Source organism: Triticum urartu, chromosome 3 (assembly GCF_003073215.2).
Source record: "Triticum urartu cultivar G1812 chromosome 3, Tu2.1, whole genome shotgun sequence".
In the NCBI taxonomy this organism is placed as follows: domain Eukaryota; kingdom Viridiplantae; phylum Streptophyta; class Magnoliopsida; order Poales; family Poaceae; genus Triticum; species Triticum urartu.
The window spans coordinates 342061672-342205850 of NC_053024.1; the positions used below are offsets into that span (position 1 = coordinate 342061672).

Consider the following 144179-nt stretch of genomic DNA (forward strand, 5'->3'; position numbering starts at 1 on the left):
TAGCATTGATCACCATGTTTAAGTAGAGATTACAGCGGGTAAGAGAGAGGTTACACCGCTGCATAGAGGGGGGAAGAGTTGGTGGTGAAGGCGGTGAAGTTGTTGGTGAAGATGACGGTGATGATGATGGCCCCCGGTGGCACTCCGGCGCCACCGGAAGCAAGGGGGAGAGGGCCCCCTTCTTCTTATTCTTCCTTGACCTCCTCCCTAGGTGGGAGAAGGGTTTCCCCTCTGGTCCTTGGCCTCCATGGCGTGGGAGGGGCGAGAGCCCCTCCGAGATTGGATCTGTCTCTCCGTCTCTCTCTGTTTCTGCGTTTTTTTTCTGCTGCCCTTTCACCGTTTCTTTTATATCTGGAGATCCGTAACTCCGATTGGAACGAAACCTTCGCCGTGGATTTTTTCCAAAAATTAGCTTTCTTGCGGCCTAAGAAGGGCGTCAACTGCCTTACATGTGGGTCACGAGGGTCAGGGGCGCGCCCCCCTACCTCGTGCCCACCTCGGACACTGGTTCGCGTTGATTTTTCTTCCAGATTTTCCAAATATTCCAAAAAGTATCTTCGTCCGTTTTTATCCCGTTTGGCTCCATTTGATATGGATATTCTGCGAAACCAAAAACATGCAACAGACAGGAACTGGCACTGGGCACTGGATCAATATGTTAGTCCCAAAAATAGTATAAAAAGTTGCCAAAAGTATATGAAAGTTGAATAATATTGGCATGGAACAATCAGAAATTATAGATACGATGGAGACGTATCAACGTGCACATGAGTTTCCCTCCGAGCCTCGTGGATATTGCAGACTCGAGAATCATTGTAGTTATAGCATGGAAGCTAAACATTCATTACAAACTTTGGAGATACAAAATAACTGTTATTACTGCCTCTAGGGCATATCTCCTACAAAAGGAGATGTTGGAGTTATTAGTAGTGTCATCTCAGAAGTCATTAGAATTCATAAAGATGCACATTGTCATGGTCATAAATCTAATGAATCACTCTCTCTAGGTGATGATCAATCACATGATGATGTCAAACATGGATACTATGATGAGGATGATGACAGTGACTTTGATCTTGATGAGTCAATGAGACACTTTGGTCTTATGGCAAACCTTCGTGGTTACATGGCCGGAGGAAAGGAATGGGTTATTGATAGTGGATGTACTGATCACATGACCAGAGACAAGGACATGTTGTGTGAGCTTGCTAAAAATGACAGGCCCCGAAAGTATGTCACTTTTGGTTATAACTCAAAGGGTAAGGTGGTTGGCCTTGGTAAGGTGGCCATCTCACATGATAGCTCTATTCAAAATGTTATGCTCGTTGAATCTCTTGGCTACAATCTACTTTCCGTATCTAGACTAGCTGATTTCGGTTGCAATGTTCTATTCACTAAAGTAGATTGCCAAGTGTTTCAAAGAGAAAATCATGATACGGTCTTTACCGGTATATGTAGAGGTGATCTATACATTGTTGATTTCACTAAGAGAGCTCAACCTCGAACTTGCTTAATTGCTGAATCTTCTAAAGTTTGGTTGTGGCATAGAATGTTAGGTCACGTGGGCATGCGAAATATTGATAAGCTTATTAAAGGTGATCATATCCTTGGTGTTAAAGATGTCATATTTGACAAGGATAGACTTTGTAGTGCTTGTCAAGCAGGAAAACAAGTTGGAGAGAGTCATCCTGTGAAGAACATCATGACCATGAGAAGACCACTTGAGCTACTTCATATGGATCTTTTTGGTCCCAATGCCTACAAGAGTCTCGATGGTAACTCATTCGGATTGGTCATTGTTGATGATTTTTCAAGATTTACGTGGGTGTTCTTTCTTGATGATAAATCGTAGGTCCAAAAGATCTTAAAGAACTTCGCTAGGAATGCCCAAAATCAATTTGAAGTGGAGATCAAGAAAGTTCAGAGAGACAACGGAATGGAGTTCAAGAACACCAATGTGGATACTTTTCTTGACGAAGAAGGGATTTTACATGTTTTCTTGGCTACGTACACACCTCAACAAAATGGAGTTATTGAGAGAAAGAACCGGATACTTATTGAGATGGCGAGAACGATGCTTAATGAATACAAGACGCCAAGACACTTTTGGGCGGAAGCGGTTGAGACAGCTTGTCATGCAACAAATCGACTATATCTTCACAAGCTTCTCGGCAAGACGGCATACGAGCTTCTCACCGGTAACAAACCCCAAGTTGGATACTTTCGAGCATTTGGCTCAAAGTGTTACATTCTTGATAAGCATTGTCTATCAAAATTTGCCCTTAAATCTCATGAAGGTCTCCTACTCGGTTATGGCTCAAACTCTCACACTTACCGTGTCTACAACAATTTCACCTGAAAGGTTGAAGAGACGGTAGATGTGAAGTTTGATGAATCTAACGGCTCGCAAGTAGAGCAATTGCCAATTGATGTAGGAGACAAAGATCCTTCGGAAGCAATTCTAGACTTGTCTATTGGCAAGATTCGCCCAACGGAGGTGAAGGAGAGTACCTCATCTGTTGAAGTGGAAGTCTCAACTTCACGACAAGGTGAACCACAAGTTGACTTGGAGGCATCCACAAGTGGAACACATCAAGACAAAGGAAATGGGGAAGTACAACAAGATGAACCTCATCGACCTCCTTCTCCACCTCCACAAGAGAACAACAACGCCAACAATAATGAAGAAGGACAAGACGAAGAAGAAGACAATGAAGAGGAATTTCCACCCTGACCCAAACAAAAACTCTCACAAGTTAGAGCAAGAGTCTCAAGACATCATCCCGTCGAACAAATCTTCGATGATATTCAAACCGGGAGAATTACTCGCTCTAAAACTCGTTTGGATAACTTTTGTGAACATTACTCATTCATTTCTAGTATTGAACCTATGAAGGTTGAAGAAGCTCTTGATGATCCGGATTGGGTGAATGTTATGCATGAAGAGCTACACAATTTCGAGAGAAATCAAGTGTGGACATTGGTAGAAAAGTCGTACGATAACCACAATGTCACTAGAACCAAGTGGGTGTTTTGGAATAAGCAAGATGAGGATGGACAAGTTGTACGCAACAAGGCCCGTCTCGTCGCCCAAGGTGTGACACCCACAATGCGGCTATATCTCCCACATGTCGAGGCACGACTTAGAGGCATAGCCGCATGGTAGGCTTGTCGCAAGAGGGGTTATCTTTACACATACCATGTACTGAATAAGAAAGGGATAAAGAATCGGCTTACAATTGCCACTTCACACAATACATAAATATATCATACATCATCTAGAATACAATCAAGGTCCGATTACGGAACCAAAATAAAGAAATACAACCCCAAATGCTAGATCCCCGATCGTCCCAACTGGGCTCCACTACTGATCATACGGAAAAGAAACATAGTAACGGCCCGAATCCTCGTCGAACTCCCACTTGAGTTCGGTAGCGTCCCCTGCACTGGCATCATCGGCACCTGCATCTGTTTGGAAGTATCTGTGAGTCATGGGGACTCAGCAATCTCACACCCTCGCGATCAAGACTATTTAAGCTTAAAGTTAGGAAAGGGGGTAGTGAGGTGGAGCTGTGGCAAGCACTAGCATATATGGTGGCTAACTTACGCAAAAGAGAGCGAGAAGAGAAGCAAAGCACGGTCGAGAAGCTAATACTGATCAAGAAGTGATCCTAAAGCTACTTACGTCCAAGCATAACACGAGACCGTGTTCTCTTCCCGGACTCCGCCGAAAAGAGACCATTGCGGCTACGCACGCGGTTGATTCATTTTAATTAAGTTAAGTTTCAAGTTCTCTACAACCGGACATTAACAAATTCCCATCTGCCCATAACCGCGGGCACGGATTTTGAAAGTTCAAAACCCTGCACGGGTGTCCCAACTTAGCCCATCACAAGCTCTCATGGTCAACGAAGGATATTCCTTCTCCCAGGAAGACCCGGTCAGTCTCGAAATCCCGGTTACAAGACATTTCGACAATGGTAAAACAAGACTAGCAAAGCCACCCGAATGTGCTGACAAATCCCGATAGGATCTGCACATATCTCGTTCTCAGGGCACACCGGATTGTCCAAGATTCTGGTAGGCCAGCCCAAAGTTGCCCCTGGTGACCACCGGCGGCTGACAGGTTGGACCAACACTCAGAGGAGCACTGGCCCAGGGGTTTAAAATAAAGATGACCCTTGAGTCTGCAGAACCCAAGGGAAAAAGTCTTAGGTGACAAATGTTAAAACCAAGGTTGGGCCTTGCTGGAGGAGTTTTATTCAAAGCGAACTGTCAAGGGGTTCCCATAACACCCAACCGCGTAAGGAACGCAAAATCAAGGAACATAACACCGGTATGACGGAAACTAGGGCGGCAAGAGTGGAACAAAACACCAGGCATAAGGCCGAGCCTTCCACCCTTTACCAAGTATATAGATGCCTTAATTAAAATAAGAGATATGGTGATATCCCAACATATCCATGTTCCAACATGGAGCAAACTTCATCTTCACCTGCAACTAGTAACGCTATAAGAGGGGCTGAGCAAAGCGGTAACATAGCCAATCAATGGTTTGCTAGGAAAGGTGGGTTAGAGGCTTGACATGGCAATATGGGAGGCATGATAAAGCAAGTGGTAGGTATCGCGGCATAGCAAAAGAGCAAACAACTAAGCAAGCAAAGATAGAAGTGATTTCGAGGGTATGGTCATCTTTCTTGAGATCCCGCAAGGAAGAAGAACGAGTCCATGAAGAAGACAAACGGACGTAGTCGAATGGATCCTTACAAACGTGATGTTATTGGAACTAACCCGAAGAAGCAACACCAGAAAGAAGCAAACAACATGGTAAACAACCATCACATAATCATGGCATGATGCACAACCAAGTATGATGCATGTCCGGTTTAATGAGGCATGGCATGGCAAAGTGCACAAACAATACTACAAATTAAGTGGAGCTCAATATGCAACGAGTTGCATATTGACGAAACACCACATCAAATATTTAGTTCTCTCTTGTTTATGTACCCAGCAATATTAAATGTTGTTAAACATGGCAAAAGGTGAAGCATATGAAAACTACCTATCTACGCAAGTTTAAATGAGGCCGGAACCACAAGAAACAAGTCCGGAGAAATCCTCATGAGCATATTATGGATTTGGTACTGTTCTGCCCTATACACAATTTTAGAGTTGTTAAACATGCAAAGTAATGCCACCATGTTAAACTAGGCATTTTTCTACCCCATTTACATATATAATTTATTGAGTTTGGAGCTACGGTTATTAAGTTATGAAATAAAGCATTTTAGCATGGCAAGAGGCAAAATATAAGCAAACATCATTTTAACATTGTTAACATGGATGAAAGTTGCAAATTATTGATCTACACAAAATTCTAATCATTTTACATATAAATTTTATTGGGTTCCGATGCATGGGTGAAAATTATTATATGCATGATGTTGGAGGGCTTTTCTGTAAAACCGCAGTCTCTGGAAAATAGGAAAAACATTATAAGGAAAAAACACGAAACGGGCCGAAACAGAGGCCGGCCCAACATTGCACAAGGGCGGGGGCTGCTCACCAGGCCTCATGGGCCGGACGGTGGAGGAAGAAGTTGGGCCGTGGATCTGGGCAGGCTGCGGGGCCCATCTAGGGAGGTGGCGGCGCTCGTCGTCTCCCACGCACAGGAGGTCTATCGAGGCCATGGCGAGGCCAGCAACTACTCCGGCGACGGGGAGGCCGGGACTAGCTCCGGGGATGGACGTAGGGAACGGATCTGGGCGTGGGCGGCTCGATCCGGTGGAGGGTAGCGCCGGAGGAGGTCGGTGGAGGCGGATCTGGCCGATGCTTTGCCGGATCCGGACAACGGTGATGGTTGGCGGGACTCGAAGTGCAGCGGCGGAGCTTCCATGGCAGAGAGAGGGAGAAAGGTTAGAGAGAAAAACGAAGGAGGCAGGAAAAGGAAAGAGCATGGGGGCGGCGACCTGTGGGGTGCCGGCGACAAGGCGGAGCACGACGGCGGCGAGGATCCGGCGAAGACAACAATCGGTGACGAGGTTGGGGCAGCGCTGGAGTAGGTAGCGTGGTTCGGGAGCTCGGAGAGGAGCCAGGGGAGCGGCGGTGGAGCACTCGGGCCCCGATGGGCTTCGCGGCGGCGCGGGGAGACCAGGGGCGACGTGAAGGCGTGGGAGTGGCCCTGGGCGGCGGCGCAGGTGGCGGCCGGCCCTGTGGGACGGCGCCAAGTGGCGAAGAAGGGCTGGAGCGGCGCGGAAATTGAGGGGGAGGGAGCTAGAGGTAGGTGGAGGGCTAGGGATGCCCAAAAATGGCAAGGGGACTGTTTTAATAGGGTAGGGGTTAGGGTTTGGTGGGTTTGAGGCCGTTTCTGGACCCTCCGATTGCAATCGAATGGTTCCGGTCAGAGGGGGGTTAGGTGGGTTGCAGGCGGGCTGTGCAGAGTGCGATGGCTGAGAGGAGAGAAGAGAAAGCAGCCCATCAACGGTTTCCGGAGACCGAAAACGTCCGACGATAGACCGGCTACTATTGCCGCTATAGTTATCCGTTGGGGCGTCAAACAGACTCCGAATGCGATGAAACTTGGCAGGCGACCTACTACCAACAAAACAACACCGCACGCCAACTCTCATCCCATTCTGAGAACATTTCCCGACCACTTATAAAATAATATTTCGGACGTGCCGCGGGCGCGTGCAAGTGTGTCTAGGCTTAGAACGGACAACGGACGGAACTGGGGGAACCCGGACGGATGCAAGTTTCGAAAACATGCGGATGCAATGCGGATGATGACATGGTAGGATGCAACACGCAATCGAATGACATGGCAACGACAGTGAATAACTGGAAGACACATGGCGCATCGGTCTCGGGGCGTTACAACACTCCACCACTACAAGAGGATCTCGACCCGAGATCCTAGGGATGGCACCGGAGGGAAACAGAAGAGGAAGAGAAGAGATAAAACTAAGTTGCTTCTTTGACAAACGAGTGAAACCAAAGAACCTTGATAGGTTAACCAATTTCGAGAAATGAATACAACGGAGATGCACAAAGTTGAAAACACTCCGTTATAAAAAAGGAACAAGGAAGAACAAATTCGGACAGCACTCCGGTTGAAAAGAGATGCAAGACTTGATAAGATGAAAAACTTGAGCAGAGGACACAACACTCCGGTTAAATGGATAAGCACGAAAATAACACAATCCTCACAACTCGAGATGATGAGAGGAGATAGCAACAACACAATGCCTCCGGAAGAAGAAAGAATGGAATGAAATGAGCGGGGGGAAACAAGATCTTGAGAGAGCATGCTTACAACATATTCTCGAATGGAGCTGTTGGATTATCAACAAGGAAAGGATAAGCTTGATGTGGGCTTATGGAAGACAACTCAAAATTATGAGATGAAATTCTGCCATTAACGTAAACAACAGCTTGGATTGAGAGCTAGAAAAGATAGAATGCGTCTTCCATCGAGGTGATAAGAAAACTTGGATCATAGGTAATCACCACAAGGAGCAACATTCCCAAAGGAAGGCTTTAGGTGAAATATATACCAAGAGAACTCCAAGGAAGAAAGTGATGGGTTTAAATATCTCCTTCCAGACAATTTGTGAATCATGAAGCATGAAGGGAAATTGTCAAGAATGACATAACACCACCTGAAAAGATAAGATAGAAAGAATTGCACTTCGGAATGCAAGATGAAGAATACTTGAACTCCTCAAAACTAGACATGTGTTGAACAACATGTTTATCTCAGAGTATAGCTTGGCGGATCTTAACTTCGAGAGAAATCTTGAGGACAATTGAAGAATGAAAGAAATCCTTGACGAACCACCATGTAGAGCCTCCATGAATAACTCCGGCAATAAAAAACGCCCATATAAGTAGACCCGCTTGAAGACTAACTCAAATTCCCCCCCCCCCTGTATGGAAATGAAGCACTGGAACCCCGCCGCCCCCTTAACCCTAGCCACCCACCACCTCCGGCGATCTCCACATCCCACCGTGGGAATTGCCATCTGATCGGCTCATCTTCTCCGATGTCTCTCACCGTGCCCCCTGGTTATTTTCTTCCTCATGGCGGTCCATGCTGCGCTCTGTCTGGGGTTGGACTTTTCCCCGGGGATGAAGTTGTCTCAAGAGATGCATCGCACCTTCCATAGATCAGTGCACCCCACGAAAGATACGGGCCACTTCACCATGGTGGACTCGTTTGCAAGGCATTCATTCCGTTTGGACGTGGACAATGTTGGTCTTGCACTTGAATCTACTATTGGCGGCTATTGTTCTCAGCTTAAGGTATCTTATCTTAATATTGGAGTTTTTTTGTTCAATGTGTCATGCAAAGATGTAGGGTTCTTCATCTTGCATCAGAGAAGTTTTCTTTGTCCCCAATTCAAATGTGTCTTTCATCTTTGGGGCCATGTTGGTCCTGACTGGGAAAAGGAGTTTAGGCTTTGGCAATCAGAATGCAACCAAGAGTGGACGTTAGTTAGTCCTTCCAAGAGGGGAGCATGCCTTGGTCTGGAGGCAATGCAAAATGCTCCGACTAAGTCTTCTCTACGTTCTCGTTCCTCTGGTTCAATCTCTCATAATCATGTCAAGTTTGCTATGCTCATGAAATACCCCGTCCGGAAGGGTTATAATTATGGGCCAATGGCTACGGAGGTGGCCACCGTCCAGGAGGCAGGGTATGAAGTCTCTGAACGGGAGGTTTCTCCATCTCAGGTGCCAACATCTTCGTCGGCGGCGACCCCCTTGATTCAATTTGGTTCGTTACCGCCTTCTCCGCAGGGTGTATCTCATGCATGCAATGCCTCCGGATTTTCTGGAAGATTGTTGTTCCCTGCAATGGAAATTTTAGATTCATCTCCATCAGCTGCAGATGTGGCCTTGAGCACTGGTGCATGCTCCGGCCAACCTCTGGTTTTGGGCCCTGACACAGCCTTGGGCACTTACGCTCAGCCCATATGTCTCTCTAATGATGAGGGAGGCAGCCCACATTCGCCGGCGATTCGGTTTCGCTCTCCAAAAGAAATAGTCAATGATTTACAAAGTTTTGACGAGATGATTGAGAATATTGTTGCTAGCTACTAGGACTGTCAGAATTGTTTGGGTATGCGCCACCTGTCAGAGACCTGCATTAATCCGGTGCGTTGTAGAAATTGTTTTCGGTCCGGTCACATTAAAAAAGATTGCACCGGCCAACCTCCTAACACATCCCTCTGGGTGCCTAAAGTCCCATCGCCCGGTTTTGGAAGTCGAGCAAACAAGGAAAACTCTGCTTCTTTTGCCTCTTCGGTTTCCCAAGACCAAACAACTCCCGAGCAGAAAACCCCAAACCATGCATCCCCATTGCCGCCGTCCTCCCCTTTGCCGCGGCCATTGCCAAACCCCCAAGCTTCTTCACGCTCGGATCTCCACCCGCCGCCCCCAATGGCGGTCTATGAGATTGATCCGTTTCGGTTCATCCCCGCCGGCTTCGACATTGTGGATGGTGGCGCTGATCGCCTGCCGCGCACCTTCTACACTCCAGCGACCCCTCCGCCCCGAGCGCACGAGCAGTTTATGGTGGCCATCGTCGAGCCCGTTCCACCTCCTAAGCTCGTCGGTGTCCGTCGACAGCAAGTGCTCAACTTCCTGCTACATACTATGCACATCCCCATTCTATCTGCTCAAACATGGTTTCAAGGTGTTGGATTATTTGAGATGTCAGACCCTATAGTCCGTGCTTCTTTTACGATGCATCCACCGTTTCCTCTGGGTCTAGATGTGGAGGGCAATGAGTTCTTTGTTAGATTCATACCGCATAATCAAGGGGAGGGATTCAGAGCTCTGCATGGTCATTGACAAGGGTGGTTAATGTTTATTGGAATCCCCCTGGACTATCGCAACACACAGTGCATTGCAGATATGGTTAGTTCTTTTGGTCAATTCCATTATTGGAACAGTACGGACAGGCGCAAGGTCAGGTCTCTAGTTCGAGCCTCTTTTCCTGATAACGCTCTGGTTCCGTGTTCAGTTGTGTTTTGTGAGTTTGCTAATTGGGGAGGGACAGTCGTTTCTTGGACAGCGGGCTATTATATTCTCGATGGAGACTTTGCAGAAGCTATGATACCTGCAGATGAGGATCCCATGCCCTTGGATGGCAATCCACATCCTATGCCAGGGGCAAATCCTCGACCACAGCCTTTCTGGGCAATGCCTCCTTACCCTGCCCTGGGATGGAATGTTGTGCCCCCTGGACACGATCAAGGGCACCATGAGGCTGCTAATGCTTGGGCGCAGAACATGAACAATGATGTTGGTTGGGGGCCTTGGGAAGAACCGGCTCAGCAGGCAGAACCTGCTCCTGTGCAAGACCCAATCGCACAGGATCAGAACTCCATGATTCTGAACCCCTCTTTGGACTCGGATGGTGACGATGACATGGCAGAGGTGCAGCAGCCTATGTTAAATATTCACCTAGTTGGTCCCTTGGACCCGATTAACTTGGGGATTGTCCGTGTCTTCTATGGACCCGTCCTCCCACCGGCTATGATATGGGAACACTCCTTCAAGTCTCTGCTACCTGAGTTTGCAATCTGGAATGTTCCATGTTCACTGCCCCGAATCTGTTTGCCGCCGATGCCTATCAAGTTTGACTTTGACTTGGAGCAGCGATGGTTGTCTGCGGTTAACAAACGCTCTTCTGTGGTAATCCAAGAGCTCAATGATGATATGCGCTGCCTGGACTCACGGCTTACAGGACATACGCAAGATATGCCAGAGCAGAGTTCTGAACCGCAAATACAGAATGAGTTTCAGTTTACCTCTGTCATAGCATCACCTTTGGGGAAGAGACCGCGACAACCTCATTTGAAGCATACAGTCACAATGGTTGAGGAGAGCCCAGACTTTTCAGTCAGACGGATGACTCATAGCTGCGCTAAGAGAACTGACATGAAGCCAACATCTGCAATCTCCATCAAACCAGCGCCTCTACGACGCCCCAAGGCCAAGAAGCTGAAGTTTGACTCTACCCCGTGTCAGGACAGCACTTTGCCGCCACCAACACCTATCTCTACCTTGCAGGCGGTCGGCAAGGCCCTTGGCATCGCTCCGGAAGACTTGACGGTGGAAAAGCTTACGGCTTCTCCTAAACCTAATCCACAACCAGATAGTTCCAATGATGAGTGAACTTTCCTATGCAGCTTTGGGGCGTCTGATCTGTTGGGTCTTTTGTTGCTTTACTTTATTTCCGCTCTGTATGCCTGAACCTCTGAACTTTTGTGATCCTGTTGTCAGTAGCTTTGCTGAAACTTGTACTGTGCTGTTAAGCGGCACAGTTGGTTACTTTCAGTTTATTTTGGTTGTCTATGGGGACTACAACGTTTCGTAATTGGTCGGTTCTGTGCTGGAATGTGCGCTGTTTGAATTCACCGGCTAGGCAACGTGATGTGCGAGCCAAAATTGAAGAGAGTCGCCGCTCCATTATTTGTTTGCAGGAGACTAAATGTGATACCTTCAATATCCGCATGATTAGGTCTTTCTGCCCTCGACACTTTGATCAGTTTGCTTTTTCTCCCTCGGTGGGTGCTTCAGGTGGTATCCTGATCATTTGGAACTCCTCAGTTTTTGAAGGCCAGCTGCTTGAAATACAATGGTACAGTGTGGTTGTTTCATTTAAGTCTGTTCATAGCTCTGAAAAATGGACAATGGTTTCAGTATATGGGCCTTGCGAGGGCCAACCTCGAGATGATTTTGTCAGCTGGCTATATCACCTCTCTATCCCTTCTGATGAACACTGGTTGCTACTCGGTGATTTTAACTTCATTCGCTCTTTGGACAACAGAAACCAACCTGGAGGTGATATAAATGATATTTTTCTCTTTAATGAGGTAATAGGACATCTTGGTCTTTTGGAATTGCCAATTAAGGGGAGGAGTTTCACCTGGTCCAACATGCAGCAAACACCCCTTCTTGAGCAGCTTGACTAGTTCTTTACCACCTCGGACTGGATTTCCCATTATCCTAACACGGTGGTCTTTCCGTTAGCCAAAACTGTGTCGGATCATGTGCCTTGTGTCGTGTCCATTGACACAAATATTCCTAAGTCCAAGGTTTTTAGATTTGAAAACTTTTGGTTGGACATGCCAGGCTTCATGGACTGCGTTCGTAATTCTTGGGAGGCTCCGGTTTTTGCTGATCTTTCTGCTTTGGCCGTGTTAACTAGGAAATTTAAACGGCTGAGATCGGATTTGAGAGCTTGGAGTAAGAAACTATCTTACCTCAAGAAGCTCATGATGGACTGCAACAAGGTTATCATCTTTTTTTATCAGTTGGAGGAGGTTAGACCTCTGTTTAGAACGGAGTTTAACTTCAGGAAAATAGTCAATCTTCATTATGAGTGTTTGCTGAAGCTTCATTATATCTATTGGAAACAGAGGTGCACCATCAGATACATTAAGGTGGGTGAAGAGAATTCGAAATTCTTCCATGCTATGGCATCGGAACGCATGCGAAGGAACTCTATAGCCAGCTTGAAAACTGTGGGAATGGTTGATCCGGTTTCGGACCATGATCAAATGGCGGGAATCCTGTGGGCTTCTTTCAAAAACAGAATGGGCCAGGCCCAAGGGATGTCTATGGGCTTTGACCTAGCAAATCTCATCCAGCCCATCCAGGGTCTGGAGGAACTGTCTCAACCTTTCTCTGATGATGAAATAAGGAAGGTTCTGAAAGAGTTGCCCCCTGATAGAGCACCTGGCCCAGATGGATTCAATGGCCTGTTTGTTAAATGTTGTTGGCCGATAATTGAGCAGGATTTTCGGCGTCTTATCAAGGACTTCTATGAAGGAAAATTATCTCTTGAGAATATTAATGGCTCTCTCATTACTCTCATACCCAAGATGCTCTCTCCTGAGGGGCCAGATGATTTTCGGCCTATTTCTTTGACTAACACTTGCTTGAAATTTCTTACTAAGCTGTTAGCAAACAGGCTGCAAAAAGTGATCCTTCGTTTTATCCATAAAAATCAATATGGGTTCTTGAAGAGTAGATCAATCCAGGACTGCTTAGCTTGGGCCTTTCAATACATCCACTAGTGCAAACAGTCAAAGAGACCCATCATAATTCTCAAGTTAGATTTTGCAAAAGCATTTGACACTGTGGAGCATGAGGTTGTGTTGCAGATGCTTAAACACAAGGGGTTCGATGACAAATGGATAAGTTGGGTCAAAGAAATTCTATCTACAGGATCTTCCTCTGTTTTGCTTAATGGCATACCAGGCAAGCAGTTTCAGTGCAAGTGTGGTGTCAGACAGGGTGATCCTCTGTCACCTCTGCTATTTGTAATTGTTGCCGATCTCCTGCAGTCAGTGGTTAACCAGATGTTCTCGCATGGAACCCTAACTCTCCCAATTCCTTCACATGACCAGGATTTCCCTATAATCCAGTATGCTGATGACACTGTCATCTTTTTGACTGCCAAAGATGAGGAGTTGGTGGCTCTCAAAAATATGTTGCTGACTTTTCAACAGTCCACTGGGCTTCGAGTTAACTTTGCAAAGTCTTCCATGATTCCTTTAAATATTGATGATGTGGAAGCTGCCAGGCTAGCTGCCTTGATTGGATGTAAACTTGGACAACTGTTGTTTACTTATCTGGGTCTGCCACTTGGTACTACTAGGCCCGGAATTGTGGATTTTATGCCTTTAGTTGATGCCTTGGAGAGGAGACTGACAGCTAGTTCCTCCATGCTAAACCAAGGCTCCAGGTTGCAGTTATTAACCTCAGTTTTGACTTCCATGCCCATATATTTCCTCTGCAGTCTACAGCTCCCAACTGGTATCATTAAGCAACTTGACAGGATCTTCAGGCAGTGTTTGTGGAGAGGAAATAGTGATGCACCAAAGCAATCTCTGGCTGCATGGGATCTGGTCTGTAGGCCTAAGGACAAAGGAGGACTTGGAGTGATTAACTTGCATATCCAAAATAAGGGCCTCCTACTGAAGCATCTTCACAAATTCTTCAATAAGGCAGACATCCCATGGGTTACTTTAATCTGGAATAGCTACTATGATGATGGAGTTCCACATGCTACAGTCCCAGTTGGGTCATTTTGGTGGAGGGATATACTCAAGCTCTCTGATGCATATACTGCAATCTCCACAGTTCACATCAACAGGGGAGACTCTGCCCTTTTCTGGTCTGATGCTTGGGTAATTGGTGGCTCTTCAAGACCTCTATGTTGGAGGTTACCTAGGCTTTTCTCCTTTGTTATTAATGACAAACTCTCTGTGAATGAATTCCTCATCTCTCAGGACCTATACTCAATGTTCTTCTTGCCTTTGTCACATGAGGCTGCTCTGGAGCTGCAAGTTTTGGAAGCTTGGATACTGGACTTACATAGAGACATCACTCTGCCAGATGTTTGGCTATGGCCTGGAAAATCTGGTGAATATTCTGCCAAGAGTTTTTACACTCTTATGCATTCTCATTTGCCAACCATATTGCCATGTAAGTGGTTGTGGGATAGCAAGTGCACCATGAAGATCAAAGTCTTTGGTTGGTTGTTGTTTTTTGATAGACTCAATACCAAGGACTTATTAATTCGTAGGCACTGGAGATCACCTATGGATGACAATCTCTGTGTTATCTGCAATGAGCTAGTCTATGAGGATAGGTTTCACTTGTTTTTTAACTGTAACTTCAGTCGCATAGTATGGAATTATATTTCCATTGACTGGTCCAGGGGCTCTGAAATTCAGCAATGTATTCAGCATGCAAGATCAAGGTTTAAGCATCCCTTCTTCTTTGAAGTTATGCTCACTGCAGCTTGGAATATATGGATCCTCAGGAATGGCAGGACTTTCAGAGGAGAAAATGCAACTTTTGCTGCTTGGAGATGTAATTTTGTACATGATCTTACTCTTCTAGCTCATAGAATGAGAGTAAATATTAGAGACAAGTTGTATGCTTGGATTAACTCCCTAACTTAGCTATAGGTAGGTAGGTAGGTAGATTCTGTTTTTTCTTCCTTTTATTTCTTGATTTCTTCTCTAGCTTGTACAGTTTCTACTTCTTTATTTAATAAAGGGATGTGGATCTTTGCTCTACAGTAAATATTCAAAAAAAACTCCGGCAATAAAAGAATGATCAAACGAAAAGGGAAAGTTGAAAAGAACTATGGGAGAAGCCTTGCAATGATTAGGTGAAGCTTTGAAATGATATAATTGAGAGAACTTGGAACTCCGGGAAAGTATGAAGCACTTGAACCGAGAATTTAATCATCGTGAACAAACTCCGGAAGAAGGGATTAACATATGGATGAAACAAGAATAAGAATTACATTATGCGTATCCTTCACCAATTAAATGGATGACAAGCAACGGATTTGGCATACTACTTATTCTCGTAGAAAAGATTAAGATAGATATAGCGTAAACTTGAGAAGGTCTTCAATGAACCGCCGGTAGGATTTGGAAAGAACAAATGAAGATACTTGAAGGAATTTCATACAAGAGAACGAATAGATCACGAGCTAATTAGAGAATACTTGAGCGATGCACCGGTAAGATTGGTGAACGAGAGCTGAAAGCCGAGAATGAATAAACCCGAAATGATGGCCTCCGGAGAATCAGACTGAAAAGACTCCTGAACTGCTCCGGATGGGTGAAAAGAATTCTCACAATCGAAAACAATTATTAGAGGATGGCATCAAGCTTGAACTTCGCATCTTTGGAAGAACGGGTAAGAATTTAAGAGGAACTCTTCTTCGGTCTTCAAATGTTGAGAATGATGAAGAGAAACACCACCTTGAATTGTTGAGGCACTCCGGGATGAAGAATAGAAAGGTTGAAACAATGATGAAAAGAATTTGAAAGATCTTGGAGGAAGACATATGACTGATGATAATTCATTTTTACATCAAACTTAGAAATGAATTTGAGAATAACTCCGGGAAATTAGAAGAGTCAGGTAAGATCCTGGGAAAAGACCTGTGGGTTATGGGCCCACTCAAAAGATACACCGTTCAACGATTACTTGAAAGGGAAATTGCACCAGTAAGAATTAAATGGCATGAATGAGATAACGACCTCAAAAGAACTTGAGCGAACTGAGAATGGAAACGGGAATCTTCTGAGACATCTTCAGCACTCCGGAATAATTGAATAGGGAGAAGTGGATTATTAAGAGGTGCACCGGCATGAGAAAGCATTAGAACCGAGCAAAGGATATGATCGACAAAGCTTGAATTGAATCCACCGGAGAAGAAAAGAGAACGAAGAATGATGAACTTGAAGCTCCGTTAGTATCTTCCCGAGAATTACCAGATAAGAACATTGAAAGGAAAGAAAGAAGAGACTTCACATCAATAAGATGGATACTTGATTAAGAAAACCGAGTCCTTGAAGAAAAGGGTGGGAGGGCAGGAAAAACAAAGACAACTTGGCACGGATTAAACAAACATCGTTGAGAAGACTTAGAATTGATCTTGCGAATGGGAAAAATGAAAGAATCATCTTGAAGAGAAACGCACCGGTTGGAATTAGTTGACATGGCAATCTCGATGATCAAGAAGGATTATTACTCCCATAGAAATATGAGAATACGCTTAGGAAAAATATGGAATCAACACTTTCCATTGAAGCAATTCGAATACCATAAATAAAAGAAAACAAAGGATTTGGCTTGCAGAATAAGCCGGAAACAAACATATGATAGACCCCATATCATATCATGTCTCTGTTGGAAAGAATTCCTACGAGCTACTTGAATTCCCACTTATAAACTCCCGAAACTTTCTGGTTATGCAATCAGGTGTTGGGGATACATGGGAAGCATAATATCTCACCCAAAACTAACAAATCCTACATCCAGCTGTATCCATCCTTCAACACATAACCAAGAAACCTTCGAAAATCATTTACCTCAACCTTCGAAAAGCATCTGTTATACGAGTTATGTCAATACTCCCAAACTCCCGCCCCAGTATTGGGTGGCGTCGAGGTTATCTCACCAACAACTGCATAAAGGAGATTTTTGATGGCGGTGAACTCAGATATTCCAGAACTGCAACGATAAAATTGTGACGACAACACCTCGGAGCTCAACTCCCTGGGACACTGCCACAACCCCTAAATGTCAGGAGGCACTAAGAACAATGTTCTCGTCACAAAACTATCAGAACGATTCCGAGATACCCGCGTGATCCTAAAAAAATTCGTGAAATTTGAGGAGAGAAGAGTCAAAACTTCTACGTCAGGAGGCCTCACCAAAGCGACGAAGGGACTGAGGAGTAAAAAGAATCCTACTCTCCGATATATATAATCTTAAGACTCAAAACATTTTCTTCTAGACTCAACAACGTCGGCGATTCGATCAAGCAGGGGCTCCTAAGTCGGGGAAGGCTCTGATTACCAACTTGTGACACCCACAATGCGGCTATATCTCCCACATGTCGAGGCACGTCGCAAGAGGGGTAATCTTTACACATCCCATGTACTGAATAAGAAAGGGGTAAAGAATCGGCTTACAATCGCCACTTCACATAATACATAAATATACCATACATCATCCAGAATACAATCAAGGTCCGACTACGGAACCAAAATAAAGAAAGACAACCCAAAATGCTAGATCCCCGATCGTCCCAACTGGGCACCACTACTGATCATCCAGAAAAGAAACATAGTAACAGCCCGAATCCTCGTCGAACTCCCACTTGAGTTCGGTAGCGTCCCCTACACTGGCATCATCGGCACCTACATCTGTTTGGAAGTATCTGTGAGTCACGGGGACTCAGCAATCTCACACCCTCGCGATCAAGACTGTTTAAGCTTAAAGGTAGGAAAGGGGGTAGTGAGGTGGAGCTGCAGCAAGCACTAGCATATATGGTGGCTAACTTACGCAAAAGAGAGCGAGAAGAGAAGAAAAGCATGGTCGAGAAGCTAATAATGATCAAGAAGTGATCATGAAGCTACTTACGTGCAAGCATAACATGAGACCGTGTTCCCCTCCCGGAATCCGCCGGAAAGAGACCATCACGGCTACACACGCGGTTGATTCATTTTAATTAAGTTAAGTTTCAAGTTCTCTACAATCGGACATTAACAAATTCCTATCTGCCCATAACCACGGGCACGGCTTTCAAAAGTTCAAAACCCTGCAGGGGTGTCCCAACTTAGCCCATCACAAGCTCTCATGGTCAACGAAGGATATTCCTTCTCCCAGGAAGACCCGATCAGTCTTGGAATCCCGGTTACAAGACATTTCGACAATGGTAAAACAAGACCAGCAAAGCCGCCCGAATCTGCCGACAAATCCCGATAGGAGCTGCACATATCTCGTTCTCAGGGCACATCGGATTGTCCAAGATTCCGGTAGGCCAGCCCAGAGTTGCCCCTGGTGACCACCGGCGGCTGACAGGTTGGACCAACACTTAAAGGAGCACTGGCCCGGGGGTTTAAAATAAAGATGACCCTTGAGTCTGCAGAACCCAAGGGAAAAAGGCTTAGGTGACAAATGTTAAAACCAAGGTTGGGCCTTGCTGGAGGAGTTTTATTCAAAGCAAACTGTCAAGGGGTTGCCATAACACCCAACCGAGTAAGGAACGCAAAATCAAGGAACATAACACTGGTATGACAGAAACTAGGGCGACAAGAGTGGAACAAAACACCAGGCATAAGGCCGAGCCTTCCACCCTTTACCAAGTATATAGATGCATTAATTAAAATAAGAGATATTGTGATACCCCAACATATCCATGTTCCAACATGGAACACTTCATCTTCACCTGCAACTAGCAACGCTATAAGAGGGGCTGAGCAAAGCGGTAAAATAGCCAATCAACGGTTTGCTAGGAAAGGTGGGTTAGAGGCTTGACATGGCAATATGGGAGGCATGATAAAGCAAGTGGTAGGTATCGCGGCATAGCAAAAGAGCGAACAACTAAGCAAGCAAAGATAGAAGTGATTTCGATGGTATGGTCATCTTGCCTGAGATCCCGCAAGGAAGAAGAACGAGTCCATGAAGAAGACAAACGGACGTAGTCGAACGGATCCTCACAAACGCGACGTTATCGGAACTAACCCGGAGAAGCAACACCGAAAAGAAGCAACACCGGAAAGAAGCAAACAACATGGTAAACAACCATCCCATAATCATGGCATGATGCATAACCAAGTATGATGCATGTCCGGATTAATGAGGCATGGCATGGCAAAGTGCACAAACAATACTACAAATTAAGTGGAGCTCAATATGCAACGAGTTGCATATTGACGAAACACCACATCAAATAGTTAGTTCTCTCTTGTTTATGTACCCAACAATATTAAATGTTGTTAAACATGGCAAAAGGTGAAGCATATGAAAACTACCTATCTACGCAAGTTTAAATGAGGCCGGAACCACAAGAAACAAGTCCAGAGAAATCCTCATGAGCATATTATGGATTTGGTGCTGTTCTGCCCTATACACAATTTTAGAGTTGTTAAACATGCAAAGTAATGCCACCATGTTAAACTAGGCATTTTTCTACCCCATTTACATATATAATTTATTAAGTTTGGAGCTACGGTTATTAAGTTATGAAATAAAGCATTTTAGCATGGCAAGAGGCAAAATATAAGCAAACATCATTTTTAACATTTTTAACATGGATGAAAGTTGCAAATTCTTGATCTACACAAAATTCTAATCATTTTACATATAAAGTTTATTGGGTTCCAATGCATGGGTGAAAAATTATTATATGCATGATGTTGGAGGGCTTTCTGCAAAACCGCAGTCTTTGGAAAATAGGAAAAACATTCTAAGGAAAAAAAGACGAAATGGGCCGAAACAGAGGTCGGCCCAACATTGCACATGGGCGGGGGCTGCTCACCAGGCCTCATGGGCCGGACAGTGGAGGAAGAAGTTGGACCGTGGATCTGGGCAGGCTGCGGGGCCCATCCAAGGAGGTGGTGGCACTCGCCGTCTCCCACGCACAGGAGGTCGATCAAGGCCATGGCGAGGCCGGCGACGACTCCGGCGATGGGGAGGCTGGGACTGGCTCCGGGGATGGACGCAGGGAACGGATCCAGGCGTGGGCGGCTCGATCCGGTGGAGGGTAGCGCCGGAGGAGGTCGGTGGAGGCGGATCCGGCCGGTGCTTTGCCGGATCTGGACAACTGCGACGGTTGGCGGGACTCGAAGTGCGGCGGCGGAGCTTCCATGGCAGAGAGAGGGAGAAAGGTTAGAGAGAAAAACGAAGGAGGCAGGAGAAGGAAAGAGCACGGGGGAGGCGACCTGTGGGGCGCCGGCGACAAGGCGGAGCACGACGGCGGCGAGGATCCGGTGAATACGACGACCGGCGATGAGGTTGGGGCGGCGCTGGAGTAGGTAGTGCGGTTCGGGAGCTCAGGGAGGAGCCAGGGGAGCGGAGGTGGAGCGCTCGGGCCCGGATGGGCTTCCCGGTGGCGCGGGGAGACCAGGGGGCGACGTGGAGGCGTGGGAGTGGCCCTGGGCGGCGGCGCAGGTGGCGGCCGGCCCTGTGGGACAGCGCCAAGTGGCGAGGAGGGGCTGGAGCAGCGCAGAAATTGAGGGAGAGGGGGCTAGAGGTAGGTGGAGGGCTAGGGATGCCCAAAAATGGCAAGGGGGCTGTTTAAATGGGTGGGGGTTAGGGTTTGGTGGGTTGAGGCCGTTTCTGGACCCTCCGATCACAATCGAACGGTTCCGGTCAGAGGGGGGTTAGGTGGGTTGCAGGCGGGCTGTGCAGAGTGTGATGGCTGAGAGGAGACTAGAGAAAGCAGCCCGTCAACGGTTTCCGGAGACCGAAAACGTCCGACGATAGACCGGCTACTATTGCCGCTATAGTTATCCGTTGGGGTGTCAAACGGACTCCGAATGCGATGAAACTTGGCAGGCCACCTACTAACAACAAAACAACACCGCACGCCAACTCTCATCCCATTCCGAGAACATTTCCCGGCCAGACATGCCGCAGGCGCGTGCAAGTGTGTCTGGACTCAGAACGGACAACTGACAGAACTAGGGGAACCCGGATGGATGCATGTTTCGAAAACTTGCAGATGCAATGCGGATGATGACATGGCAAGATGCAACACGCAAGAGAATGACATGGCAACGACAGCGAATAACTGGAAGACACCTGGCGCATCGGTCTCGGGACGTTACACAAGGCTACACTCAAGTCGAGGGTATGGACTATGGTGAGACATATGCCCCCGTTGCTAGACTTGAGTCCATACGCATTTTACTTGCTTATGCCAATCACCATGATATCACTTTATACCAAATGGACATTGAAAGTGCTTTTCTAAATGGTTAAATTGAGGAGGAAGTTTATGTTAAACAACCTCCCGGCTTTGTTAATCCTAAGAAACCTACAAACTTCACAAAGCTCTTTATGGTCTTAAACAAGCTCCTAGAGTATGGTATAAATGTTTGACTAAGTTTCTTATTTCCAAAAGCTTTTAAATTGGGAAGATTAATTCTACACTTTTTGCTAAAAGGGTTAATGGTGAATTATTTGTGTGCCAAATTTATGTGGATGATATCATATTTGGTTTGACTAACCCTCACTTTAGTGAAAAGTTTGGAAGGCTAATGTCGAAGAAGTTTGAGATGTCTATGATGAGTGAACTCAAATTCTTTCTTGGTTTGAAAATCAAGCAAACTAAGGAAGGTACCTTTGTTTCTCAAACAAAGTATACCAACAATCTTTTCAAGAAGTTCAACATGCAAGAAAGCAAAGGTATGAAAACACACATGCCTACTAGTGGACATCTTGACTTGACTAAGGATGGTAAACCGGTTTACCAAAAGGTTTACCGCTCTATGATTGGTTCATTGTTATATATGTGCCTCCCATACCAGTATTATGCTAAGTGTGTGCATGTGTGCACGATATCAAGCGGCCCCTAAAGAATGCCATCTTAAGGCTGTGAAAAGGATAGTGAGATACTTAATCCGTACATCAAACTTTGGCATTTGGTATCCTAAGAGGTCATCTTTTGATCTTGTTGGCTACTCCAATTCAGACTACGTCGGTGAGAAGGTTGATAGAAAGTCCACTTCGGGTACTTTTCAATTTCTTGGTAGATCCCTCGTGTCTTAGTCCTCCAAGAAACAAAACTCGGTATCCTTATCCACCGCCGAAGCAGAATACATTACCGTTGGATCATGTTCTGCTCAGTTACTTTGGATGACCCAAACTCTTAAGGATTATGGGATATATGTGAAACATGTTCCATTGCTTTGTTATAATGAGAGTGCTATTAAGATTGCTCACAATCCCATGCAACACTCTCAACTAAGCATATTGAAGTTCGTCATCATTTCATTCGAGATCATGTTGCTAAGGGAGATATCACTCATAAGAATGTTCGTACCGATAAGCAATTGGCGGATATATTCACCAAACCACTTGATGAGAAAGTATTTTGTCGTTTGAGAGGTGAATTGAACATCATTGATGCCTCAAACTTGGAGTAGAAACTCCATTTGGATACATGCAAGGCATGAGCCTATTATGACTAATCCTTGATACTTCTCCTATGAGGATGATCATATGTCTTGGATCTATATGTGTACCCTTGCATGTTATCTAACCCTTGTTGGTACTTGGATAAGACCAAATCTATGAGATTGTAAGTCACTCACATCTTGAGCAATCTCAACGTCACCAAGTTCCTAATATATGGTTGTTGAATACAAGGAAGCATGAATCCACTCAACATATCCTTTGACAATTTCTATATATCAAATTTCATTTTATATCAAGTTTCATGATTGTCATATTGGATACACAAGTGCTCTTCCTTGCAAAACTAACCCATGTAGCAAGATTAACTCAAACTACAAGTGGTGCTCCAAACTCTTGATGAACTACATCAACCTTGAGCATCCAACACAAGTTCGACTACATGATCAAGATCAACACCACCCAAGGTATGTTATTCCATCTTAAAGAAGCATTACTCCAAGTCATGGGTCAAAGCAACTAGAAACTCAACGAGATGTGAATACATCAAAATGCTTAAAAATGGTAACCCCATTTTGAGCTTAAACGATGAGTATGACCTACGATCAAGTGTTATCACTTGACTCCTCAGTCAATATACTCTAACATAGGTGACTTTGTCGCCGACCCCTTCTAGATGAAGTTCTCTAGTGTTTCTTTGTTTACTTACTCTGTGTTTTGCATACGTTTCTTGCTATCTTGTTCCCTTATCAAAAAAACTTCATCTAGATCTCTTTTCTTATGTATGTTTTTTTCTCTGCTTTTTCCGTGTCAAATTAATTGCAAATCTTTCAGAAAATTCATTGCAAATACTTGTGAGATTTAATTTGCCAAGTGAGCTGAGTTGACAAAACTTTTCCTCTGCATTGAACTCGGACTCACGATCCAAGCCTATCAGCTAGACCAAACTACATGAATATCTTGTAGACAGTTGATCGGTACAACCAACGCGGACTAACCTGGTCTGCCCGATATGCATCATCTATGGCACTGCCAAATCAGTGTCACCGATGACCATGGATCGGCGTTACTGATTTCACTGCTAAGAAATTTTTTTGCCATTACATATTTCAATTCTTCTCTAGCTCCACCCAATGATTCTTATCCTCTACTCGCATTCTAATCTACATGCTACTTTGCAGTGTGCCTCAAGGACCAAACCTATTTGACACATGCTCCAGAAGTTCCCTTCTTGGAAATTGATGTCAAAGGGGGAGAGAGAGCACATCAAAGCTAATCATATGGGAGAGAGCACATCTTAGCTCTTCCAGATGCTAGTAAAACAAGAGGAGAGAAGTTACATGTCTTTAAGAGGGGAAAGACATGTCAATATGTGTGTTTGTGTTTGCACCATTTCATGCTCTGATTTTTTTTCTTGCTCTGATTTTCTCTTACCCTACTTTCTCCCATTATCCAATATCAGATTCAGGGGGAGAAAGAGTCCATATCTAGGGAAGAAAATTTCTGGAATTCATTACATATCTTTAATCTTTGGGGACATGTCTATATCCAAATGAAGTACTAAGTACTCACCCATTACATGTCATCCCAGTCTTGGTACTCTTGTGGTTTCCCAAAATTGCTTTAACTAGAATGTTCTTGTGTTATCTAACCCTGTTTTCTCAAGTTCACCTATTCCAAAGCCAGCTCAAAACCACAAGGTAAGTACATGCATCACACTCGTGTGCATGATGATATCTTGCTAATGTACATATTGTTTGCAAGAAGGATTCATGAACATGAAGTTATGTAGGGTGGAACCCTAATCGGTCGATCTTTCATGAAAGGAGAGGATCCTGCGAAGAACACGAAGAACACGAGGGGAAACACGAGGAGAAACACGAGAGAAACACTAAACCAACACAATAAAGTCACACATGTGCTAGATCCTCGAATACATGGAACGATACACGGTACACGATCAACTAGGGACGATACAATGGTAACTGTCTTCTCCGTGAGGATGTCTTGAGTTCTTCCCTAACAGGGGTCTTGAATCCGCTTGGGGGGTCTTCTCTGGTGGAGGCTCGAATCTCCGTGGAGAAGGTAACCAAGTGGATGAGCAAAGCTCTCACACAAACATGACCTAAACCTTTGCTAACCCTAGAAAGTTGGGCGAGGTGGAGTATATATAGTCTAGGGGGAGAAGGGATACACGGGCCTCGACCCTTCACTGTGTGCAGACAGGGGAGGCCGGATGTCCGGGCTGGTCGGGTCGGATGTCCGGGCTTTCAGGCGAGGCCGGATGTCCGGGCTGGGGAGGCCGGATGTCCGGGCTGGAGTGGTGGCATTTGTTGCTCTCGGGTTCGGAGGGGCCGGATTTCCGGGCTGGCGACCGGATGTCCGAGGGATCGGGAGAGGCCGGATGTGCGGGCTGTCGAGGCCGGATGTCCGGGGCCTGTAGCTTCTGGCGGCTGTGCTGCTGTAGTGGATGACGCTCTAGGGGCCGGATGTCCGGGGCCTTGGCCGGATGTCCGGGGCCTGGGAGATGCTCTTGGCTCCTTCCGTTGGTTCTCCTCGTCCGTGGACTTGGGGACTTGTACATCTTCATGCGCATCTTCAGGAGGGTCCTCTTGGTGCCTAATCATGCACAACACCTCGGACTTAGGTAGTAGCCATGTCTCATGCATAGAAAGTGGAAGTTTAGAGAGGAGTTAGTTCACCTTATCTTCGATAGCCTTGGCTCGGGCTCGTGTCGTTGGTCCAAGTGGTGTCGTTGGAGGTGTAGGTGCGTCCATGGGGATGATCTTGGGATGCTCCGCATCATCTCCCCTCCCTTGGGGAAGATCCGTCCTCAGATCGAAATCCTCATCACCATGGTAGGGCAAGAGATCTTTGATGTTGAAGATGTCGCTCACGGAGTACTTGTCACGAGGGATGTCGATCTTGTATGCGTTGTTGTTGTAGCGTGCAAGCACCTTGAATGGTCCATCTGCGCGTGGTCAAAGTTTGGACTTGCGTTCTTGGGTAAAGCGGTCATTGCGAAGGTGTAGCCACACAAGGTCTCCAATGTTGAATATCATAGGGTGCTTGTTGACGTTGAGCTTGGTCGCAAGGCGTTGTACTTGGTGCTCGATGGTGTTTCTTGTATCTTCATGAACCTTCTTGAGATGGGTCGCTCGTGCACTTGCGTCCAAATTGATGTGCTCTTGGAGTGGTAGAGGAAGAATATCCAATGGTGACAAAGGGTTGAATCTGTAGACGACCTCGAAGGGGGACTTGCCGGTTGTTGAGTGTCTTGCTCGGTTGTAGGCGAACTCGGCAATAGCTAGGCACTCCTCCCACTCCTTGATGTTCTTCTTGATGAGTACTCGAAGTAGAGCAGAGAGTGTGCGGTTTGTCACCTCCGTTTGGCCGTCGGTTTGAGGATGGTAAGCCGTGGAGAAGAGTAGCTTGATTCCGAGCTTGGCGCATAGGGTCTTCCAAAAGTAGCTAAGGAACTTGACATCGTGGTCCGAGAGGATAGTCTTTGGCACACCATGTAGACGCAATATTTCCCTACAAAAGAGATTAGCAACATGTGAAGCATCGTCTATCTTGTTGCAAGGAATGAAATGTGCCATTTTTGAGAAACGGTCCACTACGACACATATGGAATCTTTCCCATTTCGAGTCCTAGGCAAACCAAGTACAAAGTCCATGCTAATGTCTTCCCATGGTTGGTATGGAATTGGTAGAGGCATATAGAGGCCATGAGATTGAGCTTTGGACTTAGCTTTGCGACATGTAGAGCATCGGTTGGTGAAACGATTGACGTCCCAAAACATCTTGGGCCAAAAGTAGTTCTTCGAGAGCGTGGCGAACGTCTTGTCGCGTACGAAATGTCCCGTTAAGCCTCCTCCATGAGATTCCTGCAAAAGCAACAAACGAAGAGAAGACTCGGGGATGCAAAGTTTTTTAGCTCGCATAAGATATCCATCTTTGATGTAATAGCGTTCCCAAGATGTATGCAACAAACACTTGGCATAAGGAGTAGCAAAATTTGCATCATGCTCATATAAGTCTTTGATATGCTCGAAGCCAATGACATCTAACTCAAGTTGTGTAACAAGCATGCATATGCGGGAAAGAGCATCTGCTACGATGTTTTCTTTACCCTTGATGTACTTGATGACATAAGGAAAAGACTCAATAAATTCACTCCATTTAGCATGACGCTTGTTCAACTTGGTTTGACCCTTAAGATACTTGAGAGTCTCATGATTGGTATGAATGATAAACTCATGGGGACGAAGGTAATGTTCCCATTCATGCAAAACGCAGACTAAAGCATATAGCTCTTTGTCATAGATGGGGTAATTGAGTTGCGCTCCGGAAAGTTTCTCACTAAAGTAAGCTATGGGGCGCTTCTCTTGCATTAACACACCTCCTATGCCATTACCACTAGCATCGCCATGAATCTCAAAAGGCTTGTCAAAGTTGGGTAAAGCAAGCATGGGAGCATGAGTAAGCAAATTCTTAAGCTCATTGAATGTGGTATCTTGGGATGGTCCCCAAACAAAAGGCGCATTCTTCTTGCTCAAAGCATGCAAAGGCGAAGCAATGGTGCTAAAATCCTTCACAAAGCGACGATAGAAACCCGCAAGGCCAAGAAAACTACGCACTTGATGCAAGTTGGATGGTTGCAGCCAAGTCTAGCATTGATCTTGGACTCATCAACATGAACACCCTTAGAAGAAACAACAAAACCCAAGAAAACGAGCTTATCAACACCAAAAAGGCATTTCTCCATATTAGCATAGAGGCACTCTTTTCTAAGAGTTTGCAAAATGGTGCGGACATGGGTGACATGCTTTTTGATAGATTTGCTAAACACAAGAATGTCATCGAAGTAAACCACAACAAATATACCAATGTAAGGGCGAAAGACATAATTCATAAGACGCATAAAAGTACCCGGTGCCTCCGAGAGACCCACAGGCATGACTAACCACTCATACAAACCAAACTTGGTTTTGAAGGCGGTTTTCCATTCATCACCCTCTTGTATGCGGATTTGATAGTAACCACTCTTAATATCAATTTTGGAAACGATAGTGGCACCGCTAAGCTCATCAAGCATATCATCTAGGCGTGGAATGGGATACCTATAGCGAACGGTGATAGCATTGATAGGTCTACAATCGGAGCACATGCGAAAGCTACCGTCACGTTTTGGCACAAGAATGACCGGGATGGCACAAGGGCTCAAACTTTCACGCACATGTCCATGGTCTATGAGATGCTTTACTTGCCTTTGTATTTCTTTGGTTTCTTCGGGGTTGACAGTGTGTGGAGCTTTGTTCGGAAGAGGTGCTCCGGGGATGAGGTCGATTCGGTGCTCAATGCCTCGTAGAGGAGGTAGACCCGGAGGTAGCTCATTGGGGAAAACATCGTGAAATTCCTGTAAAAGAGAAGACAACACTAGAGAAAGAGTGTGAGAAGTGTTAGTTTGTGGTTCATTGTCCTTGCACACGAGGACGTAGTGTAGGACACTAGATGGGTTCTCACACACTTCTCTTATCTCACGTTTGGTGGCAAATAGAACTAGGTTCTTGTTTTCACTCATCGTGGAGGCACTCGATTTGGGCTTGTGGCGCTCACTCTCTTTTTGGTGGCTCGCTCTCTCACTATGGTCTCCACGATGGGTGGCTTGCTTGTCAGCGATCACTTGACTTGGCGACATTGGACGGAGGACGTACTCCTTGCCCTTCATCTTGAAGATGTAGTGGTTCGTTCGGCCGTTGTGGACGACTCCTCTATCGAATTGCCATGGCCGTCCAAGGAGAAGATGACAAACGGTCATTGGAACGACGTTGCACTCCAAGGTGTCTTCGTAGGCGCCGATTTTGAAGGAGACTTGTACTCGGTGCTCAACTTGGATGGTGCCGGAGTCACTAAGCCATTGCACTTTGTCTGGATGTGGATGCTTCATCTTGGGCAATTGGAGCTTGGAGCAAAGTTCTTCACTTGCGAGATTATGACAACTCCCTCCATTGATGATGACCTTGACGTATCGTCCATTGATGCCGGCCTTGGTGTGGAATATGTGGCATCATTGGTCTTCTTCTTGGTGATGTTGGAGAGTCAAGACTTTGGAGACAACAAGTGCGGGACTTGAGTCTTCATCGCAAAATACTTGTTCTTCTTCATTGTTCACTTGGCGGTGCATGGCGACTTGCTCAAGGGCTTCCATTTCGCCTTCACTCATGGAGTCATAAGTGCCATCATCATTGAAGACCATGGTTCGCTTGTTGGTGCACTCATAGGACTTGTGGCCTCGGCCTCCGCAAGTGAAACACTTGAAGGAACTCGTCTTGACGGTCTCATCGGTTGGGGTTGATTATGATGAAGCTCTCGGCTTGAAGTTGCTCATAGTAGGATGGCTTGTAGTTGACGAAGCTTTCTTGGAAGTCGACTTGTCGATGTTGGTAGTGAAGGCTTTGTAGTCGGTGTTGGAGTCGTTGAAGCTTGGTTGTTGGAGAAGCCGTAGGACTTGGATGAGAACTTGGCATACTTGAAATCATCTTGCACTTGGCGTTCCGCTTTGGTAGCTTGGTGCACTAGCTTGATGATATTTGAGTATGGTTGGAAGTCGGCGATCTTCTTGATGGGATGATTGAGTCCATTCAAGAAACGTGCCATTGTTTACTCATCATCTTCCGTGACATTGGCTCGTATCATTGCAATCTCCATCTCCTTGTAGTACTCTTCAACGCTCTTTGTTCCTTGTTTGAGTAGTTGGAGTTTCTTGAAGAGGTCGCGGTTGTAGTAGGTAGGTACGAAGCGTGCTCTCATGACATCCTTCATTTGCGCCCAAGTAGTGATGGGTGGTTCACCTCTTGCCTCTCGGCGCTCTATGATTTGTTCCCACCAAATGAGGACATAGTCTTGGAACTCAAGGGATGACATCACGATCTTCTTCTCTTCTTCATAATTGTGCAAACGGAAGATCTTGTCAACTTTAAATTCCCATGAAAGGTACTCTTCGCGATCGTTGCTTCCGTTGAACTTGGGCATGGTGAACTTGAGCTTGCCATAGCGTTTCTCTTCATTGTGTTGGGGTCGGGGATGACGACGCCATGTTGTTGATGATTGTTCAACTCGTGGTGCTCTTGGCGTGGAGGGTTGTCAACCTCTTATTGCTCTTGTCCTGGAGGATCTCCATTGTCTTCATGATCTTGAGGAACTTGTTGTTCTTGACGTGCTTGTGGAGGAGCTTGTCGAGCTCGAGGAGGAACTTGACGGTGCACGCGAGCTTGATAAATCCTCTCGCGGACTTCTTCGCGAAGTGCTTCGGCATGTTCATGAGCTTGTCGGCCTCGGTCGGCTACGGCTCGACTTGAATCGCGTAGAGCTTGTTGTGCCTCAAGTACTTGAGCGTCACGGAGTTGTTCTTCTTGACGTTGTGCCTTGGCATCTTGAGCATTTTGGTGTAGACGCGCTCACTCTTCCTCTTCATGTTGTCGTTGTCGTTGCCGTTCTCGTGCTAGTGCAAAGGCCTCTTGAGTTTGACGTTGTCAGCGCTCTTGAGAGTCGGTGTCACGTAGGGGATTGAGGCTTACTTGACGATCGTTGCGCGCGGCTTGGCGAAGAGTGTTCGATGTCGGTGTACTTGAGCCGGAGAGGGTGAAGTCAGAGTGGCGGCTTGAATGGCTCCTTCTTGAAGTGGAAGACGAGCGGTTGAGCAACAAAGCATGAATTTCGTCCATCCTTGCGTCATTCTCTTGCTTGTGATCGTCGAGCTTGTGGTCGAAGTAGTCCCTTGTACGTTGCTCGGAAAGTCGCAAGTCGGCGGCAAGGTTGTTGATGTGTTCACTCATAGCTTATTGCTCTTGATGCAAAGCATGTTGTGCACCAAAGAGGTGACTCTTGGTGACGAAGGAGTTCATGTCGTCGTCTTGCTCCATGAAGAGTGGGTTGGTAGAAGTACTTGGCATATCCATCATTCCAAGACAAATGTGAGTGGTAGAAAGAGAAGAACGAGTACCAAATGTACCTTGACCGAAGTTGAAAGTGGATCGAGGATCACTCCAATGTAGGACAAGGAAATAGCACAATTGGTACTAGCTCTTGTCGGTTTCTCACACCTACACAAGTAAAATCTTTTGGTGGAGCTTGGTTAGGATGGTGGCACAAAATTTGATGCAATTGTAAGTGAGCTTCAATAATGTTGGAAAAGATTCGCAAGATGCAATTTAACAAGTAGACCAAGCATATAAGGTACATGGAAACACACACGCAAAAAGATAAGTGGGGTCATGCAACCAAGGTTGAGCCAAAATGTGGAATCCACAAAAATGCTCTTGTTGCACAACACTAGAGAGACGCTAGAACGATTACACAATAGGCGGATACAAGAACTTGTCCACAACCTACTTAGCAAAAACGCAACGACTTCTATCCCAAATATGCTCTATGCAAGGTGTTGCTATGATATGATCCAAGATGATCGAGTATGACAATCTTAATGTTGTAAGATGCTATGGTTGTTGCTTAAAAGCTCTTTGCTTATCTTTCCTCTTTGCTTAAAAGCTTGTTTGGCTCTTTGATGGTTGAGCTCTTTTCCCATGCAATGCTTGACGAACCGATATAGCAAGTGAGTATGCGATGACAACTTTGTGACACAAGAGATGATACCAATATATGCAACAATGATATATTGATGATATGAGAAGTATGATCACTAATGTGCACAAGTCTCGTTGCCAGTAATACTCAATGGCTAGTCTCGATGGGTAAGCAACACAAAGGAAGAAGGCTATAATGGCTATCAATGTAATGGCAAGAGTAATATGTCCAATACCAAGATGAGGTTACCTGTCTTGCTTCCGGTATGGTGTCAAAATGGTGGCACGAATACCAAGGTGTAGTCGAGGTGGTCGTTGTTGATGACGATGTAGGACGGCAGTGATGATGTAGGACGGCGGTGATGATGTAGGACGCGTTCGTGGCGAAGATGAGCGGCGGTGATGTCGATGTCGAACCGTACCTAGATAGCGGAAACACACAAGGATACGGTACCGCAACTCAAATTCTCAAACCTTGAAGTAGCAAATGTGTCGGAGAGCGAAACGGTCCAAAATGGTTGGACTATGCGGAAGCGGTGGAGGTATGAAGAAGTATATGTGGTATATGGTGGGCACCGGAACAAAATTTTGTGAAAATGGATTGAAAACGGGGCGGTGGATGGAGATGTTGCTGCCAGGGGTCGGATGTCCGGGTGGAAGACCGGATGTCCGGGCTTGACGGGCCGGATGTCCGGGCTCTGGATCCGGGGACGAACGGGATGAACACCGCGTGGAGAGGTCAAATCCGGGCGAAATTCGGAGGAATTTGTGGATGGAAATTGGGGAAAAATGGATGGGAAGCTAGATCCACTCAAAACAAAGCAAATCCATGGATCCAAACCAACAAAATCTCAACACACCAACAAATCACAAAAAAAATTGGGGGCTATTTTTGGTGGGGAATTTTTGAATTAGGACGAAAAACAACAAAACAAGGCTAGATACACAACGGGGAGGCTTCGAAATCGTGATCAACGTGGCTCATGATACCAAGATGATGTAGGGTGGAACCCTAATCGGCCGATCTTTCACGAAAGGAGCGGATCCCGCGAAGAACACGAAGAACACGAGGGGAAACACGAGGGGAAACATGAGGAGAAACACGAGAGAAACACTAAACCAACACAAGAAAGTCACACATGTTCTAGATCCTTGAATACATGGAACGATACACGGTACATGATCAACTAGGGACGATACAATGGTAACGGTCTTCTCCGTGAGGAGGTCTTGAGTTCTTCCCTAAAAGGGGTCTTGAATCCGCTTGGGGGGTCTTCTCCGGTGGAGGCTCGAATCTCCGTGGAGAAGGTAACCAAGTGGATGAGCAAAGCTCTCACACAAACATGAGCTAAACCTTTGCTAACCCTAGAAAGTTGGGTGAGGTGGAGTATATATAGTCTAGGGGGAGAAGGGATACACGGGCCTTGACCCTTCACTGTGCGCAGACAGGGGAGGCCGGATGTCCGGGCTGGTCAGGCTGGATGTCCGGGCTTTCAGGCGACGCCGGATGTCCGGGCTAGGGAGGCCGGATGTCCGGGCTGGAGTGGTGGCATTTGTTGCTATCGGGTTCAGAGGGGCCGGATTTTCGGGCTGGCAGCCGGATGTCCGGGGGCTCGAGAGAGGCCGGATGTCCGAGCTGGAGTGGTGGCATTTGTTGCTCTCGGGTTCGGAGGGGCCGGATTTCCGGGCCGGCAGCCGGATGTCCGGGCTGTCGAGGCCGGATGTCCGGGGCCTGTAGCTTCTGGCGGTTGTGCTGCTGTAGTGGATGACGCTCCAGGGGCCGGATGTCCGGGTCCTGGGAGGTGCTCTTGGCTCCTTTCGTTGGTTCTCCTCATCCGTGGACTTGGGGACTTGTACATCTTCATGCGCATCTTCGGGAGGGTCCTCTTGGTGCCGAATCATGCACAACACCTCAGACTTAGGTAGTAGCCATGTCTCATGCATAGAAAGTGAAAGTTCGGAGAGGAGTGAGTTCACCTTATCTTTGATAGCCTTGGCTCGGGCTCGTGTCATTGTTCCAAGTGGTGTCGTTGGAGGTGTAGGTGCGTCCATGGGATGATCTTGGGATGCTCCGCATCATGAAGGTATTCTTCCTTTATCTACATCATTTGCTCTGTTGCATATAGCCAAGATACATGTAACTCATTGCTTGCTCTAACATGCTCATGCATTCACATGCTCTTATATTCTATCTTTACATGATTTCTTTCCAAAGCTTTACTTGTTACTCTTCATATCTTTCCAAAGCTTTACTTGTTACTCTTCATATACATGTAACTCATTGCTTGGCCTATGCATGTTACATGTCTTTCCAAAGCTTTACTTGTTACTCTTCATATCTTTATCTAAAGCTTTGATGTATGTTGTCATCAATTATCAAAAAGGGGGAGACTGAAAGCACAAGTTCTCCCTGGGTGATTTTGGTAATTAATGTCAACATATCTCTTGTTGGACTAATGTTTTTATCTAGTGTATTTCAGATCAGTTCAACAATGGCATGGAAAGGACAAGAGGATGTGGAACCCCTTTCAAAATGCTAAGGACAAAGATTGGCAAAAGCTCAAGACTCTTCATTTCTATTTTAGTGATCCAAGATCATATTGAGTCCATAGGAAAGCCAATACTATTAAAAGGGGATGAGGTGTTGCTTAATGGTCTACTTGCTTAAAGTGCTTATTGATATTGCTCCAAAACCCTCAGCCACTTTCTCATTTCCACATATATCCAAAACCCAAAGTCAACCTCAGCCCTACCAATTGGATCTATCCGGCGCCACCGAGTTCATTTGACATAGCCACTTCCAGAAACCCTAGACAATTCAGTCTCACCGATACGGATCTCGGTCTCACCAATACGGATCTCGGTCTCACCGAGATGGCCTTGCAATCTCTCTATTACCTGTTGTAATTATTTCGATCTCACCAAAATGTGCAATCGGTCCCATCGAGTTTGTTTGACCAACTCTCTTTTTGCTCTTTGCTGAAATCGGTCTCACCGAGTTCAAGCAATCGGTCCCACCGAGATGAGGTTTTGCCCTAGCCCTAGCACATCGGTCCCCCCGAGTTGATCATGTCGGTCCCACTGAGATTCCTAACATTCACATTTTGAACTAAATCGGTCTCACCGAGTTCTTCTATTTGGTCTTACCGAGTTGGGTCAAATGTGTGTAACGGTTGGATTTTGTGTGGAGGCTATATATACCCCTCCACTCCCATCTCCATTTGTGAGAGAGCCATCAGAACGTGCCTACACTTCCACTACTCATTTTCTGAGAGAGAACCACCTACTCATGTGTTGAGACCAAGACATTCCAATCCAACCACAAGAACCTTGATCTCTAGCCTTCCCCAAGTTGCTTTCCACTCAAATCATCTTTCCACCATAGCCAAATCTGTGAGAGAGAGTTGAGTGTTGGGGAGACTATCATTTGAAGCACAAGAGCAAGGAGTTCATCATTAATACACCATCTATTACCTTTTGGAGAGTGGTGTCTCCTAGATTGGTTAGGTGTCACTTGGGAGCCTCCGACAAGATTGTGGAGTTGAACCAAGGATTTTGCAAGGGCAAGTAGATCGCCTACTTCGTGAAGATCTACCCGAGTGAGGCAAGTCCTTCGTGGGCGATGGCCATGGTGGGATAGACAAGGTTGCTTCTTCGTGGACCCTTCGTGGGTGGAGCCCTTCGCGGACTCGCGCAACCGTTACCCTTTATGGGTTGAAGTCTCCATCAACATGGATGTACGATAGCACCACCTATCGGAACCACACCAAAAATCTCCGTGTCTTCATTGCGTTTGCACACTCCAATCCCATCCCTTTACTTTCTTGCAATTGGCATGCTTTACTCTTTCCGCTGCTCATACTCTTGCCATGCTTGCTTGAAATGTATTGTGAATGCTTGAACTTGTGCTAAAACTCCTCCTGAACTTGAAGAACTTAAAAACTGCCACTTTTGCTTGTTGAGGTTCTAATCACCCCCTCCCCTCTAGACACCTATTCTCAATCCTTTCAAGTTGAAAACAAGAGCAAAAGTGTTTGAAAAATAGATAAATTGGAGACGTATCAGGGTTCTTTGTATGGGGCTAGATCCATTGTCTGGCTCAGGGTGTGTCATCGGATCCTGACTTATGGGCAGATCCGACGAGCGATTCTCGCACCTATTCTGGGTCTGATACGTTTGCATCGAAGCGAGTGCGTCTTGTTGCTCCTCAGTCTGGTCTAACACCCAGCTTGAGAAGACTAGTTCTCCGCAAGAATCCGTGGTGTACTCCAGGTTGCCGAGTCTGGCGAGTTGGCCTGGAGCAAAGGTCTCAACATGGCCTAGGTGGTCGGTGAAGTCAGCAAAATGGGCGATGTTGCCGAAGACAAAGATCTGGCCCGACACGAAGGTCTTGTCGATGTCAATCTTCTCGCCGATCTTAATCCCCGTCGAATCGCTACGACTACGTAGTGGGACCTGCATGGGCCACCAATGTCGGGATCGAATCCGACAGATGTCGGGTAGAGGGCCCCGAGCTAGTAGTCTTGACATGATGGTAACAAAGAACGAGTTTTTACCCAGGTTCGGGCTCTCCTTAAAGATAAAACCCTACATCTTGTTTGTGTTGTATCGATTTGGGAGGGAGTACAAAGTACATGTGATCTACCACGAGATTGTTGTTTATCGTCTACAAGCCCTGCCCCTCAGTTTATATAGGTACCGAGGGGTCTAGGTTATAACCTAGTCGTCTACGTACATAGAGAACGTGTTATAGACGACTATATGTCAAGTTTTCGGGAGCCTTCCTTTTATACACCATGGGACACCTCGATGTGGCCCACCGGTGAATCGATATGGGGTCCACGGTTTGGCCGAGAGATGACGTGGTGAGTGACCCTCAATTCGAGACACCGTTAGAGGGGTAAGAAGGTTTTGTGGCGTCGCCGACCGGCTTGAAATGGCAGGCGTCCCGGTAGGTGGAGCAGCGGCTTGAATGCGGGCGCACGAAGTTGGCTTTTGTTCGCCTCATGAGGTTGAGTGTCGGGCAGGTGGATTATAGATCAAACGACTTGAATGCAGTATGGAGAACAAGCGGACAAGATGGAAGAGGCGGCTTGAATGTGGGCCCTCAGAATTGGCTTCTCATTCGCCACGAGAGGTTTTTCTGCATGCGTCTATGTTGTCAAATGCATTCATGACGGACGTCTGCACTTCCCCAAACCGTCCTTTAATTTTGTTCCGATTTATGTGATTTCAAACGTCCGAATAATCTTGACCTCCGTTGGATGACAAAATTGTTCAGACTATCTGGTCCGGACATTTAGGGACAATTTGGTGATCCGTCTTTGAATTGCCCTTGCTGCAAGACTTTTATTTTGTTAGCTTTCTAGTGCAAGCCATGTGTCTCCTATCACAAGGCCATGCACTTTTATTTTGCTAGCTTTGTAGCTTTTATTTTGCTATAAATTATGTGCCTTATTAAAACTATATTAGTGAAAACATTTTTTTCAATATGAATTTAACGGTATAACTTTTGTTACACATAACTCACATTTGGTTGGTTAAATATTGACCAAAGTAAAATTTTGACACGCCATAATCATTCAAAGGGAGTATGATAGGTGGAGGTGATCCCGCTAGTTGCGTTGTTCCTTTGAGCCTTTGAGCGTCCTGTAAATTTGTTTGCTGGCTTCTATAAAAATTATTATGCCAACGGTGTACTCTACAAAAAATATTTACATGGAATTATATGCATAATGAGTGGATGGACATCACTTAATAACCTTTTTGTGTACACTTTCTCTTGTACGCCTAAAAGTCCAGTACAACAAATAAGGTAATAATTGGAGTGTTTTTGTCACGACCCGATCAAGAGGGGATCGAGAGGGGAAAGGAGATCAGGGGAGAGGAAGAGGAGCAGGGTAGGTAAGAGCGAGAGAGACGTGAGGAAGGGGAAAGTAGTTAATCTATTTTCTCATTGCCATCGTCTGTTCACTCACACGGTTACAAGTAGGCTACAGCTGGCGTAGCACACACGCACACCCCTGGCAGGTGGGTCCCAGCCCAGCCTCCCCGCTGACTTGGTCGTTGCAAGTTCAGGTTCTGCACTTGCACTCTTCAGTCCGCTGCAGGTCCATCTGCAGGCGTGACAGTTTAGACAACAATTATGGTTTATGCTGCGCACGAATTGAAGCCCGGGCAACATGATGAGCAGCTGGAGCTTTCTCGTTGATAATAATTTGTTCTGGAAAGTCCACACGAATTGACTTGAACTTATAGCGCTGTTTAACATGAAAGAAAAGACCATGTAAATACTGAGCATAACAGGTTATGAAGCTGGTAACATCACCACAAAGAACATTACTAAGCCATATTTTCCTCGACTACCTTTATTCAAAAACAGTCAAATTACTACTCATTCAGAAATATGATGTTGATTTAGATTAGTCAAGTGAAAATAGCGTCTTTATATTCATTCAGAAATAGAATTTGTAATGTTTAATAAGGTGTTCATATGAAAAGAATCGTCAATGTTGCATGCTAACAAAAAAAATGTTGCATGCTAGAGACCATGTCTATGAGACCCAGAACAGCATGTATTGGTGAAGAGGGAGTAAAATGGACAGTAGATTTGTCCCCTCCCCCACGTGAGATTCTGAAATAAACTCAGGTGATTGGGATTTCACAATTAGGAATGATCTTTGTAATCTAGTTGCTGCAGGAACAGGTTATCCGGAGCACGTCTCCTGTGCACTACACGCTGAAGCCCTGGCCATGTTGCATGCTATAAATGCTACTGCAAGAATGGGATGCAGTCAAATCATATTGGAGACCGACTAAAGCAGGTGGTTTCAACTCAAGATTGCAATTCAGCAGCGCTAGGTTCTCTGTTTCAGGAAATAAAGCTCTTGATGTTGTTAAATTAGGTACTTGCCCAAGATCATGTAATGTTGCTGCGCACAATTTAGCTGTGTATGGAGCTGGGTTAGGGAATGGCAACTTTGAAATCTCGGTTGGCCATTTTCCAGACTTTGTAACGAACTCCGTAGCCGGCGACTCTGCCGGCATGTATTAGTTTAATCGAATACTAGTTGTTCCTTTCAAAAAACATGAGTAATGAGAAGAAAAAAAACTGGCAGAAGTTTAATAATAGGTTTATGAAGAGTTAACAGGAGGATGGTATCAAAGGTATACCTGTTCTTTCCAAGATATATCTAGGATTTTGTAGTATGGTTCCAGCAGTACCACTCGATCGCCTTCTTTAATCTATGGCATACAAGGATTACACTAGAATGGTTACATAAAATACAGTACCAGCAAAAGCAACTTGGGAAACTTCAATATCGACGGGCTTGGTAGCTATTTAAAATGTAATGAATTCTGGAACAACAAAAACTATTGGCACATGAAGGACATTGGATCATACTCCCTCGTCCGGAACTACTTGTCGCAGAAATGGATGTATCTAGACGTATTTTAGTTCTACATACATCCATTTTTATCCATTTCCGCGACAAGTAATTTGGGATGGAGGGAGTATGTTTTAAGATTGCTCTTAGTAATCCCAATGGCATGACACTATAACAGCATAGACACCAGTTTATGTTCCATACATCTGAATCCTGATGTTATTCAGTATACTGACGCTTTAAGCATGCAAGCACAGCTACACCCACTAGGATAAAATCATGACGCAGTATCTCAATTTCTCATATAAAAATTATTCAGAAGTGATATGAGAGATCTTACTGCTTCATTCTGTAGCCCGTAAACTGATAGTATGAAATAAGACTGATCCAAGTCACATGTTAAATAATACCTGAAAGACCATAAAATTGTTGTCTCATTAGAGTGTAGCATATAACTTTACATATGAGATAAAAATCCATAACAATAAGGTATGTGTAAAGAGCGGCCGATGGGCTATGCCACCTGGATTTTTTACTGTGTCGAATAGGAATAGACAAAGGAGGTGAAAATGCATCGAACCATCGATCCTATTCCTGTCCTCGTCTCCTCATTCGCCTCTCTCGTTTTCTCCTCCCTCTAGGAGTGGCGGCTAGGGTTACCGCGACCACCGTTGCCGCCGCCGCCGGCCCATTCCCCATCCCGTGATTCCTCTCCTTCTCCCTCGTCTGCCGCTGCCACCCACCACTCACCAGCGCCATTCCCAACAGCCACCGCCACCACCGGCGCCCCCACCCCTTCTCCCCTCCCCTCACGCTCTCCCCATCACCGGTGGCCTCCTCCTCGCACTAGATCGAGCAGCTGGTCCAGATCCGATGCAGGCTCAGATATGGTACACCCACAACGCTGCTTCAGCTTCGCCCCGTGTTGCATCTCCGCCTCCCAGCAGCACCACGATCTGGTCCTCCCCGTTCACGGCTATCGGCAGGAGGCGGAGCATGACGCTGCCAGCAGGAGAGGCGCCCTTCTGCGCGAGCGTGGCCACTTCTCCCCGGACGTCTACTTCGTCGAGGAGGTCATCACTGGATACGACAAGACCAACCTCTAAATGACATGGCTCCAGGTACGTGGTCTACACAGACGCACAAATCCCATACTTTTAGATTTCTCTGGTTTGCTTCAGATTTATTTATCGATATGTTGGATGCGTCGCAGGCAAATGCAATGTGGAGTCCGCAGGAGAGGAACACACGGCTGGAGAACAGTACATGGGGGATCTGGAACCTCGCGTCACCCACATCGACCAAGGCGGCCATCATGGTGAGTTCGACGGGAGCCGCGACACCGACGACATCCAGATCAAGCCCGGCTCCTCCTATATCTGGATCGACCGTTGCTCCCTCGATGACTACGACGACGAGCTATTGACATCATCAGCCAGAGGCGACGTCGTTGTTTTCCTTCTGGGACTCCAGAGTTCAGACGCCCATGGGCGTGGACTTGTGTGTGAGTGATCAGGAGCTCTACTCTTCTTGAATTTTTATTTGGTGCATTGGAGAGAGTTTTAGACATGCCAGGCGTCATGCCTGTCAAACTGGGTGAAGCGCTATGCACAAATTAAGATGCTCATGTTCCAGTGATTTGCTAGAAGCAGCACTAGCCAATTTTACATAGGTTTTCACTGCATCAAGATGTGATGACTTGAACCAAAACGCGAACAAAGCCAAAATGTGATGATACATGTTTTGCTTCGAGACCAGTCTTGCTGCTTAACTTGAAAAATACCTATATTTTGTCACAAACTAGATGGATTGAGTGATTCTTTGTTGGTGAAATGATCTGCCCAGATAATTAGATAGTGATAGTTAAAATTGTGTTGTGTTACTATTTTTGTTTTATCATGGGAAGAAGCCAAGCTTAGCAGGCGGGCAGAGGCATATGGTGTAGTCAGTTAAACCCAAATCTAATTTTGCTACATCAGTCTCCTAATCCACGTTTTCTAGAGTCGCCTGGTCCGCATTAACGCAGCCCACGCAAAAATTTGGCTGCTAAGACAACGATGTTCATGTACACAGGTCAAAGTAAGCCACAAACAAACCAGCCCAAAATAAGCCAAGGCAAAAGACCGCCACATGGCAAGGTGTGTACAGCGTCTGGATTCTTGGGTGGTTTTTGACTGAATGTTAGATGGTGCTACGTGCAAGATGTTGGCCTCTGAACTGACACTGGGTTTGCTTTTTCTGTCACGCTTTCTGCAGGATCTAGCACTGGTAATATCATGCAGGTGTTGGAAGTGTACCTGCCAATTTTGCTCGGATTGGTTGAAGAGGGTGAGTGATCGCTGCCATTTTTGGTTTTTTGCTGTTTTGGTTTTGATCCTCGGCAATTCTGTATATTTTCTCCTTTCATTTATCATGTAAAATGTGCAGGTAGTGAGTTCAGGCACAGTGTGCAGCTTGTATGGAGTATTCAAGAGGACAAGGTCGAGGTACTTGCTTGCCCATGTCAAGCTTTGACCAATATTTACTTCTGTCTTCAGCTCTAACATGGATCAAATTTTTGATTGCAGGAGGCGCTGTCTGAGCTGCATTTAATGGCCAGGATCTGCTTGCTGCAGGCCAACTCCCTGCTTCTTCCAAGGGCTTATGGCGAGGGTATAGCCCATGGGTCTCTGAAGGCAGCCTTACTAACTTACTATAAACTGAACTGCATGTAAACTCATGGTCTGGCAAGTTTATGCATTTATGAATTGGAGAATGTTCATCACCTGATGTGTGCTTCATGCCGATAACTAATGTATCATTTCTTGATAATGTACATAGAGAGCAAACGTGCCACGGTAGACGTTTTCTTGAAACCATCTGGCTACTTGAATTGCACGATCAAGTGCTCCGACATACACCATCAGAATTAAGGTAATCTACTCTTAAGCAGCTCGCCAGATAAGTTGAAGATTTTTCTTTCCACATTTTAAAATATAATTATCTCGTAGCTCTGAATCATTGTTTATTTTATACAACTGAAAAGGATGACCTCTTTGTGAAGTTGGTTTTGGAGTATGTACCTGAGAATGTCCATTGTGCTGTCAAGCATTACAACAAGATGAACCCACTAATCTATGTGAAGCTGTACACACACCAGGTAATATTTCTATATGTTCTTGGATGATTTTCTTTTTTGCATGGAACACATTTTATCTCAACGAGTATTCTGCTTTGAGTAATCGGGTTCCAATTCCGTATTCATCGATGAAAAATGGTGTGCTTGATCTGAGGACTATTAGTTGTACACCTTTAAACAGCCAGTTCTCTTCATGCTAGATTTGCAGTTTACTTGATAAAATTAGGAAAGACCGGTTATTTATGACTTGGCACTAGCTGGTTATCCCATTTTATTTTGGCATTTTAGCAGTGCCATTTTCCTGTTAAAATCTAGGCAACCTTTTCTAAATAGCATATTATCATGCAAAGGTTTTAAGAGCAATCCAGAATAGAGGTCCAACCCTTAATCATGGTTATATTTCCTTCTATGATCTTCCAAGTTTCATGGCATTTTTTGTGTTGTGCCTGTTCCAAGTTTCATGGTATTACTATTTTTGACATATGCAAGAACACCTTCACCAACTGATGTAGCAAAAAAAAGTATGTGGATGATATGTACTTTCTGAAAATAATTCCTTCTGTTCTGTTTTTTCATTATACATTGATTGCTATTTATGCTTCTTTAGCAGTGACATTATAGTCAATTTGCATTTTCTATCTTTTAGCTACACTGCCAAATCCAACGACTTTCATTTGTTCGTACCATTAGGCTGCAGGGAAATATTACTTTATGTAACATGCATGTTTTTTTTCTTAATCTGTTGTTGTTGCTACTCATTTCTGAAATTTTCTTGATGCAACTTCATTCGGATTTATGTGAATAAAAGCGTAAGGGGTTCAGTGGCAATGCTACAAAATAATTCCAGACGTGAGTATCTGGATCGCACTGCTGTTGGTCGTCTCATGTGCTTCGTACATCGGGCTTCTGACAGATCCAAGTCATGGCCTCATGGGGTCCCTTTCTTCAGCCAACTGAAACACTTCTTGTTAGCTTGTCTTTGCTTTTGGATTAATTGTAATGCATCATCTCACCCATTTATGATCCATGGGTGAGTCCTACATATGCCTATGATGGTTCTAACTCAAATAATATAGTTAGTTCTACTCAAATAATATAGTAGTATTTGTATGTTTGATCGATGCGCTAATAATAAATCCTAATGTTATAGCATACACACATATTAATGTACATAAGTGAGACTAGGACACATGACAGGAGATTGTGCCGACACAAGATAAGTGCGCACAAGCCTGCCTCAGGTGGCGCCACCAGGTGGCGCCCCATCCTCTAGTAGGAACAAAAGAGATGCAACAATCTTGTAGACTTTGTAAAGGAACAAAGTTGTATAGATTCACATACCTAACTCTATTGTGCTTTGACATCATAAAAAGGGTGCTGAATCTTATCGACAAATATTAAAGGGCACACAGCTGTGCAATGGATTTTTTTTCTATCTTTCTAGTTGAACAAAGATAATAGCTTCTTTAATCTATTCAGAAATACTATTTGGCTCTGACCATACTATATTATTTCCTCTAATTTGCAATTGGTTGCATAACAACTATTCTGGAATATTTCTGTACCACATTTGCTACCTTGAGCATACTATCTATTTGTGAATCTGTGTACTGCGCTTCAAAATTATGTAGTTGTATACGGATTTTGGCATAGCGATCTGAGACCTTGTTTTTTGGTCTTGTGCTTCAGCCTTTGGAACTTCTTGGCCCCTAAAAGCACACGCCCAAAGACACACACATTGCTTTTTGATGAGCATGTGAGAAGGACTTCTAAAAATTGCACTAGAAGCAAAAAAATAAACACTGATCTTGGTGCTTCCTAGTTGCCTCAATCCCTCCCTCTTCGTGCGCGCGGCCACAGGCCGAAGCTTCATCACATCATGTCCGATTATGACTCCACAAATAGGATAGATGATGAGCAATATCCGCCCATATCCGTCTATCTAGGTTTGTGGAACTATTTGTATAATTTCATATAGGATACTGAAGTGGAATAGGGCATTTTGGAGACCGAGCTCCATGGAGCCCTTTATTTTGAAAAATTCAAAATTCATAAATTTCAGTTTAAAAAAATCTGAAAAAAATTACACATGTATGCAAGGATGTAATGTGTATGTGTGAAAAAATTCAGGATGAAATACCTTGAATTGCGAGCTGCACAAAAAAAACAAAATCATGGACTTTAAAGATGAACAGTACATATGCTAAAAAGGCTCATATTTGTCTTTTTTGTGTAGCTCACATTTTATTGTATTTCGACCTAAAAATTTGCACACATATACATTATGTATCTAAGTATATGTGTATTTATTTTCAGAATTTTTTGAAACTGAAAAGTTTGAATTTTGAAGTTTTCAAATAAAGGCCTCCATGGAGCTCGGTCTCCGTTTGGCATTTTCGACTGAAGTGGAGCTAACTTGCTCAGCAATCCCTTGTGCCCGCCCCTTCGAAGACTCATCCAACCGGCTCCTGTACTCATGCCTTAGGTCATGTTGTACTTCTACATATTTGTCATGAGAACTTACTTTCAGAAGGTGCCCTCTTATTTTCTATGGATTATTTTGTTTGTTGTGTAACTTAAACTTGGATGTGTTACTTTCTTTTAGCTTGGAACAATTACTTCGTCTTGTAACATTCAACATAGAAAATCTCAGCATGTGATTGATGGTTGAATTCTTGTTGTTTTATATGCGCAGTTGTCTATCTATACTTATCATGTTTTATTGTGTGATTTGGTCATATGCATTTTGTTGATAGTCTAATTTGGATCTGGCTTGAGGGGTCGCCCAGATTATTTAGTTTTGGTGGTCAAGCTAATTGTTTGAGAATGCACACATGATTGCAAGTACAGAGGCTAGATGCAGCAGGCTGGACGTAACAGAATTGTGTGTTAGAGCTCACGCATGGAGAGAAAGAAGGAAAGAGGTCTGGTTTGGAAAACTGAAGTTGGAAAAGATTTTGCATAATCAGCTATTCTGCCAAAACAGAGCTAATATGGAGAGTCTACTAGTATTGGGCCCAGGCTGATGCTTTTACAGATATAGACGAATTAATTAAAGATTAGGAAAAGCCTTTTTGGCTTATATGCCAAGGAAACAGCACGTCAGGAGTCCTACTCCAATTTGCCAAAGGCCACGCATACCCTTATATATGTGGGTACATGGCCGATTGAAGAATCAATCGATCCTTTTACAACCTTACGTTACTTTTTCTCCTACATTCTTTTCTTTCCAGCACCTAGCCCATAGCTTCTGCCCAGCCCTAGCAACACTAGGGTTTGGCTAATCTTTGATGTTTTGTATTGAAAAATGGTCGGTGGAGAGATGTGCTCCCGCGACTCGCCCCCTGCGCCCTCGCTGCCGGCGCCCAGTTCCGCCGCCACCCCGGTCTCGCTCCCGCTACCCTTGGCCCCCGCCTCCCCCGCCTCGCCTTCCGGCCATGCCCCGGTGCTCCGTTGGGCGGACCTGGCCGAGCAGGAAGATGTGGCATCCGGCCTCCCGGTGGTGCGCCGCGACCCACCGGCCCAGCCTCCCGTGACTCAATGGGAGAGTGCGCTGTCGCCTCGACGCGGCAGCCCCCCGGACCTCTCGCGGTCGCGCCGGCCTGCCGGTGCTGTCCCCTGGACCCCGCCCCGACAAAAGCCCTCCTTGGGACCCCAGTCCGCTCGCCGCTGCCGCGCTCCGGCGTGGGGCGTTGCGGGGCGGTCCGACCAGGGAGGCGCCCGCGTCTTGTGGCGTTCCTCGTCAGCGTCTGCCCCCTCCAGCTCGGCCACTTGCCCCCATCGCAGCCCGGTCGCTCCGCCGGCGGGCTTCCCGATGCTCCGGCGTGTGTCCCCCTTCCGGCCTTTCATTGCCGCATTCGGCTCGTCGTCCTCCCGGCTCTCGCCCTACGTACCCCTCGACGGTCCAGGCCCGCCCTGTCTTCGGCTCCGGCACCGGCCGCGGCGGAGGTGGCGGCGCCGAGGGAAACCCTCGCGCCCAACCTCCTGCCTCGCTGGCTGGGCCGGTCACGACCTGGGCCGGGCTCCTCCTCGCAGGCCCCCACTCCCTCGCGGCTGGGCCTGTTCCCTGTGCCCACCCAGGAGACGGCCCACTCGGTCGGTTCGGCCATTTGGCTGCCTGCCGGCCTCCCCCGACACCCAATTCCGCCCCGTCCCCCTGCTCCCACCCCCGAAACCCTACCCGCCGTCGCCCTCGCCCCCTGCGCCCGCCGCCGGCCCTCCCGGCCTCCTTCCAGCCTCGCTCAAGGCTCCCACCATGCCGCGCGCATGGGGCGACGAGGGCTCGCGCCCCAAGCGTCGGGCGGACGATTCCCGTGGCCCCGCCCATCCATCCCCCGACCGTCACGAGGTCTGCCACGAGGCTGACCTCCGCCGCCAGTTGACCGCGCGCGACACCCGCCGGTCCCCTCACCGCTCCGACCGCCGTCCCCCTCCGCCTGCGGTCCGCCGCTCCCCCGCTCGTCGATCCCTGACCCGGGCTGACCGCCGGGACCGTTCACGGTCCCGCCAGCCCGTGTCGGCCGCTGACTGAAGATACCTGTCGGCATTCTGGGAACGGGGGTCCCCAGACTTGCCTGCCTGCGGCGTGACTCGAGTGGGGGCCTAGTGCGGCCCAGCTTCATCAGCTCAAGCTCAAGACCCTCACAAGGGGCCAAGCCTTGCGGGGCGGACGATAGGAGGCTTCCTCAGGACCAGCCTCATCAGGCAGGCTCGCGAGGAGGCGGAGAGATCAAGGCAGGGGCACCTCGCGAGGAGCTCGTGACGCAAGCCATGACGATCGAGATCAGGCGGGCGCCAGGCGGGCGTTGGCCTGCGCAGTGTCCTTGTTTCCCCTTCGGTGCAAAGGGAACAAGCACAGTCCAAGGCATTGGGCAAAGGTTACCATTCCGGTGCAACGAGACCAAGACCAGCAGAGCGGCAGGACGGAGGTCACCGTGGAGCCCAAGACGGCGTCATCACCAGTGCTTTTGGCAGCCGAAGACCACCTTTGGTCAGAATAACTTGTACTAGATGTTCCTCTTCAAAATGGCCAATTGTTGGCGCCCTTCCCGCTCATTATTTGGGAAGAGGACCAGGGCCTCTATAAATAGGACTAGCCCCCGAATAGAAAGAAGAGGGCAAGAAAGAGAAAGAAAGAGAGAAGAGAAAGAGAGAGAGAGATCCGGACCAAGTAGAACACACTGCACCAGCTCAAGAACACCTCTCGTGAGGCCGTTCTTCCCCCTATATTGTTCATCATCAGCCCCTGAGACAATCCACCACACCACACACTGGAGTAGGGTATTACACCACATCAGTGGCCCGGACCAGTATAAACCCCGTGTCCTTTGTGTGTTCTTCTTTCCAGCCTAGATTTCTTGCGAGCCATAGAAGCGCGAGTCGGTAGGGAAGGATATCCGTGCGCACCCCAAAGTTCGAACCTTAAGAGTCTGCCGGAACCCGAAATCCGACATTTGGCGTGCCAGGTAGGGGGGCGCCAGAATCCTTCTTCCTCCGTGTCGCGTTTTGTCGCCTCGCCGTTCAAATGTCAAATGACCCGGCTGCCAACGCCGACCGCTGGGCAGCGTGGCCCGCCCACGCCGTGTCGCCCACTCAGGGCGACCTCAACCTTGCGCCTCAGGCAGCCCGCGCTCCGCAGGGCTCTGCGAGGCGCGGGCGACGCAGCCAGTCGCCGCCTGCCCTCACACCACGGTAGGTGCGGGCCGCAACAAGGGCCTCAAACCACGCCGCGGCCATAGCGCCGCACACTCGACGGGAACAGGCGAACTCCAGGGCCGCGCTCACGGTGGCCCGAGAGTTGCTACGGTGCCGGCTGCTGGAGGGCGGCCGCGACGTGTTGTTAGAGCGAGTAGCCGAGCTCCTGGACGCCGCCGCCTCAGGAGCAACTCCTTTCTGCGTCCAGCTGCCGCCCCAGATCCAAGGCGGGCCGTATGGCGGCATTATACGTGCTCACGCAACTTCAAGCGGACTCCAGGGCCTGTTCAACGCCAACGCCTCCGTCGACACCGGGCGACAAGTCGCGCCGGCCCCATCTCCGGTCAACGAAGGGGTGCACGCCGCGGCCTTCGGCTTCGGCGGACCGTCGCGCCATCACCCCAAGACGACGCTCCAAGCCGGACTGCGTGGCATGCGGGGCGCTACGGCGAGGCCCACGAGGCGGTGGCCCCAGAAGCTTATGTGCCCCGCATGGTGGATCAGGGGTGCGCACTGGAAGAAGATCATGGCTCATTCCTCGGGCCGGGCTGGGGCGAGGAGGCACCAAAAGCTGAGCTCTTTCAGGAACCCCAAGAGAGCCTCGACAACCGCACCGGCGACAGCAACTATCGGGTACCACTCATTCCTCAGGAGCAAGCTTATGCTAACCATGGGTCGCAGGAGATACAAGTCGCCGCAGCAGATGGCTGCCCCAATGCTGCAGCCTCCTATCCCTCAGGAGGAGGGCGCAGGGGGCTGCAGGAGAGGGGCCGAGATCCGGGTTCGCCCCCGCGGCGGTCGGAGCAGGCGCTCTCAGGAGGTAGGCCCTCTGCCGGGGAGGTGCCCCAGGGCCTCCCGTGGTCGTCGGGGGAACCGCTGGCGACCGCTCTACCCCATTGGCGTCGTCCTTGGTCTCCGGTCGCCGTCAATGGCGGTAGAGTGAGGTGCAAGGCGGGGCCCTCGTCAGGCGATATGAAGCAAGGCCGGTACCTGTGAAGAAGGCCCAGTGCCTGTGAAGCTCGCCGCCCGTGACACTCTTACGTAATAATGAGTGGGGCTGTACATGCCCCGGAGTCTCCGGAGAGCCGCCCTCGGGCCTCGGGGGCTCCCGCCCACGCCCAATGGCAGCACTTAGCTCCGCGCTGGTGAGAAGACGTCGAAGACTAGACTAGGTGCCGAACGCGGCCTTTTGTTTTTCACTTCTTCCTTGTTGACAAGTTTCTTCGGTTTGGATTTAAGTTGGATTTGAACTCGAGACTTGCGTGTGTTTGGGGAAGGGGTGTTTAGTCTCGTTCGAGCAATCTCGATTTCGGCTTTGCGTCCAAAGTTAGCGTCGGCTGCCCCCCCCCCTCACGAGCCCCTCACGAGCCGGGCCGGGCCAGGCACGTCTACAGACGGGACCGCTGTCACCACACCCTCTCCGGAGGTTCTCATCGCAGGATCAACAGGATAATCAGAAGACACTCGAGGCGCGACGGCCCCCGTAGGCCCGCTCGGGACTCGTCTGAGTCGAAAGGTAAACAAGTCAGCTGACCCATCACCGGGCTAGCAGCTAAGCTCACACGCAACTTTATGTTTACCAGGGTACTGATCGCAAACCTTTACATGAGGGGCCTCCCCTCCCAAAATGCTCTTACATTTTTCAGGGCCGAGCCCGAACCTTCTTCATGCATGTAAACGGCAGCGACATACGGTCAGTCGGACATATCACTCACCGCGTCTTCTGGGGCACCCCCGAAGGAATCACTGGCGTCGCTGACATCGTCGCCGCCACCGCCAACACCTCCGACAGCGCCAGGCTCGTCCACAACGCCGCCTTCATTGGCGGCCACGATCACGCCGTCATCGTCAGACGCAAAGGCCCTGACGAGGGCGTCCACATTGTCCTCCACCCATTGCACCAGGTCACCCCGGACGGCTATGGGCACGGGTGCGATGGCAGCGTCAAAGTCGAAGTGGGGGTCCCTGCCCTGCAGATAGCTGAAGACACAGGAGAAGGCACGCCCGAGCAAGGCTCGGCTCCTCTCTTGGACAAGCCAACGGGACCTCTCGGAGCGGTTCTTCAGAAGCGTCACCACGTCGGTGAAAAACTGGAGGTTGCCGGCGTAGCTGGCCTCATGAGGCTCCTTAGCGGCCGCCTCGTAAATGTTGCCCAAATCTGTGTTAGCCCTCTCCCTAAGCGTTCGAAGCATGAGGGCATGCACGTGTTCCAGAACCCGCCGCTGACGGATCTCGTCCTCATTCCGCCGCGCGATGGCCTCGGCGTCATCAACCCTCTGTTGGAGAAGAAGCAGCTTGGCCCGGGAAGAGGCTAGCTCCGCCTGCGCTATGCCAAGGGCTGCTGCGGATGAGTCCGCACGCCGCGTCACTTCAGCCAGTCTGGCCCTGAGGGCCGCAGTCCTACCCTCAGCCTCGGCCCTGATCAGCCCCAACCTCGCTTCGTATTCGCGCTCGAAGGCCGAGCGAGCTTCCGCCACGCGGCGGTCGACCTCTTCCTGGGCCCGGACTTCGCGCGCAGCAACGTCATCCTCCGCCTGAGCCACCAGGTGCTCCCTCGTCTCCAACCGCTCAAGGTCAAGATTGCGCTCGGCGGCCTCCAGCGTTAGCGCCTCCTCGCGCTTCAGCAGCTCCGCCCGGTCGACGGAGGCCCCCTTAAGCGACTCAAGGGCCGCCTGACGCAGTTCCACTTGCTGCTCCAGGCTTGGAGCTCCGATGCGTGCTCCTCCGCATCTCTGCGCCGACGGTCTGCTTCCCGAGCCTCCTCGACGGCCTGGGAGCAGGCCTCCCGCGAAGCCACCAGCGACGCTTCAGCCTTCGCGTTGTCAAGATCACGTTGGTGACGCGCGAGGGCGACGGCTACCTTCAGTTTGCGCCTCTCCTCAGCAAGGCGCAAACCTTCGGCCTCAAGGCGCGCATCCTCGCCAGCAAGCTCTGCCCCGATCCGGCTCACCGCATCCGCCGCCCCCTGAAGGAACTCTTGGCGAAGGGCACGACGCTCCCGAGCACGCCTGAGCACGTCTTCCGCATCACCCTCTTCCACCAAAGTATGCGGAGGGCCCCGAGGCGGCATGCCCCCTCCCGGCGCGGGGCTGGGGGCTGGCGCCCTAGCCATCGCCGAATGGACCCCTCTGGAAATCCAGCCTAGCGTCGGTCCACCCACGGAGGAGGAGCTGAAGGCAGACTTCAACCATTCACCATCTATGATCAGAGAACGAACGCGGGGCAAGCCAGATGTGCCCCAGGAGGATTCATGAAGAAAGGACAGCGGGCGCGTAGGCTCAAGGTGCCCGGTGGAACGGACCACTCCACCGATCGGTCCAGCGGCGGGGGTGCCGCTCGAGCTCGGCGCGCCCAGAGCCAGCGGAGAAGGCGAAGCTTTGGGGGCTGGCTCCCGGGCCGACTCGGCAAATTTGGCAGGACGGGGCCTGAAAGGCCACAATCAGCCGCAGGGATAGTAAAGTAATGAGCAGAGAAAGAAGAGGACTTACTCGTCCATGGCAAAGTACTTCCTGCGCTTCAACAAGCGGCAAGGGCGGTCGTCGCCACCCAAGGCCTCCTTCCGCTTGCGGAGGGCCTCGAAATCTACACGAAACCGACCTAAGCGCCCGACGCAGGGGTCAGCCTGGGGCGTGGAAGAAGCGTCAAGATGATCGGCGCCGAAGGAGCCGGCATGGGGGACGCCATCAGGCGTCGCTTCGCGAGGAACGGCCGGGGCCTCGGGAGCCCCGGCCTCAAGAGCCGAGGGCCGCAACTCCGCGCCAGCTGCCGCTCCAGGGCGGACCTCGGGAGGCGCCGCCTTCAGGGCTTCTCGCGGCATCGGCGCCTCGACATCAGTCGCCTCAGCTCCCGCGGCTGGGTTCTCGCGGGGCCCCGTGAAGCCAGCCGGGCACAGCCCCCGTCGAAGCTGGGCATCTGCCTCACAAAATCGGCCCTGCCAGAGCAAAGATACAAAAGGGCACCATCACGCCGAAGGCTGCTTGGGGAAGGATCGCCAGTCAAGACCCTTAGTACCGTCCGCAGCACTTCAGGCGCCAAGTCCTCCTCCTGAAGTCGCATGCGGTCTCTGTGCCCCGCAAAGTCTCACATCCGATAAGAGTGGCGCTGGAGAGGAGCAATGCGGCATTGGAGGAACTCCTTCACCACCTTGGGTGCAGTCACATTGAGCGCCCTCAAAATCTGGAAGCGGCACCAGACGAAGGCGAGCCGAGGGCTCGCGAGCATCTCATGGTCCCAGCCCGAGTGGAGAACAGCAGGCGAGGTCGAGTGCGAGAGCAGAGGGTTGGGCACTCCGACGTCCACATACAGCCACCGCTCTCTGAACCTGGCCTCAGAAGGAGGAAGGCCGAAGTCGATCCCTGAAGCGGCCGTCTCTGGCACGGCGAAGAAGCCCACACACCCTGAGCACTGAGTGGGGTCGCTCAAGCGCAAAGAAAAGAAGTGGCGCAGCAGGGCAACGGAAGGAGGAATGCCTCGCAAACAAAAGCAAAGACAGCCAGAAGGGTAATGGACTCAGGCCCGAGGTGCATCATGCAGATCTGATAATGGGAGAGCACCGCATTGAAGAAAGTGGAAAAGGGGGGAACCAGACCCGCCCACAGGGCATCGATGAAGAATCGGACCTCCGTGACGATCCTATCAAGGGAGGTATGGGACGCAGGCCAGACTGTGGTCCTGCCGCACTCGTTGAAGATAGTGGCAAGGGCAGAGCGGACCTTGTTCAAGGCTTCTGGATTGAGTATGATCGACCGATCAACGGCGGGGGCCGTCACCGGAGGTGAGCGGGGCGAAGGCGCGGGCTTCTTCCCCTTTCCTTTCTTTGTTGGCGCCATGGCGATGGAAAGAGGGAAGAGCTCGAGCCGGATTGGCGGCAGAGGTTGGAGCTCGAAGAAGAAGGAAAGGTAGGAGGCGAGCGAGCAGCGGAAAGGGGAACAACTGTGTGCAACTACAGGTCCGCTTAGCCGGGCGCGTAACAAGGCGTCGTGGGGAAGCGCAGATGCCCGCGTCCAACCAATCGCCACGCGGCGCCCAAGGCCGCAGGCTATTGGGGCCCGCGGCGCTTCGCGCTTGCCCCTTTGCTTCTCTGCTAAGCCAAACCCGGGCACGCCTTGGGCCCGAGGGCTACTGTCAGCGTTCTGGGAACGGGGGTCCCCAGACTTGCCTGCCTGCGGCCTGCGGCGTGGCTCGAGTGGGGGGCCAGTGCGGCCCAGCTTCATCAGCTCAAGCTCAAGACCCTCACAAGGGGCCAAGCCTTGCGGGGCGGACGACAGAAGGCTTCCTCAGGAGCAGCCTCATCAGGCAGGCTCGCGAGAAGGCGTAGAGATCAAGGCAGGGGCACCTTGCGAGGAGCCCGTGACGCAAGCCATGACGATCGAGATCAGGCGGGTGCCAGGCGGGCGCCGGCCTGCGCAGTGTCCTTGTTTCCCCTTCGGTGCAAAGGGAACAAGCACGGTCCAAGGCATCGGGCAAAGGTTACTATTCCGGTGCAACGAGACCAAGACCAGCAGAGCGGCAGGACGGAGGTCACCGTGGAGCCCAAGACGGCGTCATCACCAGTGCTTTTGGCAGCCGAAGACCACCTTTAGTCAGGATAACTTGTACTAGATGTTCCCCTTCAAAATGGCCAATTATTGGCGCCCTTCCCGCTCATTATTTGGGAAGAGGACCAGGACCTCTATAAATAGGACTAGTCACCGAAGAGAAAGAAGAGGGAAAGAAAGAGAAAGAAAGAGAGAAGAGAAAGAGAGAGAGATCCGGACCAAGTAGAACACACTGCACCAGCTCAAGAACACCTCTCGCGAGGCCGTTCTTCCCCCTGTATTGTTCATCATCAGCCCCTGAGGCAATCCACCACACCACACACTGGAGTAGGGTATTACACCACATCGGTGGCCTGAACCAGTATAAACCTCGTGTCCTTTGTGTGTTCTTCTTTCCAGCCTAGATTTCTTGCGAGCCATAGAAGCGCGAGTCGGTAGGGAAAGGATCTTCGTGCGCACCCCAGAGTTCGAACCTTAAGGGTTTGCCGAAACCCGAAATCCGACAATAACAGCGCCGCCGCTCCCCCTCGCCCCTCCGTCGTCGGGAGGACGACCGCTCTCCGGCCCGCGGTGGCCGCTCCCGCTCCCCGGCACACCCCCACCCCCCGCCCACCAACTTTGACTCGCGCCGCTACCAGCCGCCCCGCGGCGAACCGAGTTTCCCGCCGGGCGCTACCGGTGCCGGCCAGGGCAAGCAAGGCCCCAAGCGCAAGAAGCGTGGGCTCGGCCGTGTCAACGGCCCAGCCTTGGCCGCAGCTCCTCCACGCAACCCGTCGGCTCCCCCGCTTCGTCCACTTTGCTTCCTGATGACCAAGCCACCGACCTCGTCAAGTGCTTCAACTGCGGCATCGTTGGGCACTCCCAGGTGGCGTGCACGCGCCCCCAGTGCTGCTACGTGTGCTTGGACCCTGACCACCCGGCTGCCCTCTGTCCCGACCGGCCGGTGTCGGAGGAGCTGATGATGTACGGGCACGGGATCGAGGGCCTCGGCTACTTTCACATCGAGGTCCCAGCATCCTCCCGCTCTCGCCCTCGCTCCTTGCGATTGTCTCTGTGAAGGACGGGGTGGCATCCCCTGAAATGATCGAGGCGGAGCTGAACCACCTATAGCACTGCTCCTAGGACTGGCAGGTCACTCTACTGGCTAGCAACCAGTTCTCGATGGTGTTCCCCGACGCCATCAGCCACGGCTACGGCACCCGCAGCGGCGACATCACCCTTGCGCTGAACAAGCTCGTGGTGGACATCTCGGTGCCGGTCCGGGACCCCTTAGCTGTGGTCGTCCTGGACACGGCATGGATCCTCATCGGCGGCCTTCCCGACATCACGCGTTCGGAGCGGGTCATTCGGAACATGTCCCACATCCTGACAAGGTGGTGGTGGTAGACAAGCTCTCCCTCCGTAAGGAGGAGGTGCGGGTCAAGGTTAAATCCCTTCACTCGTCCAAGCTTCGTGCCACAATCCGGGTCTTCTTCAACGACCAGGGCTTCGACCTCCGGATCTCCCCCGAGCCTCCCAACCACATTGGCCGCCCCCGCATCCCCGACGACAGCCTCTTGGGGGGCGGCCACGGCGGTGGTGGGAGCCATCGCAGCGATCGTGGCCCCCGGCACAGCCACCACTCCGGCTCCGAGGAGGACGATGAGGAGTATGAAGACAGTCCCCACCGCGAGCCGCCCTCCCGCTTCGACTACCAGGGATGGCGTAGGGACCGGCCGCCACTGCTCGGCCCACTGCTTCCCGCTGATGGCAGCGACGCCTCTGACGCCAGCCTCAAGGTCTTCCCTGCTTCGTCCCCGCGCTCCCCAGTCGGTGACCTTCCTGACCTATCCACTGTGCTCTCGGTCGGGCCCGGCTCGGCGCCTCCCGTCCTGCTGCTTCCGGAGGCGCCAGCACCGCCCGAGGCGTAAGGGTGCGTTCGGATTCGGGACACCCCACTCCCTCCCGCGCACCTCTCTGGCCCCGACGGACTGGGTACCCTCCCGGAGGAGTCCGACCCTCCTCCACCTGTTCTGTCCTCGCCTGTGGTTCCTGCTCTGCTCGAGATGGGAGGGTGCGACTGGGAACCACCACCCGCGCCCCCTCGCACCGCTCTGGACTTGTCGGACCATGAGGTGACTGATCCCCCTCCTGGCTCCGATGGGACCCCGACCCCGACTCCGACACCGCTGGTCCTAGTCTCTGTCAGGCCTGCATCTCCGCCCGCTCCGCCTTCGTGCTCCCTGGGTCTCACCCGAGGTGGGGAGTCGGCGGTGGTGACCACTCCGGTGGCCACTCCCCCACTCCCGCCTCGAGCCACGGCCTACTCTCGGAGGGGCAGATCGACCTCGTCCCCGGTGACGTCCTCCCGTCGCAGTGCCCGGATCGAGGCCCAGGCCGGTGGGTAGCCCAGCCCTGCCTATCCCCGAGCGGGCAAAGCTCCGGGCCGCTGCCCGGAACCTTGAGCCAGGTACTCCGTCCATCCCTGCTACTACTGCTACGTGTTCGTTTTCTGCTCTTGAGTCCGCCCCGCTCGGTCACCTCGCGAAGGTGGCCGCGGATTCGGCTATCGTGTTCCAGGGCAAAGTCGCCCCCCTGTTAGTTCAGATTGAGGCGATTCGCGCGCGGGAGATCCTCGACGGGCGTCTTGCAGAGACCCGTGCCCATCTGCTGGCCGCTTCGGGTGCTTCTTCTGGAGCTACCCCGCACATCCCACCACCTGCCGTGGCAGATCCGGTGGTGATCCGGGGCCGTACCCGTTCCCGCACCGCAGCCCTCCGCGCTCAGAGCGCGTCACGTGTCTTGGGGTCAAGTAGCCCCCCGATGGATGCGTGATGCGGACCCTCTTCTGGAACGTCCGCAGTTTCGGCCAAGATGGCCGACGCCGCCAATTAATAGAATACATGCGAACCGAGCGAATTGACATCGTAGCCATCCAAGAAACAATGCGGATGGAATTCTCCCTGTTGGAGCTCGAGCATCTGAGCTCCAACCTATTTGCTTGGCACTGGCTCCCTTCTAGTGGGAGCACAGGTCACTCGGGTGGCATCCTCCTTGGGGTGAAGGATGCCACCTTTGAGGTAGGTAGCATGGATCGCAGCGAGTTCTTTGTCAGCATGGAGGTATTTGAGCGAGCCCTAAACTTCAAATGGGAGATAATTGCGGTCTATGGTCCTGCCGACCATCACCGCTCTGAGGCTTTCCTCGCTGAGCTTCAGAGGAAGGTGGCGGCCGCTCAGCTACCGGTTGTAGTGGGCGGCGACTTCAACCTCATCCGGTCGGAGGAAGACGAGCAATAATTTGGTCAACTTCCCTCGGATGCAGATGTTCAATGACTGCATCGCCGACATGGGCCTTCGTGAGCTCGATAGAGTTGGGGCCAGGTTCACCTGGACCAACCGACAGGTGGAGCCGACCCGGTCTGTTCTTGACAGGGTCTTCGCCTCCCCTGAGTGGGACATTCGCTGCCCCCTAGCTTCACTCCGGGCGATCACGCGGATTGGCTCCGATCACGTGCCTCTCCTCCTATCTTCGGAGAACGAGCGGCCACCACTTCCGCCCCGCTTCCGCTTCGAGACCTTCTGGTTGCGCCAACCGGGGTTTGCTTCAACGGTGGCCGCTCGGTGGCGCGAGGCGCGTGATGCCCCCCATCGCGCCTTATCGGTCGTTGACTCCTGGCACTTCTGTGCTAAGCGGTCACGGCAATTCATGAAAGGATGTGGGGCTAACGTGGGTCGTGACATTCACGAGCGTAAGAAAGCCCTCCTGGAGGCATCCAGGCCCTCGATTTGCAGGCCGACTCCGCAGGCCTTTCTACTGACGAGTGGATGCTTAAGTACGACTTGGAGGACCAGCTCACGGTCATTCACACGGATGAGGAGGCCTACTGGCGCTTGCGAGGTACGCAGAATTGGGTCCTCAAGGGGATGCCAATACCGCCTACTTCCAAGCCATTGCCAACGGTGATAAGGCTCGACTAGATGTGAGTCGTTCGTCGGCCCATTCTTTCACGATACTGGCAGCAACACAAGAAATTCCAATCAAGCAAAGATGCAAGACCGTAAGATCAAAAACTAGCGTTGAGTAGATTAGATCGACTCCACGTGCAAGAGCAACAAAATCCCAATGAATCGGCAACGAAGACAATATTTGGTGTCCCTCGACATGGGACGTTTCCTGACTATTATTGAACTCACGATGAAACAAAACTTCACCCTTTACACGGCCAGATCGGCCAGTATTTAAAGAGCACGCAGGCTCTAGTTCCTAAACCGGTTGGTATGTGTACTATTTCCTGATGTTGGTATGTGTACGGAATAATTTCTGAGGGTGTGCAGTAACCGGTTTCAGAGTTCAGGGTTGAGTCTTAAACAAAGCAGTAACTTGAGGGTTAAAAGGTGGACTTCTCTCTTCTAAATATAGCTTGTTCTAACCAGAGGTGGCTCTGACAGGGCCTACACATAGCAACATAGGAGGGGCAGCCACAGCATGTGTGTTGCTCACAGGTGGAGAGGCGTGGTGGTGCAGAGACATGCAGGACACAGGTGGTGGCGGTGGAGGAGGCATGGGGAGGTTGTCACAAAAAATAAAAAACCTAGGTGGCAAGGTGGGTGTGTGGAAAGGCTCCAGCCAAAGTTCCACAAGTAGTGGTGGAATGGGTGTGGGCTCGGTGTTAAGTGCGGGGCTCAGAACAGAGCACTATGTACTGCATTGTATACAGCTGCAAACTCCTGTCAGTTTTGAATCTGTACTGCTCTTTATATGAATTTTAGGGTTACACATTTTGCCAAGAAAGAGCATAACTGCCACCTACCGTGGGGATGGCCTTGGGACCATGTGGATTATTGTGGCGACCAAATAGCATGATGCAGCACAGTGAGTCGCAGTGCATCGACAGTATTGATTTATACTAGTGCAAATCCTGCTCCTCATCTTTACTATTAAGCAGAAGTTCTTAGCTGTATTTAATCTCACTTATGAGGTGGAGGATCAGCATATGTGGACACCATCTTCTTCGGGAGACCTAACGACCAAATCAGCGTATCGTCATTTCTAGTTACACTAGTACAAAGAGCTCAAAATCCGTACAAACTAGATGATGCATCATAGAGTAATTTCTGTACTGAAGCTGCTGGTACAGCAGACTGTTCAAGCATACACAATAAAAATTCATGTTTTATTTTTTTAGATAATTCCAAATGTTCTGAAACAACGCAGTATGATGATAACAAAAATCAAGTTATAATGGAGCAAGCATAAGAAACTTATTGAATTTAAGGACTGAGAAAACTTACAGTGGAGCATCATCGTCATGTCTTATCCAAAGAACCACTTTACACACAACAGCAACTGTCTTGTTCAAACCTCCTGATAGGATGCTTATGGTTGCTTTCTTGTGGAATAACTTGACTATGATGGCATAGAGGGAGAAGTTAAACAACAGTAGAACAATTTTAACACAGTATACAACTTCAATGTTTGCAGTGCCAAAAAGAGTATTACAATTGACTTCATTCAGAGATGACACCAATGATGCTGATCTCTTGGGTCGTAGTCGTCCCTGTGAAAGAAGTCATAGGTAGAAACTTTTGCACCAACAAACAAAAAATAGTTTTGAAAACCACAATAATGGTGTGCTTTAAGTCATTGCATTAGCATCGGAAATAGTTGGGCGAATAAAATTTGAATCGTGGAAAGCATGTGTGCCACTTAGGGCTGTTAATGGTTTGGGCTCAAACCATGAACCAAACCCAGACTAAACTTCCTTCGCAGTTTTCTAGGACCAAGGTCAAGGTCGTGTCAGAACCACTGAACCCATCTCTATCCAGGTGATCAGCCCGCTAATCAGTGGCACCACGGACCTTGTCCGCCACGACAGCGGCAGCTACCAATCTCCTCCACCACAGCCTCAAGGGATGATTCCTTAGACTGGTGACTTTGCCATTGCTGCAGTTGCCACTGTAAGATCTTGTTCCATTGTCGCATTCGCCACGGTGAACGCAAAGATGTGTTGCTAACACTTAAAAGGTATGAGTTATGGGCAAGCTGAAACTATAAACCTGACAAGAGCACTCTCACACTAAAACTGAGCATGGAATTGATGTTGTAACAAATGTTATCGTATCATTTCATCTAGGTTGTACTGAATCCCATGAAAAAATTTAACTTCTACATACATGCATAACCATTAAGTAGCATCACACGATCGAGACTAAAGCTCAAACGAGACCAATGAGACAATTCTGTTAGTTCATGTCCAGTGCTGCAGTTTGCAAGTGCACTTACTATAGTTACAGAAGGTACCTTCGTTGCATTCTCTAACTTATCAAGGAGATTGATGATCTTCTGAACTTCTATGTCAGCCCTGAGAGCAGGATCTTTTAACGCAGCAGCTTCAAATCCGCGAAGGGCACTTTCATAGTTCTCTAAGTATTTGTAAGCCTGGAAGGAACCAAAAATATTATGGAAATGGAAAGTATTGGTGGAATTTTTAGCTGACTCTGCTACCCATTAAAGATCTGGCTACTCACTGTGGCACAATTATAGTAGAGGTCTGGATTTAGTTTCATAGTTTCATCCTTCTCCTGAAACAATTTATTGAAACAACATAATACATGCTTTACATTTTGAAAGAATGGAAATCGATATAAAAAAATCCATCTCATAATTTAAGAAATTACAATTTGCAAACTAATAAGATGCGCAGAAGTATGACATGCACAACTTACAGCATTTTGATATGCTTTGATCGAATGATGAAGCCTAGCTTTGTCCCAGGCTCCGCTCGCAAAGAAGCTTGTGAGGTATGCATTACCCAGATTATCTATATACAGAAAAAGGCAAGTGAACGGTTGTTGAAATGGTAACCTTGCTGAAAAAACTGAAATTACATCTCAGAATAGTCAGTAGAAGTTGTTTCAGCAAGACAATCATTGGTCATTACATAATGCTAGCCTAAACAAGCGGAGGAAAAAACAGATTTAATGTACTCATAAAGCAAAAGAATAATTTATCTTTTGTTTCTTTTGATACTACTAGTGACCCTGCCTTGTTAGCTCCCTTTTTCTCGAACGACCTGTTAGCTGTTTTCATATATATAACTTCTAGTAATGCCAGGAACAGAAACCTTTCGCATTTAAATGTGGGCTGAGTACCACTTCGGCTGCGTTTGTCATTGCAGTTAGTTGAAACTATCTTTTGTTTAGAAAGAATTATTTCAGCACAATATAGTTCAGCAACCACAAACTAAGCCATCATCTAGAAGTGGCGCCTAACTTAAAGAAACTATTCATATGGAATATTCACATATGGCATAATTTGTCCGAGGAGAGATGATTGAGAGAAGGAATATTAGTATTAGCATTGGGGGGTGTTAAGGAGTATTAGTATTGGTCTATTGAGTCTGTATTAGTCCCTTGTCCTTCATGTCTTGTGTAATATATTATACATTATGCCCCTTGGGCTATGCAATAGAGATAAGTTGCATCCATAACAACCCCTACTACTTCCACAGCCAAAGCACCTTCCACTTCTGCTTCTCGGTAGTGGTGCATAATTCTCCTTTACCAGTGCTGCTCTTGCACAGAAAATCAAGGAGTAGCTACCCTTCCTTCCCGCCGAGAAGGTCTCGAGGGTTGTGGTGTCGGGCAAGTTTCACTCTGCGAGCACTCAAGTCAAACCTCTTGCCAAGGACGTGAAAGCCATCAAGGCACGGATAGAGTATGATGAAGCTGCCATGCGATCTAGCGATGATCATGAGCATGATGACATCATGACAGTGACCTGCACCTAGAGTTTGTTGGTGACCACCACCTCCTTTGGCAACCGGATTTTCTTCGGTGACTATTCACCTCTAGTTCAAAAAGATCCCCCGTCAGCCACCACTACCGAGATCAAAGCCATGACCTTCCTCCGAACTCCTTCCACGATCATCAACAACGAGACTGCCGTAAGGGCATCTTCGCCTCCGGATGTTGATCAAGCTTAGTCTAGTGGGATGATAGTCCTCTCACTTTTTGGTGTCTTGATGCCAAAGGGGAGAGGGTGTAATTCTAGACTAGTTTCGTGCTTTTTGGGAAAGAGCTTTCCAAGGGGGGCAGTTGTTTAGGAGTTGGTATTGTTGAGTGACCAGTCTTGCTACTTTAACTGATTCTTATGACTTGTAAACTCTTAAGTTCCATGTTATGACGTTGTAAGCAACTTTGCACTTGCGCTTTATGCTTATGCTTTAGTGCATCTTTTGAGGTCATTAACAAGTGTTTTATCCCATGTTTGTTGCGTGGTAGAGAGCATATTTACATTCTTGTACACACTATGTATTCTCACGGATTCTATAGTATAGAGAGTTTCTCACATTATCAAAAGATTGTTGTGCATTTGCATTTCAAAAGCAAATTCTAAATAATGCACAATTTTGGGGGGAGCTCCCATATATCATATATATGTAATTATAACTTTGTACACTTGTTGCATATCTTTCGCGAAACTTTAATAAATGTCGTCATCAATAACCAAAAACAGGGAGACTGAAACTGCATCTATTGCCACCTAGGGGTTTTTGCATTATATGACAACATGATTAAAGGGACTAATGGTTGGTGACCCCCACTTCTTCAAGGACAAGTGTTAGCAAGGCTAAGGACAAATTTTTAGTTGTTAGTGATCCAAGATCACATTGAGTCCATAGGTATGTCTATACCATCAAAAGGGAATCAAGTATGTGTAGTGATGAGCTTCTTGCTATGTGCTTAAAGATCGAAACCCAAAATCACCCAAAAACCTCAACCATTTCCCTAATATTCTCGCTCTCTTTACACTGTTAGGAGCAACCAAGCCAGATTCATTCAGAGAGATAGTCGTTCCAAAACCCTTGCCCATCAGGAGCCTACATGACAACTCCACTCAAAGCCACCAAAGCACTCGTGCAAGCCTCTGTACATCGGTCTGAACCTATGAACCATCGCCGATCGGAAATTCCGAATGAGGTCCAGTAGCGCGCGCAGGTGTGTCAATGCCAGTTGAAGCCTCTGGATACTTTCTACTCAGACACTCCGAGCTATACAAAAGTTGCCTCTTTGCAGTTCAGTCGGAGCCTCCATGCTGATCATTCGGTGCCGCTGAGCTGTACAGAGAAGTGTGCAACAGTCAGATATTTTAGGTCTAACCTATACATACCCTAACCCTGTCCCACCAAGTTCACTCAAGCGCTTTGTTAGAGTACGTAATGGGCCTAATGGGCCCGTTAGTCTTAGGGTTAATTAGAGATAAGAGTCGCTTTCTTAGGGGTCAAGTAAGCCTTGCTTGGGAGTTAAGTAAACCTCTCTATATAAAGAGAGGAGATGTATCAATCTAATCAAGCAAGAATTAAGAAGGAAATCCTTCCATCTTGCCCGGCCGTGGGCAAAAGGCCCCCGGCCGGCCTTCTTGCGCCCTCCTTCTAGCAGCGCCATAACAATTTGGTATCAGCTAGCTTCGGTTCGATCATGTCTTCACCGCCGCCCAACCCGTCTCTTCCGCTGCCGGTCACGACCGTCGCCCCGCTCCTGCCCGCGCCGGGATCCTCCGTCGCGCCCGCCCCCGTCGTCCTCACCCCGGAGGTGTCCGGGGCGCTGCGGGACCTAACACAGGCGGTCCAGGAGATCCACCTGTTCTTGGCCGGGTCCTATGGGCCGCACCCGGCTGCGCCGCCCATCACCGCCACCGCGCCGCCGTGGCTGCCGTGGCAGCCGCCGCACCAAGCGGCCCCCGCCGCGCTCGCCGGACTGCTGCAGCAGCCGCTGCAGCTGCCATCCATCGCCCCGTCCTGGCTGTCGTGGCAGCCGCCGCACCAGGCGGCCTTCGCCGCGCTCGCCGGGCCACTACAGCTGCCATCCATCGCCACCACCGCTCAGCCCTGGCTGCACTGGCAGCCGCCGCTCCTGCCGGCCTCCGCCGCGCCCGGCGCTCCGCCGCAGCAGCCGCTGCCGCTGCCCGGTGCGCCACCGCCGCAGCCGCTGCCGCAGCCACCGCCGGTTAGCTCCGGCCCCGCATCGACCGCGCCGGCGGGAGTCCCGCTCCACCAAGTCCAGTCCCCGCCGTCGCCGTCACCGCTTCCGTCTTGGATCGCTACCCGCCACGTGTCGGCGGCGGTGAGGCTGCAGGCTACTGCGCGCGGCCTCCTAGCGCGTCGGCGTGTGCGGGAGATGCGTGGTCTGCAGCTGCCGCTCCTCCAAGTTGCCCTTCGCTGCGCAAAGGACCTCGATCTCATCCGCTCCGCCGGGGATCTTGGGCATGCGGTTTCCCCCACGGGCAGCGGGCATGCTGTTTTCCCCACGGGCAGCGACCTCCAAGTCTGCGACATTGGCGGTTGGGGGGGGGGGGGGCGCACCCCTCCTCGTCATTCACCATCGCAAGCCCCCCTCTCTTCCCTGTGCGGTGCAGACCAACAGCCGTCCGGCAGGAAGAAGGCATGGTGTCACCGACAACAACGCACCACGTAGCACCACTGCATTCCGTCACCGGGCGCCGCAAGGGCGCCTCTGCTGGTCACTCTTGCGACCACTTCCAGGTGGCCATACACATGCACTCCTTTTGTCCGGATGGTGTCCATGGGATCCAGGTGGCTGTACACGTGCACGTCCGACGTGCGGATGGTATCCACTTTTTGTTAAGAGGTCCAAAATAAATCGTCCCAGTCCATTTCAGGTTGAGAATAATAAAACAAGCCGAGATGTAAAAGGCTTGTTTTTAGGTGTTAGGTTTGGGTTGCGTCGAGTCATAGTTATAAGTTGGTTAGGCTGCAGCTTGAGGACAAGCTGCATGTCCAGGTGGGGTGTAGTGTTAGAGTACGTAATGGGCCTAATGGGCCCGTTAGTCTTAGGGTTAATTAGAGATAAGAGTCGCTTTCTTAGGGGTCAAGTAAGCCTTGCTTGGGAGTTAAGTAAACCTCTCTATATAAAGAGAGGAGATGTATCAATCTAATCAAGCAAGAATTAAGAAGGAAATCCTTCCATCTTGCCCGGCCGTGGGCAAAAGGCCCCCGGCCGGCCTTCTTGCGCCCTCCTTCTAGCAGCGCCATAACACGCTTCAACTCAAACATCCACTTCTAAGAGAGAAGTTAAGTGTTGTGAGGACTTGTCTACTACAGTTATACTCACAGCCCCCAGCCACACCTCCTCAAGTAACAGAAAGACAAAGACTGATCATCAGACCTCACACACGTCAATTAAATATCAGCTACTCCCTCCGTCCGAAAAAACTTGTCCCAAGCCTGTTCCTCAAATGGATGTATCTAGCACTAACTTGGTGCTAGATACATCAATTTAAGGGACAAGTTTTTCCGGACGGAGGGAGTACATTCAATTCTAAGAACTTACACTAATGCTCATGAGAATATGACTCTAACTAAATCAAATATGTTTATATTACTCCCGCCATTCCTAAATATAAGTCTTTTTATAGATTTCAATATTGAGTACATACGGATGTATATAAACGTAGTTTAGAGTGTAGATTCACTCATTTTGCTCCATATGTAGTCCATATTGTAATCTCTAAAAGGACTTATATTTAGGAACGGAGGGAGTATTAAGGAATAAAGCACCTAGCATGGACGAGAGGGGCAAGCACTGCAGCATGAGCAAGCATACGAGGAATGAAGATGGCCCTTCTAGTGAGGATAAGAGGATTTCAAGACTTTGCGTCCGCCATGATGACACATGGAAACATGGATGAAATATACAAGACGACACTTCATAACTTTGTCCATAATCATCCATAGGTGTTGTGTGACCTTGCTTTTAGGCCAGGCCCACAAAATAATGAAATACAGAACAATAAGCAGTTTTTAGAGTCCGTATTAGTGGAGAAAACGGACTTAGGGTGGATTTCGGCACCCTCCTTGGGCTGGCCGAATTTCCCCTTTGTGCCACCAAAAATACCACCCCTAAGGCATCGTTTAGAATTGGGTTTGGTTTACTCAAAACCCAGCCAATGTTCCAACTTCATGTAAACTGACATGTCCAACGCCATTAGCGAACCGCATTTGGAACCCCAGTTTAATCAATCCTTAGTTTGCAATACTTAGATTGCTATTCTTAGTTCTCTTTTGTTCTCGGTCAAACACAGGGGATTAGACATTCATGGGCAGGCTGGACGTGCCTCTGACATCATCGGTAACCCCAAGGATACAAGTCTAGCGGTAGGGTGCACCATCTAGTGTCTGGTGTAGTTAGGTAGTCAAGGACCTAAAGGTCGATTCAGCGCAAATCGAATAAGTGCCTCCCACCGAAAGATTAAACACCCCTGTGGCTATCATTGCGCTGAGTTCAAAAAGCATTCTACTCCAACATCCACGTCAAACCTTTGAATATCTTCTCTCCTATTTGCTCTCAAGTCTATCTTTCAAACATCCAAACTCTCCAAATCCAAAGATCTATCCTATGACAGTTTGAGTGTGGAGGAGATTATCTTATGAAGCATAACCAAGGGATTCATCAAAAAAGAAAGGGCAGCCCGGTGCACGTAGCTCCCGCTTGCGCAGGGTCCGGGGAAGGGTCTGACCACTTTGGGTGTATAGTACGTAGCCTTTCCCTGCATTTCTGTGTTTCCCAGGACTCGAACCCATGACCTCATGGTCACAAGGCAACAGCTTTACCGCTGCGCCAAGGCTCCCCTTCAAGGGATTCATCAAAGGCAACCTTATATTGTAAACTTTTGAGGGTGTGCGCATCCTAGATCGACTAGGTGTGCTTGGGAGCCTTCAAGGTGTGAAGGCACCAAGAAATTTGTGAGGGCTTGGAGATCATATCCCGAGTGAGACTTGACCTTTGTAGTCTATAAGCCACGGTGGAATAGATTGGTCTGCGCTTGGTGGGCCTGTGGGCGACCGAACCAAGACCTACAACATGTCATGCAATCAGATGTTCTGACATGCAAAACTGAAGGTTAGAATTACCATGTTTTAATAATTTCTAGAGAATAAGAAAATAAAAACTAAAAGCAATTTATGCCCTAGGAGGCAGAACATGCTTAAGAACATATTCCTGGTCAGAAAATAGGTTAAAGATCTTGAGTGGCCATTTTAGATTTCTGATTATGCATCCATACAGCTAACTCGAGCTCAAGGTCATACAATGTATTGATAATATGCAAAAATCACATAATCAATGCATCTTCAACTCAAAAATCACCTACTATATTTTATCAGCAAACTAACATCATGGAATTAAAACTACAATACCATCTCTAGCTAGGTAAGAGCACAGAACATATGCAAATATATTTAGAAACAAGGGACTCGTACACCAGGAATTTCCATCTTTTATGTCCAGCATTACAGCTTCTTTTGCATGATTAATGCTCTCTTCCACTAACAACGCTTGGTCTTCACTAGCTGCAGATGCAAATAGAAAATACATGAGTGCAACGAGATGAAAATTTGCCGACACCAAAAATCAGCTTCCATCAAACTAGGTGCAAAATATTATCTAAGAGAAAAAAAACTCATGCACAGAAACAATCAACAATAGATAATCCAACACATCAGAAAATTATGTTGAACTTCCCCAAAATAATAACTCTTAACCAATAATGCCTAGTCCTTTTTGTAAAGCGGATCAGTGAGCAAGAGGCTAATCTGAACACCTATGAGAGAAAAGGACATACCATAAATTAAAGCTCAGGGACCACCCATGAAGTTCTCAAATTCTACTCAATTTAGTGACAACTCCATCAAAAAGGAAACTAACCAATTCAAGTCAAAGTCTGTTAGCCTAAGTAATCTCATGCAGTAGTGTAGTTTTTCTTTCTGTTGTGAAATAATGCATGCTTGGACATGTACGTAGTGGAGAGCTGCGTCTCTCCGTAGGATACTCCCACCTCCTGGTCATGGTCTCTGGTCGATCCAGTCGCTGGATGGAGCGACACTTGCGGATCGCAGCAGCCTGGCCGGGAGGTGGTTAGTGGAGTCCTGTATGATGCATAAGATGAGGAATAACAGAACAGAAAACGCTGCGCGTTGTGGCAGCACAAAACTCTCTCTCGCGCGCAAGCTCATCTCCTTCCTCTCTCTCTCTGTCTCGTTGGCAACTACATTTGGTATCAGAGCCTAGGTGTTTGATCCCTGGCGCGGCGGCGGTGTGTGATCCGTCGTAGTGATGTCCGGTGACGAGTCAGACGGGAAGAACAAAGGCGGTGGCAAGTCGCCGCCGAAGACGCCAACATCCACAGCCCTGCTCGCGCGCCTCACCGGCAGCGGCGAGATCAGGGAGGTTGAGCGCGTCGTGCGCGAGGAGGCGGGGGCGTCCATGATGCTCACGCGCACCAACTACATGGAGTGGGCGCTTGTGATGCAGGTCAAGTTGCAGGTCGCCTGGGTCTGGTCCGCGGTGACCGGCGACGTCGCCGACGAAAACGACGACCGGCGCGCGCTGCAGATCATTCTCACCGGCGTTCTGCCGGAGATGCTGCGCGTGCTGGCCGCCAAGGACACGGCGAAGACGGCGTGGGAAACGATCCGGATGATGCGGATGGGCAGTGAGCGCGCCCGCGAGGCCAAGGCGCAGGTGCGCCGGCGAGAATTTGAGGATCTCCGGTTCAAAGACGGAGAGTCCGTCGAGGATTTCGGGCTGCGTCTCGCCGCCCTCGTCGCAAAGTTGTTCAGAAATTTCTCCGTGTGGTGCCGCGGAAGTATCGCCCGATGGCCATGGCGATTGAATCATTGATCGATCTGAAGACCATGACGATCGAAGATCTCGTCGGGCGCTTCTCGGCTTGCGAGGATCACTACGACCTCGACTACACCACGCAGTCCACTGGGCGCCTCATGCTGACGCACGAGGAATGGATGGCCAGAGAAAAACAAGGCGGTGGCGGCGGGTCGACATCCAGCGCGGGCAGCGGCAAGAACAAGTCACCAGCTAAACCCAAAGGCGCGGGCGGCGGCAAGCCTGCGTCAGGAAACCAGGGTGCAGGCGCATTGGGCGGCTCAGGCGGCAAGAAGAAGAAAGGGAAATGTCATCACTGCGGCATCCCGGGGCACTGGAAAAAGGAGTGCCGGACGTGGCTCCGTGAGCAGGAGCAAAAGGGCACCCAGGAGCAGGCAAACCTGGTGCAAGCCGGCGCAGATCACGACCCAGGTCTGTACATGGCCGTGGTCACCACCGTTTCCACGCCTTAGATCGCCGCGCCGCAGGAAGTCTTCCTCAACGAAGAAAAGGTAATGCCAGTGCCCTCGCCGAACGGAGTGTGGTACTTCGACACCGGCGCCAGCAGCCACATGACGGGCGACATGAAAGTCTTTGCGTCGCTTGACGAAACTGTGCACGGCACGGTTAAGTTCGGCGACGGCTCTGTGGTGGCCATACGCGGACGCGGCTCGATGGTCTTCCACTGCCAAGGCGGAGGGCAGCGCGTGCTCACGGGTGTTTTTCACATCCCGAGCCTGCGCACGAACATCATGTCAGTTGGACAGCTGGACGAAGCGGGCTGCATCATCAACATCCAAGCCGGCGTGATGACATCCAGGACCCAGGACGGCGCACACTGGCACACATCCATCGCTCTGGAAATCGTCTGTACACTGGCGCGCTCGAGATCGACGCGCCCAGGTGCATGCTGGCGCTAGGAGACGACTTGACCTGGCGTTGGCACGCGCGCATGGGGCATCTGCATTTCCGTGCTCTCCGCACTATGTCATCGAAGCAGATGGTGCAGGGCATGCCAGTGATCGACCGCGTCGAGGAGTACTGCGATGGGTGCGCTCTCGGAAAGCAACATCGCACGCCGTTCCCGCAAGTCGTCGCGTACCGCGCAGAGCGCGGGCTAGAGCTCGTGCACACTGACCTTTGTGGGCCGATCGAGCCGACCACACCTGGAGGGAGCAAGTATTTTCTGCTGATCGTGGACGACTATAGTCGCTACATGTGGTTGGAGCTGCTCAAGTCCAAAGATGAGGCCTTTGCAAGGTTCAAAAAGGTGCAAACTCTCGCGGAGGCAGAGGGAAATTGCAAGCTGCGCGCGTTCAGATCTGATCGCGGCGGCGAGTTCAACTCCGGCGAGTTCAAGGTCTACTATGAAGAGATCGGTGTCAAACACTACACCACTGCTCCGTACTCGCCGCAGCAAAATGGAGTGGTAGAGCGGAGGAATCAGACGGTCGTGGAAATGGCCAGATGCATGTTGAAGAGCATGGACATGTCGGCGTACTTCTGGGCGGAGGTGGTGAGAACCGCCGTGTATATGCTCAACCGCGCGCCCACGCGCAGTGTGGAGGGTGTCACGCCTTATGAAGCGTGGCACGGCCGTAAGCCCAACGTGCAACACTTGCGCACGTTCAGGTGCACGGTTCATGTCAAGAACGTTGGCCCCGGCGTCACCAAGCTCAGCGACCGCTCAACGGCAATGGTGTTCATCGGATACGAGGAAGGTTCCAAGGCCTACGGTGTGTACAATCCTACAACGAAGAAGGTGCAGGTAACACGAGACATGATCTTTGAAGAGAGCAGGCCCTGGACATGGCGTGCACCGGGGGCGGCAGAGAACCGTGCCGCGCCGACCTTCACAGTTGTGTACACCACTGCCAGCCAGCAGGGTCTCCGGCGTGTGCCTCGACACCGCAACGGTCCCCATCGCCAACAACACCTGCATTTACGGCCTCTCCTGCTGGGGCGATCACGCCCGCCTCGAGTGCATCAGGGACATCACAGTCCGCTCCGACGACACCTACAGCAGCAAGCGAAGATTGCTCGGCCACGCCTCAGTCACACGACTCCAGACACGACGCGCCAACAAGACAGCCGGTTCGCTACCGGAGCTTCACAAGTGTGTTGGAGGAGACTGAAGATCAGGCAGTGCGCGAACAGTTTGAGCGCTGCCTGCTCGTGCGCTGTCTGTTCAGCGCGGAGAAGCCACGTGAAGTGGATGAAGCGCTAGCCAGCAAGGCGTGGAAAGGCGCCATGGATGTCGAGATGCAGTCCATCGTCGACAATGGCACATGGAAACTCGCTCAGCTCCCGGCTGGACACAAGGCGATAGGACTGAAATGGGTTTTTCGTGTCAAACGTGATCCGGCAGGCAATGTCGTCAAGCACAAAGCTCGCCTCGTCGCAAAGGGGTACGTCCAGCGTCAGGGGGTGGATTTTGAGGAGGTCTTCGCCCCCGTAGCTCGCATGGAGATAGTTCGACTGCTGCTGGCCCTCGCCGCGCACTCTGGCTGGGAAGTTCATCACATGGATGTGAAGTCAGCCTTCCTAAACGGCAATCTCACTGAGGAAGTGTACGTTGCTCAGCCACCCGGGTATGAAGTTGCAGGCCAGGAAGGAAAGGTACTCCGTCTGCACAAAGCACTGTATGGTCTGCATCAGGCACCGCGGGCGTGGTATGCAAAGTTCGATGAAACTCTCACCTCCCTTTGTTTCAGGCGGAGCGCTCTGGAGCATGCAGTGTACCGACGAGGTAACTCACAATCATACTTGTTGGTTGGAGTGTATGTAGATGATCTGATCATCACAGGAACCGCAGCAGCAGACATTATCTCTTTCAAAGAGCAGATGCAGCAACTCTTCAAGATGAGTGATCTCGGGCTGCTAAGTTACTATCTGGGCATAGAGGTAGGACAAAGCAGCAGTGGAATTACTCTGAGTCAGAAGAGCTATGCGGGCAAGATTCTGGAGATAGCAGAGATGAGCAACTGCAACAGTTGTCACACGCCGATGGAGTGTCGCCTGAAACTGAAAAAAGAAGATGACGGTGAACTGTTTGATGCCACTCTGTACCACAGGGTGATTGGGAGCCTGCGCTATCTTGTGAACACGAGGCCAGACATTGCACATTCAATGGGTATTGTAAGCAGATTCATGGAGAAGCCAAGCACTCATCACTGGGCAGCAGTCAAACAGATACTAAGGTATATCAAGGGCACAATGCACTACGGGTGCAGCTACAGGAGAGGACATGGAGCCGCTGAACTGATTCGATTCAGCGATAGCGATCATGCTGGGGACGCTGGAGATCGGAAAAGCACTTCTGGACATGTTTTCTTCCTCGGTAAAAATCTGGTTACTTGGAGCTCTCAAAAGCAGAAGATTGTTGCTCTCTCTTCCTGTGAAGCAGAATACGTTGCAATAGCAGCTGCCACTTGTCAGGGACTGTGGCTGAGCCGGCTGCTGGAGGACATCGTAGGTACCTCGCCGGCGAAGTTCAAATTACTGGTGGACAACAAATCAGCCATAGCTCTGAGCAAGAACCCAGTTCATCATGATCGAAGTAAACACATCGACGTTAAGTTTCACTTCGTGCGAGATTGTATGGAGAAGAAACAGGTGGAGATAGATCATGTTGGGACTCAGGATCAGCTCGCCGATGCACTCACCAAGGCGCTCGGGCGCGTTCATTTCATCGAGATGCGGCAAAGACTTGGGATGATCGGCGTAGTGCAGTGAGATTAGGGGGTGAAATGTTAGCCTAAGTAATCTCATGCAGTAGTGTAGTTTTTCTTTCTGTTGTGAAATAATGCATGCTTGGACATGTACGTAGTGGAGAGCTGCATCTCTCCGTAGGATACTCCCACCTCCTGGTCGTGGTCTCTGGTCGATCCACTCGCTGGATGGAGCGACACTTGCGGATCGCAGCAACCTGGCCGGGAGGTGGTTAGTGGAGTCCTCCTGTATGATGCATAAGATGAGGAATAACAGCACAGAAAACGCTGCGCGTTGTGGCAGTACAAAACTCTCTCTCGCGCGCGCAAGCTCATCTCCTTCCTTCTCTCTCTCTCTCTCTGTCTCGTTCGATCGGCAACTACAAAGTCAAGATTATCTATGGAGCAAGGCTTATACAACGGAAATGGGACTAAGCAAAAAGCACAAATTTAAACTATCAAAGTCTGATTTGTGTTAAGGAGTATTACTATTCGTCTAGGTGTTCGTATTAGTCTAGATTTCCTTTCTTGTACTCCAAGTCCCCCGTGCTATATATTTGCCCCTTAGACTATGCAATAGATGCATTCATAACATCCTATCATGCACCCAGGTTTAGGAAAAAAAATCAGACATCCGCAACTCGTCCTCTCGATCACCTCCCTCAGCCTCTCCCCCGATCTCATTCTTATCAAATGGATTCCACTCCTCCCTATCGATTCTTTTTTCGGTCCTATGGATGATCCCCTCCTCTCCGGCATGAAGCGGCTAGCCCGTTTTTGTACTCAATCTCGACCGTTTCCCAGTCTTCCCCCGTTCCCATCATTTTTCACGGTCCAAGCTTCCAATGGCCATCTCCTTGACTGGATCGACATCATAGCACATGGGTGCTGGAAGCTAGAGTCCCTGGGTCGAAGCCATCTTCTCCCAAGATAGTGCTAGGATCAAAGAGCCCCTGGATGATGCCTCCATTGATAGTGCTAGGATCAAAGTTGTCGGAAATCCAATGGAGCACATCGATGCTCCACTCTGGTGTTGTCTTGAAGCAAGAGTCCCCGCCGAATATGTGATGCCTTGGTCGCCACCACTCATCATTCGCATCTTCAGGCCGCCCTCATCCACTAGGACCTCATGCCACCTCTAGCTAGACATGTGTCGTTGTCGCCGTCCCTCCCTCCATCCCTCTGAATTGCAAGATCCTCTTTGTGAGTTCCTTCCTTGTCTTTCTGGAGAAGGCTAGATCTATTTTTCTCTATCTTTGGCGGCATCGGGTGGGTCCCTAGTCACACCTTATATACTGGTGTGGCTAGGGTTACACAGCTTGACCCGGGATGGTTCAGGGCCTCGAGACCTACGCAGCTTCACATCTCGGGTCTTGTATCTTGTCTGCATCTACTTCGGGCTCACGACCCTCTCCGGGCTGAGTACTCTAACTTCATCTGTCATGGGATCGCCCTTTCAAAGGGACCAAGGGAGCCCTCGGGATCATGTCTCGCGTTCTTTGCTCTACAACCTCATTAGTAGCCCTCGAGTGCTAGGCGATCTTTTCTTTGCAAATTGTGTGGGACTTGTTGGAACTCCTTTACACAACTCTCGAGCCTTTTGGAGAAACCACTAATTTTATGGATGCAGCTTATCTCTATTGCATAGCCCAAGGGGTATATACATATTACACAAGACTTGGGTACAAGAAAAGAGACATAGCCTAACAAGGACTGCTAGACCAATACTGATACTCCTTAACATGGTGGGATCGCATGGCATGAGAAATATAAAAGCACAACAGACTTGGTAGACACAATGGAAAATAGAACAAAGCTACTCCCTCCGTTCCTAAATATAAGTCTTTTTAGACATTTCAAATGGCTACAACATACGAATGTATGTAGACATATTTTAGAGTGTAGATTCACTCATTTTGCTCCGTATGTAATCACTTGTTGGAATCTCTAGAAAGAGTTATATTTGGGAACGGAGGGAGTAGAAGCTAGGAAGCACACATGAGACAATGATACATGAGCCATCGTGTTTGCAAAAGAGGCTACGTAGGAGGTAGTGCAGATAAGATGCTTACGAGGAGCAGCGGAAAAGAGCAACTAGCGGACGAGCGCCCAACACCAGTGGAAGGTGCATGTGCGAGATGGAGTCGGCAAAGAAAACCGTCAAAAAATGACCAAGCGTCGAGGAAGAAAGACAGTGCCTCATGATGACATTTTTTCTTGATTTTCTTAGAATATCGCCCAACACAGATGGACATGCAATCAGGAGAACACAGGTGACCAAGAAGTAACAGGCCCAAGCACTAGCAACACCCAGCTAGCACAGCCGTACACAACATCGGGGGCAACTTGAAAGGAGATTCCTAGCAATGGTGGCAGTGGCCGGAAGGGCAGAAACAATCTGTGGGGCATCGATCGGGGCAGGAGCGACATGGATGGCGGAGAAGGGCCTGACTGGCGTGTGTAGGCAGTAAGCTGGTCGCATTCGTCGATTTGGGAGATGTTGGGCGGTCGAAAGGAGGCGGCAGCCCACGTCTGACCAGCAGGGCACACGTCTGGAAGTGGGCACACGCTTGAGCAGGGGTGAGCACGTGGCGTTGAGCCCAGGAGTCGTCAGCTCAGGTAGGAGTTCCTCCCTCCCTCCCTCCCTCTCTCTCTCTCTCTCTCTCTCTCTCTCGTCCATTCCGACTTCCCCCATGCTCGTCCCTCCGAACAAACTCGACATCCTCTTGACGGTACTGCCGAAACGAATCTATATTGGCCTATGTCTCTTTACGTATTTGTTTTAGTATAGATTTCCTTCCTTGTACCCCAAGTATATTGTACTACATGTTTGCCCCATGGGCTATGCAATACATCTAAGTTGCTCCTCTAACAACAGGCACAATGGCACAATAACATCAGCACTACAACTAATAGCCAATGCTTCGATACAATACTAAGTCTCGTGATAGTCTTGTTAAAAACTTCTTTACTTATCATCCAAGTAATGCTATAAGATAATTTGAGCAAAAATGACAGATTAATTTTATTATCTCACACAAAAAAGAGCAGAAATTTTTCTTGTAATTGTATACAAAAAAAACAGATTATGCATGCCTAGCTATTCATTTGTGGAGTTAGGGCGGTGGCATAGTTTGCAATAGAACTTTGAACTTTGAAAAACCATCGGTTGAGTGATAGAAGACATCCTTACATTGAGCCATACTCCTTTCAAGCATTGAGAGTTGACATAGTATTTTCTTATCTGCACCCTGCCAAATGAAATTATGCTCTGGAGAATTAAGAAACATATAAGAACAGAATAAGTAACTACATCCAGATTAATTTACCTTACTTAGTGCTAATAAGAAACAGTTCCTTGCTGATGCCAAATTCCCCTTCTTCCAGATGCAGTTACCCAAACATAGCCATGCATCCACAAGAGATGGATTCAGCTTTACCTATCCAGGAGCAACAGACATTATTTAGGATTCTAACCAGGAAAACTCCAGGAGCAAGAGAAGGAATTGTTTAATCTTCTGCTACGTACTGCTTTGGATAAATGCTCTTCAGCCTCCTTACAATAATCTGGGAAGACATCGAGTATTTTCCCCATCAAAAATTCATAAATAACACGCTCTTCTGGGGATTTTCTTTGCTCTGTAACGTATGAGAAACTAAAATTAATACAGAAACAGAGCATGGCAGGAACATTTCTACAAGGGTGAACTATTACAAGAAATCTGATGAAGATACATATGCACATATTTATATGAATAGGCGTAAAAACAGTTCGAATAGTTTCCAACCAATCTGAACTCTTTCTTTAAGAAAACCAGTCAGATAATTAGTTTACTTTCCTTTGAAGAAAAGGTAGACCATTGTCTACCTTATGCATTCAAAACGAGCCGTAGCCCGGGTGACCAGAGGTCAATTATGTGAGTTTGGTGGAACAGAGAGCTAGGCGGAGCAACATCCATTCTAACTCTCTGGAAGCCATTGACAAGATTTGGGTGCAGGTTGTGTGCCAAAAATCCTTCTCAACCTGAGAAGAGACGTTGCAGGAAGGGTCTCAAGCAAAAGAATAGAGTACGGGGGAAATCAAGTGCAGCCTGCCCAGGGGTGACTATTGATCATGCCAGAAAGAGATGAGCGAGCCATTACGTAGCACACAGCAGGGAGATTGCAAAACCCACGGGATGCAGGATTTTAAAGTTTTCCAAATATTAGTTGTCGGAATCGGGGCTATGGGGACCCAAGAAGGTTCGAACTCTGGGGTGCGCTCGTTGCCTACGTTCCGCTCTACCTCGCGACCCTCAACTCGGTGGGCTCAGTGATGACCTCCGTGCTGGCGAGCCCGTCATCTTGGTCTTCTTGCACCGAACAGGTAACCTTTGGGGATTGCTTTGGGAACCGGTGCGCTGTCCTTGCTCCCTTAGCACGAAGAGGAAAGCCTCATCATTCGCGTCTGTTGGCGCCCCTCTGGCTCCGCACGTCGCCACGTGCATCACCCACGTAAAGACGCAGGGCCGCGTGACTCCGCCGTGCAGCCCTTGACTCGCATGCCCCTGGGGCCTCGGGAAGCCGCCCCGCAAGAGGGCCTCGCGAGGCTCATGGTGACACTCGATGACGCATGCCTCGCGAGGCAAAGCCCTCGCAAGGGTCTTACTCGTGACGCCCTGGAGGTGGGCCTGCCTTGGGCCTACAGGTGGCGCCGCGCTCTGGGCCGCAGGCAGACGGGCATGGGTACCGCCAGTCCCACGGGCCCGAAAGTAGCACCCGGGCCTGCGGCGTGCACGACTCTGTCTGCGGAGGGAGGGGGCGAAACGGCGCGGGCCCCATTCGCCTGCGGGCCAGGCTCGACACATGGCGCACGACGGGGCGCAGGACGCCCCCACTTCCCCACGATGCCTCGGCAACTACCCGGGCTAACATAAAGCTTGTCAGGCGCGGCGCGGCGCCATCATTGCTCTTCCTCTGTTCTGCATCCATCTTCAGAAGGCGAAGGGGCACGGACCGGCCCCCATCAAACGCTATATAAGGGCAAGGGGGCGGACCCCTTGGCGAGGGATGGCCGGACCGGACGAGAGCGACGAAGATTTGAATCGATCATGGGCGGGGCCGGATCCGGCGAGGGACGGCGAAAAACGAGGCCGGCGGCGGAAGATCGATCGTGGGCGGAGACTCCTGTGCGGGCTTGATCTGGATCGATCGCGGGCAGAGACTCCTGTGTGGGCTTGATCTGGATCGATCACGAGCAAGAGGCTCTTGGAGCTGGCTTCGATCTGAATCCATCGCTGGAGGCTCGCTTCGATCTTTTTTTTTAACCGGGCATAACCCCTTCCCATTACTTATCATAACGGAAATACAGTAGTTCGAGCTTAAGGAAGCTAGAAAGGGGAAAGCGAGTTCAAGGCACCACTATGAAACCCACTGTAAGCACTCGTCATCGAGCAGCTCATTATGGGGCGAAAACCCAGTGACACCTAAATACCAACTAGCCTAACCAGCGCAACGAGGGTACCAACAAACAATCTCCAGAGGGGGTAAGGCTCACAGGATGAGCAGAAAGCAAAAGCCCACGCAAGTGCAATGATCAAAGTCTAACATAACAGCTGGGCATTTTTTCTGAGGTAAGGCAGGACGGCAACAACTCGTCAGTCCATCGTTGGTTCAGCTGGGGCCGCGCAGATCCTCATCATAGTCGCAGCGTTGGTCTTGAGCATCTTGGCGCCACGTTCCATTGCATCGCGGTCAACTCCAGCCATCAAACCTGCCCGGTAGTTCAAGAAACCACACGCAGAGAAAACCACATCAAAAGGAGTCTTTAGCTTTTTATGTTCAAATGTGGCCCTATTGCGACAGTTCCACATAGCCCAGCATATCGCAGCAAGGCCAAAGGTATAGAATTTAGATCCACCTGGCAAGAAAATATAACACCAGTCGAAGTATTGCCACAGATTGTTCGGGCATAATTTCGTGCCTAGGACACCCAACGGTTCTCCAGACTACCCTGGCGACAAGGCAGGTGAAGAAAAGGTGTTGCGAGGTTTCTCTATTCCATACAAAAGGAGCACTTCGGGTTTCCAACCCAGTTTCGTCTGCTCATGACATCTCGTGTCAACACAAAGTCCTGGAATAATTGCCATAAAAATATTTGAATCTTAAGAGGGAGTTTAGCTTTCCATATCCATCTATAATCACAGCCAGCTAGATGCTTTTTCATGTATGCGTATACAGACTTAGCTGTGAAGCGTTTATTCTTCCCAAGATTCCAGACTACTTGGTCCGGCTCATTGGAGAGTAACCATGAACCAACCACTCGCTTGACTTCCCCCCAGTGATCCAGCAGCGGAGAGTGCAAGCGCCTCCTGAAGAAATCGACGCCTAACATTTTTTTTTAAACTCGGCAACTGTAATCTCTTGATCATTGCATATACTATAAAGTTCAGGGAATCTATCATGCAAAGGAGGATTATTGGCAATGGAGTCAATCCACATTCTAGCAATGTTGCCAGATTTCAAGACCACCCCTCTTCCAGCCAGATAGCACTCTTTGACCTTCATAATGGCTTTCCAAATCGATCAATATCCGAATCTACTTCTCACCGATGTTACCGTATCTTTTTTCAAGTACTTAGCGCGAATCACATCCTGCCACAACCCTTGTTGTGTCTCGAGTTCCCACCACCATTTCGTGAGTAAGCTAATATTTTGCTTACGGAGATCTTTACCGAAAAAGGCTTCCGCCCCGCTTTATAAATAAAGCAAACCGCCACAGACCACCAAGTATCACAAATGAGTCCACAACACACACACCCAAGTCTCACAACATAAAGTACAAGAGGTTCTGCCGAGGGCACAGCTCAACAAGCCCAAAGAAACAAAAAAAGGCCGGTAACATCGGAGAGCCAAGGAGGCACTAATCAGGCTCAGGAGGTGGCGGAGGAAGCAGCGGTGCCAATCGGAGAGCCATCGCACGAAGGTCGGAGATGATGACGGTGATGGCGTCCTGGTCCTGGGGGCGGCTAAGAGGCCGCCAAAGCTGCAAGAAACCACAAAGTTTGAACACTGCGTCAATAGCCCGTCGAAGGGGAATCCGCTGGATGACTAGCTTATTCCGAACCGTCCAAAGCGTCCAGGCAAGGGCACCTATGGTCAGCCACCTAATGTGGCAACACGTAGGGGGCGAGGCCTGGATCTTGGCGAAGAGGTACGAGAAGTTGGTGTGGCACCAACTTCCACCAAACGACTCGCGCGCACAACTCCAAAGAAACTGGGCCGAGACACAAGAGAAGATGTGGTTCGAGTCCTCGGGGTCCCACACAGTGGGCAAAGCCCGTCGCCAGGATTCATCCCGCTGATGGCCGTCCAGGACAGATCTAATCGGGTTGGTGCAGTTAACTTGCGAATGACTGACGATGCCGCAATTGAAGCAAGTCACTTCGGACGCCGCGGGGTCGGACACGGGAGAAGCGGAGGCACTGGGGGCCAAGGGGGCGGTGGCCGCCACCCGGGTCTGTCCCCGACGCTTCTTCTTCTTGGCGCCCTGCCGGCCCCTGTTAGGGCCATTGCCCGCCCCGGTCAGCGCAGTGGCGCGATGAGGCGGCTGGTACCGGTCAACTGGGGGAGACTGGCCAGAAGGGGCCGGGCGAGCAAGGGAGGTTCGTCCACGGCGCGGCGGGGAAGCGGAGCGCTCCCGGCGACGAGTGGGGGAAGGGGAGCAACGACGGGAGGTCCGCCACTCCGTGTCCGGAGGGAAACGCGAACGGGAGCGGCCCCGACGGTCAGAGCGAGTGGGAGAGCGACGGTCAGGGGAGCGTCGGTCAGGGCGAGGTGGCGAGCGACGGCCGTCCCGAGAATCACGGGCGTCGCGGTTGGAGAGCTGACAGTGGAGGTAGGAGATCTTTCCCCCCCCCCCCCCCATTCCCCCTTTATTCTTAGATCTACAGATCCTAGTCCATTTCACAAGATGATGTCGTTTCCTGCCATTAGTTTCTTGCCAGAAGAACTTTTTACGATGTTTGTCTAATTTGTAGATCACCATCTTAGGAAGTAAGAACATAGCCATGTAGTAATAGACAATGCTAGAAAGGGAGGAATTTAGGAGTATAGGTCTTCCTCCCGAGGATGCGGCATTACCAATCCACGATTCACAACATTTTAGGAATTTGTCATCTACAAAACTCCAATCCAGGCTGCGCAAGGTGGAGTAGCTTACCGGCACTCAAAAGTATTTCATCGGGAAATGCCCAATTTGACAGTTGAATAGTTCCGCATAGGAAGCTAGTATATTATCGTCTCCCCCAACACACAAAATTTCACTTTTAAGTTAGTTTATTTTGAGTCCAGACATAAGCTCAAAGATATATAAGAGGAGTTTCAAATTAACAGCAGCTTCCTCATAATGTTCAAAGCAAATGACCGTATCGTCAGCATATTGGAGGATGGCCACGCCACCCTCTATGAGGTCCGGAACGAACCCAGTTATCATTTTTTCTTTCTGAGCATTGTGAATCATCTTAGAAAGTGCTTCTACAGCAAGGTTAAACAGAAAAGGGGAATAGGGATCGCCCTGGCGAACACCTTTGTTGCTCTGGAAATAAGGTCCCATCTCGTTATTGAGTTTTACGCTTATTGTACCATTATTCAGGATTTTTTTTCACCCAGCCACACCAATTTGTCCCAAACCCTCGGTTACTATGGCATTCAAGGAGGAAATCCCAGTTTATCTTGTTGCAGGCTTTTTCAAAATCTAGCTTAAGCACTATGCCCACTTTTTTCTTTTGATGAGTATGGTGTAGCACCTCATGGAGAGTGAGGATCCCATCCATAATATTCCTGTGCTTAACAAAAGCATTCTGGTGTTTGTTGATAAGCTTGTCAGCAAAAATAGCTACTCTGTTATCCATCACCTTAGTGATCAACTTATAAGGACATCGAAGGAGACAAATAGGGCGATATTGTTGGATTTTCTTAGCACCATTCATTTTGGGTATCAAGGTGATCACACCATAGTTTAGACGAGCCACATCCAGAGTGTTATTATGAAAAGCATGAAACAAACGCATAATGTCAGATTTAACAAAATCCCAACAATGCTTATAAAACTCAGCCGGGATATTGTCTGGGCCAGTGCCCTATTACTATCCATGCCGAACAATGCTTTTTTCACCTCTTCCTCTGTGAATTCACTGGTTAGGAGTATATTATCCTCTGCAGTGAGTTTCTCTTCTTCCGACCAGGCATAGGCAGATAGGTGAAATAAATTCCCCTGGCCGGACCAAAAAGTTTTTTGGCTCGCTTCGATCTGGATGGGAGGGAGTTGAACGGCAGCGTCACGGACGTGCAGGGAAGGAGAGGAGCGGCCTTGGGTTGACCGGCTGCTACGATGGAGAGAAAAAGCAGCGGCGGCGGCCACGGGGGATCAATAGCACGAGTTGCAGCGTGCAAAAAAATTGACCTAGCTCTAATACCATGTTAGAAAATATGCAACTTGTATTCCCATGGTGCCATAGTCCAGTATATATACATGTACTGGTGTAGGAAATATGCAGAAAACCCCTTATGCAATGGGGTAAATACAAAAGGCTACATCGTTATATATATAGTACTCTAACATAACTTTCTTACACAATACAGTAAACCCTCTTCTGATTTATTGCATGCCAACAGGACAACCGAGGTTCCACGGTTGTACAATTAGGCCTCCTTTGGTTTGGAGGAATTTCATAGGAATTCTAGAGGATAGGATTCTTATAGGATTTTTTTCTTTAGAGCCCTTTGGTTCATAGGAATGGATTCCTATTCCTATATAGGATTGGTTCCTATCCTCCACATTTCATAGGAAAATAAAAATGAGCCTAGACTCAATGGAAAAATTCCTTTGGTGTCAACCAAATGACATCTTGTTTCCTATTCTACTCATAGGATTTGAGATACATGTCATCTCATTTCCTACAAGATACCTATTCCTACGATAATCCTATCCTATGAACCAAAAGAGGCCTTAATTTTTTAAGCGTGTTCTGGCTAAGGTCAGAAATCATCATATACATACCAATGGTATTCAAACTGTCATCTTACCGTGATCATCACTATCTTACCCCAATACTGGTTTTGTCTGTTTTGTACCATACACTCCCCCTAGTGTATGTCATGCCAGCGGCCAGCCACCACGCTTAATAGCTCCCAGACCCCGGCACCACATATCTACAGAAGCTGTTGACACCCATACTAGAGTTTTCTTCTAAATTAGAAGTATCAATACACGTGACAGTAACAAAAATAAAGGGGCTGGCTAGAAAACAAGAATATTAACACGAAGATGAATAGTTTGTTTGCCGGTTGGGGGGTGGGGATGCGTACCGGGAGGCAGGGAATCGAGGACTCCCAGGGCGGCGTCGGCGCAGGCGCGGAGGGACGCAGACTTCTCGGAGGGGTCTCGGGGGAAGAAGGTGTCGCGGAGACTGTACAGCTCCTCCACTTTATCCGCCACCTTCTCCAGCGGCGTCCACCCCGCCTCCTCCCCTTGGTTCCCCTGCCCCTGCTGCCGCTCTGGCTCGGGTACCGGGACAGAGCTCACCGACGCGCCGCTGGCCTCGCGGCTCATCGTTTCCCTGGGCGGCGATGCGATCTGTGGAGGCGGAGAGGGCATGCTCGGTAGGATGCCATATGCCCGAGACAATTTGCCACTAGTTAGGATGTGTTTGGTTGCAAGAATCGTCCAGGTTAGGTCGGGATGGTACAAAAAAAAGGTTGTTTGGTTATAAAACAGATGAATGATCCACCCTAAAAAAGAGAGTATCCACCAAAGATGCTGGACCGATCCACCCCACAGAATCGGCCGGCCCAAGCGGCCCGCTCCCGCGCTTCTTCCGCACGTGACAAGCACGCGCGCCTCGGCCTCACCTCCCGTTCTCTCCCTCGCTATCGCTCACCCTCCCGAAACCCTCGCTCTCTCCCTTTCTAGTTCAAAACCCTAGGCGGCGGCGCACTCTCGCCCTCCTCTCTCGTCTCTCCACTCCGACCGCCCCATCTCTTCTTCCTCCTGCTCTCACCTCACGCGGCGGCATGGAAGAGGGCGTGGGGTGACCTACTGCTTGTTGGAGTAGGAGGGAGGCGGCTGGGCTTCTGGAGGGCGACCCCGACCAGGCGACCAGGACCTCCGGCGACCACGACCAGGACCTCCGGCCACCACTACCACGACCTCCGGCGACCAGGATCTGACTCAGATCGACGACCAGAACCACCACCACTCTGATCCACCTCGGATCCAAAGGTAAGGACAGAAAAACACTATGCTGATAATGTGTTTTTGTGATTCCCTAGATGTTTGCATGTATGATAGATGGACCTTTGTGTTTTACATCTTGTGTTGTAGATGAACAAACAATAGAAGTTGTTTGTTTTTGGTGCTGCAGTATATATGATAGCTTCAATGATGATGATGATTGTTCAGTCTAGAAAAAGGAAAAGGAGACAGATGAGAGAATGTATTACCTATGGGCCTATAGAGGAAAGGGATAGGATGAGAATTGAGTATCTTGACAATAAAATATGGAAGAATGATACAAACTGTATTAACATGATTAGACTTGGGAGAGCTCCTTTCTTTCGGTTTTGCAAACTTCTGAGGACTCGTCAGTTGCTTCATGACACTATACATATGTGTGTGGAGCAGCAAGTAGCAATGTTCTTGAACACCGTTGGACATAACTTTACAAATAGGTTAGTTGGCACCAATTATGATAGGTCCGATGAAACGGTTAGTCGGTATTTTCATTTGGTCCTTCATGCCATTGGTGAGCTACGGAATGAACTTATTAGGCGACCGTCATTGTCGCCCCCAACTAAAATTGAAGGCAATCCACGCTGGGATCCATACTTCAAAGTATATAAGATCCCAAATCATCTTCTATATATTTTCTTGGTTCATAGTTTCAAATTCCCATAAGTTCTAATCCTCTTGACCAAATAGGATTGTGTTGGAGCTATTGATGGAACACATGTTCGAGCTTCTGTGGATAAGGACATGGAAGCCGCTTTTCGTGGTAGAAAATCCTTCCCTACCCAAAATGTGTTGGCGGCCGTAGACTTTGATCTTCGGTTCACATATATCTTGGCTGGTTGGAGGGAACAACACATGATGCACTAGTTTTACGAGATGCTTTAGAACGGCCAAATGGTTTACGTGTTCCACAAGGTAATATAGCACAAACACTAGCAGTAGATCTCAATTCCATTTGTTGTTATAGCAATCACCCACTTGTCCCTTATATGATAGGAAAATTCTACCTAGTTGATGCTGGATATGGAGCCAAACCAGGGTTTTTGCCTCCTTTTCGTGGTGTGAGGTATCATTTGAACGAGTGGGGAAACAATCCCGTGCAAAACGAGAGAGAATTGTTCAATCTTAGGCACTCTTCGCTTCGTGTGACTGTAGAGCGTGCTTTTGGGTCACTCAAGAGGAGGTTCAAAGTTCTTGATGATGCCACTCCATTCTTCCCCTTTCCAACTCAAGTTGACATTGTTGTTTCTTGCTGCATTATTCATAATTGGGTTATAGAAGATGGGATTGATGAATTAATCATACCGGAGACTGAATGGGCATCTAATCCACTTCCTGCTACAACATTGGCCGGCCAAGCTAGCGAACATGCATACATGGTTGCATTCAGGCAGGGAATAGCCGATGCCATGTGGGAAAACCGGCAGAATCATTATGCAAACTAATATGTAATATTTATTGTGTTGTTCTCATGAACCTTGTGTGTTGTAATATCCCTTGACATTATCTGCAAACTTATTTTGTATTTGCTGAACAATATTGTAGTTGATGTGACTATATATGTTGAAATCCTTTTGGTTGTGAATTATACTTGCTGAATGGGCATTTGGTTGTGAACTATACATGATGAATTCATTTGGATGTGACTATACTTGCTGAATTTATTTGTGGTAGGAAATGGAGAACCAACAAGTTGGAAATCACGGTCTTCATTGGACATCCTCAATGTCCACCTATATGCTTACTCACTTTACCAACGTCGTGGCTAATGGCACTAAGACATCAACATGCTTTAAGACGGTGCATCACAATGCATGTGCTAGAGATTTAAATGATCATTTCAGGCTTTGTTTGACTGGAGGGCAGATTGCCAACCATCTGCGCTATTGGAAGAAGTGGGCAAAGATAATTAGACTTAAAAATTCCCTAAGTGGTGCACTTTGGGATGAAGTTAACTTTATTATTGGACTTGATCATGAGCACTATACTGAGCATATTAAGGTATTATATTGTTGCCTTGCTGTAATTCATTGTATATACCTTTTAGTTGCTGAAATTCATCTATATATGCATAATACTTGTTGGAATCAATTTATATACGAGTTTTATTTGCTGGAATCAGTTTGTATATGAGTTATAGTTGCTGGAATCAATTTACATATGAGTTTTAATTGCTAGAATCCATTTGTATATGACTTATAGTTGCTGGAATCAATTTGTATATGAGTTTTATTTGTTGAAATCAATTTGTATATCAATTCGTATATGAGTTATAGTTGCTGGAATCAATTTATATATGAGTTTTATTTGCTGGAATCCATTTGTATATGAGTTATAGTTGCTGGAAACTATTTGTATATGAACTATACTAGCTGTAATTCATTTATATATGCACCTATACTTACTAATGGTTGTTATTGCTTGCATAGACACACAAGGGAGATGTTGAGTTCCTAAACAAACCCATAGAGCACTACACTGAGATGGCTGCGATATTTGGTAACAGTTTGGCTACCGGACAGTACGCCAAAGGATCAAATGAACTTCTAGCGAAAGATGCTCTAGAAATTGATGATGATATTGTTGATGAGGATGCTCCAGCTACACCAACTACTCCAGCTACTCCATCTTCAACTGTCCGTGACCCCTCGGTCCCCAAAGCAGCAAAGAAAGCAAAAACTTCTGCACAACAAAGCAATGATAAGCTGATGGCAACATTCACGGCTGTTGGTGATAAGATTGCTAATGCTATAGTTGCAGCTGGTAAGTCCGATGATGAGTTGCCTGCTGGACTTTGGAACAACATCAAAGACATTCCTGGTTTCCAACCGGCACATCTTTCTCACTACTATGCGCATTTGGTTGAGAATGTTCGAATTGCACGTGCTTTCCACTCACTGGACTTTGACAACAAGCTGATCTGGGTTGCTAGGTATGTTGCCACTACCTTTGGATGCTGAAGGCCAAGACTTAGGTTGACCGTATGACCTCTTTTGCTTGTCACATATATATAGTTAATTGTGGCAAACTCCTAACAGGCTTGTGTGCTTTTGGTTCCAGCCAGAGGCATTGAACTCCACTCTATTATGTATCGTTCTGTACTATGGCTTTTGTTTTGAGCCAATGACATTCAGTTTGTATGTACTAGGTTCTAGACTGTGGCATGTATTGCCTCCTGAACTATGACTATGGCATATTTTGCTTCCAATACTAATATGTGAAGCAATTACCAAGGATTGCCATGAAATGTTGAATTATGTGTATGTGGGTAGCACATGTGTTATTTGTCACAAATGCAATTTATGTGAAGATTTGTATATATCATGTGATTATTTTGCAACTCAACCGGTATACATCACATTGTTGCACTATATGGTGGTATTCTGACCATATAGATGAGAAGGTTACCAGAACCCAACTGCCCATGTTTATTTATCAACCAAACACAACAGTTGGCTCATCCAAACCTACTATATTCCTCAAACCAAACAGAAAATGGGTTCATCCCACCTATCCAAACCAAACACTAAAATTGAACCATCCCATTCACAAAATCCGGACGGTCCCAACCCACCCATATCTACACCTTCAACCAAACACATCCTAATACATCATTGCAGCAGCCGGGTTCGCAGCATAGTTTAAAAAACCGACCGGCAAAAAAAACCCGATGAGGCTATCGGTTCAGAGTTTTACTAGTCGGACCACCTGTGTTCATTTGCGACAAAAAAACAGAATATTTAAGGTAATTTCTCAAATTTTTGACATCATATTAAATGAATACTTTAATATTAAATGCAAACTATTAATAAATCACAGTGTTATTGATCTATTCCTGCGATCCTAAATATTTTTCTTTATAGAGATTTCAACAAGTGACTACATACAGAGTAAAATGAGTGAATTTACACTCTAAAGTATGACTATATGTATGTATATATATATATATGTGTGTGTGTGATCGGTGGTAGGGGGGGGGGTAGTTCATTTAAAATCTCTAAAAAACAAATATTTAGAAACGGAGGGTGTAGTTGGTTATTGGTGCTTTAGCATGCCTTGCCTCAAGATTAGGTATTCCATACCTTATTGATGCAATTCTTTTTTAATATATTTTTTGTCTTTTTACTGAGAGACCGGTACATCTTTAAAAGCCAAGCAAGCCGCTAGTTCATGATTTTTTTCGATCGAACTACCGGTTTGGTTTTAAAACTATGGTATGCGGATCAAGGGCGCGTTCCCTGAGCAGGTTCAATCGACACATGTGGTTTGTCATCCCCTCGCATAGTTTGTCAACTTATTTTTTTCGGCAAACAGAGGCAACCCATACTTCTATATAAAGGATGTTGGAGCACTTGTCTTTTGGTAGCCTTCTCACTCGGGAGTGCCCTTCGCGCTATCCTTTTGGCATTGGCCTCCCGCGGCCAGTTTCATGGGGCTCTCTCAGCCGTTCGATCGGCGCGGATGCACCGCACCCGGATAGTTTCCCCCAGGAGTCCATGACAGGGAGCACAGTCGTGGCAGGGACCATCGTCATGGGGTGTTTTCAGCCGCATGTGTCGTCCCGACCGCTGTCCCGCACGCGATGGGCGAGCCGGATTCGCCTGTCGGCGTCTTCGGACCTCGCCTGACTGATTTGGTCGCATTGCACTCGCTTTGATAAAGGCAATGGTGTCCTGATATTTCAATGAAGGATAACTATTGTTCTGGAGGAGTAGACTTTGATGATCCGACTACGAATGTGAGAGGACGTCACGCCTTAACAATCGCTAAACCAACTCCCAGAGGTTGTTGACCACGCCCGTCAGTGCTAAAACCGGCGGATCTCGGGTAGGGGGTCCCGAGCTGGTAGTCTAGGAACGATGGTAATAGGGGGAAACAGGAGACGATGTTTAACTAGGTTTGGGCCCTCTCGAAGAGGTAAAACCCTACATCCTGCTTGATTATATTGATGTTATGGAGTATCAAGTACAAGATGATCTACCTCGAGATAGTATGATTATGTTCTAAACCCTAAGGTTGGTAATCGCGCCTATAAAGACTAAACCCCACGACTTATATATGTACCAGCAGGGGTACCTAGGTTACACATATGGTCGGTTGCCAATCATGACGGCTAGCAAACTATCCTTGCAGTACATGCAAAGTCTTTGGAGGTTTCCATCTTGATCACGCCGAGGTTCATAGCTTCCTAGAGTCCTTCCTTGTGGAGATTGGTGGGCCGTAAGCTCGGCCCGTGGACTACAGGTCATATAGGTTAGTACCCTTAGTATACGACACCGTTAGTAGCCCTGAACTTGTCTTCCAAGCCGAGGACGAGGCTTCATCATCGGACCAATGTTTTCGGCTTTAAAGTCTTCGTCTTGGCACACGAGTTCTTTCTTTATTAGTTTGTGCTTGAATCTGAAGAGTAAAATTATTGGGTGTCCTTTTACAGTTTGACCCTTTCGACCATATGCTTGAAGGGTCATACTTCGGCATCCGAAGTCTTGAGATCTCTTAGCCTCAAAGGCTTGCCACACAGGTGTGAGCAGGGGGTTTTATCTGACAACTTTTATCAAACCGTCACCGCCCATAATGCTAATTGAGCCAGTTATTGCGAATCGAATTGCGGCCCGATGCATCTTTCTCATTGGCACATCCTATCAATGCACATATCGTGTTCCATTTTTCAAGGGTTGTCAACAACGAATTGTTTTCATCGATGCACGCCTAACAGCACAAAGGGTTGGAAGGTGGCGGCGATTCATGCGGCGCAGTAAGGGGACTCTTGGTTTTTCACTGGCCTATAAAAGCAAAGGGTGGTAATTTACTTTCCCCCATGCTTCCATCTCCCACGCCATTGCCTATAGCCTCTAGAGCTCTAGAGCTCGGAAGAAGAAGGAGGGGGGCTCTCTCTCCCTCTCTCCCGGTGGCGCCGGAACGCCGCCGGTGCCATCATCGTGGCGGCGACCTACACCAACAACTTCGCCGTCGTCATCACCAACTCTCTCCCCCTCTTTGCACGGTGTAAGCTCTCTTTTACCCGCTATAATCTCTACTTAAACATGGTGCTCAACGCTATATATGATTTCCCAATGATGTATGGCTATCCTATGATGTTTGAGTAGATCTGTTTTGTCCTATGGGTTGATTGATGATCATGATTGGTTTGAGTTGTATGTTTTATTATTGTTGTTGTCCTATGGTGCTCTACGTGTCGCACAAGCGTGAGGGATCCCCGCTGTAGGGTTTGCAATATGTTCGAGATTCGCTTATGGTGGGTTGCTAGAGTGACAGAAGCTTAAACCTGAGTAAGTAGGTTGTTTGCGTATGGGGGTAAAGAGGACTTGGTACTTTAAGGCTATGGTTGGGTTTTACCTTAATGATCTTTAGTAGTTGCGGATGCTTGCTAGAGTTCCAATCATAAGTGCATATGATCCAAGTAGAGAAAGTATGTCAGCTTATGCATCTCCCTCATATAAAATTGCAATAATAATTACCGGTCTAGTTATCGATTGCCTAGGGACAAATAACTTTTGTGTGACAAAAAGCTCTCTACTAAAACTAACTTAGTTGTTTCTTCATCTAAACATCCCCTATCTTTTTTTACGTGTTCTTTATTATCTTGCAAACCTATCCCTTTACACCTACAAAGTACTTCTAGTTTCATACTTCTTATAGGTAAAGCGAACGTTAAGTGTGCGTAGAGTTGTATCGGTGGTCGATAGAACTTGAGGGAATATTTGTTCTACCTTTAGCTCCTCGTTGGGTTCGACACTCTTACTTATCGAAAAAGGCTACAATTGATCCCCTATACTTGTGGGTTATCAAGACCTTTTTCTAGCGCCGTTGCCGGGGAGCAATAGCGTGGGGTGAATATTCTCATGTGTGTTTGGTTGCTTTATCACTAAGTAGATTTTATTTGTTGTTCTAGGTTGTTCTCTATCTTTAGTTATGGATATGGAACATGAAATAGCAAAAAAATAGGTGTACTTGCTACTCATGGAGGTGGGGAACCTCCTAAAACCCCCGATGCTCACTATGTGGAAAATATTAAACATTACTTTGATAATCCTGAGAAAACCCCGTTCAACTTGATAATGGGAGACACGTTGGACCAACATGAATACTTTAGGGACTATTGCTTGGCTCTAAAAGGGAAACTATTATGGGATCAAATTCATATGTTGCATTGGTATGCTTGGAATTTATGTCGGAGATATGATTATACTTGCTTCTCTAGGATGAAGGCTCCATGCCTTCCATTTTAATGTAAATTTAATGATAATGAAACCTTGGCTTCTTATGCTAATGGTATATATGATTACTATGATGTGGAACGAATAGAATAATTCATTGCTTTTAAGGGTGCTTATGAAATTGAATCTTTGTTTGAAAAGTGTGAAAATCTTGATGATGCTGTTTACAGAACTGGAAATTTTGCTATACTTAAATATTTCTATGAGAATTATGAATATAATGCTGATATTAATGATTTTATTGAGAACGTCTTTGCTATCCAAGAAAAGACTAATATTTTGCAGGAATCTATGGAAGAAGAAATTGATGACACCGTGAGATCATTAGATGAAAAAGATGAGGAGGAGAGCGAAGAACGAAAGGAGGAAGAGCGGATTGATCACCCGTGCCCACCTTCTAATGAGAGTAACTCTTTATCCCATACATTGTTTAATTTCCCTTCATGCTTACCGAAGGATGAATGCTATGATGATTGCTATGATCCCCTGAATTTGTTTGAAATATCCCTTTTTGATGAAATTGATGCTTGCCATGCTTGTGGCCATGATGCCAATATGAATGATGCCTATGGATATGAACTTGCTATAGTTCCTTATGTTAAGAATGAAATTGTTGCATTGCACCCACACATGATAGTCCTATTATCTTTTTGAATTCTCCCAACTACACTATATCGAAGAAGTTTACGCTTATTAAGGATTATATTAATGGGTTGCATTCCACTGTTGCAACATGATGATTTTGATAAATATAATATGCATGTGCTTGCTGCTCCTACTTGCAATTATTATGAGAGATGAACTACATCTCTGCCTCTTTATGTTTTGAATCCGATAAAATTGCAAAAAAAAATTGTTTATGCTATGTATCAGCCTTTACGATGTGTGCATGAGTTGTATGACACCTCCGCATTCAGCACACGTTCAGCTCGGTGACGTCCTCGCCTTCTTGATCCAGCAAGAGGGTGAAGTAGTGGATGAGTTCCGGTAGCACGACGGCGTGGTGGCGGTGATGGTGAAGCTATCTCCGCACGGCTTCACCTAAGCACTACGAAAATATGACCGAGGTACTAAACTGTGGAGGGGGGCTCCGCACATGGCTAAACAATTGTCATGGTTATGTGTGGCGCCCCCTCCCACATATATATAGGTGGGGGAGAGAGGAGAGGCCAAGGGGCGCCCAAGTAGGGCCGAATCCTACTTGGGGTCTGATACGTCTCCAACGTATCAATAATTTTTTATCGTTCCATGCTATTATATTATCTGTTTTGGATGCTTTATATGCATTAATATGCTATTTTATATTATTTTTTGGGACTAACCTATTAACCTAGAGCCCAGTGCTAGTTTCTGTTTTTTCCTTGTTTTTGAGCTTCGCAGAAAAGGAATACCAAACGGAGTCCAAACAGGATAAAACCTTCGCTATGATTTTTCTTGGGCCAGAAGACACCCAGGAGACTTGGAGTTCAAGTCAAAAGAGGCACGAGGCGGCGACAAGGGTGGAGGGTGCGCCCAGGGGGTAGGGCGCGTCCCCCTACCTTATGGGCCCCTCGGTGACCCCCTGACCTAGTTCTGCCTCCTATATATTCACATATATTCCCAAACCACCATAAGCATCCACGAAAACACTTTTCCACTGCCGCAACCTTCTGTTCCCGTGAGATCCCATCTTGGGGCCTTTGCCGGCATCCTGCCGGAGGGGGATTCGATCACAGAGGGCATCTACATCAAATCTATTGACCCTCCAATGAAGCATGAGTAGTTTTCCTCAGACCTACAGTCCATAGCTAGTAGCTAGAGGCTTCTTCTCTCTTTGATTTTCAATACCATGTTCTCCTCGATGTTCTTAGAGATCTATCCGATGTAATCTTCTTTTGCGGTGTGTTTGTCGAGATCCAATGAATTGTGGATTTATGACCAGCTTATCTATGAATATTATTTGAATCTTCTCTGAATTCTTATATGCATGATTTGATATCTTTGTATTTCTCTTTGAATTATCGGTTTGGTTTGGCCAACTAGATTGGTTTTTCTTGCAATGGGAGAGGTGCTTTGCTTTGGGTTCAATCTTGCGGTGTCCTCACCCAGTTACAAAGTAGGGGTAGCGAGGCACGTATTGTATTGTTTCCATTGAGGATAAAAAGATGGGGTTTACATCATATTGGCTGAGTTTATTCCTCTACATCATGTCATCTTACTTAAATCGTTACTCTGTTCTTCATGAACTTAATACTCTAGATGTAGGCAGGAGTCGGGCGATGTGTGGAGTAATAGTATTAGATGCAGGCAGGAGTCAGTCTACTTGACACAGACGTGATGCCTATATTACATAATCATTGCCTTGGATATCGTCATAACTTTGTGCTTTTCTATCAATTGCTCGACAGTAATTTGTTCACCCACCGTATTATTTGCCTTCATGAGAGAATCCTCTAATGAAACCTATGCCCCCCGAGTCTATTTTCCATCATATTAGTTTCCGATCTACTATTTGGCAATCTTTTATTTTCAGATCTATAAACCAAAAAACCCAAAAATATTTTATCTTTTGTTTAGTTTTATTGATCTATCTATATCAGATCTCACCTTTGCAAGTCACCGTGAAGGGATTGACAACCCCTTTACCGCATTGGGTGCAAGTGTTTGTTTGTGCAGGTATTGGTGATTTGCGCGTTCTTCTCGTACTGGATTGATACCTTGGTTCTTAACTGAGGGAAATACGTGTCTCTACTTTGTTGCATCACCTTTCCTATTCAAGGGAAAACCAATGCAAGCTCAAGAAGTAGCAGGGAGAATTTTTGGCGCCGTTGCTGGGGAGATCTATGCCAAGTCAAGACATACCAAGTACCCATCATAAAACTCTCATCTCTTGCATTACACTATTCGCCATTTGCCTCTCGTTTTCCTCTCCCCCACTTCTAAAATGATTTTTCAAAAAGATTTGCCTTTTCTTTGCCCTTCTTCCGTTCGTCTTTTCGTTTGCTTTTTGTTCGTTTGTGCGTTAGCTTGCCTTGATGGCTTAGCGTAAGAACTTTGATCCTTACTATAAGAAGGTGGAAGAAATTGAAAATAATGTTAGGGGCTTTATGTCTTTACAATTTGAGCATAATAGTTTCTTTAGAAACGAGCTTAAGGAGCAGAAATTTTTTTATGGAGTATATGAATAAGGAGCTCTATAATATGTCTAAGGAATTTTATGGTTTGAAATCTCAGTTTGCTCATCTTGAAAATTTAGTAGGCCAAATTTCTGATAAACAAGCTACTTCAGTAAACAAGATGCCTGCTAAACCAGAGTCTTTAAATAATGATGATGATCTTAAAGTGATTGATGTGACTCCTATTGAATCTTTTTTTTCCAATATAAATCTTGATAAAGATGGGACTGGAGATGACTCAACTCTAGTTAGAAGGCTTCCCAATGATTCATAGTTTATAGATGTTGATGCAAAAATTGATAAAAGTGGGATTGGAGAGGTCAAAAATTTAAGTAGCAATGAACCCACTCTTTTGGATTTCAAGGATTTTAATGATGGTAATTTTTCTTTAATATATTGTATTTCCTTGTTGCAATCCGTGTTGAATTCTCCACATGCTTATAATCAAAATAATGCTTTTACTAAACATATCGTTGATGCTATGATGAAATCTTTTGAAGAAAAGCTTGAATTGGAAGTTCCTATTCCTAGAGAACTTTATGATGAGTGGGAACCTACTATTAAGATTAAGATTAAAGATTATGAGTGCCATGCTTTGTGTGATTTGCGTGCTACCATTTCCACGATTCCAAAAACTTTATGTGATGTGCTAGGTTTCTGTGAATTTGATTATTGTTCTTTAAATTTGCATCTTGTGGATTCCATTATTAAGAAACCTATGGGAAGGATTAATGGTGTTCTTATTTTTGCAAATAGGAATTATGTGCTCGTAGATTTCATTGTTCTTGATATAGATTGCAATCCTACATGACCTATTATTCTTGGTAGACCTTTCCTTAGAACGATCAGTGCAATTATTGATATGAAAGAAGGAAACATTAGATTTCAATTTTCATTAAGGAAGGGCATGAAACACTTTACTAGAAATAAAATTAAGTTGCCATATGAATCTATTATGAGACCTACTTATGGATTGCATACCAAAGATGACAATACCTAGATCTATGTTTTTATGCCTAGCTAGGGGCGTTAAACAATATCGCTTGTTGGGAGGCAACCCAATTTTATTTTCGAGCTTTTTGTTTTGCTACTGTTCTTGAATAAAATAAACATTGTTACCTATGTAGTAATTGTGTTCTGGTATTTCAATTAGTGTTTGTGCCAAGTGAGACCTTTGGGATAGCTTATGGTGATAGTTGATTTCATCTTGTTGAAAAACAGAAACTTTTGCACTCTGTAATATAATTCTCATTTTTAACAGAAGCGTGATAAAATACTGTGGGTGCAACAGACCCTGTGCCCATTGCCCAGACTGTGCACATGCACAAGAACAAAATTGAAGCCTCATCTTGAGTCAAAGATTGAAGGACCAAGAGATTTGAAGAACCAACATGCAGCTCAGAGGGACCAAGATCAAGCCAGAGGAGCAGTATATCGGCAAGAGAAGGGCCTCCCTTGCCGGGTAGGCGAGCCCGGCAAGGGGCATGGCCACCACCATAAGCAAGCAAACAAGGCGCCCCGACAGGGCCTGCCAGGGCTCACAGAGGCAAAACCACCCCACCAACCACTCAAGCGCGACCCACGTCATCAATCAGTGCGGTGTCAAGCCGCAAGGTGATTAAGTGGCAACCATTCGTCACATGGCGGCCGATTCCTACGGAAGGAACCCACAGATGACACCCGTCCTACGACGTGTCAATGGAACAAGCACGGAGCTGGCGAGATAGCCCGACAAGCTTTGCCGGGCGAACGGTGATGTGACACTAAGTGGTGCATTTAATGCACCCTGTCAGCCCACAGAGTTAGATATGATAGCACTATTTGCTATCATATCAGTGGATAATGACCACTTTGCCATTGTGGTGACCCCTTAATCTATAAAAGGAGGCCCATGGCACCTGTAGGAGGGGTTGGAAAATTGAGGAACCCGCACCCAATACGCGTGTAGTCGCTGCTACCATACGGCGACCCTTGTCGGGCAAGTGTACTGCGTTGCATTATCCACATTCCACCATCAATCCACCAAAGCAGGAGTAGGGTTTTACGCCTCGTGGCGGCCGGAACCTGGGTAATTGCTTGTGTGCTCTCTGTCGTGCTGTCGCGCGCTGGTCTGCTCTTTGTGGAACACGACGTCCCCCTGCCACACCAGCAAGGGCCCTCCTAGTCCCATAGGTGGCTGTAGCGACCAGACCTCAAACAGTCTGATCTCTGTGCTCAGGTGTCATCCCTGGATCAGTAATGCTGACACCACACAGTACTTGAAGGATTTATAACAGAGTAGCAATCACACACTTATTACACCGAGTGTCTCAATAGAGAACTTATTACAGTAAATATGGCTTAGCCATCTAATAGCGATAACAGCGGAAGGCTTGGAAGATAAGTGAGTCCATCAACTCCAACGACATCACTGAGTATAGAACCACGACCTAAAAACTCCTTAATCATCGTCTGAAAAGTCTGCAACATTAATGTTGCAGCCTGAAATGGGTCAGCACATGGAATATGCTGGCAAGGTAACACATAGAGAGTAATGGAATGAAACAGCTATACTATATGCATATTTGGCTGGTGGAAAGCTCTATGGCTATAGTTTTGCGTAAAGCCAATTTTTCCCTACTGCAAAGGAATAAATTTTATTTAACTATCATGTTAGTTGTTAAACATTGAGAATGGTTGACAGCATCCTCAATCCCAATTAAGCATCATCATTAAAAAAAACCCAACAAACTTAAATTTTAGAGTAACATGTTGAGATTCACATGATAATCTAAGTACTAGATACTCAAGATGTCCATAACCGGGGACACGGCTAACCATGATTAGTTTATACACTCTGCAGAGGTTTGCGCACTTTTCCCCACAAGACTCGATCGCCTTTGTTTGGTTTCTCGCACTACATGGTGTTTGAGAAGACGGATGACCGAGACACAGTCTTTCAGAAGCGCTAGCACCTTACAATGGATAGACCGTTACACCTACTTTCCCCTACATCTGCTAGTCTACCCTGTAAGAGTTCGCACGACTTAATCAACTATGCTAGAGCCCATAATAGCTTGTGGCTGCACACGGAAGTTTCTAGTATGAAAAATCTCATGATCCCTTTGGGCCTGGGTGGCGGTCCATAAAAAAGGCAATCCTGGAATACCCAGGTACCTCAATCCACCCAGATGTGTGTTTAAGTTGCCGCCTTAGATAAACCATTAATTAACAAACTCACATCTGTCATGGATATCACTCACCCAATCCACGTCTACTAGCATAGCATGGCACAATAGGCAAACGTAGAAGTAACTCCCAAAGGTTTTATAATAAACAGGTGATAGGTACTACCTCAACTACTTCCCATCCCACAATTTAATTAGATCCTAATCATACAATGTTTGAGGATTGATCTAATGCAATAAAACTGGGTAGTAGGAGGTATGATCAAAGTGTTACTTGCCTTGCTGATGATCCGCGAAACCTAGAGATTCGAAGTAACAGACGGCGCACTCCGGGTATTCTATCACAGACAAACAAACAAGCATACAATAAGTATTCATCTAATGCACAGGTAAAACTTAAATAATAGATCTAACCAGAAAGTTCAACTTAAGAACTCCGGTTTGCAAAAAGAATCAAATCAAACGAAGCAACGAAAGTCAAACGGCAAAAGAAACAGGCTTCGTTTACTATTCTGGATCTAGGACAATTTTTACAGTGGCAAAAACTTGTTTAAGTTGGTTAAACGGATAGAGGGTTTCGATACGAAACTCCAGGCGCTTGAATCGCCTGATTCCGATAAACGAGCGAAAAGTTATACTAAAACGAAAATCGGATCAGGAATCGTGATCAGAAAAATCGCGGATTTAATCCGAGAAAAAGAAAAACGACGAACGTTCGCTAGAACGAACGAACGGACGAACGCTCGCTAATTAAATAAATCGGAAAAACCGATCTATTTAAAAAAAACCGAAACTAAAGAACGACAAAACTGCCGGAAAAACCGAACGGTTTTTCGGAAGAAAAAAAATCTACCGGCAACTCCGGCGAGAACTCCGGCGGCGGCGGCGGGGTGGCGGCGGGGCGCTAGGGTTCGGGCGGCGGGGTGGCTCGGTGGGCTGCCGGGTCGGGTGCCCCGGCTTTTAAAGGCCGGCCCCGGAGGAGTCCGGGCCTAACACGGCCCGTAGGGCGGTTTCGTTTTTTTAAATTATTCCACGCAGAAAAACAAATAAAAGAAATACTAAACGGACTCCAAAAATCCCGAAATAAATTTTTCCGGGCTTCTAAAATCAAGCGGCACCAGGTGAACATTTATTTGGGGCCTAAATACAATTTCGAAAAACACACATTTTTCCTAAATTCAAATAAAATAACAAAAAACTCCGAAATAAAATCTTATTTGATTTTATTATTAAATCCTCAATATTTCTTTATTTTGGGAAAGTCATTTTATTCCCTCTCTCATATTTTTGTAATAGAAATAATTGACGATAAAATAATTAAAATCAAATGATCCTATTCTCAAAATTTGAGAAAACTCAAATATGAAAATAACGAAATCCCCAACTCTCTCCGTGGGTCCTTGAGTTGTGTAGAATTTCTAGGATCAAAACCAAAAACAAAAAATTATGATATGCAATGATGATCTAATGTATAACATTCCAAATTGAAAATTTGGGATGTTACAAACCTACCCCCCTTAAGATGAATCTCGCCCTCGAGATTCGGGTTGGCTAGAAAATAGGTGAGGGTGGTCCTTGAGCAAATCTTCCTCTCGCTCCCAGGTGGCTCCATCCTCCGTGTGGTGGCTCCACTGAACCTTGCAAAACTTGATAACCTTGCTGCGGGTGACTCGATTTGGCATACTCTAGAATCTTAACTGGTTTCTCCTCATAGGTCAAATCACTGTCCAACTGAATTGCTTCCAGTGGTACTGTGTCTCTCAAGGGTATGTTAGCCATCTCCGCGTGGCACTTCTTCAACTGAGAAACGTGTAACACATCATGAACTCCTGACAATCCTTCGGGCAATCCCAACTTGTAGGCCACTTCTCCCATATGTTCCAATACTCGGTATGGTCCTACAAATCGTGGCACTAACTTTCCCTTAACACCAAAGCGCTTTGTTCCCTGAAGTGGGGATACTCGAAGATAAACTCTGTCTCCGACTTCGTAAACTATCTCCTTGCGTTTAGAATCTGCATAACTCTTTTGCCTGGATTGAGCTACCTTGAGCCTATTGCGAATCAATTCCACCTTCTGTTCAGACTCCTTAATCAAATCAGGTCCAAACAACTGGCAGTCTCCAACTTCATCCCACGATAACGCTGTCCTGCACCTTCTTCCATACAAGGCTTCGAAAGGGGCCATCTTTAAACTGGATTGATAGCTGTTGTTGTAAGAGAACTCGGCATACGGCAAATTCTCGTCCCAACTAGATCCATAATCTAGAGCACAAGCTCTCAGCATGTCCTCCAAAATCTGATTGACTCTCTCGGTCTGTCCATCTGTCTGTGGATGAAAAGCTGTGCTGAACTCTAGCCTGGTACCCAAAGTTTTGTGCAAACTGATTCCAGAACTTTGAGGTAAACTGGGTTCCTCTGTCTGATACTATACTCCTGAGAACTCCCTGTAAGCATACAATCCTGGTCATGTATATCTTTGCCAACTTAGCACTGGTGTAAGTGGTCTTTACCGGGATGAAATGAGCTACTTTTGTCAACCGATCGAATACAACCCAAATCGAGTCATAGCCTGAACGAGTCCTGGGTAATCCCGTGATAAAATCCATGCCTAACTTATCCCACTTCCATTCGGGTATCGGCAATGGTTGTAGCAATCCTGCTGGCTTCTGATGCTCTGCCTTTACTCTCTGACATACATCACAAACTGCTACATACTCCGCAATGTCTTTCTTCATTCCGGTCCACCAGAAAATATCCTTCAAATCCAAATACATCTTGGTATTTCCTAGGTGAATCGAATACGGTGAATCGTGTGCCTCTTGCAGAAGCAACCTCCTGATCTCCGGGTCATTGGGCACATAAACACGGTCTTCAAACCATAGGGTGTCGTGCTCATCCTCACGAAATCCTTTAGCCTTCCCTTCGCTCATTTTCTCCTTTATAGAGGCAATCTCCTTGTCAGTCTTCTGGGCTTCTCTGATTCTATCCATCAAAGTTGACTGAATCTCCAATGCTGCTACATAGCCTCTCGGAACTATTTCCAAACATAGCTCACGAAGATTTTCGGCTAACTCCCTTGGTAATTCTCCCGTCATTAGGGTGTTGACGTGGCTCTTATGGCTTAATGCGTCAGCTACTACATTAGCCTTTCCGGGATGGTAATGCAATCTCATATCATAATCCTTGATGAGCTCCAACCATCTCCTTTGTCTGAGGTTCAACTCCTTCTGCGTGAAAATGTATTTCAAACTCTTGTGGTCCGTATACACCTCACAATGATTTCCAATAAGGAAATGTCTCCATGTCTTCAGTGCATGCACTACGGCTGCTAACTCCAAATCATGCATAGCATAATTCAATTTGTGCGGTTTAAGCTGTCTTGAGGCATATGAAACAACTCTCCCTTCCTGCATAAGCACTGCTCCAAGTCCTCGACGTGAAGCGTCGCAATACACCTCATAATCCTTGGTCTGGTCTGGCAAAATCAACACTGGTGAAGTAACCAAACGTTTCTTCAACTCCTGGAAACTAGCCTCACACTCCTCGGTCCATATGAACTTGGTATCCTTCTTCAACAACTCAGTCATAGGCTTCGCAATCTTTGAGAAATTCTCAATAAATCTCCGGTAGTATCCTGCGAGTCCAAGGAAACTCCGGATCTCGCCAACTGTGGTTGGTGCTTCCCACTTGGTCACGGTATCAACTTTAGTGGGATCTACTGATATACCTTCTCCGGATATAACGTGTCCGAGGAATCCTACTTCCTTCAACCAAAACTCACATTTGCTGAACTTGGCGTACAACTGATGTTCTCTGAGCTTCTCAAGTACCAATCGCAAATGTTCCTTATGCTCCTCTTCATTCTTCGAGTAAACCAGGATATCATCGATGAACACCATGACGAACTTATCCAAGAACTCCATAAACACTTTGTTCATCATGTTCATAAAATAGGCAGGTGCGTTAGTCAGACCAAATGACATAACGGTATACTCGTACAGCCCATACCTTGTGGTAAAAGCTGTCTTAGGTATATCCTGTTCTCGAATCTTCAACTGGTGGTATCCTGATCGCAGATCGATCTTGGAAAATACCTTAGCTCCTTGCAATCGATCAAACATATTATTGATCATTGGTAGTGGGTACTTGTTCTTGATCGTTACTTCATTCAACCCACGATAGTCAACAACCATCCTTAACGATCCATCCTTTTTCTCCACTAGAAGTACTAGTGATCCCCAAGGCGACGAACTTGGGAGAATGTAACCTTTATCCAGTAACTCCTTAATCTGCTTCTTAATCTCCACCAAATCCTTTGCAGGCATCCTGTATGGTCTCTTCGATATTGGCCCTGTGCCTGGCAATAGCTCAATCAAAAACTCAATATCTCTATCCGGTGGCATGCCTGACAACTCTTCTAGAAATACTTCAGGGAAATCCCTTACCACTGGTACTTCCTCCTACACAACTCCTGTTAAACAATTTACTTGAGTCCCTTTGGACACATGTCGGGATACATACTTGATCCTTCTCCCTTCTGGGGTGGTAAGCAAGATCGACTTACTGGCGCAATCGATGTTTCCTCCATACATCGACAGCCAATCCATACCCAGAATTACATCCAATCCTTGTGATTCCAAAATGATTAAATCCGAGGGAAACACATGCCTACCTATACTCAATGGCACTTGAAAACATCCTTAACTGGCCATATACTCCGCTCCTGGTGAGCTTACTAGCATAGGTGTTCTAAGAACCTTAGTGGGCAGGTTATACTTATCCACAAATCCCCTTGATATGTATGAATGCGATGCACTAGTATCAAAAAGAACGAGTGCAGTAAATGACTTAACCAAAAACTTACCGATTACTACATCCGGCTGCTCTTCAACCTCCTCCACGTTAACGTGGTTCACCTGTCCCCTGTTGAAAGGGTTCGGCTTCTTCCCAAAGCTTCCATTGCCATTCTGGCCTTCAGGACATTCATTGGCATAATGTCCGGTCTTCTGGCACTTAAAGCAAGTGTCTTGGCTCGGGTCTTTCTTGGCTGGGGTTGATGGGTTGGTACGGTTCTGGCCGTTGCTTCCTCCATTATCATTACCATTCTTGGTGTCGTTGTGATTGTGCGAGCTACCTCCTCCATGGGTATGCTGAAAATGTCCTCCCGATCTAGGGGTAAAACATGGCTTCTGCTGAGCTCCAGAATTGTACTTCCCTTGTCCATACTTCCTCTTGTGGTTCTCAATTTGCTGCTGCTTGCCTTCAATCATAAGAGCACGGTCTACCAATTCCTGGTAGTTGTTGAAGGTTGCTATCATCAACTGCATGCTCAACTCATTATTCAGTCCTTCCAGAAACTTCTCCTGTTTAGCTGCATCCGTAGCAACGTCATCTGGGGCATAACGTGCTAATTTACTAAAGTCCTCCACATACTGGCCAACTGTCCGTCCTCCTTGGCGCAAGTTGCGAAACTCACGCTTCTTCATGGCCATAGCTCCTGCTGAGACATGGGCAGTACGAAAAGCCTGCTGAAACTGGTCCCACGTGACAGTGTCGATAGGAAAAGTGGTTGTGAAATTCTCCCACCATGATGCTGCGGGTCCTTCAAGCTGATGTGCGGCAAACTTCACCTTCTCCGCATCTGTGCATCCTGCTGTGGTTAACTCTCTAGCTGTCTTGCGGAGCCAATCATCTGCTACTATCGGCTTGGTGCTACTAGAAAACACCGGCGGATTCAGCCTAAGAAAACGGGCTAAGTGATCAACAGGTGGTGGTGGTGGTGGGTTGTTGTTGTTGTTCCCATGATTCTGATTCTGGACTAGCAACCGCATCAATGTGTTCTGCTGCTGGATCAACTGGGTGAGCTCCGGTGGAAAGGTAAATCTGGGGTCACGTCTCGGAGGCATATGAGGGTTTAGAAAAGATGAGATTTAAGAATAAAGGGGGTCTAAAGAGAAAACACTACCCATATGCACATGAAGCAAAAGCAAACAATTCACTTCATTCAATCAAACAAGGCCATACAATCGATCTAACTATCGCAAAAGTGCTCGGACTACTGTATTTACATGGTGGACTACTACTACTGATGAGGTGGTCTACTAGAAATATTCTTCAGTTGCAGACTCCATGATATCTGCTCCGACTTCATCAACATAGTCATCATCGCTATCATCTGGGTCCGAGTCGGTGGCGTCGATGATGATGTAGTCTTCCAGGCGAATCTCCTTGGGTTCTTCGTCTTCATCTACTGGTGTAGGGCCTCCCATAAATATTCCGATCTTCTTGATCAGATCGTCATTCTTCTCCACCAACACTTCAATTTCTTCTTCATAATCTTCACGTGTAGCCTTGAGTTCTTCCTCCAGTTCCTTGATTCTTGTCTTAGCCTTCTTTAGGTCTATCATGTCGGCGCACATCTGGTTCTCCTGTCGTCGAATGTGCTGGTTTAATTCCTGGATAAAAGCTGCAATTGATCTATCCTTTCTGGTGTTGATCATCTCCCAGTGCTCATCTCGGCGCCCACAAATCTGGTATATAGTATCCTTGATATCATTGCGGTAGACTTCTCCAATGCGTTCCATGGCGATGTGAGCTGCCATGCTATTTCCTAGACTCCAAGTTGGTGCATCAAAAGAAAACTCTATGGGCTCAGTGACTGGCATGAACGTCCTTCCTGGAACTTGAACTTGAATCATCCAGCGCTCCTCTTCAGGTAAAGTGGCGTTGTAGGTTCCGGTGAAGCTTGGTACTCCTATGTTCAGGTATCTAGTGACTTCCTTCAAGTGGCGTCCAAAGGGTGTATCTTCATTTGGTTGCGTGAACTTGTTCCTTGCATCCGCCATCCTAAAGAGTAGAAAAGATGAGAGGTCAGAAGAGAAGAGAGTGATCTAGGTCTTTTAGCTTAGTGGTCGTGTCCTACAGTCAGCGTGTGCTCTGATACCATATCTGTAGCGACCAGACCTCAAACGGTCTGATCTCTGTGCTCAGGTGTCATCCCTGAATCAGTAATGCTGACACCACACAGTATTTGAAGGATTTATAACAGAGTAGCAATCACACACTTATTACACTAAGTGTCTCAATAGAGAACTTATTACAGTAAATATGCCTTAAGGCCATCTAATAGCGATAACAGCGGAAGGCTTGGAAGATAAGTGAGTCCATCAACTCCAATGGCATCACCGAGTATAGAACCACGACCTAAAAACTCCTTAATCGTCGTTTGAAAAGTCTGCAACATTAACGTTGCAGCCCGAAACAGGTCAGCACATGGAATATGCTGGCAAGGTAACACATAGAGAGTAATGGAATAAAATAGCTATACTATATGCATATTTGGCTGGTGGAAAGCTCTATGGCTACAGTTTTGTGTAAAGCCAATTTTTCCCTACTGCAAAGGAATAAATTTTATTTAACTATCATGTTAGTTGTTAAACACTGAGAATGGTTGACAGCATCCTCAATCCCAATTAAGCATCATCATTAAACAAAACCCAACAAACTTAAATTTTAGAGTAACATGTTGAGATTCACATGATAATCCAAGTACTAGATACTCAAGATGTCCATAACCGGGGACACGGCTAACCATGATTAGTTTATACACTCTGCAGAGGTTTGCGCACTTTTCCCCACAAGACTCGATCGCCTCCGTTTGGTTTCTCGCACTACATGGTGTTTGAGAAGACGGATGACCGAGACACAGTCTTTCAGAAGCGCTAGCACCTTACGATGGATAGACCGTTACACCTACTTTCCCCTACATCTGCTAGTCTACCCTGTAAGAGTTCGCATGACTTAATCAACTATGCCAGAGCCCATAATAGCTTGTGGCTGCACACAGAAGTTTCTAGTATGAAAAATCTGATGATCCCTTTGGGCCTGAGTGGCGGTCCATAAAAAAAACAGGCAATCCTGAAATACCCAGGTACCTCAATCCACCCAGATGTGTGTTTAAGTTGCCGCCTTAGATAATCCATTAATTAACAAACTCACATCTGTCATGGATATCACTCACCCAATCCACATCTACTAGCATAGCATGGCACAATAGGCAAACGTAGAAGTAACTCCCAAAGGTTTGATAATAAACAGGTAATAGGTACTACCTCAACTACTTCCCATCCCACAATTTAATTAGATCCTAATCATGCAATGTTTGAGGATTGATCTAATGCAATAAAACTGGGTAGTAGGAGGTATGATCAAAGTGTTACTTGCCTTGCTGATGATCCGCGAAACCTAGAGATTCGAAGTAACAGGCGGCGCACTCCGGGTATTCTATCGCAGACAAACAAACAAGCATACAATAAGTATTCATCTAATGCACAGGTAAAACTCAAATAAGAGATCTAACCAGAAAGTTCAACTTAAGAACTCTGGTTTGCAAAAAGAATCAAATCAAACGAAGCAACGAAAGTCAAACGGCAAAAGAAACAGGCTTCGTTTACTATTCTGGATCTAGGGCAATTTTTACAGTGGCAAAAACTTGTTTAAGTTGGTTAAACGGATAGAGGGTTTCGAGACGAAACTCCAAGCACTTGAATCGCCTGATTCCGATAAACGAGCGAAAAGTTATACTAAAACGAAAATCGGATCAGGAATCACGATCAGAAAAATCGCGGATTTAATTCGAGAAAAAGAAAAACGATGAACGTTCGCTAGAACGAACGAACGGACGAACGCTCGCTAATTAAATAAATCGGAAAAACCGATCTATTTAAAAAAACCGAAACTAAAAAAACGACAAAACCGCCGGAAAAACCGAAGGTTTTTCGGAAGAAAAAAATAATAATCTACCGGCAACTCCGGCGAGAACTCCGGCGGCGGCGGCTGGCGACGGCGGGGCGGCGGCGGCGGCGGTCGGCGGCGGGGCGCTAGAGTTCGGGCGGCGGGGCGGCTCGGTGGGTTGTGGGGTCGGGTGCCCCGGCTTTTAAAGGCCGGCCCCAGAGAGTCCGGGCCTAACACGGCGCGTAGGTCGGTTTCGTTTTTTTAAATTATTTCCCGCAGAAAAACAAATAAAAGAAATACTAAACGGACTCCAAAAATCCCGAAATAAATTTTCCCGGGCTTCTAAAATCAAGCCGCACCATGTGAACATTTATTTGGGGCCTAAATGCAATTTTGAAAAACGCACATTTTTCCTAAATTCAAATAAAATAACAAAAAACTCCGAAATAAAATCTTATTTGATTTTATTATTAAACCCTCAATATTTCTTTATTTTGGGAAAGTCATTTTATTCCCTCTCTCATATTTTTGTAATAGAAATAATTGACGATAAAATAATTAAAATCAAATGATCCTATTCTCAAAATTTGAGAAAACTCAAATATGAAAATAACGAAATCCCCAACTCTCTCCGTGGGTCCTTGAGTTGCGTAGAATTTCTAGGATCAAAACCAAAAACAAAAAATTATGATATGTAATGATGATCTAATGTATAACATTCCAAATTGAAAATTTGGGATGTTACAGTGGCCGTGGATATCCCGCGACATCTTTGGCACGCCAGGTAGGGGGATCGCTTGCGCGAACCTGAAAGTGTGTGCAGCGCGTCATCTTCATCACCATCTTCGTCTTTGACGGCACCCTCGACCATGGCGCCTAAGAAGAAGAAGTCCGGCCCTTCGGCCCATCTGTCCAGCTCAAAGGCTCCGTCGCCCGCAGCCTCGGGCGCTTCGGAGGATGCGGGGGTGAGCGAAGACGTGAACGCTACTGGGGGCGTGGTTGGAGCAGGTGGCGCCATCGCCACTCCCCTTGCGGCCAACATGGGGGCTGGAGACGTCAGAGGAGAACATCATCAACAATGCCTCGGCGGTCACGCTCTAGAAGGTGTGGGCGAGGTGGTCGCTCCGTATGTGCCCTCTCCTCCTACTGACGGGAACAACCGCAGCAACGACGCTCGGTCTGGGGTGATCCATCGCCCTCCGGCTGCCCCCACTGCGGGAGCGACCGCGGCCCATGTGTCTCCTCCCGGACGAGTCAACCAAACCACTGCGCTCGGCGGAGCTGCTGACCCTTGAGCACCACCGCCGCGCGACCCCGCTGCCCAGATGGTCGACCCACAACTGCGTGGATGCGACACCACCATCGTCCCCGCCGCTGGCGCCATCAGGAGCCAGACAACGGTGCGACCGACGTCATCGACATCCATGCCAAGCACCGCCACAGAGGCTATGGCGCGAGCTCAGTTGCTGCTAAGGTTTCCACCCACGGCCAAGCAGATGAATGAATTGTGTGCCACCATCCAGAGACTGCTCGGTTTCATCAAAGATGGGGGCTCACGACGAGTTGGCCTGACGCGACCTTCCCAAGCAACAGCAACCGCCCGTACTGCTGGCCGAACAAAGGGGGCCGTCTCCACCATGATAGCTAATGCAGGCATAGCTGAATCAAGACCTGGATGACATCTCGATGGCCTCTTCCGACCCTCAAGAACGTCCAGGCCAACGTCGAGCCTCGGAGGATAGGCGATGGGGAGATGCGCACGTCATCATAAATCAATGCCGCGACGACCTCCACCAGACCAACGGGTGCGACGGCCTCAACATCGACGAACCTGCGCTCAGTGTTGGCGGGTGCCTACCTTTCGAGGTTGGCTGCCCTGCCTTTACACGAGAGCTGCGGCAAGTCCGTTGGCCGTCCTTTCGCACGTTCAAGCCAGAGATACCTGAGAAGTACGACTTAGGCTGAACCCGGCAGAGTTCCTGAGCATCTACACCATCGTTGTTCAAGCTGCCGAGGGAAGAGGCGAGAAGGTGTTCGCCAACTACTTCCCGTTGGCCCTCAAGTCCAACGCGAGGTCCTGGCTGATGCACCTGCCAGAGAACTCCATTTCATCTTGGGAGGACATGTGCCACGAGTTCATCCGTGCCTTCACCGGTGGCCACCAAGAGCCCGACAGACCCAGCGACCTACAACTTCTCCAGCAGAAAGAAGGAGAAACTCTTAGTAAGTATTTATAGAGATTCAGTAAGGTTCATAGGAATATTAAAAATATCCATCTAGCAGCCGTTATAGCAGCCTTCCAGTCCAATGTGTGCAACCGTCACATTCGGTCTAAGATGAATGTGCGGTTGTCCAAGACTGTGAAGGAGCTATACACGCTGGTGGATAAGTGTGGTCGGATGGAGGAAGGAAGGAAGTTTCCCGGAAAGGAGGATTGCATCAACGTTGATTCAGAGGATGAGGATGAATCAACCAGCCAAAGAAAGGGCAAGAAGCATAATAAGAAGCCAAGGTATAAAGCAATGATGACTGTAGAAGGTTCGGGCACACCTAGTACCGGCAAGAAGGCTAAGGCTGAGGCACTCGACAAGGAAGTTGCTGCTTGCGCAGCCTGCTGGGAAGCCGCTGCCGCTGAGAAAGCTGGGAAAGGCGATGGCCCGTACTGCAAGATCCATCGGACCAAGGGCCATGATCTTCAGGAATGTTACCAAGTTGAGCAGCTTGCCAAGAAACAAGGGGCAGAATATGACAAGCGTGATAAGGAAAAAGGTCAGAATGCCACTGGTGCAACAGACCCTGGGTCCATTGCCTAGACTGTGCACAGGCACAAGAACAGAATTGAAGCCTCGGCTTGAGTCAGATATTGAAGGAACAAGAGATTTGAAGAACTGACATGCAGCTCAGAGGGATCAAGATCAAGCGAGAGGAGCAGTATATCGGCAAGAGAAGGGCCTCCCTTGCCGGGCAGGCGAGCCCGGCAAGGGGCAAGGCCACCACCAGAAGTAAGCAAACAAGGCGCCCCGGCAGGGCCTGCCGGGGCTCGCGTAGGCAAAACCACCCCACCAACCACTTAAGCGCGACCCACGTCATTAATCAGTGCGGTCTCAAGCCACAAGGTGATTAAGTGGCAGCCATTCGCCACATGGCGGCCGATTCCTATGGAAGGAACCCACAGATGACACCCATCCTATGACGTGTCAATAGAACAAGCGCAGAGCTGGCGAGATAGCCCGGCAAGCTTTGCCGGGTGACCAGTGATGTGACACTAAGGGGTGCATTTAATGCACCCTGTTAGCCCGCAAAGTTAGGTATGATAGCACTATTTGCTATCATATCAGTGGATAATGACCACTTTGCCATTGTGGTGACCCCTTAATCTATAAAAGGAGGCCCATGACACCCGTAGGAGGGGTTGGAAAATTGAGGAATCCGCACTCCATACGCGCGTAGTCGCTACTGCCATACGGCGACCCCTGCCGGGCAAGTGTACTGCGTTGCATTATCTACATTCCACCATCAATCCACCAAGGCAGGAGTAGGGTTTTATGCCTCGTGGCGGCTCGAACCTAGGTAAATTTCTTGTGTGCTCTCTGCCGTGCGGCTGCGCGCTGGTCTGCTCTTTGTGCAATGCGATGTCCCCCTACCGAACCAGCAAGGGCCTCCTGGTCCCATATTGGATATGCCGCGACAAATACTGATTCTTTCTGAAGAATATTAAGATACAAATGGCCTATGTTGTCCTAATTGTTTAGAATTTTTGGAGTTACAGAAATATTCGAGAGTTACAGATTACTACAGACTGTTCTGTTTTTAACAGATTCTGTTTTCTTTGTGTTGTTTGCTTATTTTGATGAATTTATGGGTAGTATCGGGGGGTATGAACCATGGAGAAGTTGGAATATAGTAGATATTACACCAATTTAAATAAAGAATGAGTTTACAACAGTACCATAAGTGGTGATTTATTTTCTTATACTAACGGATCTTGTTGTGGGTTTGACACGGCAGATGCCCTAACAAAAGGACTTAGGAGTGGAGCCATCACAGCTAGGTTAGCTTGAAGGGGTTAAAACAGGACAAAGGACACATGGAGTTTACCCAGGTTCGGCCCCTCTCAAGGAGGTAAAAGCCTACTCCTGCTTTAGGTTGTATTGCTTGGGTTTCGATTACCAGGGAGCGAATACGCTTGACCTAGTTCTCAACTTGTTGTTTCTTGCCTCAACCCGCTGCCGGGTCACCCCTTTATATACATAGGTCGATGCTTGATGGCTTACAGAGTCCCGGCCTGCTCATACACAGCGTGTCTGGCTCGGTGACCAACTAAGCTTGTCTTACAATACAAGTTACACATATGGCGGTTCATCCTCTTGGGCCTCAAGTCGCCTCTGAGTATTGGGCCTTCAATAGGCTTACTTCATGACCCACCATCTTTATCCTTAAGTCGCCAGTGGTATGACCCGACCCCTCCTAGGCGGGTCATACCCAATAGTTATATCCCCAACATTAGGCCCCATGTTGATTTGAACTTGTTCATATCAATCTTCATCATCTTGACTTAGCAAAATCTTCCATCATCAGCTCATTGTAAGCCGCCATGACGTTACCTCACAAAAACTTGGTAATCCGTCATGACGTCATCATACATTAACTTCACATAGAACCTAGTATATCTCAATAGATCTTTGTTTTAATAGATATCCCGAAAATCGAGGCGTTCGTATAGCTTCATACCCATTTTTTGGCCTCCTCGATTCCCGCGCATGCCATCTGATCATTTCCTTATAAATAGGGAGGGGGGGGGTCCCGGTCTTCACTTTTCCCCCTCACCTCATCGTCTTCGTCTTCCTCCTCGCGACTCCTCTGCAGACCCAAGCTCTGCCACCGCCGACCTTTGTCCGCTGCATCAACTCAGGCCGCTACATCAACCTGACTAGACCAGAGAACCTCGGCGCACCACCGCGACCCATCAGCACCTGTAAGTACTCCTTCTCCCATCTATCAGATCTCCATTAGTGTTTGTCCAGTTCATTAGAGTTCTTCCTTGTTCCTTCATAACACCCCTAGTTTGATCTGAAAACACCGCGGAAGTTGTGTGGAAGTAGTTTAACACCCCTTTTCAATCATATGACACATCTTTCTGATTCAGAAATCCCGCAAGCACACAAGTTCCTTCACTGTCGCAACCCTAGGTTTAGAATTTATTTTTCTTTTCCAAACAACATCAGATCCAAAACTTATTGAACCAATCTATAGAATCTGTTTGCCCACCTCTTAGCAAAATTTTCTCTGATAGATCTGAAGTACCATAACTGCCATGGCGAGTTATACCACAAACCATGACCCGCCATATGACATTAGGCCCCTCTCATACAATCTGGAAATGTTCTTTGATTTAACCATGCTATACATCATCTTTTTTAGGCCATGCCCTGCAACCATGACTAAGACTGTTACCTCATGCAACTGGGTCCCTTCAATTGTTACGGAAGAAATGCTTAATGACTATGTCAAAACAGGCATCTTGCCATCAAAAGATATCATCCACCGGCGTGTTCCAGATTCAGCTAAGAGCAGACCTCAACCCAAGGAAAATGAAATTATTGTCTTTACTAACCATATAAACTGGGGTTTTCACCGCCCGGGGTCAAAATTCTTCCGTGACGTTCTGCATTTCCTCAATCTCCATCCTCAAGACATCGGACCTAACTCGGTTTCGAATATATGCAACTTTCAAGTTTTTTGTGAAGTATATCTTCAAGAGGAGCCCAACGTTGAACTCTTCACAGAATATTTTTATCTGATCGCCAAAACGAGTTCACCGATGGACCCAGCTTAGAGCTTGGTGGAGTCTCAATTCGACGGCGGAGAGATGCCATTTTTCCTTATGCCCAGCTTCCAAGTCATCCCAAGGATTGGAATCAGACCTAGTTCTACTATCAAGACACTTCTCATGCTGACGAGAACCCCTTGCCGGGTTATCATGACCACCGGCTCAGCCCGAGGCACCCTCTCCCCGAACGGCTTACCACCACGGAATGAGCCAAACTTATGACTACCTTTTCAAAGGTTAGAGCGCTGCTAGCAAACGGGTTGACTGGTGTTGACTTGGTCCGCTGCTGGGTAGCCTGGAGGATTATAACTTTGAGCCGCCGACCCAGCTTAATGTGTACCTACACGGGTGATGTCAAGGATCCGCTGCACCACTGCCAAACATGTTTAACTGTCAGCGTGATCAATGAGATGACCAAAACCCTTCTCAACGAAAGCTTGGAAAGCTGTAGCAAAGTGGGGTTGAACCCCTTCTGCACACTCAACCCGCCACCGGATGTAAGTCTCTCCGGTCCATTTATTTCGCTTTATCATTAATATGCTCTACAAATCTCCAACCTTCCTGTAATTTGTGCAGGCTGGATCCACCTTTTGGAACAAGAAGTATGACGAGAAAGCAGCCAAGAAAGCCAGGGCTAATACTAAAACCCTGAAGAAGAATAAGAAGAAATCAACCGCCTCTGATATGCTGAACTTGGATGAGGATGACGAGTCGGAGGTAGTCCTTGATTCTCTTGGCTCTTTTTTCAATTATCTTATTGACACTGATTGCCATCCAGATGATGCGGAGTCCAGTCAGGCGGGTGATGAAGAGGTAAATATTATTTCGTTCGACTCCGAGCCTTTGCCGAGATAGAAAATTCGACAAGTGACCCGAAAAGTAAGGTTTTCTCACCCTTTAGCTTACTTGGATCCCAACTTTATTTTGAAGCAACAACAACATGAGAACTGGCACAGAACTCGGACTAGCGGAGGCAGAGAGCTTTCCTCTGGGTTACTGATATGTCCATTTTGCATCATGCTTTTATATCAATATTTATTGCATTATGGGCTGTTATTACACATTATGTCACAATACTTGTGCCTATTCTCTCTTATTTTACAAGGTTTACACAAAGAGGGAGAATGCCGGCAGCTGGAATTCTAGGCTGGAAAAGAAGCAAATATTAGAGACCTATTCTGCACAACTCCAAAAGTCCTGAAACTCCACGGAAGTCAGTTTCAGAATATATAAAAAAATTGGGCGAAGGAAGCACCAGAGGGGGCCACCCACCATCCACGAGGGTGGGGGGCGCGCCCTACCCCCCTAGGCGCGCCCCCTGTCTCGTGGGCCCCCTGGCAGGCCTCCGATGCCCATCTTTGGCTATATGAAGTATTTCGCCCTGGAAAAAAAATTATAAGCAAGCTCTCGGGACGAAACTCCGCCGCCACGAGGCGGAACCTTGGCGGAACCAATCTAGGGCTTCGGCAGAGCTGTTCTGCCGGGGAAACATCCCTCCGGGAGGGGGAAATCATCACCATCGATCCTCTCATCGGGAGGGGGTCAATCTCCATCAACATCTTCACCAACACCATCTCATCTCAAACCCTAGTTCATCTCTTGTATCCAATCTTTGTCTCAAAACCTCAGGTTGGTACCTGCGGGTTGCTAGTAGTGTTGATTACCCCTTGTAGTTGATGCTAGTTTGTTTATTTGGTGGAAGATCATATGTTGAGTTCCTTTATGCATATTAATACCCCTCTGATTATGAACATGAATATGCTTTGTGAGTAGTTACGTTTGTTCCCGAGGACATGGGAGAAGTCTTGCTATAAGTAGTCAAGTGAATTTGGTATTCGTTCGATATTTTGATGAGATGTATGTTGTCTTTCCTCTAGTGGTGTCATGTGAACGTCGACTACATGACACTTCACCATTGTTTGGGCCTAGAGGAAGGCATTGGGAAGTAACAAGTAGATGATGGGTTGCTAGAGTGACAAAAGCTTAAACCCTAGTTTATGCGTTGCTTCGTAAGGGGCTGATTTGGATCCATATGTTTCATGCTATGGTTAGGTTTACCTTAATACTTCTTTTGTAGTTGCGGATGCTTGCAAGATGGGTTAATCATAAGTGGGATGCTTTTCAAAGTAAAGGCAGTACCCAAGCACCGGTCCACCCACATATCAAATTATCAAAATAACGAACGCGAATCATATGAGCGTGATGAAAACTAGCTTGACGATAATTCCCATGTGTCCTTGGGAGCGCTTTCCTTTATATAAGAGTTTGTCTAGGATTGTCCTTAGCTACAAAAAGGATTGGGCCACCTTTCTGCACCTTGTTTACTTTTATTACTTGTTACCCGTTACAAATTACCTTATCACAAAACTGTTTGTTACCGATAATTTCAGTGCTTGCAGAGAATACCTTACTAAAAACTGCTTATCATTTCCTTCTGCTCCTCGCTGGGTTCGACACTCTTACTTATCAAAAGGACTATGATAGATCCCATATACTTGTGGGTCATCAAAACTCTTTTCTGGCGCCGTTGTCGGGGAGTGAAGCGCCTTTGGTAGGTGGAATTTGGTAAGGAAAAATTTATAGTGTGCTGAAATTTATTGTCACTTGTTACTATGGAAAGTAATCCATTGAGGGGCTTGTTCGGGGTATCTTCACCCCGAAGAATAGAGCAAAGAGTTGCTCCTCAACCTACTGAACCTACTGAAAATGTTTACTTTGAAATTCCTTCGGGTATGATAGAGAAACTGCTAGCTAATCCTTTTACAGGAGATGGAACATTGCATCCCGATTTGCACCTAATCTATGTGGATGAAGTTTGTGGATTATTTAAGCTTGCAGGTTTGCCCGAGGATGTTATAAAGAAGAAGGTCTTCCCTTTATCTTTGAAGGGAAAGGCATTGACATGGTTTAGGCTATGTGATGATATTGGATCATGGAACTACAACCGATTGAAATTGGAATTTCATCAGAACTTTTATCCTATGCATCTGGTTCATTGTGATCGTAATTATATATATAATTTTTCGCCTCGTGAAGGAGAAAGCATCGCTCAAGCTTGGGGGAGGCTTAAGTCAATGTTATATTCATGCCCCAATCATGAGCTCTCAAGATAAATTATTATTCAAAATTTTTATGCTCGGCTTTCTCTCAATAATCACTCCATGCTCGATACTTCTTGTACTGGATCTTTTATGATGAAGACTATTAAATTCAAATGGGATTTATTGGAAAGAATTAAATGCAACTATGAAGATTGGGAACTCGACGAAGGTAAGGAGTCATATATAACACCTAAGTTGGATTGTGTTAAATCTTTTATGGACACTGATGCTTTTCGTGAATTTAGCACTAAATATGGACTTGACTCTGAGATAGTAGCTTCTTTTTGTGAATCATTTGCTACTCATGTTGATCTCCCTAAGGAGAAGTGGATTAAATATCATCCTCCCATTGAAGTAAAAGTAGTTGAACCTATTAAAGTTGAAGAAAAGACTATCACTTATAATTTTGATACTATTGTTCCTACCACTTATATTGAGAAACCACCTTTCATTACTAGAATAAAGGATCATGATAAAGTTGTTGGGGAACGTAGCAGAAATTCAAAATTTTCCTACGTGTCACCAAGATCTATCTATGGAGAAACCAGCAACGAGGGGAAGGAGAGTGCATCTACGTACCCTTGTAGATCGCTATGCAGAAGCGTTCAAGAGAACGGGGTTGAAGGAGTGGTACTCGTCGTGATCCAAATCACCGAAGATCCTAGTGCCGAACGGACGGCACCTCCGCGTTCAACACACGTACAACCCGGTGACGTCTCCCATGCCTTGATCCAGCAAGGAGAGAGGGAGAGGTTGAGGAAGACTCCATCCAGTAGCAGCACAACGGCGTGGTGGTGGTGGAGGAGCGTGGTACTCTAGCAGGGCTTCGCCAAGCACCACAAGAGACGAGGAGGAGAGAGGTAGGGCTGTGCCAGGGAGAGATCAAATCGTCATCTGTTGGGCAGCCCCAAACCTCAACTATTTATAGGAGGAGGGGAGGAGGGTGCGCCCCCTCTAGGGTTCCCACCCCTAGAGGGGCGGCAGCCCTAGATGGAGGGGGCGCGGCCAAGAGGGGGAGAGGGGGGCGCGCCCTAGGGTGGGCCTTAGGCCCATTTGTGCCTAGGGTTTCCCCTTTCTCCTCCTAGCTGCGCCTTGGGCCTTGTGGGAGGCGCACCAGCCCACTCAGGGGCTGGTCCCTTACCACTCTTGGCCCATGCAAGCCTCCGGGGCTGGTGGCCCCACTTGGTGGACCCCCGGGACCCTCCCGGTGGTCCTGGTACGTTACCGATAAAACCCGAAACTTTTCCGATGACCAAAACAGGACTTCCCATATATAAATCTTTACCTCTGGACCATTCCGGAACTCCTCATGACGTCCGGGATCTCATCCGGGACTCCGAACAACATTCAGTAACCACATACAAACTTCCTTTATAACCCTAGCGTCATCGAACCTTAAGTGTGTAGACCCTACGGGTTCGGGAATCATGTAGACATGACCGAGACGTTCTCCGGTCAATAACCAACAGCGGGATCTGGATACCCATGTTGGTTCCCACATGTTCCACGATGATCTCATCGGATGAACCACGATGTCGAGGATTCGATCAATCCCGTATACAGTTCCCTTTGTCCAGCGGTACGATACTTGCCCGAGATTCGATCGTCGGTATCCCGATACCTTGTTCAATCTCATTACCGGCAAGTCTCTTTACTTGTTCCGTAACACATCATCCTGTGATCAACTCCTTGGTCACATTGTGCACATTATGATGATGTCCTACCGAGTGGGCCCAGAGATACCTCTCCGTTTACACGGAGTGACAAATCCCAGTCTCGATTCGTGCCAACCCAACAGACACTTTCGGAGATACCCGCAGTGCACCTTTATAGCCACCCAGTTACGTTGTGACGTTTGGCACACCCAAAGTATTCCTACGGTATCCAGGATTTGCACAATCTCATGGTCTAAGGAAATGATACTTGACATTAGAAAAGCTTTAGCAAACGAACTACACGATCTAAGTGCTAGGCTTAGGATTGGGTCTTGTCCATCACACCATTCTCCCAATGATGTGATCCCGTTATCAACGACATCCAATGTCCATGGTCAGGAAACCGTAACCATCTATTGATCAACAAGCTAGTCAACTAGACGCTTACTAGGGACATGGTGTTGTCTATGTATCCACACATGTATATGAGTTTCCTATCAATACAATTCTAGAATGGATAATAAACGATTATCATGAACAAGGAAATATAATAATAATCAATTTATTATTGCCTCTAGGGCATATTTCCAACAAAATTTTCAACTATGGTTCGTAAGAGTAATACTAGAACACCTACACCCTCTGAGCAAATTAAAGTTGAACCTAGTATTGCTATGGTTAAAGATCTCTTGGTTGATAATATTGATGGGCATGTTATTTACTTTTTAGATGAAGCTGCTAGAATTGCTAGACCCGATACTAAAAATAAACATAGACCAGTTGTAGGCATACCTGTTATTTCTGTTAAAATAGGAGATCATTGCTATCATGGCTTATGTGATATGGGTGCTAGTGCGAGTGCAATACCTCAGTCTTTATATGAAGAAATTATGCATGATATTGCACCTGCTGAGTTAGAAGGTATTGATGTTACAATTAAGCTTGCCAATAGAGATACTATTTCACCGGTTGGGATTGTTAGAGATGTTGAAGTCTTGTGTGGGAAAGTTAAATATCCTACTGATTTTCTTGTTCTTGGTTCCCCACAAGATGACTTTTGTCCCATTATATTTGGTAGACCCTTCTTGAATACTGTTAATGCTAAGATAGACTGCAAAAAGGATATATTTTTGTTGGTTTAGGGGATATGTCTCATGATTTTAATTTTGCTAAATTTCGTAGACAGCCCCATGATAAAGAATTTCCTAGTAAAGATGAAATTATTGGTCTCGCTTCTATTGCCGTGCCTCCTAGTGATCCTTTAGAACAATATTTTCTAGACCATGAAAATGATATGTTTATGAATGAAAGAAGAGAAATAGATGAAGTATTCTTTAAAAAGGGACCTATTTTTAAACCCGTCGAAATTCTAGGGGATCCTCCTCCACCCAAGGGTGATCCCGTGTTTGATCTTAAACCATTGCCTGATACTCTCAAATATGCTTATCTTGATGAAAAGAAGATATATCCTGTTATTATTAGTGCTAACCTTTTAGAGCAAGAAGAAGAGAAATTATTGAAAACTCTGAAGAAGCACCGTGCTGCTATTGGATACACTCTTGATGATCTTAAGGGCATTAGTCCCACTCTATGGCAGCACAAAATAAAATTGGAAAAATATGCTAAACCGGTTTTTGATCACCAACGACGGTTAAATCCTAAGATGAAAGAAGTGGTAAGAAAAGAAATACTAAAGCTTCTCGAGGCAGGTATAATTTATCCTGTTGCTGATAGTCAGTGGGTAAGTCCTGTCCATTGTGTCCCTAAGAAGGGAGGTATTACTGTTGTTCCTAATGATAAAGATGAATTGATCCCACAAAGAATTTTTACAGGTTATAGAATGGTAATTGATTTCCGCAAACTAAATAAAGCTACTAAAAAGGATCATTACCCTTTACCTTTTATTGATTAAATGCTAGAAAGATTACCCAAACATACACATTTTTGCTTTCTAGACGGTTATTCTGGTTTCTCTCAAATACCCTTGTCAAAAGTGGATCAGGAAAAGACCACTTTTACTTGCCCTTTCGGTACCTTTGCTTATAGATGTATGCATTTTGGTTTATGTAATGCACCTACTACCTTTCAAAGATGTATGACTGCTATATTCTCTGACTTTTGTGAAAAGGTTGTTGAGGTTTTCATGGACGATTTCTCCGTATATGGAACTTCTTTTGATGATTGCTTAAGCAACCTTGACCGAGTTTTGCAGAGATGTGAAGAAACTAATCTTGTCTTGAATTGGGAGAAGTGACACTTTATGGTTGATGAAGGTATCGTCTTGGGGCATAAAATTTCTGAAAGAGGTATTGAAGTTGATAAAGCTAAAGTTGATGCTATTGAAAAGATGCCATGTCCAAAGGACATTAAAGGTATAAGAAGTTTCCTTGGTCATGCCAGTTTTTATAGGAGGTTCATTAAAGACTTCTAAAAAATTTCTAGGCCTCTAACTAATCTCTTACAAGAAGATGTTCCTTTTGTCTTTGATGATGATTGTGTAGAAGCATTTGAAATACTTAAGAAAGCCTTGATTTCTGCACCTATTGTTCAGCCTCCTGATTGGAATTTACCCTTTGAAATTATGTGTGATGCTAGTGATTATGATGTAGGTGCTATTCTAGGACAAAGAGTTGATAAGAAATTAAATGTTATCCAATATGCTAGTAAAACTCTAGACAGTGCCTAGAGAAATTATGCTACTACTGAAAAGGAATTCTTAGTAGTTGTATTTGCTTGTGATAAGTTCAGACCATATATTGTTGATTCTAAAGTAACTATTCACACTGATCATGCTGCTATTAAATATCTTATGGAAAAGACAGATGCTAAACCTAGACTTATTAGACGGCTCCTACTACAAGAATTTGATTTGCATATTATTGATAGAAAGGGAGCTGAGAACCCCGTTGCAGACAATTTATCTAGGTTAGAGAATGTTCTTGATGACCCACTACCTATAGATGATAGCTTTCCTAATGAACAATTAGCTGTCATAAATGCTTCTCGTACTGCTCCATGGTATGCTGATTATGCTAATTACATTTTTGCTAAATTTATACCACCTAGTTTCACATACCAGCAAAAGAAAAAGTTTTTCTATGATTTAAGACATTACTTCTGGGATGACCCACACCTTTATAAAGAAGGAGTAGATGGTGTTATTAGACATTGTGTTCCTGAGCATGAACAGGAACAAATCCTACGCAAGTGTCACTCCGAGGCTTGTGGAGGACACCATGCTGGAGATAGAACTGCACATAAGGTATTGCAATCCGGTTTTTATTGGCCTACTCTTTTCAAGGATGCCCGTAAGTTTGTCTTGTCTTGTGATGAATGTCAAAGAATTGGTAATATTAGTAGACGTCAAGAAATGCCTATGAATTATTCACTTGTTATTGAACCATTTGATGTTTGGGGCTTTGATTATATGGGACCGTTTCCTTCCTCTAATTGGTATACACATATTTTAGTTGTTGTTGATTACCTTACTAAGTGGGTAGAAGCTATTCCAAGTAGTAGTGCTGATCATAACACCTCTATTAAGATGCTTAAAGAAGTTATTTTTCCGAGGTTTGGAGTCCCTAGATACTTAATGACTGATGTGGTTCACATTTTATTCATGGTGCTTTTCGTAAAATGCTTGCTAAGTATGATGTTAATCATAAAATTGCATCTCCATATCATCCACAGTCTATTGGTCAAGTAGAGCTGAGCAATAGAGAGCTTAAATTAATTTTTCAAAAGACTGTTAATAGATCTAGAAAGAATGGGTCCGAGAAACTTGATGATGCATTATGGGCCTATAGAACTGCATATAAAAATCCTATGGGTATGTCTCCGTATAAGATGGTTTATGGAAAAGCATGTCACTTACCTCTCGAACTAGAACATAAAGCATATTGGGCCATTAAAGAGCACAATTATGATTTCAAACTTGTCGGTGAGAAGAGACTATTTGACATTAGCTCACTTGATGAGTGGAGAATCCAGGCTTATGAGAATGCCAAACTGTTTAAAGAAAAAGTTAAAAGATGGCATGACAAAAGGATACAAAAACGTGAGTTTAATGTAGGTGATTATGTATTGTTATACAACTCTCGTTTAAGATTTTTTTGCAGGAAAACTCCTCTCTAAATGGGAAGGTCCGTATGTTATCGAGGAGGTCTATCGTTCCGGTGCCATAAAAATCAATAACTTTGAAGGCACAAATCCGAGGGCGGTGAACGGTCAAAGAATCAAACATTATATCTTAGGTCATCCTATAAATGTTGAAACTAATGTTATTGAAACCGTAACCCCGGAGGTGTATATAAGGGACACCTTCCAGAACGTTTAAGCCTCCGAAAAGGAAGTGGTATATGGTACGGTAAGTAAACCGACTCCAAAACAGTTCTAATAGCAATTTTTCTCCGTTTTGGAATATTTAAGAAAATGGAAAATAAGAAGCAGTACGAAAAGGACACGAGGCATCCACGAGGGTGGAGGGCGCGCCCTACCCCCCTGGGCGCACCCCCTGCCTCGTGGGCACTTCGTGTGCCCTCCGGACTCCGTTTTCTTGCACGATACTTCGTTTGGTCGGTAAAAAATCATTATATAATCTCCCGAAGGTTTTGACCACCGTACCACGCAAATATCTCCTGTCTTTGTTTCGAGCTGTTTTCTGCCAGAGTTGTCAAGGCCAGGCATTATGTCGTCCCCCTCCTCCAACAATGAGGGCGATGATGCTTAGCTAATGAAGATAGAGCTGAAGAGAGAAGAACCCGGGGAGATCAAGAAAGATGATGGGATCGAGAAGGCCATGGAGGATCAAGCTCCGGCAGGAGAAGAAGAAGACATCCTTTAACCTCATTACAATCTTCTTACCCATACTGAAATTGAAGCTTTCAAGATGATTGAAATAGTTTGGGTGCAGAACAAGTATCTAACTCGTGAAAATATTCTGTTGCAAGAGCATATCATCACACTCAAGGGCATTATTCGTAAGTTGGAGCATCTCCTGCGCTCGATGCTAGACGACAAGCCTACATCATCAACAACTCCATCATCACTACCACCAAAGGAGAACTGAGTATCGGGTATGGGCACTCCCCTTGGCAACTGCCAAGCTTGGGGGAGTGCCCCGGTATCGTATCACCATCACACTTTTATCTTTAATGTTTACCTTAGTTCGATCCTTTTGGTAATGTCTTGATCTAGTAGAATAAAGTTTTAGTATGATCTAGTTTTGAGTTCCGCTTTATGATCCTTCTATGTAATCGAGTCCGTGAGCTATATATAATAAAGATTAGTTTTGAGTCAAGGGCTTGGTTATCTTGCTATGATCTTGAGGGAATAAAACAAAGAATAAAAGAAATAAAGAGATCATATTGATCTTATGGAGAGTAATGACTTCACATATAAAGAGTATGATGAATAAAAGTTGTTGAGAGTTGACAAACATAGTTTTGGTCATGGTTGCAATTAATAGGAAGTGATAAAGAAAGAGAGGATTCACATATAAATATACTATCTTGGACATCTTTTATGATTGTGAGCACTCATTAAAATATGACATGCTAAAAAGTTGATGTTGGACAAGGAAGACAACGTATTGGGTTATGCTTTCTTACATCCGAAATAAATTATATTGTCATGGATCATCCAACATGTTGAGCTTGCCTTTCCCCCTCATGCTAGCCAAATTCTTTGCACCAAGTAGAGATACTACTTGTGCTTCCAAATATCCTTAAACCCAGTTTGCCATGAGAGTCCACCATATCTACCTATGGATTGAGTAAGATCCTTCAAGTAAGTTGTCATTGTTGCAAGCAATAAAAATTGCTCTCTAAATATGTATGATTTATTAGTGTGGAGAAAATAAGCTTTATACGATCTTGTGATGTGGAAGAAATAAAAGCGACAGACTGCATAATAAAGGTCCATATCACAAGTGGCAATATAAAGTGACAATCTTCTGCATTAAGATTTTGTGCATCCAACCATAAAAACACATGACAACCTCTGCTTCCCTCTGCGAAGGGTCTATCTTTTATTCTTGTCTTATACTTTATACAAGAGTCATGGTGATCTTCACCTTTCTTTTTTTACATTTTATCCTTTGGCAAGCATTGTGTGTTGGAAAGATCCTAACATATATATCTAATTGGATGTGAGTTTTCATGAACTATTATTGTTGATATTACCCCTGAGGTAAAAGGTTGGGAGGCAAAACTATAAGCCGCTATCTTTCTCTATGTCTGATTAAAACTTCATACCCATAAGTATTGCGTGAGTGTTAGCAATTATGAAAGACTAAATGATAGTTGAGTATGTGGACTTTCTGAAAAGCTCTTATATTGACTCTTTCCGATGTTATGATAAATTGCAATTGCCTCAATGACTGAGATTATACTTTGTTAGTTTTCAATGAAGTTTCTGATTCATACTTTAAATGGTGAATGAATTGTTACTTTAGCATAATAAATCACATGTCAATATATATATGTTGCTGTTCTAAGAATGATCATGATTCCCTCATGTCCATATTTTATTTTATCGACACCTCTATCTCTAAACATGTGGACATATTTTTCGATTTCGGCCTCCGCTTGAGGACAAGTGAGGTCTAAGCTTGGGGGAGTTGATACGTACATTTTGCATCATGCTTTTATATCGATATTTATTGCATTATGGGTTGTTATTACACATTATGTCACAATACTTATGCCTATTCTCTCTTATTTTACAAGGTTTACACGAAGAGGGAGAATGCCGTCAGCTAGAATTCTGGGCTGGAAAAGGAGCAAATATTAGAGACCTATTCTGGAAAACTCCAAAAGTCTTGAAACTCCACAGAAGTCAGTTTCAAAATATATAAAAAATATTGGGTGGAGGAAGCACTAGAGGGGGGCCACCCACCATCCACGAGGGTGGGGGCGCGCCCTACCCCCTGGGCGCGACGCCCGTCTCATGGGCCCCCTGGCAGGCTTCGGTGCCCATCTTTGGCTATATGAAGTCTTTTGCCCTGGAAAAAAAATCATAAGCAAGCTCTCGGGACGAAACTCCGCCGCCACGAGGCGGAACCTTGTTGGAACCAATCTAGGGCTCCGACAGAGCTGTTCTGCCGGGGAAACATCCCTCTGGGAGTGGGAAATCATCACCATCGTCATCACCATCGATCCTCTCATCGGGAGGGGGTCAATCTCCATCAATATCTAAACTAGCACCATCTCATCTCCAACCCTAGTTCATCTCTTGTATCCAATCTTTGTCTCAAAACCTCAGATTGGTACCTGCGGGTTGCTAGTAGTGTTGATTACCCCTTGTAGTTGATGCTAGTTGGTTTATTTGGTGGAAGATCATATGTTCAGATCCTTTATGCATATTAATACCCCTATGATTATGAACATGAATATGCTTTGTGAGTAGTTACATTTGTTCCCGAGGACATGGGTGAAGTCTTGCTATAAGTAGTCATGTGAATTTGGTATTCGTTCGATATTTTGATGAGATGTATGTTGTCTTTCCTCTAGTGGTGTCATGTGAACGCCCACTACATGACACTTCACCATTCTTTGCGCCTAGAGGAAGGCATTGGGAAGTAATAAGTAGATGATGGGTTGCTAGAGTGAGAGAAGCTTAAACCCTAGTTTATGCGTTGCTTCGCAAGGGGCTGATTTGGATCCATATGTTTCTTGCTATGGTTAGGTTTACCTTAATACTTCTTTTGTAGTTGCGGATGCTTGCAAGAGGGGTTAATCATAAGTGGGATGCTTGTCCAAGTAAGGGCAGTACCCAGGCACCGGTCCACCCACATATCAAATTATCAAAGTAGCGAACGCGAATCATATGAGCGTGATGAACACTAGCTTGACGATAAATCCCATGTGTCCTCGGGAGCGCTTTCCTTTATATAAGAGTTTTTCCAGGCTTGTCCTTTGCTACAAAAAGGATTGGTCCACCTTGCTACACCTTGTTTACTTTTATTACTTGTTACCCATTATAAATTACCTTATCACAAAACTGTCTGTTACCGATAATTTCAGTGCTTGCAGAGAATACCTTACTGAAAACTGCTTATCATTTCCTTCTGCTCCTCATTGGGTTCGACACTCTTACTTATCGAAAGGACTACGATAGATCCCCTATACTTGTGGGTCATCAGTTACCCAACACACTAGCCCCACGCAAACGCCGGAACGAGGTGCTTCAGAATTTCAACTCTTTTTATCCCAAGACGGGTCTTATTTGCCAACCACTTAATCCTTTCGACTCAAATTATCAGGGGACTTCTCACTCCTCTTCTGGCGATTCATCTCAGACCCAGCTTCGGCTTTCAAGACTGGCCATGGGTAAAGACTTATCTTTATTATTTCACATTTCTACACATACTGACCTCGTCTCTTTTCCGCCGTGGGATGGCAAAGCTTAGCAAGAAGGCAAAAATTAATGAACCGGTCGAAGACCCAAAAGTTCGTGAGCCGGAGAAGCAAGCACCGGTATTTGAGGCTTCTGCGCAACACCCGGAGGCAAGTGCTGATGACCTGCCACCAGGGAATCCTAGCGCATCCACCAATTATATAAACATTGATCCATTGGGTGCTAACCTGCCAAGCCCAATTAAGCCTTCTGACTAAAGCACTGAAGGTGTTTTGATCACCGGCACTGGATTCCAAGAGCTGGGAAATCCCACAGTCTTAGCAAAACATTCTGCTAAGGAAGAATTGATCAAGAAGTGCAAGGTCGGATTTGACATGGCCAATTACTCTCATCTACGCATCAATGAAGTACTATCTGGCTATCTTAACCAGGTGCACACTAGCCGTGATCTAGAGATTGACATGGTCAAACACATGCACTAGAAATATGAGGTACCAACTTCTGCCTTGTCTGTAAGATATATTCCTTCAGCCCCCAAGTCTTAGGCATAGGAAAGATTATGTTGACTATGGCAAAGACTTTAATACAAAAGATGATAATGATAACATCCTAAATCGGATTTAGTAAAGTATCTTGTGAATTAAATCTCACTCATAGCCCTCACATGTCGGGTTATCTTTGAAAAAGATGAACCGGGTTGTCTGTCAGTGCCTAAAGAGACCTTCTGCACCCATTAGCCCCCAAGTGCCGAGTGCTGTTGCTTGCAAAGGACTTGGGACTTCTCTTGTATTAACTTGTAGCATATCTGTAATTATTTACTCAACCTTCGACTTGCAGGAGGCCTCTAGTCAATTTCAATCTCAATTGGCCAATTTAAAAACCCGACTCGAAGTACAAGAATCAGAGACCCGGAAGGATGACTCCAAATTTAAGGTTAGCTTGGAAGAAACAAAGAAGCTTAAAACCAGTTTTAATGCTGAGAGAGCCAGCTGGGCTGAAGAAAAAGCTGCCTTGGTGCAGAGGGCAGAAAATGCTGAAACTTCTTTGCAAAAGGTCACCACCGAACTGAGCGGCTTAAAGCGCCATATCACACACATGACTGCCGCTATTTTTGGTAAGAAACACTTAAATATCATGATCAATTCTGATTCTTGATGCTGTAAGCCGCCTGATGACTTACTCGCATATTGTGTTGGACAGGCCCCAGAAGTACAATCTTGGCCCAGAGATAGTGATAAAACTCAAGGCGGGCTATACGCCGGTAGAGCTATTATACACATGTGCTCAGCATGCCATAATTGCCATTTCACAAACCAAGCAGGCGTCGTTGCTCATCAGGGATGTTTTGCACAAGTTTTCTGTCCTGCTTGCAAGAATTTAAGAAATCAAACGGTTTGCCGCTAGAGCTGGCACCATTACAACTTTGAGCCGGGCAAAGGCATGGCAAGACAAATTTGACTCGGCTGAGCTGGCTAGTGGCTGCCCCGGTTTTAAAGAAGATGGCTCTCCGTTTGATAAAAAAGACTTTGTTGCCTGCATGAAAGAGATGCGTTCGGCGGTGAGGAAAATTGCCGAAGAAACTGATCTATCAAAATATCAGGCGGCTTATAAAGCAGACAACTCAAAAGTGAGAACGCTGGCTTATGAAGTTGTAGAACTGATTCCTCCAACCCGTAGGCATACTTTTGCTCCTGAAATTGATCCATCTGAACTTATTGATGATGAAGCTGAGTTTCAAGCCTTAATTGGCATCAATTGGTCATCCGAGCTTCCAGACGGCAGAAGCAAAAGAAGAAGTGGCGCGGGATGACTCGAAAGGCTCAACCCGCCAAGACCAGGAAGATTGATCCGCTGGACGGCTCATAATTTGCGTCATCATACGTTGCCTGAAAAACACTTAATAATTTGGGCTCGCGGAGCCATGTAATAGACTAGTAAAACAATGGTCTGCCGTGCCATCGTGCACATTTTATCCTCTAGAAAACTGATGGTACTTATTCTTTTGCCATGAGAGATTATGGAAAGTAGATCATGTTATCTCATAATGCATCTGCACACATTGAAGAAAAAATGTCCTGGCGGTTTTCGTCAGGGCGGGTCATAACATCCAACATGATATGTCCTGGCGACTTAAAGTCTATAACTAGCGCGGTTTAAAAAAAACAAATACTTATTCAAATATGATATCATACCTATGGACCAATAGCATATCGATGCTGTAAATATGTAAGCCTGCAAGCCGGAAGCTTGACAGGTCCAGAAGAGTGCAACTCTATTCTGTTTTTGAAAAAAAATAATCCATTTTTATCCCATAAGCCGGCTCTCATGTGACATAAATCCGTTGTTTTAACCTTAACCAGTTCAGGGTCTTATTGAAAAGAGTAACCGGCAAGAGTACAAATGGGCCACATAGCGGAGAGACTGCGACAACAGGTGAGTTTATCCTAGCTCTATGTAAGCCGGCTCTCACGTGACAAAGGCCGCCATTTTAACCTTGACAATTTCAGGGTCTTATCAAAAGAGTAACTGTCAAGAGTTCGGCGGGTCACCTAGCGGAGCAGCATCAAGCAAACAAAAATGTTTAACTCAATGTTCGGCTTGGAAACCGGATCACATGGGTGTGAATAGCTATGCTCGGGGAGCAGGAAGCCCCCACGTGACCAATAAGGTGGTCATAGGCCGGATCAAGATGGGTGAGCGAGCTATGTTCATTGAACATGAAGCCCCCAAATGTCCAATGAATCGGCTTGAGAACTGGATCTCATGGGTGTGAACAGCTATGCTCGATGAACATGAAGCCCCCATGAGACCAATGAATCGGCTTGAGAACCGGATCTCATGGGTGTGAACAGCTATGCTCGATGAGCAGGAAGCCCCCATGAAACCAATGAATCGGCTTGAGAACCGGATCTCATGGGTGTGAACAGCTATGCTCGATGAGCAAGAAGCCCCCATGAGACCAATGAATCAGGGAACAAAGACTCAGTTTTGCTGGAAACTGAAACGACAGAGGCCCCAAATTCTCAGGGTGCCAACTTTATTAAACTGAATAATAATATATACATTGGTCTATGTATGTACAATACCAGAACTGGCAGCTCAAGTGTAATATGGCCGTAGATGAACGATATTCCACGGGCGGCGGGTCTCCTCTTCCGACTTGCGGGAGTCCTTGTGTCCTCGAACATCAGTGAGGTAATATGACCCGTTGTTCAAATTTTTGCTGACCACAAAGGGCCCTTCCCAAGGCGGGGACAGCTTGTGCATATCTATTTGATCCTGGATGAGCCGAAGCACCAAGTTGCCACTTGAAAGGTTCGAGTTTTAACCCGACGGCATTGATATCGACATAAATCTTGCTGGTAAATTGCCGAATGAGCTGCTACAAGGTCACGCTCCTCATCCAAAAGGTCTAGAGCATCTTATCGCGCTGTTTCATTTTCAGCTTCAACATAAGTTGCTTGTCACAGGATTTCCGCGGCCACCTATGGGACCAGGTGGCCCTTGCTGGTTTAGCAGGGGGACGGCGCGTTGCACAAAGAGCAGACCAGCGCATGACCGTGCGACAGAGAGCACACAATTGATTTACCCAGGTTCGGGCTGCCGCGAGGCGTAAGACCCTACTCCTGCTTTAGTGGATTGATGGAAGAATGGATGTGGTGGTGCGTAGTACACTTGCTCGGCAAGGTTTGCCTGTGGCTACTACGTGTATGTGGTGGCTTGGGGTTGTCAACTTTCCAACCTTCTCCTACGAGTGCCATGGGCCTCCTTTTATAGATTAAGAGGTCACCACAATGGCAAAGTGGTCATTATCCACTGATATGATAGCGAATAGTGCTATCATACCTAACTCTGCGGGCTGACAGGGTGCATTAAATGCACCTCTTAGTGTCACATCACTGGGCGCCCGGCAAGGCCTGCCGGGGCATTTTGCCAGCTTCGATCCTACTCTCTTGACATGTTGCAGGACGGGTGTCATCTGTATGCTTCTCTGTAGGAAATGTCCGCCATGTGGCGAATGGCTGCCACTTATCACCTTGCGGCTTGACACCGCACTGATTGACGCGTGGGTCATGCTTGAGTGGTTGGTGGGGCGGTTCTGCCCCCGCGAGCCTCGGCAGACCCTGTCGGGGAGCCGTGGTTGCTTTGCTTCCGGTGGTGGCCTCGCCCCTTGCCGGGCTCGCCTGCCCGGCAAGGGAGGCCCTTCTCTTGTCGATATTCTACTCCTTGGGCTCAGCCTTGGTTCTCCTGAGCTGCATGTTGGTTCTTCAAATCTCTTGGTCTTCCAATCACTGCCTTGAGCTAGTGCTTCAATCTTGATCTTGTGCCTGTGCACAGTTGGTCAACAGACCCAGGGTTTGTTGCACCGACAGAAGCCCCCGGGCCTGCCCCGAATGCGCTGCTGAGCATCGCCGGGGTAGGGCCTAATAAGTGCACATGCAAAGGTTGCTGATGGGGTTGGCCCCTTGAGTTTTTCGTTGCTATTTCTTCAATCTTGATCCCGGGTCAGTTTCCGGTTTCCCCGCCCGCGTTGCGCGCGGTCATCATGGAAGGAGTTGGATCGTGGCCCGCGGATTCTCCTCGCACTAAGATCATGGGGTGAAAACTGCCACCCCACTCGCCCCTCGTTCCACACGCGCCCTGCCACGTGTCCTGCATGCATTGGGCATGGTACATGGTGGATGCGGAGGACACGGGGGAAAGTGCCATGGCTGAAATCTGGGCGTCGTCGGTTGGGGTAGAAGGGCGGCTTCGTCCTTCAGAGTCATAGTGGGTGCAGAGGAGCCGTATTGGAGGAGAGGGGCGGCCGTTTCCCGTAGGAGGAACCAACCCCCTTCCCCATCCTCCTATAAAGGGTCGGGGCAGTGTTCTCCTGCACACACTTCTTCCTCTCCTTTGTGATTCTTCTCATCTGGCCATGGCGCGAGGGCGAGGGTGCGGTGGAGTTCCGGTGGTGGAGATGAGGGCTTCTTCTCGACAGTGCGCCCCTCCTCCTCCGGATCCTGAGGCAGCGGAATCGTCCGCAAGGAGAGGAGGCAGGGGGCATGATCCTGGTCTCCGTGGTGCTCGAGGAGGAGGAGGAAGGGGCGGTGCCCTGGTGGCGCCTCTACGGTGGCTCCACCTCCGATGGAAGGCCATGTCGGGGACCAGCCTCGAGAGTTTATCATAAGTCTGTACAAGCCCTTACGCAGCCGCCTTCGTCTCCTGACCTTCTTTGTGCGGGAGATGGAGCTCGAGCGTTCGCGCGCCCTGAGGTTACCCATGAGGGGCTGTGGGGACGGAAGCACGAGGGTTGATGTCGACTTCCCCACTCCTCATGTAATGTACCTCCGCCGTGGCTAGAAGACCTTCGCCCGTGCCCACAGCTTCTCGGAGGGGCACATTCTCCATTCTAAATTAATGGAGAGTGGCCTACTCTCCGTAAAGATCTTCGGGCGCTTGGGAGGCCGCTTAGGGTGCTGCGTGGAGAGCTCGACCGACGATGAAAGATCCTCCTCGAGAGAAAGCGACGAGGAGGACAATGACGGCGATGACGACGACAATCGGTGGAGGAGCGACAACTCTGACTCCGGCTGATTGTTGCCCGCACCTGAGGGAGTCCTGGATTAGGGGGTCCTCGGACATCCAGACTATGTACTTTGGACGGACTGTTGGACTATGAGGATACAAGATTGAAGACTTCGTCCCGTGTCCGGGTGGGACTCTCCTTTGCGTGGAAGGCAAGCTTGGCAATTCGGATATGTAGATCTCCTCCCTTGTAACCGACTCTGTGTAACCCTAGCCCCCTCCAGTGTCTATGTAAACCGAAGGGTTTAGTCCGTAGGACAACAACAATCATAATCATAGGCTAGCTTCTAGGGTTTAGCCTCTATGATATCGTGGTAGATCAACTCTTGTAATACTCATATCATCATGATCAATCAAGCAGGAAGTAGGGTATTACCTCCATCGAGAGGGCCCGAACCTGGGTAAATATTGTGTCCCCCGCCTCCTGTTACCATCATCCTTAGACACACAGTTCGGGACCCCCTACCCGAGATCCGCTGGTTTTGACACCGACATTGGTGCTTTCATTGAGAGTTCCACTACGCCGTCACGATAAAGGCTTGATGGCTCCTTCGATAATCGGCAACGATGCGATCCAAGGTGAGGTTTTTCTCCCCGGACAGATCTTCGTATTCGGCGGCTTCGTACTGCGGGCCAACTCGCTTGGCCATCTGGAGCAGATCGAGAGCTACGCCCCTGGCCATCAGGTTAGGTTTGGAAGCTTGAACTATACTGCTGACATCGGCGGAGACTTGATCTTTGATGGATTCGAGCCCATGTCAGGTGCGCTGCACAGTCACGACGAGCATGACTTAACTCTACCGTCGGACAGTGTTCGTGAGATCACACCTGTTGCTACTCCGGCCCCCAATCCGGAGCAGATCGTGCTGTCCGAGGACGGGTGGATGGACCCCGCCACGGAGGCCGCACACTCAGCGGCGATAGAGCCGAATACTGACTTCACCTCCTATGAGACCTGTGTTACCGGACCCTTGGATTCATCCCCGGCCACAGGCTCCGAACCGCTTGCGTCCGTGCCTATCGAATCTGACTGGGCACCGATCATGGAGTTTACCTCCGCGGATATCTTTTTGCACTCGCCCTTGGGTGACGTGCTAAATTCATTGAGGTCTCTCTCCTTGTCAGGAGACCCTTGGCCGAATTATGTCCGGCTGGAGTGGGAAGCCGACGATGAAATTCATTCCCCACCCACCACCCACTTAATAGCCACTGTCGACGACTTAACCGACATGCTTGATTTCGGCTCTGAAGACATCGACAGTATGGACCACGATGCAGGAGAAGAACAAGAACCACCGCCCACAGGGCGCTGGACAGCCACCTCATCATATGATATATACATGGTGGACACCCCCAAAGAAAGCAATGGCAATAAGGCAACGGAGGATAACCCCCTCGAGAAGCAATCTAAGCATCGGCATCATCAACGCCGCTCTAAGCCCCGCCATAGCAAAAGCAGTGATACCGGCACAAGAGACAATAATGTTGCGGATAGTGCCGAAGATGAAGACAATCCCCTCTAGCCAGGCTTCGAGCGGGAGGATGGGCAAGCGAGCCCTAAGGAACAGGCGACAGACGGAGAATCAGGGGATGACAATTACATGCCCCTCTCCAAAGACGAGGTGAGCCTCGGCGACAAAGAATTCATCATGCCCGAGGATCCCGTTGAGCAGGAGAGCTTCAAGCGCCGGCTTATAGACACAGCATAAAGCCTGAAGAAAAAGCAACAGCAGCTTCAAGCTGATCAAGATCTGCTAGAGGATAGATGGATCGAGGTCCTGCCAGCCGAGGAATACGAACCCGAGCGCCCAACCAAAAGTTACCCAAAGCACATGTTGCTACCCCAACTCGAGGAGGAAGCATTAAAACCTACACTACCAGCGTATGATGTGGCTGACCGGCCACCTCGTGGCCGAGACAAAGCGGCATATCAGCCCGAAGTCCAGCCCGCACCCCGTCGCCAGTCAAACAAAAACACCAAGGCCCGGGGCTACACGTAGGACCTGTGAGACATATTGGAAAACAAAGCAGGACATACAAGATCGATCTATGGATCACGGGAGCGCGCCCCAACGTGTGATGATGACCGTCACGCCGGATATACTAAAAGCAAATCCGGCCGGGCCGAATACAGCAAACAAGACTCATACGAACTGTGTCGTGATATAGCCCAACACAAAGGCGCCGCACACCCCCTATGCTTCACCGACGAAGTAATGGATCACGAATTCCCAGAAGGGTTTAAACCCGTAAACATTGAATCATATGATGGTACAACAGACCCCGCGGTATGGATTGAAGATTTCCTCCTCCACATCCACATGGCCCATGGTGACGATCTACATGCCATCAAGTACCTCCCACTAAAACTCAAAGGACAGGCTCGGCATTGGCTGAATCGCCTGCCGGCAAACTGCATTGGCAGTTGGGAGAACTTGGAAGACACATTCCTTGACAACTTCCCGGGCACTTATGTGTGACCACCGGATGCTGATGACTTGAGTCACATAACCCAGCAGCCCGGGGAGTCAGCCAGGAAATTCTGGACTCGGTTCCTAGCTAAAAATAACCAAATTATCGACTGTCCGGATGCCGAGGCCTTAGCGGCATTTAAGCATACCATCCGTGATGAGTGGCTCACCCGACACCTCGGCCAAGAGAAGCCGAAGTCCATGGCAGCCCTCATGACACTCATGACCCACTTTTGTGCGGGCGAGGACAGCTGGCAGGCTCGCAGCAACAACACATCAAGAAATCCTGGCAATTCAGATGCCAGAGATAGCAACAGCAAGCCACGTCACAATAGACAGAAAAGCCGCAACAACGGTGACAACACTGAAGACACGGCAGTCAATGCCGGATTCAGTGGCTCTAAATCCGGTCAGTGGAAAAATCCGTTCAAAAGAAGCAATCCGGGCCCATCCAGTTTGGACCGCATACTCGATCGCTCGTGCCAAATTCACGGCACCCCCGATAAACCAGCCAACCACACCAACAGAGAATGCTGGGTGTTTAAACATGCCGACAAGTTGAATGCCGAAAACAAGGAAAAGGGGCTGCATAGCGACGACGAGGAGGAGCCCCGGCCGCCGAACACAGGAGGATAGAAGAATTTTCCTCCCCAAGTGAAAAGAGTGAACATGATATATGCAACCCATATTCCCAAGCGGGAATGGAAGCATGCACTAAGGGACATCTATGCGATGGAGCCAGTCACCCCAAAGTTCAACCCATGGTCTTCTTGTCCGATCACTTTCGACCGTAGGGACCACCCTACCAGTATCCGTCATGGAGGTTCTGCCGCATTGGTCCTTGACCCCATCATCGACGGATTTCACCTCACTCGAGTCCTTATGGACGGTGGCAGTAGCCTGAACCTGCTCTATCAGGATACAGTGCGCAAAATGGGTATCAACCCCTCGAGGATCAAACCCACAAAACCACCTTTAAAGGTGTCATACCAGGTGTAGAGGCCTATTGCACGGGCTCCATCACACTGGAACTGGTCTTCGGATCCCCGGACAACTTCCGAAGCGAGGAGTTGATCTTCGATATCGTCCCCTTCCGCAGTGGCTATCACGCATTGCTCGGACGAACCGCATTCGCCTGATTCAATGTAGTACCGCATTATGCATACCTCAAGCTCAAAATGCCAGGACCTTGCAGGGTTATAACAGTTAATGGAAACACAGAACGCTCGCTCCGTACGGAGGAGCACACTGCGGCCCTCGCAGCAGCAGTACAAAGCAGCCTTCTGAGGCAAACCGCCAATTCGGCGATAAAGCCCTCGGACACCTTCAAGCGAGTTCGGAGTACCCTACAACAGGATCGCCTGACACGTTCTGAGCTTGCCTAGCAATTCGGCCTCCGTCCCAGTCCCAGTCAAGCGGCGAAATTTGCGTCGCGCGTCCATAATTACGCACTCAAGATACCATGGGCATAGGCGGAGGCACGACTATGGCACGACCCACAATGCGGCTCAACTGCCTCAGGACCCATATATCTTTACCATTTTCTTCCTTTCAGGACCCTATTCTCTGAAGGCCCTCTCCGATACCCTGATTATCGGACCCATCATGGGAAGGAAACACCAAGGAAGCAAGAAGCTTTGACGTACAAGGGAATCCCCAGGTGGTCTCTCATAACGATCGCTATACCTGTTTTACATACCCACACGCAGCCTGCCCTTGGATAGGACATGTCAAATAGTCCTATTTTTGCTTATTGCACTACTTGTATACATACACTTTGACGTATCATTCAAATAACAATGTACATCATTAGCTTAGTATTGCATTTCTTCATCTTTTTTCCCTGTCTGCTTATTTACGACAAATTGCACCCGTACATTCTGGTACGTTCAGTGCGCCAGGGGCTTCAGTGTACCCATAACACGGCAAGAAAAGTCCGAACACTTTCGATAGTGCGGCGCCCCGAACTTATAGCATTATATGCATCAGCTCCGAATCATGTCTTGGGTCAATTGTTGGGTTTGCCGGACTCCCATGTTTTGGTACCTTACGTTCCGCTATATCGGCTAAGGTAGCACTGGGAGAACTACTGCAATTGTGTCCCGGTTCTTCCGGATGAGCACCTCAGTAGAGAAAGCCAAAAACTGACTGTCATGATGCGGCGAGAGCTGGTCGCTGTTCGAGAGGTCTCAAATCCTTAAAGATTTTTTCCGCTTCGGGTGAGGAATCGGCCTTGTCCGATTTAGGCGTATATAGCGCCCCAAGTTCGGCCTTCCGAATACTAGAGGCTTCGCCAAAATTTAAAATTGTAGACTTCTATGGCTAAGTGAGAGTGATAAAGATGTATAGTCCGATTGCCTTGTTCGCTGCGCTAAACACCTCCTTAAAGGACCAATTTTTTTGATGAAGAGTGTTTAAGATTAATCCCGAACACCTCAGTACTAGTTACATGGGGGCAGAAGCCGACGACTGGCCAACTCTTAGATTTTATAAATGGCCACACAGAAGGTAATATTTTAAATCGACAAGCGTTATATAGCGCATATGAACTCGTTTTCATATTATAGGATCACATGAGTACATTCATTCAAATATTACATCCTTAGCACATTCCTCCGCCACAAGGCGGGCACCCTTCAGGACACTGTCATAATACTTTTTGGGGTGGTGATGCTCCTTGCCCTCCGGTGGCCCCTCCTTCACCAGCTTTTCGGCGTCCATCTTCGCCCAGTGCACTTTCGCGCGGGCAAAGGCCCTGCGCGCACCTTCAATGCAGACGGACCGCTTTATTACTTCAAGCCATGGGCAGGCATTCACAAGCCGCTTTACCAGGACGAAGTAGCTGCCAGGCAGGGGCTTGCCAGGCCAAATCCAGACTATGAGACCCTTCACGGCCAGTTCGGCCGCCTTGTGAAGCTCGACCAGTTTCTTCAGCTGGTCGCTCAAGGGCATCGGATGTTCGGTCCCAGTATATTGAGACCAGAACAACTTTTCTGTCGAGCTCCCTTCCTCGGCCCGGTAGAACTCTGCAACATCCGATACGCTGCTGGGTAGATCTGCGAACTCTCCTGGAGAGCTCCAAATTCGGGTAAGTAAAAGGAAAGTTTCCTTCACATGCTTGCTTTGCATAATGAATGCCTTACCCGCCGCTATCTTCTTGACCGCCTGAATCTCCTGGAGGGCCTTTTGAGCTTCGGCCATGGCATTTTGTGCGTTCTCGAGGGCCTTCGCAAGCTCGGACCCCTGCGTCTTAGAGTCACGCTCCAAGGACTCGTATTTTTTGATGAAATCCTGGAGCTCTTGCTGAACCTCGCCGACTTGGGCCTCTTGCTTCTCGCGCTCGATGCGCTCCTGGGCCGCTCTCTCTTCGGCCTCGGACAACGCCTTCTTCAGGGCCGCCACTTTGGTCGCGGCCCCTAGCAACATTCATGATGATCCCATGATCTAGTAACCACTTTCTTTTTTTTCTTTATCAATATACAGATGGGGTATCACTTACGTTTTTTCTCTTCGAGCTGCCTCTTGGTAAGGCCGAGCTCTTCCTCGCACCGCTCAAGGTCCCGCTTTAGTTCGGAGACCTCCGCAGTACGAGCGGTAGCGGCCAGCAGCGAAGCCTGCTTATTCACATAGACATATTCTGATTAGACTCCTGTGATTATTATTTGATCCTCTGTTCGGCCTTTCTTTGTGAACACCAAACAGAGCATCAGGGGCTACTATTTATACTGTGATATTTTCTCATAATTTGATTACTTACCTCAAAGCCTGTTAGGAGGCTGGCACAGGCTTCGGTTAGTCCGCTTTTGGTGGACCGAACCTTCTCGACCACCGCACTCATGATAGTGCGGTGCTCTTCGCCAATGAAAGCGCCGCGAAACGCTTCCAGCAAGTTGTCCGATGCCTATGGATGGACAAAGGCCATCGGCACAGACGGCTCGCCCCCCTTAGAGAGGGGTCGCCTAACAAAATTCGGAACCACTGGAGGTTCCGGCGCAGTATCCGGCTGGGGGCCAAACTTGCTGCGGCCCCTGTCATTAGAGCCCACGGGATTCTTGCCCCCCCTGCGCCTAGTCGGTGCCCTTTGAGACAACACCTCGATGTCGTCCGTGGGCCGGGGGGAGGTGTCTGTCAGGAGTGAATCGCTGTTCATCGCCGACTGGCCCAAAGACTCATCCGAAGAGGATACGTCGATATGGGCTTTGGATGGACTGCATGATCATGTTTGACATGATAAGAAGTAATAAAAAAAAACATACCAGAACTATTATAGTATCCGGATACTTACGACTTTGCCAGGGGCTTGTCCCTGGGCAACCACTCCTCATCGATGTAAGCGGCTGTTGTGGAGTAGTCTGGAAGGAGGGTCCTTCCCTTCTTGGACCCTTCGGCCTCCCCAGATGGGGCAGCCTTCCTTTTCTTGTCTCCACCGGCTAGGGGGGGAACTTTCGTCTTCCTCCTCCTCGTTTTCGTGGGAGGAGTGCGCCTCGGTGTTTTCGGACGATGAGTCCGATACGACCTTGCGCCAGAGACCTTTTTTGGTCCCCGCGACCTTCTTCTTGGCCTTCTTCCCCGGCGCCTCATAGGGCGCTGGAACCAGCATCTCCGTTAAGATAGCCCTTGCCGGATCTTCGGGCAATGGGACCGGACAATCGATCTGCTCTGCTGTCGCTACCCAGTCCTGTTAAAATGGCGTGGAGGCTTAGATCCCTCACATGATTATACCGGGGAAAGGAACATCTTATGAGATATAAAGAGCTTACCAGATTGGCAGGGCGCTTTGCACTGAGTCCGCCATCCTTGGTAAGGGGAGGAGGTACCTCGGCGGCCTTGAACAGCACCCTCCAGATGTCTTGGTGCGTCGTCTCGAAAAGCTCTTGCAGCGTCTCGTGCTTGGCCGGGTCGAACTCCCACATATCGAATGCCCGTCTTTGACACGGAAGGATCCGGCGGAAGAGCATGACCTGGACCATGTTGACAAGCTTGATTTTCTTGCTTATCTTATTTTTAACACAGTTCTGGAGTCCGGTCAGCTCCACCGATGAACACCAGGATAGGCCCATCTCTTTCCAGGTGGTGAGCCACATGGGGATGCCGGATCGAAATTCGGGGGCCGCCACCCAGTTGGTGTCGCGCGGCTCGGTGATGTAGAACCACCCCGATTGCCACCCCTTCACGGTCTCCACATAGGAGCCTTCGAGCCAGGTGACGTTGGGCATTTTGCCCACCATGGCGCCTCCGCACTCCGCTTGCTGGCCGACCACCACCTTCGGTTTCACATTGAAGGTCTTCAGCCACATGCCGAAGTGGGGCTTGATGCGGAGGAAGGCCTCGCACACGACGATAAACGCCGAGATGTTGAGGATGAAAATTGGGGCCAGATCATGGAAGTCCAGCCCGTAGTAGAACATGAGCCCACGGACAAATGGGTGGAGGGGAAATCCGAGCCCGCGGACGAAGTGGGTGAGGAATACAACCCTCTCATGGGGTTCTGGAGTAGGGATGATCTGCCCCGCATTTGGGAGCCGGTGCGCGATGTCTGCGGCCAGGTATCCGGCTTCCCGGAGCTTCGTAATGTTCTCCTCCGTAATTGAGGAGACCATCCACTTGCCTCCCGCTCCAGACATGTTTGGAATGGCTTTGCGGAGAAAATGAGAACTTGGGCGCTGGAGCTCGAGTGCGCGAGAATGGATGGGCAGGGGAATAAGAAGGCGCAGGTGAAAAATAGGAGTCCTTGTACCTTTATAAAGGTAGTAGAAACTGTGCGCCTCCCTACTTGCCCCATAAAATCGCTTATTCCCCAAGCGCCGTGATTGATGGCGCAGTTGGGTTACCCATATCCGTATTGATGAGAATCCCGTGATAAGGGGAACACGATCTCTGCTTCGACAAAGACATGCCAATAAAACCGCCTCGCAACACGTGCAGTGGCAGGCAGGGAAAAACGGTTCGTAATGACTAGGCCATGGCAGGACGTCATGTTATGAAAAGTTGTCAGCAGATTAGATTTTTTGAATAATATACTCTCTACGGTGGTATGTGGAATTTGTTTTGCAGAGCCGGACACGATCCTTGTGTTCAAAATCTTCTATGGAGTATTCGGAGGAGGAACCCGCCTTGCAATGTCGAAGACAATCTGCGCGCCGGACTCATCGTCATTGAAGCCTGGTTTAGGGGCTACTGAGGGAGTCCTAGATTAGGGGGTCCTCAGATAGCCGGACTATATACTTTGGCTGGACTATTGGACTATGAGGATACAAGATTGAAGACTTTTTCCCGTGTCCGGGTGGGACTCTCCTTTGCGTGGAAGGCAAGCTTGGCAATTCGGATATGTAGATCTCCTCCCTTGTAACCGACTCTGTGTAACCCTAGCCCCCTCCGTTGTCTATATAAACCGGAGGGTTTAGTCCGTAGGACAACAACAATCATAATCATAGGCTAGCTTCTAGGGTTTAGCCTCTACGATCTCGTGGTAGATCAAATCTTGTAATACTCATATCATCAAGATCAATCAAGCAGGAACTAGGGTATTACCTCCATCGAGAGGGCCCGAACCTGGGTAAACATTGTGTCCCCCGCCTCCTGTTACCATCAGCCTTAGACGCATAGTTCGGGACCCCCTACCCGAGATCCGCCGGTTTTGACACCGACAACACCATCTTCATTAGGCGGTAGCACCACCATCTGCATCTGCACCTCCCCCGGCAATGTGATTTTCTGGGGGGTTGGATGCAGAGGTGTGGATGGTGCTGCCGGGATCCTCCAGCAGTCTTCCAGCTGGACCCCGACAGGCTTCCTCTCGGGGTGCAACTCCGTTAGTCCTGCCGAGTCCTGTTGGCCCTGGTGACTGTGGTTGACGGGGGCCGCCTTCCGCCCTGCTCTTCATCGAGGCGTTCCCTCACGCTTCTGCTCCCATCTGGCTATCTCTCCTGGAGCCCGATGAGAGGGGGCTGGGCCTCCAGCTAGGCACTCCTTTTGCCCTCCTTGCTCCCGACAGCCGCACCTAGGAGGAGAGGGACAAGAAAGGGCATTACCGAGCACTTATCCTTTTTCAATCTTAAACTTGTAGGAAATTGCCAAATTTTAATTCAAATAATGTAATCTCAAGTCCATCTTTGTGTTCTGTAATGCTTGTACTTGTATTCGCATATCAATGAAAGAAATAAACCTTGCCGAGAAATCATGCATGTATAATGCAGAGGTGGAGTGCCTCTTTATTGTAGTTAAACGTCTTTACCCGGCATGATATCCTGCTGACACCTTTTCGTTTGCCGGAGAACCATATCTGCCGGGGAACAGACCGAGGCGCCAGCTCCCCGCTCACTCCCTTTCCATCAAGGGCCACTACGACCATCCAGGCTGAAGCAACATTCGAGCCAAGGATGGGAGCACCCTAGTTTCAAGAGAGCAGCGAGGTTTCTCTATGCACAAGTTATAGCTTACAGAACACTAATGGACAAGAGGCAAACTTATTATCTATTTGGCTTGCCGGGGACCACGGTGCCGTGCAATCTTCTCGTCCTTTGTTAGGGTCAAGTTCACGGTAGGAACCTGCAACTCCATGTAGATGAGAATGAATGCAGGATGCAGTCCTATCTATATGCATATGCAAATGCTCACGAAATGCATATGCAATGATCTGGATGTGCTTGTGCATGCATGCAATCTTAGTTGGCCCCCCCTACAGTGCTTCTTTATTTTATCTCACACGGGGTCATCACCCCGGCTTGTACAGGGGGTTACATGCAACTTCGGCAAGGCCATGTACAATGGGCGGCTGCCGGGCTGGGCCCGGCAGCCTCTGCGCCTTATGAGTAGAACTTATGCAGATGCTCAATATTCCATGAGTTTTGCAACTGGGTGCCATCTCCGGTCTCTGGACGGACTGCGCCAGGTCTAGTGACTCGTACCACCCGGTAAGGGCCTTCCCACTTCGGTGATAACTTGTTTGTACCCTTGGCGGACTGAACACGCCTAAGGACAAGGTCACCTTTCTCAAAACACCGGACGTGAACCCTGTGGCTATGATAGTGACGCAAGGCTTGCTGGTAGCATGCAACAAGCGTAGCAGCCCGAAGATGGTTCTCCTCAAATAGCACAACATCGTCATGCCGGTGCTGATCTTGTGCTACTTCATCGTAGGGAAGCACTCAAGGAGACCCGTAAATGAGTTCCATGGGGATAACTGCTTCTGCCCCATAGACCAGGGAGAAGGGAGTCTGCCCGGTAGCTCAGTTAGGTGTCGTTCTGAGCGACCAGAGAACTACCAGCAGCTCCTCGATCCACCGCCTACCGTGCTTCTGCAGCGTATCGAAAGTTCTCGTCTTAAGTCCACGAAGCACTTCAGCATTTGCCCTCTCAGCTTTTCCATTGCTCCGGAGATGTGCCACAGAAGCGAATGAGATTTTGCATCCGAGGGTGGGAACATATTGCATGAAGGCGTGGCTCATGAACTGGGTGCCGTTGTCTGTGATAATCCTTGCCGGAACCCCGAAATGACACACCAATTCTTTCAAGAACTTGATAGGCGATTGAGCAGTCACTTCCGGCGACTTTGTAAACTTGTCGATGGCGATGAAGAAGAATGCAAAGCCCCTGATTTCTCGGGGGATGGGGCCGAGGATATCAACCCCCTAGACCAAAAATGGCCATGATAAAGGGATTGTCTGAAGGGCTTGGGTAGGCAGGTGTGTTTTCTTGGAATGGAACTGACAGGCTTCACACTTCGTGATGATCTCAACTGCATCTTGGAGGGCTGTGGGCCAATAGAATCCTTGCCGGAATGCTTTCTCAACTAATACCCTTGATCCAATGTGTGAGCCGCACATTCCTTTGTGAATCTCAGCCAATAGTTCCTTTCCATCATCCCGGCAAACACACTTCAATTTCACACCGTTGGGCCTCCTTCTCTACAGAGTGTCATCGACAAACTGATACATACTGGCCCTCCGGGCTACTCTTTCAGCTTCATCATGATTGCCAGGGAGTTCTCTGGTTTGGAGGAAGCGAACAATGTGCCTTGACAAAGTGGGAGCCTGAGGCTCGGCAATGAGGACTAGCGTCACCTCCTCGGCTGCGGGAGCACCAGCCTCGTTCGCGGGGTCCATAGGCTCGGCTCGAGGGGGTGGTTTGGCAGGTTGTGAGGAGTTGTTTCCAGCAGGGTATCTGCCGGGAGCGCATGGCTCTACCGGGAGAGGCTTACCGTAGTCCATCTTTTTCCTTTTTCGGGCCATTGTGGCTGGTGACATGGAGGGTTGAGAGAGATGGAGAACAGAAGTTCCTAGTTCCATAGGAAGCTTCTGCGCATCACACTTTGATAGGTGATCAGCTATGCTATTTTCCGCACGGGGCACGTGCTCTGTTTGCAGCCCGTCAAAGTGCTCCTTCAATCTCCTTACTTCCTCAACGTATGCTTCCATCAATGGGCTTTGGTAATCCTTGTTGACTTGTCTCACCACAAGCTATGAATCTCCTTGAATGATCAACTTCTTAATTCTCAATTCTGTTGCAATCCTGAGCCCGGCAAGGAGCCCTTCATACTCTGCTGTATTGTTAGTGGCTTCTTCCCGAGCAAAGTGCATCTGGATGACGTACTTCAAGTGCTCCCCGGAGGGGGCAACAAGAAGCACGCCAGCCCCTGCTCCTTGTAGGGAAAAAGCACCATCAAAATACATGATCCATTCTTGGGGGGATTCCTTACCGGGAGAGCCGTCTCTATCCTTTCCTCATCAGGTGGCGTCCATTCTGTGATAAACTCTGCCAATGCCCTGCTCTGAATTATTGAAGTGCTCTCAAATTTCAAACCAAAGATGGATAACTCCAAAGCCCATTCCACTATTCTGCCAGTTGCCTCAGGGTTTCGGAGTATCCTTTGCAACAGGAAACGAGTGACAACCATGATCTCATGGGCTTGGAAGTAGTGGCGTAGTTTCCTTGAGGCCATAATGAGACCAAAGATCAACTTTTGCACGCCAGAGTACCTCGATCTAGATCCCTGTAATAAGGAGCTGACGAATTACACTGGGCGCTGCACCACTTTCTTCCGTGCCGCGTCCTTGGGGTTGCTCTCGTTGCCGTGCTCACTACTGTCCTGATCCTTTTCTGACTTTGCCGTGATCTGTTCACTTTCTGCTTCATCCACCTCTCGCTACGCTACCAAAGTGGCACTGACTACTTGATTGGTTGCCGCCAAGTATAACAACAATGGTTCTTGAGGTCTAGGTGCAACCAAGCTTGGCACAGACGATAGGTAGGCTTTCAACTCTTGCAGAGCTGCATCTGCTTTCGGGGTCCACTTCATAGGTCCTGCCTTCTTCAAAACTTTGAACAATGGCAGGGCACGCTTGGCAGACTTGGAGATGAATCTGCTCAGTGCGGCAACGCATCCCGTCAAGCGCCTCACATCCTTAACTGTCCTTGGCGCTTGGATCTGCTCAATGGCCTTGATCTTGTTGGGGTTGGCTTCGATCCCTCGATGGGACATGAAGAACCCAAGTAGCTTGCCAGAGGGAACACCAAACACACACTTCTCTGGATTAAGCTTCAGATTTATCTTGCGCAGATTGGCAAATTTCTCTTCCAAATCCTGGATAAGGGTGGCCTTATCCTTGGTTTTGTCCATAATATCATCCATATAGACTTCTATATTTCTGTGCAGTTGTGGCTCAAAACCAATCTAGACTGCCCTTGCAAAAGTGGACCCGACACTCTTTAATCCGAACGACATGCGGACAAAGCAGTACGTACCACATGGAGTGATGAACGATGTCTTCTCTTCATCTTCCTTAGACATGAAGATCTGATGATATCCTGAATATGCATCAAAAAAGGAGAGCAAATCACATCCCGAAGTAGAGTCCACGATCTGGTCGATACGCGGCGAGGGAAAGGGGTCCTTCGGGCAAGCTTTGTTGAGGTCTGTGAAGTCAATGCAAAGCCTCCACTTCCCATTAGCTTTTCCGACCACTACTGGATTTGCCAACCATGTTGGATGCAATACTCCTCTAACCAAACCAGTTGCTTCCAACTTCTTGATCTCTTCGGCAATGAACTGCTGCCTCTCCAAGGCCTGCTTCCATACTTTCTGTTTGACGGGTTGGGCGTGTGGGCAGATAGCAAGGTGGTGCTCAATTACCTCCCTGGGAACACCGGGGATATCGGATGGTTGCCAAGCAAACACATCGATATTCGCCCACAGGAAGGAAACGAGCGCACTTTCCTATTTGTCATCAAGGTTGGCACTGATAGTGAAAGTACCATCAATGCCAGCCAGCCCTGCCTGGACCCTCTTCACTTGGGGTGCAACAACCTTTGATCTTTTGCTGTTGGAACACTCCGGCACATCGCCAGCGAGTGCCATGCACTCAGAGGGGGCACGCTTCCTGGACTCCTTGCCGGAGGTCCTATAGTCCCTCTTCTTTCCTTTGTTTTCCTTGGCGGGAACTGCTGCCGCCGCGGCCTCTTCTATGACTGCATCCCAATACATCTTGTCCGCACAGATAATTGCATCCTTCTCATCTGACAAGATAGTGAGGACTCCCAATGGCCTAGGCATTTTCAGGGTGTTGTAAGCATAGTGGGATGCTGCCATGAACTTGGCCAGGGCTGGTCATCCAAGAATCCCATTGTACGTCAGGGGGAGATCAACCACATCAAACACAATCTTCTCAGTCCAAAAGTTCAACTCTCCCCCGAACGTCATTGGCAACGTGATCTTCCCCTTAGGATGACTCCTGCTGGGGTTAACTCCTTGAAACATGCCGGTGGCCTCTAGCTCCTCTTCTCCTATCTGAAGTTTGCTCATAACTGCTGGGGAAATCAGATTCAACCCGACGCCGCCATCCACTAACATCTTTGTGACCTTGAGGTTGCGGATTGTTTGGGAGACCAACAATGACAAGCACCCTACCGCCGTGGTGTGGCAGGGGTGATCCTCTTCATCAAAGATGATGGGCGTGCGAGACCACTTGAGTAGCTTCCGGGCCTCTGGCGATGGTTCCACAACACTGACCTCTCATGCCCATCGCTTGAGTTGGCGATGAGAGGTGTGCAAAGATGCACCTCCGTCAATGCATAGGGAATCAGTGGCCTTATGAAATTCCTGCTCACTAGTTTCCTCTTCATCCCCTCCATCACTGACATCATCACAGGTCTCCTTCTCTTGGCCCCTGGCGGGCTTTCCTTGGTTCCGAAAGGGCTTGCTGGGGCGGTTTGCTTCACTTCCTCGGCCCTTACCGCAACAACTTCTAACCTTTCTCCTTATCACGCTTATCATACTCTGCCCTCTGTCTCTTCACAAGCTGCTCAACCTGATAACACTCCTGAAGGTCATGGCCCTTGGTCCGATGGATCTTGCAGTACGGTCCATCACCTTACCCAACTTTTTCTGCGACAGCGGCCTCCCGACAGGAAACGCATGCAGCAGCTTCCTTGCTGGTGCGAGGTGTGCCCGAACC

General features: G+C 47.7%; 2 protein-coding genes across 9 annotated transcripts; one reads left to right on the forward strand and one right to left on the reverse strand.

The window, feature by feature from the left end:
• Window positions 1-36806: 36806 nt before the first annotated feature.
• LOC125543954 (tetratricopeptide repeat protein 5-like) lies at window positions 36807-81918 on the reverse strand. Of its 8 annotated transcripts, none has more exons than XR_007299159.1 (14): window positions 81528-81918; window positions 74710-74819; window positions 74510-74620; window positions 74374-74431; window positions 66069-66158; window positions 59515-59609; window positions 59317-59370; window positions 59072-59227; window positions 58289-58346; window positions 58081-58195; window positions 57600-57809; window positions 38799-38868; window positions 38244-38315; window positions 36807-37330 (listed from the first exon to the last, which is right to left on the reverse strand). XR_007299159.1 is itself a non-coding variant. In XM_048707469.1 (14 exons), exons 2-14 carry the CDS (start codon window positions 81294-81296, stop codon window positions 37214-37216), a joined length of 1137 nt encoding a protein of 378 aa, XP_048563426.1. In that variant the 5' UTR covers window positions 81297-81395; window positions 81528-81671; the 3' UTR covers window positions 36807-37213. The 8 variants fall into 8 exon arrangements, 6 of the variants coding, with proteins under 6 accessions (XP_048563426.1, XP_048563427.1, XP_048563424.1 ...); XM_048707469.1 differs by lacking the exon at window positions 57600-57809 and adding an exon at window positions 81266-81395 and having other exon boundaries at window positions 81528-81671; XM_048707470.1 differs by lacking the exon at window positions 57600-57809 and adding an exon at window positions 81266-81380 and having other exon boundaries at window positions 81528-81669.
• Window positions 81919-82069: 151 nt separating this feature from the next.
• LOC125543956 lies at window positions 82070-85696 on the forward strand. Its single transcript, XM_048707471.1, has 3 exons — window positions 82070-82440; window positions 84124-84450; window positions 84879-85696. The coding sequence occupies exons 2-3, from the start codon at window positions 84127-84129 to the stop codon at window positions 85407-85409; spliced, it is 855 nt and encodes a 284-aa protein (XP_048563428.1). The 5' UTR covers window positions 82070-82440; window positions 84124-84126; the 3' UTR covers window positions 85410-85696.
• The last annotated feature ends 58483 nt before the right edge of the window (window positions 85697-144179 follow it).

Coding starts and splice junctions, on each gene's coding strand:
- LOC125543956 (XM_048707471.1), top strand. CDS start 84,127: ATGGAGAACCAACAAGTTGGAAATCACGGTCTTCATTGGACATCCTCA. Junction 84,451..84,878: donor ACTATACTGAGCATATTAAG/GTATTATATTGT, acceptor TTGCTTGCATAG/ACACACAAGGGAGATGTTGA.
- LOC125543954 (XM_048707465.1), bottom strand. CDS start 81,816: ATGCCCTCTCCGCCTCCACAGATCGCATCGCCGCCCAGGGAAACGATG. Junction 74,621..74,709: donor AAGAGCATTTATCCAAAGCA/GTACGTAGCAGA, acceptor GCTCCTGGATAG/GTAAAGCTGAATCCATCTCT. Junction 74,432..74,509: donor TCTTATTAGCACTAAGTAAG/GTAAATTAATCT, acceptor TTCATTTGGCAG/GGTGCAGATAAGAAAATACT.